The following is a 144,179-nucleotide window of genomic DNA, read 5'->3' as shown; positions in this document are numbered from 1 at the left end:
GTAGTATAAGATTAAATATAAACAATACATTAACATGGAATTTTTTACTGGGAAGAAATGAAAAAAAATATGACCGTATAGTGAAAAAAGGTGAAAACAAATTGAAAGAGAGGAAGAAAGAAAGATAAGATAAAATTAAATACATAAAGAGAATTTAATAAGGATTCAGAAGCTAATAGAAAATCAAAGGTGCCTAATTCATTGTAAAACAGAAGACATTTCATCTTTCTTGGGAAAAAGGTGAAGATAGAAAATGGGAGAATTGAATGTTTAATTTGAGAAGATGGAAATGATAAATTAAGTATGAGAGAAATTATGTGGGAAGTTGAATATATTTTAAAAAGACATATGATAAGGTAAATATGAGGCAAATAGATTTTTGTTGTGTAAGCAAAGGTAAAAAAAGAAGAAAATTACAAGATAATAAAGGAAATTAAGCTGGATGAGTTGAATAATGTAATGAATTAAAAGAGAGTATGCCAGTGCCAAATAGAATAACTTATGAGTTTTATAAAAAAATGAATGTAGAAAAGAAGAATACTGTGTTAAAAGTGTTTAAATTTTGGTTAGATAATGGTATCTGAGATAAAAATGTATGTGAAGGATAATGTAATTAATATATGAAAAATATGAAAATATTGGAGACCTATAACTTTAAAAGCATAGATTATAAATTTTAATGAGAATAAGTCAAGTCAGATTAAATAAGATAATTAACAGAATTGTGGTTGAAGGTATATATGAAACTGAGAAAAGGAAAAAGTAAACCTTTATTAATTTTATTTGAAGTAATAAGAGGTATATTAAGAGATAAAAGTGATACGAAAGTAATTGTATATGATATATAGATAGCTAATGATAGAATTTCCCATAGAAAAGTGTTTAACATATTAAAATAATATGTTTTTTCATAATAATTTAATACATGTAATTAAATATGTTTATAATAATTAATAGAATAAAATCTCGATTAATGGATGGTGTATTTATGAAATACAGGTTAAAAGAGGGTTTAAAAACAAGTATCCATTAAGTAATATTTTGTTTACTTTAATAATGAATTATACAGTAATTAAAGCAGAAAGATCTATTGAAGAAGGCTGCTTGTGTTCTGGGAAAATATAAAAATTCCAATTTATTTAACATATGCTGATGATGTGGTCTTCATAGCAAAGAACAAAGGGTTGATTAAGAAGACAATGTAGACCTGAATACAAATAAGGAAAAGTGTAAAGGTTTGGGGAATACCATTAAAAATGCATGAATTTCTTTTTTTCAAAAGCAGAAATTAAATTGTTAGGTATAACACTTGGTGAAGAAAAAAAGATCTAAAGAACTGTGGATGCAGTGGTTAGATGATATTAAAACAATATAGATGCATGTTTATTTTTTTAAATTTAGCTTTTAAGAAGACCATTTATTCGATTCATGCTTATATTTTAGGGAAATTTGGTTATGTTGGGAGGTATATACAGTTTTCCAATTAACTAAGAGAAAATATTGTTGGAGTTATTTTTTCTTTATATTGGGATCTATGGTGAATCCAGTTAAATGATGAGTTTTGCTTTGTGAAGAAGAAGGGGGGGACGTTGTTTAAAAATTATATAATAAATCTGGCTTCTTTAAATTTGAATTGAATTATGAAGAAATTTAAAGATTAAAATATCGTTGTAAAATGTTATGGAAAAGTTATGAGAGTATTAAAATAAAACAGAGAAAAAGCTTTAGATAGTAAGGTAAATGGATACTTTGATGTAATTAAAAGGTGGAGTATTAAGTGGAATACAACTGAAAAATGAAATTATAGTTTGGAAATGTACTGGAAATATAATATTATTATTACTTGTTTGAAAGATGAAGACAAAAATGAGGAAGTTATTAAAGAAAGAAAATATTAAAAATGTATTTGAGATTCAAGCTTTTTATGGAGACATGATTAAAAAAGTACACTTTAAAGCAAATAAGTGGAGGAAGCAATGGAACCTTTATAGAATGTAAAAATGTTAGAGATCTAAGGATGCTATGATGAGTTTGAATTAAACTTTTTTTGAAAGAACATGGATCTGAAGGGAATGATTAAGTTGTTATTATGAAATGTGAGCAGAGAAAAAGTAGATCCAGTTGATAAAATAGTTATATGTCTCCCATGGAGTACATGGAGAATGAGATGTCAAGTAAATTTCCATAATCAAATTTGGAATATGAATATATTGCTTGAGAATATTAAAATGGTTATGGTTAAATGGTGGGGGATAAAAAGGATATTAGATTGTTAGTATGCTATGACAATGTGAATTTTGAATGATGAAGAATATAGGTTATGTAAATGGTGTTTTTAATAAAGTATCCTACACTTTGTAACTGCCAGATGCTGCCAGATGACTTCTACAGTAGCAAGGAAGATGCCTAAGTGAATCAGCAGCATGAAGGAGGGGAGAAATGTTATAGAGAGTTTGGAGGTAGAAAATAATAATTTGGAGAAAAATATATTCAATCTGGAGTATCAGAATGCAGATAATGATTCCTGTGTGGTGGATGATAACACATGAACAATGTTTAGCTGTCTCAATGGAGAATGAAGTAAATAAATCTTTTGGAGTGATGCACATGACAGAACTGACATCAGGAGGGCTTGCAGATGATGCTCTGTTAAAAATAACTGAGCAGGATGATCCAGGAGACAGTCCTGCTGTTTCATGGGATGAGATGGCAGATAAAGTTTTGGAAGTGCTAAGGATGATAATGTAGAAAAGGAACTAGGTGATAAGGCAGGATAGAATGCAACAGATAGAGCTTATGCAGCAGTGAGAGAAAGTAAAAGAGGAAACCAGCAAAACACTGAGAAGGAGTCCAGTTTTGTGGCTGCAGAGAATGCAGTAATGAAAACATATGCAGCAAAGCAGCCAAAAAAGGAGAGCAGCAACAAACTGTAAGTAAAACTGTTATTTTAAAAAAGAGAACATAAACTGCGAGAATAAGAACAAAAAATGACACTGTAATAGACAAATGTTATGTATGGGAAAATATGGTAACTGTTCTAGGTTTTAAAACTCAAGAAATCTGGTCTTTTATACGTATAGGGACATAAACTTGCAGTAGTGAAAGAAAGTAAAAGAGGAATGCAGTAATAAACTGAAAATGAGACTGGGTTTGTGGCAGCAGAAAACCCAGTAATGAAAAGATATGCAGCAGTGACAGCAGTAAAAAAAGGAGAGCAGCAACAAAGTCTAAGAAAAGGCCAGCTATGAGAAAATATGATACTGTAATACACAGATATGTATTGAACAATATGGTAACTTTTCCAATTTTAAAGATCAAGAAATTCAGACTTTCTATACATGTGGGGACAAAGACATGTTGCAACTTAAACTTTGAAACTGATATACTGATAACATTTCTGGAATTGTGTAATAAAAGAAGGGCAGTTATTCATGGAGCAATTATTTGATTTCTGGTAGTAACTTGAATATTAAAAAATGTTACATTACAATTTTGAAATGGAATTAGACAATGTTAAAATTCATGCAGGATTTGTGTGAAATTGTTGACAGGACTGTGAAAGTTAAACATGAGACAAACTTATGGAATGGAGGGTGGAGGTTGGAAGCTGTTTTGAAATATGAAAAAAAAAAACATAGTAAAAAACTTGCCTAGTGTTTTTTTTATAGCTGGTGATAGGGTGACATTAAAATATGCTGGCCAATCTAAACCATGTTTCTTTTGTGGGGACTTTTCTCATTTAATTCAGGATTATGACAAATCACCATGTAGCCATTGTGGGGAGAAAGGACATACAGCAAAGAAGGTGTGTGGCTGAAAGCAGGTTGTGTAAAAAGGGTACAGTTTTGGTGGATTGTCAAAAACAAATAATAAATAATGAAAAAGAAGGAGAAAGGAAAGAAAATACACACAAAGAAGGACAATTAGAAGCTGTGGAGAAGCTGCACTAAATGAAGAAAAAATGTAGAAAAATAAAAAATATAGGGGAAAACGAATGAGCGGCTATGAGAAGGGATTGACATTAATATTATTTGAAGTTCTATCTGGTGATAAATCTGACTTTGGGGATCAAGAAGTATTTGTACATAAACTGAACAAAAATATCCAAGAGGGGAAAGAGTAAAAATAAGAAAATAAAAATTAAAAAAAAATTCTCCTAAACTTAAAAAGAAGGTGAAAAAAACAACAATTTTAGACTACTTTCAGTAAAAGTGAACAGTATTATTATTAATGCAATAATAAGAATATGGATACAGGAATGGTGTGCTAAATGCAATGTGAATCTTATTCTGTTACAGAATGCAATATTCTTTACAAGCAAAGAATGACTGCAAACAGAAAAGTTGTGGGATGAAAATATATATATAGCACTTTGGAAGGGAAAGTTGTACTGGAAATGTTGTTTGATGACAGTGAAAATACTAGATGTAACACTGGTAAGGATGAGGAAGTTCATTTTTGTGGATGTGAGGTAGATCAAAAATGTTTATTACTATTATAGATTATATGTATATAACTAACAAGGAAAGAGAGAATCTGTTTAATCAAATATTAGACTATATTGAAGTTAACATGACAATTATACATTTGGTGGTGTTCTAATTATAATTCAAGGAAATGATAAAATGTGGTAAATTAGCTGTGTGGAACAAGTGTCAAAGGGCTTATAGAATGACTGCACTTAGATCTAAAAGTGATTATTTTCTATTATTGGAAGGCCTAGAATTAGCAGATGGTGATACTGTTGTGACAGGTTTTACAGACCATTTAGCAATATGGATGGGGGTGATGGAAAAATTAAAGTATGTTAAAATAACAAAGAGAATAAAAAGAATAAATGAGAAATTATAGGATGAAACTGGAGAGTGGGAAACATTGCAGGTTTGGGAGGATTATATTGCATGATGGATTTCTATAAATAAATGGTCTGAGTGGTGGACTGAACTCAAAATGAAGTATAAAACGTATTTTTATGCAGTGGAGGGATGATGTAAGAAAGGAATGGAAAGTGAAGTATGGGAACACCTATAGAAATGCATTAAACATGTGGAGAATAAAACAAAGAGAGTATTATGATATGGAAAAAGAAACATATAAAAGAAATTGAGTATGATTTAAGGCATTCCTGTTTAGTCAGAGATATTATTTACAAGGGAGAATGGAAAAGGTATCTGAATATTTGGGTAAAATAGTAAAGGAGGATATTAGTATAATGAGAGAAATGATAAATGTAAAAGAAGTGGTAAAAAGAACATAAGCGCAATTATAGGTATTGTAGTATAGTTTGTGGGAAACGTATAAGACTGTAAGGATGGGAAATAAGAGAGAATGGAAAGTAAAGAAATGTCCAGACAGTGTACAGGGTATGAAATGTAAAATAAATTAATGGACTGGCAAAGGGGCTATTTTGTAAATGTACTGAATAAATAAAGGATTGCTTAAATGAAGGGTTTGTTAGAGTTATGCAGTTGAATATTAAAATTTATATGGAAGAAAGATGTGAATAATGAAATAAAAAACATAGATCCATTACACTACATAATACAGATTTTAATTTTTATCGGAATTACATGGAGAAAAATGAAAGGAAGGATGAAGGATGTTACTGAAGAGAATATATATGGTATAAAAAGGAAGGAATGTTAATAATTGTTTTTGGCTGTGAGAGAAATTGTGGATTATGTTATAAGTAAAAGGGAAGATGTGAAACTTATGGTAGGTGATAGTAACAAGACAGTTGATACAGTAGGGCATGATGCTTTGTGGGATATTATGGAGAAGTATGGAATAGGTAATAGAATTAGGAGACTGTGTATGTTGGCTTATCTGAATAATAGAGAGAGTGGTTATGCATGGGTGGCTGAGTAAATAAATATGTATGAATTGTGATATAACACAAGGGTGTCTTTATGAGTGGAATAGTATTTGCATTGGTGAAGAATATGCTAGTGAGTGAAGTAGCATCTATAATGAAAGATAATAGATATGTAATGCTAAAGAATGTGGTGATGCCAGTATTTTTAACATTCCCAGACTATATAGTTGTTTCTAAAAACAAAATACAGATGGGGGAAGTGTTGATTTGCCTGAATGGATGTTTAAAGTAATTGGGAATGGCCTTGAATAAGGATAAATAAATGGTATGGGTGATATGTTGAAAATTGGTGGGGGGTATTTTTCAGTGAATAAAGTGACTTTGCTAGGAATGAAATATTTAGGGAAATTATACAGTTTTGATGCAATGGGAAGGTTTGATAAAAGAAATGTATCTTCTGTGGAGGACACATAGATTAGCATTCATGATAAAGTTTTATCTGGTGAATTTGGTGTTAGTTGGAAAATAGCCTATATGTCAAATATTTAAATGATCCCAGTAAAATAAGAAAAGGAAATTGTGTAATTGGTATTTTCTTTCTTATAAACCCATTGAAAGAGGTGTACTATATATAAGTAAAGATGAAGGGGATCGGGATTACTAAATCAACTTGTTTATTTTGTTTCTTTAAACTTGTATAGAGTGTTAAAATGGGTAAAAGAAGAGAATGAGAATTTAATACTGAGAATGTTTAACAAAATACAAAAAATCCTGGGAAATTATGAAAATAAGAAAGAGAGAAATGAACATGAAAATGAACATCAACAGAAATTATCAAGAAAAAGCAATGACTTCAAAAATAAAAGTTTATGATATAGTGAAAGATAGAAGGACATGGTACAGTAATGTGATGAAACAGTATTGTTATGCAAATCCATGGGAAAATTTACCAGAAGTGAATAAAGCCATTAAAGTAACTAGAAAGTAATGTGCCATGATAGTAGAGTGTCAGGATTTTATATAGACTCTGGTAATAAATAAGATACCTAAAGGAGAATATGCCATATAGAAAGAAAGTTGAAAGACTGTGTTTATTTTGTGAGGAGAAAGAGGCAACAGAGCATTTTTTTTTGTGAAATGTAAAAGAGTGGTGACACTCTGGAAAAAGTTGTATGAAGACATTTTTTTGATAATATTAATGACATAAACAATATAAATATGAATATGAATATGGATTTGAATATCAATGAATATTTTAGGAATTAGAAGAATGAATATGTGAGAAGGGTAGATAGGAATTTATTTTATATAATATGTTTAGCAGATATATTGCAAATAATCAAATTATTGTTGTCGAAGGAGTGGGGTAAATTTTTGAAGAACAACAATGAGGATGTTATAAGAAAAATAATAAGTAGTAATAATAATAGGTAGTAAGAAATAGAAATGTGTATATAGATACATATATATATATATATATATATATATATATATATATATATATATATATATATATCTTCTTTCAGCTTTTTCCAGTTGGGAGCTGCCACAGCGGATCACTTGTCCACCCATGACTGGCAGTGGAGTTTTACATTGTCGAGTTGCCAGCCCGGTGCCCAATGCCTGTAAATATGTGCATTTTGTAAATATGTAAATAATATTTTATATTTTTGTATTGTGTCAAATAATGGACCCGTACTCTTTTTGATAAGAGCCATGGGACATTTTACATCCACCTAAACTACTACAAACTCAAGCAGATGGGATCTCAGTTTAACATCTCATCTGAAGAATGACACAGTCATGCAATACCTCCTTTATCCTGCACTGCAGTGTCAGTAATCTATCTACCTGTGTGGGAATAGAATCCATAGCTTTCTGCACCAAAGGTGAGTATGCTACGTGTTGTGCCATTGACACTTTTACTTTGTATATATCTTGCACCATTTTTACTTTGTGTATAGGTTGTGATCTCTTTAAAAAAACAGTATTTCTTCTCAACATCTTGTTTCTTACTAATTTTAGATTTGGCTAGTGTGGGGGCTTATTTGATATAGAAATTAATGGTTTATGCAAACATTTTATTTCTTTATAAAAGTTTAAGTGTTAGGCAGTGTTTCATTTGGGTAGGGATGATGACAGGGCACATAGTGCTTGTGTCCATGCTGTGACAAATTACCTGCCATTTATTTCTGTCAGACTAATTTTACTTCTAAGTGGTTTATGACAGGATTTTAGTGTACTTCTTCCACACTTGCAGGGCATATAGTACTTCTGTTCATGCTGTGACAACTTACCAGCCATTTTTTCTACCAGACTAATTTTACTTTTAAGGAATTTTTGACAGGATTTTAATGTACTGCTTGCGCATTACTATGTTTTGGAGTCCTGATGTGCACAAGTAAGTGTCAATGTGCTTGCACAGACTTTGGACAATTTACCTCATGACTAACTTATTCCAGTGATTCTAGGTGCATCTGCTTCATCCTCCTCGGTCACAGCAAAGATACTTACCCTGCTTCTGTTGACCTGACTTCTGCAGTTCCTAGAGATAAAAAAAAATACCAGAGAGTCCTTGCCATTTCCTTGGTCAGAGTCTGTGTCCCAGCTGATGGTGGGTAAACCTGCAGTGGACATCTGTTGTTCCTCAGACTACTTACTTACCTTCTATCTTCTTCTGGTGTAATCCTTTTAGCTATCATGAACCAGAGGTCAGCCACATCTTTTTTGTTGTTATAGTGTCCAAACTGAGTATGGAAGAACCATCTTTACTGGGATATGGTGCTCAACTAGGAGATGCTACTGGATGTGTCCAGGGGGACATACCTCTTGAAGGGGCACAGATTGCTCTCCTACTTGGCTACAGTAGATACCTGTTAAGAAAAAAATAAATAAATATTATTCATCTAAAGACACAGTATACTTAGCTAAGAAATTGTTACAGTCAATCTTGGTACACAGCCTTCAGTACCTGTTAAACAGGTCATTCAAAAGATCCCAGAAGAAGATAGGTCAGATGAGTTTGACATACAGAGAGACAGAGCTTTGTATCTTACAGATTCTTGAGTGAATGATGTGTTTTTAAAGAAACTAATGGATTTTCCCACTGCATTTTTAACACTTTTACTGAATTATCACTTAAGACAGAGGCACACATTTATATAAAAGAAAACAAACCATATTAACTTCTTCCTAGTTACATACATTATAGATTATGTATGTTTTTTGCATAACTATCATCAATCCAACATTAGATAAATTGTTCACTTTCTGCCTTCCCTAAAACCTCACTCCTCCTTCAGATGATTATTCTGCATGTATTTCTCCTACAACTTCAGTTATTACTATGTATTTTTTCCTACCATTTTCTAAAGATCCCTGTTGTTTTAAATTAGCACTGGCTATAAATTGATGGCATATTTTTAAATGCATTAGTTCTGATGAAGTCCCAAAAAACAGGGCCGAAAGTGTTTAACTGTTAACTTATTTAATAAAATAGTTTTACTGAAGAAAATGCTTTCTTTTTTGGGTCTGCTCTTTTCAGCTGTGGTTGGTTATCCCTGTTACAATATTAAATACTTCAAATACAGTTGATTTAGACTTTGATTTCCATTTTCTAATAACTGCTTTGTTGGTAGCCACCAGAATTAAATGTAACAAGGCCTTACCTGTGTCTAGACAATTCAGATCCCATGTCCCAGCTTAAAAAAATATTCTCTAAGTTATATCCATTTGTTCACCTTATACTACTGATAGAGTACTCTGTAATGATTTTTTGAAGTCAGCCACCTCATTACACTCTCAATACACATGTTCCCAGTTACCTCTTTCTTCTCCATTACTTCTGTGACATTTGCCATCTATCTGGGGAAATAAAATCTTTGGAGTCTGCTTGGGGTAAAAAATTATCCATATAGACACTTCCAAGCAAGACTCCTAAATATTCAAGACTGTGTGGCTTCCTTGGGAGACATACATATGTCCTCCCATTGTTTCTTTGTAAACCACTTATCTAATCTCTCTTCCAATCTTTTCTGACCTCCTCTTATTTATTCCTATAGTTATCATACAATATTTTATATGCCTTACTAATTATTTCTTTTTAATAGCAGCTTCTGTTCTAGATTCAACTAAAAGCTCCACTACTGCTACTGTTTCACTTAGAATACCCCTATCTATCTCTGTCTCTTTGCCTATACACTGACATCTATCCCTGATAAGGAAGGCAATCGCTATCCTGCAGTCCAAATGTTTTCATGGCCTTTTCCTATTCTATTACTTTTCCCCATCTAATTATTTGTTCTCAATATCTTAGTTCCTTTGCCAGCTTCCACCAGTAAATTCCAGCCCCCTCATACCTATTATCTGTACTCCTAAGTGCAGTCATACATATCAGCAGATTCTCCTTCCTCCATTACCATGTTGGCTTAGTTGTTAGCATACTTTCTGTTACTTTATGGATATAATATTCTGCATGACTGCGTATGTATATATATATATATATATATATATATATATATATATATATATATATATATATATATATATAAAATGTCCTTTCAAATCAGACAATCCTTAACCTCCTTGTTCTATTGAAAGGATCAACTTTGCCCACATGACTCTTGCCTTCTTCCCCTCCCAGATAAAATCCTTCAACTCTTTATTAATTATTATCCACAACTTCTATTCTGCTCTGTGCATACAACTAAAATGAATAAAAACATTTTTATTGCTTGTATCATGCTATCCATTTCTGTAGGCAAGAGCATGCGGTTTCTCAGTTTTTGTATTATCTTTTGTTTCGACTCTTCCTACATCCTACATGTCCTCCCCTGCCATAACAGTATCCTTTTTAACCCAACCTCCTAAATACTTCATTTTATCATGTCCCTATTTTTATCTTTACTCCAAGTTTCCAAAATTCCACCAGAATTCCATCTAGTCCTGGTGACTTTCCTGCAGATTTGCTATACATCACCATTTTTAGCTCATCTCCTCCTATCTTAATTTAAATATTCCATAAATATTTCCATTTGTCGTTTTTCTTGAGTTAATGAAAAATGAACACCCAGCAATGAGATGGAAAACCAGAACATTTAATAGAAAATGAAAACCTGACATAATGTAAAATGTAAGTGAAGTTATTTCACAGTACACACCATTTTTATTTTCTATTTTTACGTCTCATTGATGGCTGTTCATTTTTCATTAGTCCTCTGTTGTTTATGTGTTTAGGAGTTCAGTTTTTCTTGAGTTCACCACTTCTCTGCTTTATACAAATTTTCATAAAATTTCCAAAACATCTGTCTTACCTTTACGGATTTCTGGCTATTTATCTTACTATAGGCTCCCTAAGTTTGTCAACAACCCTTTAAATTTCTGTTGCCTAAATCATTGTGCCAACATTTTTGTACACTGGATATATTATCAAGAAAAGGTTGCTTAACAGCAATCTTTCTAAAGTCATGCATATTATCCAGATCATCTCTTATTTTCTCTTTAATACTATGCAATTATTCCTCTTCTTGTTCTCTGAGATTCTCCTTATTCTGCAACACTTTAATCTATATCTGTCCCATTAAATAATTCTTGTTATTTCTTAACTATATGTGTTTTTCATTTATTTCTACCCTGTTTTTAACCTCTATTTTCATTTTAGCCCACTCACTAGCTATAACATATGGAGTACTTTCTATCTTAACACAAAATAAAAACTGGAACAGTCACCAAACAATGGTAAAACATGAAGAAACAATACTTAAAACCACTGTTAAACCAGAAGACAAGCTTAGAGCCAAAATAATTTACTAGAAAGCTTCATTTAAATGATATTCTGAAAGATGTTAATGTTAGTCATGGGTTCAGAAAACATTCTGCTTTCAACCCTATGCTACATCATATTCTTAAAACCTTTGAACAGTTCTGTGAAAGTGATATTAGGTTAATGTTAATCAGTAAAAAAGTGAAACCTTTCTTTAACATGACTAGAGAAGAAAAGAAAGCACAGTATGAACTCAGTAACTTGAAACAGGTGAGATTCATGAAAGCAGACAAGGGGAGTAGCTTGGTAGTCATGAATGTACAAACATATAACACTGCCTTTGAAAAAATGTTAGACAATAGTGAAACAGAGCTAGACTGGGGTCCAGGGAAGTAAATAGTGTGGGAAGAAATAGCCAGGGAATTGTTATGGCTAGGCTTGTATAGGCCCTAGGGCTGATAGCCTAGTACCAACCTATGAACCTATGAACCTATGAAAGATATATGGAAGCTACTGTATAACAAGTGCACAATAGCATTAAGTATATACAGCGTTGTTTGTATGACTGCCTTATGAATGGATTAATAAATTTTGAACTATACAGTTTTATGTTGGCTGAATATCCTAAAATAGGAATTCTGTTTGGGACAACAAAAATTCATAAAGATGGAAAAAAAAACATTTAGACCGATAGTGCCTGCACAACATAGTAGTACAGATGGAATCTCACTGTTTCTAGATTGTATATTAAATACCATAGTTCAGGCTTTACTGTCGTGTTCTTTTAACTTAAGGAAGAAGACGCGGGACAACTGTGTGCTGTTGCTACCAACTCCAAACTTTATTGACAAGCCAACGTACAATACAATCAACATCCTTCCTGTCTCACAGTCCTTACGTCATGCACCTCCCCGCCCCCAAAGAGCATTAGCTAAGGCAAGACAACTCAGTCCATTGAATACACCACATCTCCTTTTCTATAAGGCCCCTTTTCACTTATTACAAAACCCAGATCTATTCAATTTCTTCGTCTTCACTACGAACTTGGTACATTGACACAAAATGCTCACTTAGCCATGTTCGGATTACTATAACACAAATGACATTGCTATTTACAGACTGATCTCTACAGATCCAGTCGGTCCGGCTTGTTAATAATTCTTCCTGATCTGGTCCTCACAACATCACTATGTACCCGGGTTTCCGGGGGAAAGCCATTGCAAGGTGGCAAGGCCTCAACGGTCTTACTTAACACACTTTCCTGACCCACAGGGTTTGATTTACACTCAGGCTCAGGTAAGGGAATCAGATGCACACGGTTTCTCCGCACAGTCCCTTGGGGCACGTCTACCTTAAATGACCTCGGCGAGTAATGTTTTTGATCTACAGTACCTGGGGTCTTCATATCTGTCACCCACACCTGGTCACCGGGCAACACATCACCCAGCGGCCTTGCCCGATGGCGTCTGTTGTAGTTTGCCGCATTATACACCCTCTTCTCCTCCTCTTTCCCCACGAGCCTTCTCCAGTCAGGCAGCACAGGGTCCAACTGCGAAGGATGAATCGGAAGAGAAGTCCGCAACCGACGTCCCATGAGAAGTTCCGCAGGGCTATAACCATTCTGCAGTGGCGTTGTCCTGTACGCCAGAAGAGCCATGTACGGATCGACACTTTTTTTAAGCAGGTTCTTCACAGTCTGAACCGCACGTTCTGCCTCCCCGTTACTCTGCGGGAACCTGGGGCTGCTTGTGACATGCTCGAAGCCATAAGCAGTTGCGAAGTCCGCAAAAGACTGCCCGGAAAACTGAGGTCCATTATCAGACACGAGGACCTCTGGGATACCATGGCGAGCGAAGAAAGACTTTAGGTGGGTGATGACCTCGTTAGATTTGCTATGTTTCAACAATGCGATCTCAATAAACCTGGATAAGTAATCCACAGCAAGAAGGTAAGTATGTCCTTTTAGTTCAAATAAATCCGTGCCCACTCTTTGCCATGGTCTGTCAGGACATTCAGTTGGGATGAGGGGCTCAGGATGATTCCTTCTCTCTGAGATGCACGTCCTGCATCCCAAAACCATGTCATTTATCTGTTGGCTGAGCCCAGGCCACCAGACAGTCTGACAGGCTCTGGCTTTGCACTTCACAATGCCTTGATGTCCCTCATGTAATTTCAACAACACCTCATTACGCATGGCAGAGGGATAACAAGGCGTGAATCTTTAACAGCAACCCATCTTTCACTGTTAGTGTAGAACGATCTGGCCAGTAGCTCTTCAGTAAGGGTTCCTGGTTCGCATACAGCGCCACCCCTGACTGCACAATTCCATAATCCGCACACACACACTGTCTGCTTTCAGCTGCTCCGTAGTGTCTGGAGGAAGGATGGCTTCACCTGCATGTTTTCCACAATACTGTTCACGTAGATATCCGTGTCCTCCATTAACTTTGTTTCCTCCAGTGTTAGCCTGGTTTTAAGTGGAGAATGTGACAAGGCATCTGCCACCCACAGTGATTTCCCTGGAGCGTACTGCACTGTGTATGAGAACTGCATCAGTCTCATCCTGAAGCGTTGGATTCTAGGCGGTAGAAGATCCAGCGCCTGACCTCCAAGCAATGAAACCAGGGGTTTGTGATCAGTTTCTAGACAAAACGATTTACCTAATAGGTAATCTCTGAAGCGTTCACATGCCCAGGTAGACGCTAGAGCCTCTTTCTCAACCTGGGCATATCGTTGCTCTGTAGGTGAGAGTGACCTTGATGCGTATGCCACAGGTCTCCAGCCGTCCTCCCATTGTTGCTGCAGCACGCTCCCTAACCCAAAGGATGATGCATCCGCAGAAACCTTCGTATCCCTATTCGGGTCATATACAGCCAAAACTGGAGGTGAGGTGATCGCATCTTTTAAGTCATTGAATGCCTTTTCCTGGTCCCCAGTACCAGCTGTTCTTTTTGATAATAAGTCTCTCAGAGCTCTATCCCTCTCAGCCAAATGAGGGATGAACTTTCCCACCTGATTCACCATGCCCAGGAAACTCCTGAGTTCTCCTACTGTAGCAGGTGCTTCCATCTCCGTGATGGACGCGGTCCTCCTTGGGTCTGGGCTTATGCCAGAATCTGTGATGACATGGCCCAAGAAGGTCACTTTGCTCCTCGACAGGTCACATTTCCCCACATTCAGCGTAATGCCTGCCTCTTCCAGTCTCTTTAATGCCGCATGAAGCCGGGCATCGTGTTCCTCCTGGCAACGACCCCAGACCAGCACGTCGTCCATGTGGCAAATCACACCCTCTAGTCCTTCAATGACCTCTGCCATCATGCGTTGAAAGTGTTCGGGTGCAGAGTTAATGCCAAAGGGAAGGCGATTGAAGCAAAACGCCCAAAGGGGTTATGAATGTGGTAAGCGCGACTCCTCTGACAAAGGAAGTTGCCAAAATCCCATATTGGCATCCAGTTTACTAAACACCTTCGGCCCGGCAAGCATCCCAAGACTCTGCTCAACCGAGGGCAGCACGAACCTCTCCCTGCATACGTATTCATTTAACTTAGTGTAGTCTACACATAGTCTCAGTCTGTTACTGTCTTTCTTTGGGACAACAACCATGCCTGCACACCAGTCAGTAGGTTCCTCCATTCTGGTAACGACACCCAGCGTCTCCATCCTCATTAACTCCTCCTTCACTTTCCCCATCAATGGAAGGGGTATCCTCCTGGGGGTCTTCAGAGAGTATGGCACCGCATTTGGCTGAAGCTTTATGTGGTATTTCCGCTGCACTTCCCCCAACCCAGAGCACAGTTCAGGGTACGAGGTCTTCAAAGACTCCATGGTGATAGTGTCAACACGCTTCAGGAGACCCAGCCCCAAAATAGCAGGAAGACCTAAAAGCGCATGGAGTCCTTTAACAACATACACCTTCTCGCATGTCTGTCTTTGTCCATAACCAAGCTGAAGCTCCAAGGATCCTGTAACCTCCAGTGGCGTCCCTCCAGGGCCCAACAAGGGTTTCTCCGGCTGCTGGAGCACAGGAGCATTCTTTCCGCTGAACAAGTTGTCCAGGTCTGACTTGGAAATAACAGTAACATCCGCCCCCGTGTCAAGCTTGAAAGTCATAGATGTGCCCTCTATTTGAACCTCCACAATCCAGGAATGGTTCCCGGAGGAGACAGAACCAAGGAAGAAGCCCTGTTCTTCACGCTCTCCAAGCTCCTCGTCCTCCTCGATACACTGCACCACCTTAATCTGCCTGCAGACTCGCTGGTAGTGGCCTTTCTTCCCACACGAGCGACATCTTGCAGCAGTCGCCGGGCATAGGAGTTTATGATGAAATGGGCCCCCACACCTGTAACACTGCGAAATCGGAGCGTCTTTACCCTTTTGCGTCTGTCGCTGAAAAATCGGTGTCAAGGACTTGCCCCAACCTTTCGAGGTCTCTAGCCTGCGTTTGGTGTCAAGTGGTGTCTGCACAGCGTTCACGTTATACTGCAGGGCACTACTGTCGCACCTCAAAGCCATCTGCTGCTTCTTAACCTCCTCCGACTGTCTGGCCATGTTTACAGCTCTCTCCAAGTCCAGCTCTTTTTCCATCTGCATCCGCTCGGACAGTCTGGTGTCAGCCAAGCCCACAACAATTCTATCTCTTATGAGCTCGTCGTGCAGCGTCCCATAATTGCAGTGTTCAGCTAATGCATGCAAAGCAGTAACAAAAGCATCAACAGTCTTATTCAGTTCTTGTTTTCGCATGTTAAATCGTGCACGTTCATAAACAATGTTCTTCTTGACAATAAAAAATCTTTCGAAGCCGTCTTTCACTTTGGCATACTCCTGATGCTCTGCATCGGTTAGCTTGAGGCCTCTCAGGACATCGTCTGCCTCATCACCCATGCAGTATATCAGGGTGTTCACCTGGTTCCCTTCTGGGTTTGAAGATAAATTGCTGGCCTGACGGAACCGTTCAAAACGGCGTATCCATCGTGTCTATTCATGAGGTTTGGAGAAATCAAAGGGCTCCGGCGGCTGAATACTAAACGTAGCATTGGGAGCGCTAGCCGCCATGTTAATTCTAGCTCGCGGCTGCCGACCATTCTCTTCGTCCGACATGTCCGCTCCCCCACGTCACTAGGCCACTCGTACGGTCTTCAGCAAGTGTTCAGCAATCCCAGGCACAGCCACACAGCACTTCTGACACCATGTCGTGTTCTTTTAACTTAAGGAAGAAGACGCGGGACAACTGTGTGCTGTTGCTACCAACTCCAAACTTTATTGACAAGCCAACGTACAATACAATCAACATCCTTCCTGTCTCACAGTCCTTACGTCATGCACCTCCCCACCCCCAAAGAGCATTAGCTAAGGCAAGACAACTCAGTCCATTGAATACACCACATTTACTATCTTACATCACAGATTCTTGGGACTTTTTGAACAGCAGAAAGTCCTTTCAGGGCATGTATTGTTATATTTTAACCTTAGATGTGGTGTCTCTCTTTACTTCAATACCCCAACAAGAAGGTATTGAATATATTAGATTATATCTAAACAAGTATACAGATATAGATACTTCTCTTGTTAAATTATATTGCTCCCTCTTAGAAATAGTACTAGAGAATAACTTCTTTCTGTTTAATCACAGATAGTATAAGGGACTAAGGGGGTAGCTATGGGTCCTTAGTAGCCCCATCCTTTGCTAGCTTAGTAATAGGCTGATGGGAATGATACATTTTGAGTAAACTAGATTTTGATAAAAACATAGTTTTTTATTGGATTTGTCAATGATTTATTTTTTATCATAAGCAAAGATCCACTATAACTCAGTAACATGATTACCGACACTATTAATAGCAGTTCTAATTTCTCAAAATTTGTGTTAGGAGGTGAAGGACAAACAGTTTGTTTTTTAGATGTACATTTAAATTGAGACACCAGTAATAATAAATTTATAAGTAAAATCCATCATAAGAGTACCTTTTCCAACAGTTATCTTCACTACAGAAGTAATCATCCTAACTATATAAAAAACAACATACCCAGAGGTCAGTTTATTACAACCTTTAGGATGACAAGTGAAGACAATGCCTTTTGGAAGAGGTAAACTTAATTACTACCTTCTTTAAAGAAAGAAGCTATTGTGCAGACATGTTAAATAAAAATGCTCAGGAGGTTATTTCCAAGTGATAGGAACAACTTGAACTCATCTTAGTTAAAGGGTTTCAGCTGAAAGACAAGGGAAATTCTACAGCAGAAACAGCTAGGGCTAGATAGAAATGTCTGTAGATAGTACTGACATCAGAAACATTATATCTAATAACTGGAAGATTATAGAAGGGAATAAAGACCTAACTGACATATTATAGAAGGGAAAAAAGACCTAACTGACATCCTAGGTAAACAGCCTTTTTATTTATTAATAAAAAGAACAGTGACATTAAACAAATGTTACAACATGACCACACTAAAGTGGAGGCTTCACATATCAGCAAAAACAAAGGCACTTTTAAGTGCAATAGTTGTTCTGCTTGTAGGTTTATATATGAAGGGCCATATGTGATGTTAGAACATTTACAGTGCACTATAGAAATACCTGGAAGATATACTTGCTAGACTAAAGGAATAGTATACATAGCCTTCTGTTTAAGCTGTCCAAGTTACTGTACAGGAATGAGCATTAAGAAGTTGGGCACTAGGATAAAAGAACATCTTTATGAAATTAAAACAAAGAATGAATATAATTCCCTGTATAAACATAACATTAGGTGCAGTAATTATAAGAAGTTTCTCTTTGCAGTGGTACAAAACATACCTTATGATTTAAGGGAAGGATATTATAAAAACTGGGTGGAGCAAAGAGAAACTGAATGGCAAGTAAGATTAGAGGCAGACAAACCACCAGGTTTGAATGACACCATAAATATTAAATGTTTTCTGAAGGACCGTAGGTTGGCTATAGGAGTTTAGAAGTTAAAGGGTTAAATAAAATGGCAATTAACATTGGATGTATTCTTAATTATATTTTTATTGAGATTGATTAACATGATTTTATTTGAAGTATTTAGGATTATGTATTTTTGTGTAATTTATTTCTTAAGAAGTCTATTGCTATTGACAAAAACATGAAATAAAGTTATATTAATGCTAAAGAGTTGCTTTAAGACTTGTCTTCTGGTTTAACAGTGGTTTGAAGAATTAGTACTTTCTATCTTCCGTAATGAATCCCAAATAATTTCTACTACTCATTCCTTAAATTCCCTTCTTTTTATTAGCTAGTTGGGGAAGCATCAGTTTCTCATCTGTACTTCATTGTTCTGCATTTTTATCTTAGTAATTATTGGCACATGATTCAATATAGTTATTGGATGTGGATCAAAGTTCTCAATGAAATGTTCCTGTGAAATATAATTTCTGTCTAGTAAAGCCCAGTTATTGTACATTGGGGAATAATATGCAAATTCTCTCTGAGCTCCTACTACTTAATTCATGGCTGTCATGCCAAATATTTTCATAAATTTCTTCAGAAATTTACCTTCTTTGGTTATACCTTCCCTTCTTGCCCCCGATACATCCTCATTGTTAAAAATCAAATTCTAGTCCTCACCTATAAATAATATTCCTGCTCTGTTGAAAGCTGATTTTTTTATGCTCCATAATAGCACTAGTATGTGAAATATAAATAGTTGCCTGCATAATCCTCATACCTTGCCACTAACCTCTTATTACCACAAATCTGCTATTATATTTTTTCCCTTTTCTATCACTACTGGAACTCATCTAACAATTAATATAAGTACTCCTCTTCACCTTTGTCCCTGATATTCTGCTAAATACCCATCCTGAAATCCTTTCTTTATTAAATTCATATGCTCAATTCTTTTCAAATGTGTCTCCTGCAGCATTGGTATTTGACTCTGCATTTATTAATATAATTAAATAATCTTTCCTTTTTTTACTATACCTGTAAGACCATTTACATTCCAAGATAATTTGGAAAGAGTCACCATTTTGATAAGATGTCATTATTCTCACCTATCATATATGACAGTTTTTTTAATGTCTATTTCCAACTTTTGTGATACATGCATCTGCTAATGTTTGGCAGTTTGTTCCTTTTTTTATCATCATCATCAACATGTGCCATTTTACAAAACTTTTTGTTTTAATAAAACCCCTAAAAAAAAAAAAAAAAACAAGAGTACCCACTGAACACCCCCATAACCTGTTAATTTAATACAAACACACAGAACTATGTACATCTTCAAATAATGACGTTTAACCTTCCTAATAGGAACAGCTGTCCCAAATAGACAGCTACAAACACAGGCCTTAACTAACCTAAAGCTGAGGTTATCCATGCAAAGAAACATGTTATTGCTTGTGCTCCGACTTACTCTAATTGGTGACTGTACTTTTTATTCTCCTCCCAGATGTTAAAAACAACTTACACGTTTTCAGAAAACATTAACTTTTAGCCTTGAAGAAACAGTGATTTGGCTTTTTTATTGCCCTATAAGCAGTTTGTCTCCACAGAAATGTAAGAGAAAATGTAGTCTTCAGCTGCAGGCCTCTAAAGGCAAGCTGAAACAATTATTGCTAAAGGGAAGCTTTATTATATTCATTGCTCTCTTGTTTACTTATTTGCAGGTAAAACTTGCTCTAGTTAAGCCAAGAGTCTTAATCCAGGCATTCACTTATGCAAAAGTAAGAGAAAAGATATCAGTTCTACATATATTATGATCTGTATACTTTAACACACCATCACCCACTTCAACAACCCAATATTACAGCCTATTAGTTTAAAGGTTTACTATTAAATGTTTGAATGCACTCCGTGTGCTATCGACGCGCCGGCTGCCGCCGAAACAAACACCGAAACCATTTCGATAGCGAACCGAAACCGCAAAACTCCGACGATCGACATTACCGGCCGCGCAACACCTCCACACCCATGCTACCATGGGTCAGATAGGGGCAAGATTTTGCCGTTCACACATCTGGGCTTCGGTGTAGCGACGTTCGCAGTTCCGCGTTCGGGCAATGCGTGTCGCACATAACGGGATCGACACTTTGATAGTAAACCTAGTTTAAACATGCTTTTGTCTAGATTTTTTTTCTCTTTTTGTATTGTAATGCTTACATTTCTTTATTATGAAAAAGAATAAAGAAAGAAAAAGAAAAAGAGAAAGAAGGTATCTGTTTACTTTAGTATTTTATCCCATACCAGAACTAAAATGCTTTACTATAAAACATTCTGTTTATCTCATGAAAAGTGTCATAGAAATACTGTTAAGAATTGAAATGATTTTATTTACAGTTACCTTTCGCCTTCTTCCTCCGCTCCCCTCAGTGTCCTTGCAATCATTAATGACACGAAGTAAGACAAATGTCTTTCAGTTCACCACAGACAAATTCAACAAAATCTACTCTTTCCATTTTTTTCTTATACAGTTGTATTTTACAAATGTGATTGATGTTTTGCAATCTCACATTTATTCACTAATTTCTGTGTTACTGGTCTTCTTCCTGCTCATCTCCATCTCCCAACACCAGATACTTTTCAATTCCAAGGTACTTCTGATACTTCTAGTCAACTTGCACTACAAAGTCTCTCCATATGCTTTATTATCAGAAGAATGAGAAGCAGAGTCCCCTTCTGCTTAACGGCTTTCTTTTAGGTTGTTATGCTCATGAAGATGCAGCAAATGTTTTTTGAGGTAGAAGAAAAAGACAGGATTTTATCTGGAAACCCTACTGAGCTTCTCAGTTCAGTTTTGGACTTCAGACAGAGACTTTCTCAGGATTCTGGGTTTCATTGCCTCTATGACTCTCATGATTCCTCTTGCTAGGTTGTACTAGGTTGTTTTATTTTACATTTTTGTTTACCAGGAAAGTCTGACTTGGAATGAAGCAATTTTTAGTGAAGGCCTGGGGAGAAATGCTCCAGATGCATGTCTTTGTAAAGTTGGAGGAAACTGGAGCACCCAAAGGAACCCCACACAAACACAGGGAGGACATGCAGACTCTGCACAGAAGGCACCCCAGCCGAGAATTGAACCAGAGAACCTCTTGCTGTGAGGCGACAATAGAACCGCTGCACCACTGTGCCATCCAAGAAGCCTCTAAATTTCCTTGGGGATCAGTTCCTATGAGGGTGAAGGTGCAAGGCCTATATTATTCTTCAGACAGACCAAAGTATATTATTTTAAAAAAAATGTGGGATGTGCCTTTTATTCTCTTCATCATTTATTGTCACCTGAACTTCTCATGATGCTTATAAACAATACTACAGTGATGTATTACATTAATAAGGTAGGTGGCAAAGGTTGCATCCTCTATACAGTTTAGTTATAATCACTTAGGAATTAACTCCTTGGCTTCTTTAACCCTCAAAGCATATTACATTGCATCAGCGTAAAACTTAGTGGCAGACAAGCTGTGCAGGACCTGGACAGATCTACACAAATACAATTTGAAAGACAGGACCTTCCAGGTATTTTTTGGAGGGGTCTTCCAGTTATTGGTCCAGTTCTGGGGAAAACATTAAATAAATGTATTGGCTTCCTTTTAAAGCAAACAACTTAATGGATGATTATATTATTCCCTTACAGGGGAAAGCTTCTGTATGCATTTCCAGCCTTTACACTGATATACAGGGTAATTCTGAAGATGCAGAAGGCCTCTCCAAAAATATTTGTGGTCAGCCCTTTTTGGCCAAGGCAATACTGGTTCTTTCTTTTATGGAACTGGCTGAGAGCAATTACCAGAAGCTTCCTCATTGTCTGGATCAAGTCAGACATGTTAGGAGGAGTTAAATACATAAATCCACAAACCACCGGATTTAAAACATAAAAAAACGGTACAGCAAGGATCAAAAGACAATGTTTATTAATAAACATTAAAATGAAGTGCTTTCATCAACATGTATGTAGTATATTCATCGGAATAAAAAAAATGTTTACACAAGCCATTATTTAAATAGCCTTCTATAACAAGTCATATGATTATTCTAACCAATAAAAAACTCAAACGTTGTTCATATAGCATTTAATAGATTTTATTTTTTATTTTTGCTTTAAGGCATTTATTTGGTACATGTCTTATCTGCTTGAATGTTTTTTTTTTCCATTCACTGTTTTATGTCAGAGCATATTTTTGTAATTAGTTTTAATTAGGAATTTTTTGTTGGTTAGAATAATCACAACTTGTTATAGATGGCTATTTAAATAATGCTTTGTGTACAATTTGTTTTCTATTTTGATGACGTCACTAGATACATGACGACAAAAGCACTTCATTTTAATGTTTATTAATAAACATTGTCTTTTGAGCCTCTGTACCATTTTTTTCTGTTTTAATTCTGGTGGTTTGTGGATTTAAGTTTTAATGTTTGGTTCCTGGCTTTGTTCTCCATGTCTTCACAGGAGTTTAATACACCCCGGTTTGAAACATCTTAAATTATCTGCCTGGATTCTGATACCTGTTAGGTACCTCTTTTTATAGGACACACAGCAGGTGCTAATAGAAGCAAGAAATCCTATGATTAGAAGATCTTATCTTAACATGTGGTAAAATGTTCTAGTTGTTGCCTATTTAATAACCATGACCCCATCTGGAATTGTACTACAGGTGCACAAATATGGGTGTGAGTTACTAGCCTCGGTCCTTTGTACTACTTTCTTGATGTATATCTTGTGGCCACTTCAGTATGTCAGTCAATTGATCCTTCTCTTTCTTTAATGGTTTCTAGGTGAAACAGTTTCTGATACGTGTTTCACCTGAGATAACCTTCCAAATAGGTTGCTCCTTCAGAGAGTCTTAAGTTTCTGCTGGAAAAGTTAACCACACCTCTATCCAAACATGCACAGCTGGCAGATTTAAGGTTCATTACATGGAAAATGGATCTTACATTTTCTCTTAACATCTGCAAGATGAGTTTCTGATTTGCAATCTCTCTTTGTAAGTAAATCCTATATGATATGCTTTTGGGATAGGATATTAGTCGAATCATATTCTGCATTCATCCCCAATGTTGTTTCAGAGTTTCACTGAGTCAGGTCAGCGATCTCCTATTGTTTTATCCTAACCATCAGCACCATGATGAAGAACTCCACAAACTCTGACCATGCATAGGCAGCTCAGGTACTATCTTGATGGAACCAAGTTCTTTAGGAAAACCAATCAGCTAGTTATTTCTTATGCTGGGACTAAGAAAGGAAACCCTATGTCAGATGATTTCCAGTCATCTGTCCCCAGCTATTGCCTTTTGTTATACCCATTATGATAAACCAGTTCAAAATGGTATTAAGGCAATTACTCTGAAAGCTTTGTCTTCCTTGATGCATACTGGGAAGAGGTGGACTAGCAGCTTTCTAAGACAAGCACATGGTCCTCTGTATATATCTGTTCAAGACATTATATACTGTATTTTGTTTTGTATAGATCCAAGGCTGGCTTTGCTAGGACCATTCTCCATGGGTTCCAGGAAACATATCCCTTCCCGTCCTGTTCCTCCAAGGATGAATAGGATTTGGTAATCAACCCATATAGCCTAAAGGCTGCTGCAGCAGTGGGAATGTGCAACATGGTACATGTACCTATGCTGAACTTAATCATAACAGCTGATGTCTGAATTGCTCACTGCTACAGTAGTCACAGCTACCTACCATTTTCCTAGTAGTGTATAGAGTTCATAGGTGTAGACTAGGCTAATGATCACTGGGCCATTTATAAGTCTAGCCATGCAACCCAAATGTATTTCATGGGTTATTGTGCCTTAGAGATTATTTTATGGGGTGCATGTTAGTTAGGGCATGATTTAATGGTTATGTCTGTCACAGACAGGTGTCAGTCCAGGGGTGAATTTCTGATTTCCCATCCACTGGTCCAGGTTGCACTTGAATAGGGTTAGGGAAGGGTTCTGCTTCACGTGGATGGGAAGCTTATTCTAGAGAATGGGGATTTTCTTAGATACATATCTGCCCCTCCAACATGTCCTATTTAAGTTACAAACAACATTTAAATCCTTGGATCTAGTAGTTCTGGTGCTGTTCATTTTGATGATATGCAAAAGGTCCATCAGAGCAGGATCCAAGGATGACTTGGATGACAAACATAAACTGCTTCTCAACAGTCTGTTGGAAACAGAATCTAGGGGTAGGGTTTTGACATAATCTGCATAAGACATTGTGTTTTCACCCTTTATTCTTTTTGTGAGGAACCTCTGAGGACTTTCCTATTCTTGTGTGTGCCTGGTCAGGTACATAGAGAAGGGGACATTATACTCAGTGATGGCTCTGGTGATGGCTGAGTACAGTGGTACAAAGACTTCTCTGGACCTAGATGCCATGCCCCTTCTTATAATTTGAATGATGCAGAATGATTTTCTTACTACCTTAAACTCATGTTGGTTGAAAGCCAAGTTTCTAATTATATGAGTCTCCAAATCCCTGACTACTGTGTCTGCTTTTAGGGGTGTTTTTTTTCAATGAGGTAGTTTTCCTGGCTGGCCAGCTTCCAAAAGGGTACTATTATGTATTTCTTGGCACTGAGTTTTAAGCCATGGCTTTGGAGCCAGTCATTTGTCTGTGTTAGACCTTTTTGTAAGATGTTTGTATCTGTGTGGATTTTTATAATTGCACTTAGATTGCAATCATCTGCAAACATGATAAGTAATGGCTCTTGACATTGGCCTTTACTTCCAAAATATAGATGACAAAGAGGAGCAGATTGTATGCAGACCACTGGGGGGAGTCCACTGGTGAATGGCCACTTTATGGATGTGGTCTTTCCAGTCCTAACTTCCTTGGTCCTGTCTGTGAGCTAGCTAGCTATCCAGTGACTTACATATGTGTTTATGCCTAATTCCATGTGTATTTGTATGCAATGCATGAGTGTGGTATTGTATAAAATGCTGTACCTAGGTCAAAGTAGGCATTATGCACTATCTTGCCCTTGTCTATAGCCTCGGTGACCTTCTCAAAGAAGTCCACCAGGTTTGGTAGGTATAACCTGAATTTGAAGAAGGCAAACTGGGTTGGGTCCAGTGTCTGAAGGTTTTCTGTTTTACTGTTAATCATTTCCATGATTATTATTTCCACGGCTTTGTGTATAAAACTAATCAGGCTAATGGTTCTGGAGTTCCTGGAATTCATTGTTGATCCTCGTTTGTGCAGAGGGATGTTCATTGTAGTCTTTTCCTCAGTGCCTGCAAGTCTAGGGTCATGCAAAATTCCCAGTTTAGAGAAGGGTAGTTAAAGGCCCCCATGAATATATTATTAGGTTGAATGGTAAGTGTCTGTGGCAGGCCTAAGTATGAGCTATGGGTTTTGTTGGTCATAGAGGGTGCTCTAGAGTTTGTGGATTATAGAGGGTCAGCTGTCATTCTCCCTGGTTTCCAATTTTTGTTACACTTTCCCTTAACTGGAAGTGATGCCAAAGCCACTAGAGCAAAGAGTTGAAAATCTGGCATGACCCATCCTCTAAGTCTTCTAGACAGTTGTAACCTCTGCAAAATATGGAAACAACAGTTAAATCATGTGAAGTAGTTAAACACAGATAAATAGCATCAGAAACCATGCAACATAGAGTTCCTCCAATTAATGCTAATAATATAGACACATTTCTAAACATAGAGGTTTAGGAGTGGGTCACTGATCACAACTTGCTTATTATGTGCTCAAGACAAGAATGCCAAAAAAATTTGCTTTTGAGGAGAATTTCGACATCCATGCCAAAACACATAATAATTCTTATGATCGGTGACCCTGTCATAATTCTTTGTGGTGCATTGAGCTTTATCTGTTCCTCATTATCATCATCATCATCAACACTCTTTTCCCGTTTTCCCATTTTCTACATGAGGTCAGGGCATTGGGTTAACTATCTCCATCTGTCTCAGTTCAATGCTACAGTCCTGCCTTCTTCGATACTCATGTCTGATTGTTGCAAATCTTCTCTCACACAATCCATCCACCGCTTTGCTGGATGCCCTCATTTCCTCTTGCCTTCTTCCTGTCTGTCCCAAATCTTCTTCACCAGATTGTCTTCTACTTTTCTGCACTTGTACCTGAACCACCATAACCTGCTCTCTTTGATCTTTTCTGCAAATGGAGCTACTTTGGATTCTGCTCTTTTGTCCTCATTTCTTCATCTGTACCATAATGTGCATCCTACGACCAGTCTCAGTCACTTCAGCTCCATAACTTCTAGCTTCCACATCTGGTCTGCCTTTACTGCCCAGGTTTCTGTACCATACAGTAGTATTGGTCACTCCATTGTTTTGCACACCTTACTTTTCAGTTTATTTGGCATTCTTCTGTCATACGCTACACCTGACAGTCTATCCCAGTTGTCTGTAGCCCTTTTGAATCTAGTTTGGACCTCTTCATTTAGACTTCCCTTCTCCTCAGCCACCACTCCCAGATACTTGAAGCTATTAATCTGCTCCATTGTCTTCCCTTCTATCTCAGTTCTCAGCTTATTCTGATTTCCTCAGTTTGCTGCCATTATCATTGTCTTAACTGTAAATAGTTTCATCCCATGTGCCTTTAGTTTTGCATTCCATTCTCCTAGCCTTTGCTGAAGTTCTTCAGAGTCTGTCTGTAATGCCACATTGTCTGCATATAGCAGCTTTGTTCATACTTGAATCAGTGGGTCCTTGTACATAGCCAGCACTAATTTTATCAGTGTTTCCAGGTCCTTGAGCAACTGCGGAACCACCCAAATCAGCTTTCTTGGGACCTTGTCATATCCATTCTCCAAGTCTATGAGGAAGTTTGGCATAGCCAAATGAAAGCACTTATTTCACTTGTTTCTTTGTGATTTTATAAGTTTTACATGCTTACTTCAAGTACAATAAATTGTGGCTTTTATCTTTGCCTGTCCAGATTCCTTTTTTGGTTCATCAAGTCTATGAATACCTAGTTGAATTTTTTCCTCACCTTTAGCTTCTTCTCATCTATCTCTCTCACTGCAAACAATGGATAAGTTGTGTTATATCCTGATTTGAATCTGAACTGCTCATCTCCCATCTTGCTTTCTGCTTCTCTGTGTATTTGGTTATCAATCATCCTTTCTAGAACTTTCACGCAGTGTGATAAGAGTTTGATACCTCTATATTGCCCACAGTTGTAAATATCTACTTTGTTCTTGAAGACTGCCACTAATATGCTTTTTCTCTAGTCATCTGGGATGCTCCTTTCTCTCCATATGGCTATGAAGACCTTCTGGAGCCATTTCTCCCCTATCTCACCCAACATTTTGATCATATCTGCTGTGACCTCATCTGAGCTTGCTGCTTTCTGTGATTTAATTTTCCTTAGTACTGTTCCTACTACTTCTATGGTGGGGTCCTCCTCCTCTTACTGCAGGTTTTGTCTAGGAAAGTACAGCTTCTGTCGGGTTTTCTTCATTCAGAAGCTGCTGAAAGTGGTCTTTTCAGTTACCTTTGATGTCCTGTGTACTGGTGAGCAGATTGTTGCTGTCATCCTTTATGAAGGATGTCTGACTGTCTTCTTTATCTTTCTGTCTTTGCCCTATAACCTGATAGAGTTTCTTTGTACCACCCACTGAGTCTCTTTCCAGAAGTTGGTAGAGTGCCTATGATACCATGTTTATAATTAATTATGTCAACAAAATTCTCTAAATATGTCATATTCAAATACTGAACCATTTTTTAGACATAGGCTATTAAATACAAAGAGCAAGCATAGCCATAAACAGCCAGTATTCTCGACAAACCTTCAAACAATGCTCAACAGTTGGGGCAATAAACATTGGATGATTTTATCATTATTACATATAAAATGGTGGAATTTATATAACTGAAGGAATGTTTTAAAGCTATACATGTCAAATGGAGCATTGTATTCTATGACAGAGTGAACAAGGCAGAATAAAAGGGAATTAGGATGGACTGGGATCGGGATGAGAACCCATGATAGATGAATTGACAGAAGTTTGGTCTGAGCTAGTATGGGGAGCTTGAGGACATAGTAAGTAAAAATTAAAATACTTCACTCAAAAATAATAGTTAGCAATGCACACTATGAACTATATACTACTACAACTATGAATAATAATAATAATAATAATAATAATAATAATAATATTTTTGCATATTGGTAAATTGCCTGCGTCCTCATATACTGGTGTATCTAAATATACTAGCTCCATAAATTCATAACTTTAGGATGTAAAGAGAAACTTCCAACCCCCACTGGCCCATGCTCCCACTCAATTAAATAACCATATTTCTAAGAAACATGAACATTGATGAAACTAGTGAAAAGATTCCTCTATCACAGAAAAATGGATTGACAAAGAGGAGCTAACGTTAGTGACAGATGCTCAACATTAAGCCTACAAAAAATAATAATAAAAATAATAACAATAATAACACCCACATCCTTCTGACATTTTAATTTCTAAACATTTTGAAACCAACAAGAAGGTGTCAGAATCTCTATCTCTTATTTTGTGAAAAGTGTAAAGTGTTTCAGGATGACCTTTTTTCTGAATCAGTCCAGTCACTGTCACTGCCCTTCCTTTTGTAACACAACAGGATGTCTGCCTTATGAATAACAATTCCTCTCTTCTCTGTTTAAAAATGCTCTGCATTCTTTCTTGTGTGGATGTGTTTTTAAGTTCTCTGTATTACTTTGTATTAACTGTGATGCTCTGTGTAAAATAATTCCTGATGACTTCTAATTGATTAATTATATATTGTATTTTGCCAGTGTGCCCAGATCATGACTGAAAAGAGTCCATGGACCAATCCACCTACCTGGTTTCAAAACGATTAAATAGATAAAAGAATAGCATTGGCTGAATTTTATTTAAATAAGCCATTACTTTTTATTGTTATGCCTGACACTAATCCAACAATAATTTAAGATGCATTATTTTACTTGTAATATTGGTGGGCCTTGAAAAATGCACAGCAGTTACAAATGCCTAAGGTCTGGTACAGTTCACTATCCTGCAGCAAGCCAAAACCTAGACTGCATGTGTGTGGACTACAAAGCAATTAGACTAGACAACACTGGACATTTCACTGAGCTGCAAACCATGGTGGTGAGGAATGGACAGCCATATTTGTCAGGGTCTATATTATAAACTCGACCATTTAGCTTGTCGAATGCCAAAATGTAGACAGCTAAATGGTGAAAGCTTAAAATCGTGAATGGCCACTTACACTAATTCTTTCATTGGGAACGAATTCACTTGGCCATTTTTGGGAATTTGCCCTTTCTCCAATGTAGTGCAATCTCGGCATTGGTATATTTAGTTAGGGGGTTGAGGGGGTGAAGCCCCTCACTTTGTTAAGGTTTGGAAGTTTACTTTAATTTCTGACAGCTAAGTGAATTCTTTCCCGATGAAAACATTTGCGTAAGTGGCTGTTGACGATTTTAAGTTTTTTGCCATTTAACTGTCGACATTTCGGCAGGGAAGGTTCACAGAGTATGTGTTGGGACATCACCTGCAATGAGAAATGACTAGAGTCCTCTGTGGAGTATAATTTGATATAAAATGTTGACTGAGTAGTGTTAAACCTGTGGCATGAGGCCCTAATTTATGAAAAGCTGGGAATGTGTGTAACAGAGCTTTGAACACATGAATAACAGCAACTTTACTTCTGTGACTACAGAAAATCTCACAGTAGCTACTAACTGAAAACCATTTGTTTTACTGTAGTTATCTTCAATTTCCCAACAGCATGCATTCAGATATGTTCAGTCATAGTTTAACTTACACATAATTTTGTAGCCAGAAGAGAAGAACCCTGTTTTATAGAGAACTCAGGGACATTTCATGATACAATCTGAGTGTATTATGCATTTCTTAAATTTAGAAAGAAAGATTTCTACTTTAAAGTGATGCTTACTGCTCACATAACTGGCCTTGAACCAGTGATATTTGCAAAATGCATAGTTTACAGATTCTACATTTTTTTAAAGATAACTCATCAGGAACAGTCTGTTTAAACTCTGATTTTTTTTCCTTCCTTACATCTCTTACTGCTGAAGAGAAACTTGATATCATTTAGTTTCTATGGTTTGGTCAGGAAAACAGCTTGTGTTACACAGAAAGCATCTAATAATATATGTTGCCAGTAAGCATGGTCTAATTATATAGAACATTTCACTTTTTTGGCAAAAAATCTAATCATGATCTCAGAGAATAATTCCCAGACCATTAGTTACTGACTTTTATTTCATCCTTTCCTTGCATGGACAAAATGCTCCATGCTGCTTGGGGGGTGGTTATGAAGTTAGCTACAAGAAATGGAAAATATGAAAAGTGCCAAGAACTGGGAGGTCCTGACTTACAATTTAGCAGTCTATGGGAGTGATTTATTTCTCCTACATCTCTCACAAAATGTGAATTTTTAAGTAATGGGTTGAAAATGAATTTAAGGAGAAAAAAAGCTAGTTCTAATGTGTCTCAAACATATTACATGGGTTTTCACATCTTTGCCACTCAAAATCATTTAATACTTAAGTTTAATTCTGGAGTTCCTCCTTTAGGAAAATAAGATATGATTTAGAACACAAGATGGCTAGTGGCAGACACCCTGTAGTTTAGCATGATGAATTCATATCCAGTAAACAATGATTAAGTTAGAAGTCTAAAGTACAGATGTAGAACAGCATTAATTATAGTCACAAATAAAATGTAGAAACAGAGTTAAGTTTCACTGGAACAGATTTAGACATTCAATTCAGTCATTTGAGCAACCTGTGTAAGGACATTATAAGAGAATAATTTCCATCTATGATGTTGGTAAAACCAAAGCAACTGACCTCAGACATTAAGATATTAAAGCAAAGAACCTACATTTTTTTTAACAGCATGATCTTTGTATTGTTTACAGAAATAGTTGTCTGTGACGGATCACAGCCTTACTTGAGGATCTAATGCTATCAAAGATGCCAAAGAAAGTAGGAACACATATGCATGCACTAAGGTTAGTCTTTCTTTATATCATTACATAGTTGTAAGTGTTAAGTCAGATAAGAAGCATAGGATGAAAAAAGCCATGTTTTAGGACAGAGAAGCATAGTTCTTGTGAAACAAGATGACTAGAGACCCCGCTTAATGCAATAACTGCTTTAAAATCGCTGCTCATTTATGTATTTATTTCCTGTTAAGATATGCTGCTTTAATCCCATCTCACAGTAGTATTTTGATCATACACCTTCATTAGACATGCTTAAGTAGGTGAAATTCACATAGGCAAAACCATATGCTCTAATGCATGTTCAGTACTTCTGCAGATCTACTTTTAACATGTCTGCCTTATTATAACTCAGGCAAAATATGTTCACCAGGTATGGTTTTTGTTGTGAGCTCAAACAATGCCATTGTCCAAGCAGTGGGTAAAAGGTTCTCAGTTGTTTATTTCCATTCACTTGATCTGATGATGGGGATTGCATCTGAGGCTTTATCCCTCTTCACTATAATGCAGGATATGATGTCCTACATATTTTATCTGGGAATGAACAGTAAGGCTATTGGCTTACCATAGAATAAAATGCAACCTGTAGCTTACAAAAACAGTATCTTAGCATAAGACAGCTATAAAGAAAATGAAAGGAGGAAAAGCTTGTGTGCGCAGTGGTTTTCCAGTATAATTTAAAATAATAGGACCATATATACTGTCCATCACCATTTAATGATATAAAACCATTGTGCAAACTTACCCTTAATGGGGAAAGTATATATAGCTATTATACCAAAAAGCAAGGGGAATTTAATAGAAGCTAAGAGTTACAGAGTCATCTTGCTCCATAATGTAGCTATTAAGATTCTAGTTAAAATTCTTACCATGAGTCAAGAACTTCTCCATCCCCAAATAATAAAAAACATGTGAAGGAGGCTTTGTTAAGAAAGACAGAGTAAAGATAAATGTTGTATCCATATTTCTTTCATGAAAAAAACATCTTCCCTACTAACTCTGCAGGAGGGATAGTCCTTTTTTAATCTTCAAAAAAAGAGTCAAGTAAATGGTTATCCCGGTCCTCAGTCTTGTAATAAAGAAGCTTAAAATAGATTCCTTTCACTGTATGTGCTTCACAGGTTCATCCCAAATTTATGTATTCATTAATGGAATTCCATCAGATGACTCAAATATTTACACAGGGACCAGACTATAATATCCATTGTTGTCTAGTTTATTTCTTCTTATTTTTTGAGGGATTAGCACTAAAGGTCCATGTATTTGGAGAAAGCAGGAGCAGGCAAGCCTGTCTTCCTCTCTTTACAGGTGATTATATTCTTCATTCTACTGAGGCTGTCACTGAGACTGTCCCAGTTGTATTAATGGTTTGGTAAATTGGCAAAAATATTTGTCCTTTCATATAATATTGGTCAAAATGGCCTTAGTTAGATAAGATCATGGCAAGAGTAAAGGCCTGGTATTGAATAAGGGAGACATCAACCCAAAGTATCTTGTCTTGGGAATTGGATTATCTTTAACAGAATTTATAACATCGAATTGAATTGAACCTAGGAATAGAAATAAACAGTTACAGAAGAATGAAAGATCCACTATATGGCTTTAACAGGTTGTCTGAATAGATAATCCTGGAGTGATGGTTGCTCTTGTTGTATTTTACCTCTTAAGACACATTATGGCATTGTTTATTGTTGAAGATTCAGTTTGAGTTTGAGCAGTTCACTAAATAAGGAAGGTAATAGCATCCCACAGACAAAACTACTAGTTCAAAGGGAATAGGAGGGTAGAAGTCCTATACATTCTCAGTTATGCAGTGATCCTTACCTTGGCTCAATGACTATGTCTTACTAGAGACCAAGTATGAAAAATAGACTTCTAACCATGATGGAATATCTGCTTGAAAGAAATTGGTTAGTAAGCTAATAACATGACGAATCAACATGTAGTAGAGAGTCAATTAGTAGTGAGTCAATTATCTTAACGTCAATTATCCAAAATGTTAGTTATCCAAACACAGCTTTCCAAAGTTTTCAGGTAGGAAAAATCATAAAGTCTGAATATGTAAAAGCTATATGTATTTGTTTGTGTGTGTATTTTGAGCTTTTAACCTGCTAGTGTGTGAAACATATTCTTTATTATCCACTGGAATTGCTGAATGATTAAAAAGTGTATTCCCTGTGTGCATTAAAAAACAAGATTTTAGAAGTGTTTTATCCAATTCAATTATATGTTTGCTTATCTGAACAGTTTGATTATTCAAACTACCCTAGGTCCCAATTAGTTCAGAAAATTGACTCTCTACTGTACTTAGATTAGGGTGATATTGTAGTACCTAAACTTTTTGGCTCACCCAGAAGTAGTTAATATCTGGTCTTAAAATGACATATTTTGATGTAAAAATAGATGGACAGATCTTTGGAGGACTTGGACAGACTCTTAGAATGAACTCAATTAACATCAGTCTCAGTGAATTAAGTTTATGACTAGATACCATCCATGAAGATGTACAAGAAACAGAAATGGTGAAAATGGCAGTCCAGATTATTTTATTATTATTTTACATTTGTTTACTGAAAAAGTCCGACTGGGCATGGATCCCAATTTCAGCAGGGGCCAGTGGAGAAGTGCGCCACAAAAATGAATATAGCAAATATAGTAAATACAATACACGTTAATAAAGTACAGTACAGAGTCAAAAAGTTAATAAGGTACAGTTCCAAGGCAAAGAAAGGAGGAAAAAATAAATATACTATAAGGAGCATAGTGTGTTACAATAAACAATACAGCTGAAAGGACATTTTGTTCAGTCATTTTGTTACATTCATCAGTCACTAGTACAGCAAACACACAATGATCGAGTAAAAGTATAGAAAGGAGTTGTTGCAAGCATTTATAGAAGGTTAAAGTATGATAGATCGAATTTAGAAATATATGCTAGAGTATAGATTTATAGCTTGTGTCACAATGGTACAAATAAGTGGGTAACTTTGGAGGGAATTAATTGACCCAACTACAAGACCAGGAAATGCGCAAAATTAATGGATGGTACCTTACCCATGTAACATTCATTATATGTGCAGGGCCCAAAAAATGGAAGATAATTGTTGGAAGCATGAGAGTCGTAATGAGAAGGGTTCATATGTTCTGTGAATTCTGGAGAATACAAAAGTATTGGGATGAAAGTAGAACAGATTGGTACAGAATATTTAATAATACTGTTACCCATCCCAAGAATCTTGTATTTGGGCAATATATGATCCATCAATATGGATTCGTACCTAGCTGCAAATTAAGACGGTACTGCAAATAGATGATCCATCAATCTGGAGTAACACCAAGCTGTCAATGAAGATGGTACTGCAACTCTCCCCATAACCCACTTCATTAAAGAACAGAAAAAACTAACTAGAATTTTCCTTTCCCATCACTCCACCCATGCATATGCCAAACATTGTAAACAGTTTTGATATTTTATATTTTAGGAGGCAAAGGATGAGTTTTATCTAAATACTGGGCACAGGTGTTATCTTCCTGTAAACATCCTGTAGTAAATAATCTTAATTAAACATTTATCTTTAATATGTTATCATCATAAGTAAAGATTTATTTAACAAAATATAAATCGAATGCAGATGTAATAGTATTATTATGTCCTGACTGTTTTGTTTTACTTTAATGTACTATCAAAAATATTTTTAAAAAACTATAGAAAAAAATATTATGTTTTTTATTGGGGAGATAAAGGCCATGATTCCAAGTCCATTAGAAAGACCACAATATAGTCAGACAGAGAGAAGTCAAGAATGAACAAGCTGACCCCAGAAGGAACTTACAGAATGGTCTGTGAATCATAGATACAGTGCTGAGGTGCAGTCTTGCATGGCTATTCCTCAATTAAAGAATGTGGGAGAGGAAGTGACTGAAACTTGCATTACAGTAGTTGTCCAAGCAGATGCCAGTAAAATTGATGCATCCTAGTTCTTATTTACAAGAACTGGGTATAGAGGTCACACTAATGGTCAAAGTGATGAAATGTCAGAGAATGATGATGGAAGAAGAGATAGCAGCCATTAAGAACATTCACAAATGAAATGGTTGGATTTGGTTAGTCTTGGCTTAGGTGTGCAGAGCATGTCATCTGGACATCTAATAGATCCTAATGGGTTTGAAGACCCACTATGCACAACAGAGAATAATAACCTCAGAATTTAATAAAATCTGTGTAGGCACCGTGTAGAGCCTACACAAAATGTATCCATGTACACATCCATGGTTCCCCCTCAGCAGCATGCCATGCATATTAATGATGGCGCGCTGCCGAGGGAGAGCATAGGAACAGGGATACTGAATCAGTATAGGGAGAAGTATAGAGGCTAATGATGGTTGATGTTATGTACAGGGTGAGGCTCCCTGTAATGCTCCCTGCTACTGTTGAAATGCTGTGAATTGTGTCGTGTAATATGTTATTTTTATGAATTATTTTTTTAGTCCTTTCTGTATGTTTGCACGGCACAGTGTGGAGCACAGCAATGCCAAGCTATGCTCACATATAGACAGCTGACACCTGCCAGACATGTAAAAATAGAAAATGGATGTCATTAATTGTCATAATTACATATTTTACTCATGTTTTTTTTTTTGTTAATTGCTGTTTGCATGGCGTGGAGCACTACAGAAGCAAGCTGCACTCATACATACATAGCCGATAGTTGCCAGACATCTAAAAATAGAAACTGAATGTAATTATTTATTTATTTCTTAGTCTGTTTAAGCATGTTTGTGTGGTATGCCATGGTGCTTAGCAATGCTAATAGGTAGCCTAGTAGTATATGTGAAGCTATACTAGCTTTCATAATATCCAAGTAGCTAAATGGGTAGAGATGCAGCCTAGTGCTTATTAGGTCCTGGGTTGATGTCTGTAGCAGTCATAAGCTGTGTATAATTTAATTTATTATATATGTTTAATTTTAAAAACAAATTTGTGAAATGTGGCACTGCTGTGCTGTGCTGAGCACTGTTTAAACATGCTAATGGCTACTAATGTTTGCTTGGTGCCAAGCATTGCTAAAAACTCAGTTATGCAAGTTTTCAGACTGCTCAGCTCTGTTTGGCTGCTTTCTGCTCTGCTAAGCAATGCAGTGCTTTTTTGAATGTAGCTCAATGATGTGTAAGGGTGGGAACACATCCTATATTAGGCACAATACGTGGTAATTCTGCACTATTCATTGGAGTCTCATCATCTGTTGATATGGCAGGCAGTGCTGGTGAAGGTGCACACTTTCAGCTGCAGGATGGGGTGTTCAGGAGTCCAGGTTCTTTGTTGGGCTCCTGGTAAAAAAGTATGAACCCAGGCTGATGCAGGGCAGTTTCCAGGGCTTGGAATATAAGGCAGAGGCCTATGATCAATTGGCCAGAGAACTCATCAGTGCAACTGGTATCCGCTGCACAGGTGAGCAGTGTCGCCACCATTTTGATGAACTGAAGAAGAGAAAGAGGGGAACCTTGGACTTCTGAGTCCAAGAGACATGAGCTGGGAATGCCCTACAAATATGTAAGTATGTTTGCCACAGTTTTATCAAACTGCAAGCTGAATGTCTGCAAAACTGGTATGCATAATGGTGTGCTTTTCTTTCAACAGCTGCAGCTGAGAGGGCTTGCAATGTTGAGTCCCATGCCAGGTGCCTAGCCAGGTTGTGCCCTGAGTGTGGTAAATACAGATTAAGCTAACTGTAGTGCAATAAACAAGAAAAATTAAAGCATGTACTGCAATAAGGTATACACAATAAAATCTGTAGTGCAATAAATGGGCATGTCGAACTGTAGTGCAATAAATGGGCAATTAGAGCTGTAGTGCAAGAAATGAACAATAACTGTATTGCAATAAAGAATAAACAATAGCAATAACAGTAAGCAAAATGGTGTACAGCAGGATTGTGTCATCATAACCATTGCAGTAGAGCTGTATACATTGCTGGTCTATGGTAAAGTTGCTGCAGTCAAGTGTAACACTGTCACCAGGTCAATATCAGTCACATAATGTTCTCTGTTCCTCCTTCTTCAGGTACTAAAGGTATATGGGTGAGGTAGCTCACTCTATGGGCAGATATTGTGTGTGGACTTCATAGACATTTAGCAGCAATACCAATAAAGTGTTAAGCAGCATTGTTGATTCTTACAGAAATCAGCTTTAACAAATGCAGTATGTCTGTATTACATGCATGCGTGTTCTACTGCAATTGCAGTCAAGTATAACACTGTAATAGTTCTTGAATGCAAACCAAATTCAGTCACATAATGCTCTCATTTTCTCCCACTCCCGCTCCTGGGATAAAAGGTATATGGCTGAGATAGCCCCACTTATCAGCAATAACAATAAAGTGTTAAGCAGCATTGTTGATTCCTAGATAAATCTGTCAAAATATTTCCAGTATGGCTATATTCCTTGCATGTCTGTATTAAGCTGCTTCAGTCAATGTTGCATTTTTGCAGATGTCCCATGCAGTCACAGCTACTGGGTTCTATTCCCATGCCTGCCAACTAAGGCATGACGTTTGTCTAGTTTATGTACTGTACACAAACATGCCTCTCAAGTATCACACTTTCTCATAATGTAATTAAAACTGACTAATCTGTCTGTTACGGGATTACCAGAAAAATTATTACCTGGAATATAATGTATTACCATATCCACTTACAGAGCACATTGGCAGTTATATAAGTCCACATTATGTGAAAGTGTTCTGTGTAGTTGTTGTGTACCTGCATTTGTTATTGCTTGGTCCATACTGACCCATACTAACAACTTGGAGGTATGTACGTGCTACATCAATTATAGGAGAATTGTAGTCACTGTACTCAAAACTGACACTACATGCCTGTAGAGTATTTATTATCAGAATTTTCAGGGATATAGTCTGGATTGTCAATAACTGAATGTTTCCTTTTCACTCTCCTCATCCCTTATCTTTATTTATTTATTATTGTTATTTATTATTATGATTTAATATTAACATATTTTGTTAAACTAACTATATTTTTGCAAAATGTGCTGTATTATTGTTATGTGTTATTATGGTTGAATATTAACATATTTTGTTAAACTAACTGTTTTGTTGACCTTATAGTTTACTTCTTACTGGCATGCTGTTAACATACTGACTGTTATGTTACTTAATGTTGTGTTACACATAATATACATTAATATGTATTTGGATTGATAAATATGATGTTCCATTCTGTTAATACTAACAATGGTTTGGTTATTACTAACCTTAACTTATTGCTATACATAATTTACCATAGTACGTCAAGATAGGCTGGTTCCGGCTGATCCACTTCCCTTGCCTCATCTGGCCATAACACTGGGTCCCAGCATGTCTGGGACCCAGACCTGTTGTGCCTCGTCTGCTGCCCCTGCGCTACCTGTGGTGTCAGGTAGTACCATCACATGTGTGGTGGAGGAGGTGCTGTCACCCAGACTGAGCTGCAGGTTTTGGTGTGCAGGATAGTCTACTGTGGGTTTGACTGCAGCCTGCGCTAGATTGAGAACATGCTGGCCAACCTGGTGAGGCAGCCATTCTCCATTGCCAGCTTCCAGCACTGCCACCCCTAGGGCAGTGATGTAGCAGTACAGATGGTGGGGATGTGAGTCATGTGAGGGACAGTCCCTCTTTGGGCAATTGTGTCCTGACCAAAAATATTAAAAATAGCAAATGTCCTGAGATTGTAGGACATAATTATGTCCCGTATTTCATGTAATAGTTCCATAAAATAGTTATTTCTGTATGTAAAATACCTAAATGTTACATGAAACAGAATAAGCAACTAAACTGCTACAAGAATAAGCTTTCATTTAGGAAAAAAGTAAAGCTCTATCCTTTGTACTGACCGTGGGTATGTGTCGGCCTGTAAAATCTGTTGTGTGTCCCGAAAATGTCCCACTTTGGCCATTTGAAAAGGTGGCAACCCTACATACTGATGGATGTAGAAAATGTTTGTCACAGCCTGTATGTGTACACATATATGTTGCAAGTACACCTGCGGTAGCAGTGACTCAGTAGCTCAGTCTGTTAAATACCTTGCAAACACTACATTTTGCCACACACAGTACTGGGTTCAAATCCAGTGGTGTGTAGCAATGGATTTATAGTATTGTTATATTTATCCCCCATGTCACCTAAGGACACAACAATCGTGTGACTTAGTACTCTGTTAGTGATACTGTTGCCTAACATACTTAACTTAAACACATGCCTTAATTGGATGGAAAGGGTAGCCTTACTCTGGCTCTACTTCTACAGTGCAATTGACACAGTTCCCACAGTTACTCCTACAGCTTGTTGTCCTCCAAGGAGTTCACATTCTCTATCTATGCCTATTACCTGCAACAGCAGCAGCTGCAGCCTGTAGCACACCCATCTCTATGTACAAATTGCTGTTACAGACCTACCCTCTGAGATGACATAGTCTCCTCACCCCAGTAATGTCCAGCACAACATATCAGAAAGTCCCCTAATCTATATGAGGGCCTTATATATTGTACTGTGGTTGCATGTGATTGGCTGATGATAGTGCAAATCAGCTGTGTTGGCTGCAATTAGCATTTCAGAACCACAGATTACTTAAGAGGCAATCACTTGCCTTAAAAAGGCAAGCAGGTAGCTATGGGAAACCAGTTTGTATAAGGATTTCCTCACACTGAACACGTGTATGCAAAATATTAACTATCAGCACATATCAGCTGAGGAGTGCTGAACTCCATCAAGTATGTAACCATTATTTTTTCATCGGGATGCAGATATGTGAATATACCTAAGGGGAAGAGGGATCACAGAATAAGCCATAGAACTGTAATAATGCAATGTCAATGATCTCCAGATTTGTTACACACATGTGTGATGTGCAAGACCTCAAAGGTGGAATGTATAATTTCAGTGTGGCACACTGGGCTGGTGGGACTCCCCATTTATAGTGGTTGTAATTGCACACTGCTATTTGTTTGGCACAATTGTTTGCACATATTATTATGGGAGTTGGTCCTTGGGGACACGCTACAATAGACTCCAGTGTGGGACATATGATCATTCAGCAGTATCTGTAATGGCACACATGGGAATACCTGCCTATTGATAGTATTCTAGTTGTATCCACATGCTTAGTATTTTGCACACTGTGGAATATGATGTATGATCAAGCAATAGATATTGCCAGCCATTCTGTCCTTGCTGTATCTCTACATAGTGTACTTGCTTGTATGTGAACCTGACATGTGTTCCTATATTGTTGTCTTTCAGGAAACATGTGTGCACGATATCGTGGAGCTTTCACAGATGCAGAGAATGAATTGATATTGGAAGGGCTATGTTAGCACCATGAAGTCCTACTGTCCAGGGGAAGGCGCAACAGGGAACAGCGTGAGGCAATGTCCACTGACCTTATCCATGATGTCAATGCCACAGGTCATCAGAACAGGACATATGTGCAGGTGCGATACTATGCAATGGACATGATCAATGCTGCATGCAGAAGAGTGGCAGATGTAGTCAGAAATTGTGGCACTACTGGTGGAAGGTCTGCAGCTGAACAACCAGTCTCAGCCACAGAGGAATTCCTGGCAAATCTAGGCACACATGACAGCTCCCACGCATCCATCACACCCTACATTCTGGATGTGGGTGCTACAGTTTCCACAGCAGAGAAGCATGCGGGTAAGCTCAGGTTGATCAGCAGTGCAATACTGTAGCATTCAGTGTGTGAGGGCATACATAGTCTTATGTGGGTGTTAAGTCTGTCTGTTTTGGGGGGAAGGAGAAGGGTTTAACTGCAGTTTGACTGTCATACACAGATTTTGACCACTATAACAATTAACACAGTAACTGCTGTAAATGTGAGCTATATGGATGCATTACCATGTGGTGGTGGAACATCTGGTGGTACTCATATTACCTCTCCCTCAACTTTTCACAGGTCTGTCAGGTATCGCACAAGCCTGTGGTCCTGCTCCTGGTAAGCATGACACTGTTTTGCTATGATGTATGTTTACAGCATTGTAATCACTAGACTATGATCCCAGGCCTGCTGCCTGAATTGCTGTACTGTTGGCATGATTGCCAAATGCACAGATATTGTCTGACTGTACATATGTTAGACTCATACCTATGCCTTGTAGGTGTGACTGCAATGATAGATATGACAGTATTCTCATGGCACTACAGAGTGTCATATGTGTCAACAGTGCAGAGTCTACACTAATGTCAACAGTGTACCTCACTATTGCTGATGAGATTGCTGTGTAATGAGCGTTTATTTACAAGTAACTAGAGCTGTTAGTGGGAAGAGTACTTTCCTCAACTCCTACTATATGAGATTGGGTTATTAACAGGTCTGTCATAATGACAACAGTGTATAGAGACTTACATATATAACAATATAGTACTGCAGAGCATAACATTGCAGGTATTAATGTACTGCTTTTTCTTTCTTATCACAGGTGACTGGGGGAATGATCTCTGTCTCCTACACAACCTGTCAGTGTCTCCTTAGACTCAGATGGTGATGGTGGCCACAGTGTGGCACAGGTAGGGGTTTCAGGGGATGAATCTGTCTAAAAGGTTGACATCCCTCTTCTGCCCCCATTGTCACCACACACACAGTCAGTATGCCCACACATACATAGTCCCTGGAGGCCACAGATATTGGACAGTCAGAGGCTGGGGACATTGAACAGGAAAGTTCCTAGGTTCATAGTTCATAGTTTAGTACTAAGCTAACTGCCCTTGCGAGCCATTTTAAGCCTAGCCAATTGTCCCTTGTGAGACTCAAACCCTGCACCTTGTGTTTGTAAGGCAAACACCTTAGCCATTAAGCCACCCTCCCAACCTATGTGTGGCAACTATGGCTCTAGTGAGTGTAGAACAGGGGTGCTTGTAGGAGGCCTGCTGGCCATCAACCACCTGGTGCAGGTGTCACATCATGGGTTACCCGGTGCATGTTTTGGGCCATCATGGAGTCACAGGCACATTCTGAATGGAACATAAGATGTATGCCTAGGGTTATGGATGCAGTACAGTCTGACATCCATGACTGCTTCCACCACATTGGGGACACCATGGATTGGCTGACTGATGCAGTAAACAGAAGGTAGGCTGAGACAGTGTCTGTCTTGGACTGCACATTGTCTGTGCTGGAACATGCGGTTGGAGTTGAGTGTCAGCCTCTTGGATGTAGGTCATCGACCCCATCTGCTGAGAGTACACATGGCCATGTACAATCACGCTCCCATAGTGGCAGTACATCCAGCACTACAGAGGGGAGTGTGCTGTCCACACCATGACATGGCAGACCATGTGTCCATGGTTCTGGGTGTTCCCATGGGGGGACACAGTCCCAGCAGACAGCAGTCACCATCAGGTACTAGCACTGCTTCTGACCTTGGGCATGGAGATGTCAGTGCAACTCCTGGCAGAACCAGTTCCTGTGTTCGGGGCTGGAGATGGTGAACTGTCAGCTCTACCATGTAAGGTCCAACGCTATCCAACATACACACATGTAGGGCTAGCACTGAGCTTGACTGTGTACACGCACATACTCACACACCACTGTCAAATGCAGGTCACCTACAGGGGCACACGGCACTTTTCCATGGTCCATCTTACCTGCTTCTCTTCCTGACACACACACATACTGTCAACTATTTGCCTCAGCCTAGGCCTCCTGCACCCCCACACAACACCCTGTGCAAGTGATATCTGTGCCACATCTCTGTTATCCTCTCCACTGATGCAGGGAAATGTAACTATGTGTCTCATGCACATGGTGACCATATTAGTTAACATGTACTTGTGTAATGCAGTGTTGTTTTGCCATGCCACTTGTTATTTTGTTATTATGTTGTATGATGTTATAATGCCTGTATAGCTACAAGATGGCAGGTGTGTCATGGATCTACCTATGTTTCTATTTCATGGGTATGTTGGGATAATCTATGGATACACAGTAGCAATAAAGCAACAGAGGATGGCATGTCAGCACAGCAGAAATATGTCTTCATCAAGGTACAGCACTATAAGTGCATGGCTCCATAGGTTTATATGTGTATAACAGGCTAACAAGGACAATGGCGGCATTCAGTGTACTCATGCATCCCTAATCTGTGAATAGGTCTGCTACCCTTGATACGTGTCAACAGGGTTTTGGGAACTCACACATCTATAAGCTGTTGTGATGGAGATGACACATCTACAGATATTTGGAATTGGGAGACTTCAACTACCCAAACATAGATTGGGTACATTATTCTAGCCCTAACACCCTAGCCCAAAGGTTCCTGGAATTCATAAATTCAAATGCATTGGAACAACTAGTCACCTCTCCCACTAGCGGAGATAATATACTAGACCTGATCATCACAAACTTGGGGAGAAAATGCTCCACACCGGAGGTATACCCCTCACTAGTGAGATCTGACCACCAACTAATCACCCTGGATATACATATCCCACCTCCACCCCCAGCACAAAAGACCACAGTGAAAAACTTCTCAAAAGCAGACTTCACTCTTCTTAAGACTGAGATGGTATCCTTTAAGCCCACTGGGCCAGTGGATACCACATCCCACAATGCCGAAACCTTCACAAATGCTTTCTATTGACATCTCCAAGAATGCATGGATCATGCAATCCCAAATAAATCCAAGTCTCTCTCTTCCAAAGGCAAGCATCCTGTCTGGTGGACCTCAGCCATTAACAAATTGTATAACAAAAGAAGGAAGCTACTGCACGTCAGAGCAAAATCCCATAAAGGGAAGACATCTCTGATCAACATTAGCAGAAAACTATGTTCTCTCATAAAAACATCCAAGGCCAACTTTGAGAGAAAAATCGCTAAGGACACTAAAGATAACCACAAAGCCTTCTTCGGCTATGTTAGAAACCTGGGTGGAAACCCTCAGATATGCTCAGAGTTAGTTCACAACAACAAAAAATACACTGAACCCACAGATATTGCCAACATTCTGGCTGACAGGTTCAGTGCAAATTTCTCCCCTCCCTCACCCCCAAAAGAAGAAATACTTATCCCAACAGAATGTAATCTCCCTGTCATCTCAGATGTCCAAGTGAGAACTGCCCTCAACAAAGCTAAAAACACAGCATCAATGGGACCTGATGGTATCCCGGGTTGCGTGCTACATGAACTCCAAGAGGAGCTAAACCCGCACATAAAAATGCTATTTAACCTTAGCCTTACTACAGGATATGCACCTGAACACTGGCGTACAGCAACAGTGGTCCCACTCCACAAAGGGGGTACCTCTACAGACCCTGGGAACTACCGCCCCATAAGCTTAACCAGCCTGGTCTGCAAAGCTATGGAAAGAATCATTATGGAACTCATAAACAGAGACATAGGGGACCTACAGACACTTGACCCCACCCAGTTCAGCTTTGCAAAGGGCAGATCCTGCCTTTTGAACCTGGTTGACTTTTTTGAAACAGTCACTAGAGCCATTGATGAGGGCAAAGCAGTCCATACAGCCTACCTGGACTTGGCTAAGGCCTTCAACACAATACCCCACTCAGGCATCATAGATAAGCTCAACAGCTTAAATGTAAACCCTTATGTCACTAGATGGGTTGCAAACTGGCTAAAGGACAGAACCCATAAAGTTAAAATTGCTGGAGCAATGTCAGTCTCAAAGCCAGTCACAAGTGGTGTCCCACAGGGATCTGTCCTGGGACCCCTCTTGTTCAGCATTTATTTCTCAGATGTTAAAGCAAACATGGGAGGGTTGTGGCTGACAAAGTTTGCAGATGGCTGCAAACTAGGTGCCATAGTCGATACACCAGTGGACACATACATCCTACAAAAAGGCTTCACAGAAATGGACAACTGGTGCCAGAGTCACGGCCTTAAACTAAATGCCAAAAAATGTATAGTCATCCCCTTTGGGAAAAACAAAGTACCCACAAATTATCACATAGACAGCAACCCACTGAGTATGGAGAAAGTAATCAGAGACCTAGGGACCCAAGTCGACAGCGACCTCTCATTTGACACCCATGTTGCCAAAGTGGTTAGAAAAACATTCTACCTTGCACACCTCATCATGAAGGGATTCACATCCAGATCCAAGGATATCATTGTACCCCTATACTCCTCCCTCATCAGACCCATGATTGAGTACAGTGCCCCATTTGGTATGTACCTCACCCGGCATTTGCAACAGCTGGAGAGACCATAAAAGTACCTCACCAAGAGGATCAAGGGTCTCCAACATATGTCTTATTCTGCCAGACTAAAGAAACTTCAGCTCTATTCAGTAGCATACCACCTGCTCAGAGATAAAGACTTAAACCTCGGCACAAGTATGAATAGGACATGCTGGAGGGATAGATTCATAACCCAGAGGCTTCCCATGCTTTGGAACAAGATCCCAGTTCATATTAGGCATAGCCCCTCACTGACTCTCTTCAAGAGAAATCTTGATGAGTGGATGGGAGATCGTAAGTTTACCCCAGGGGTCACATCTGTGTCACTGCTAGACAGGGGCACAGTAAACTAATTCTATTATATAAGGGGACCTTCATTGTGTCACCACTAGACAGAGGCACAGTATTCTAAATTTATTCTGTACATTTTTGTACCATTTCATGGGGTGGCAAAAGCCACATCACTATGGCTAGGCTTACAAATGCCCCAGGGCAGATAGCCTAGTACTAAACTATGAAACTATGAAATTATGAAACCCAGCTGTAAACTTGTATCCAAAAAGCCAAACTCGAACAATATCGATTAGCGCATTCATTCACTTTTTAATACTGTGAACTTCTTCAGAAACAACACTTACATACCTACCCCTTCCTTTTATAATTAATTGATTACCATATACAGGAAATGACAAAACATACCAATTACTAACGATGATGTTAAAAATACTAAAAAATATTTGTTATATTTTAAAACAGCATGTACATGTTTTTAAATAATGCAACAATGTGTTGGAATGTAAGGAAGCTTTTTGGCAATTGTTGCTGGGTGCGGATAAAGCACCAGGCTTAAATGAAGTCATAAATTTAAAATGTTTTTTAATATATAGATAAAACACCAATATGTTAAATTGAAGGATTTTAGTGATGTGCATACATATTTAAAAACATGTACATGCTGTTTTAAAATATAACATATATTTTTTAGTATTTTTAACATCATCGTTACTAATTGGTATGTTTTGTCATTTCCTGTATATGGTAATCAATTAATTATAAAAGGACGGGGTAGGTATGTAAGTGTTGTTTCTGAAGAAGTTCACAGTATTAAAAAGTGAATGAAAGCACTAATCCACATTGTCCAAGTTTGGCTTTTTGGATACAAGTTTACAGCTGGGTGTTCCATGTTTTTTCCGGTTCACATCTACAAATATCCTGTTTCTAGTACAGACAGTTTCCCGTCACATGTTATGGTTGTCATGTTTTGCATCCCATTGTGTAACCTGCACATGATGTGTGTCACAACAGATGTGTGCTTCACGTGCATGGGGGCCTGTTTCATGTAGGGTGTACTGTCTGTGTTACATACCTGTCTCTCCAGCATGTACTATGTATACCACAGTGATGCTGTAGGCAGGTAGAACAGGTGAGACATGTGTTAGTCCTGTCATGGATACACGGGAGGTACACAGTGGGATCCAACACCTCCCGGTATGGAGCCATACACTTCCCCTCCAAAGCATGTAGGAGACAGACTACACATGTACAGCCATGACACGGACTCCATGGGACATGTTTTCTACACTGTGTATTGCTATACCATGGAACATGTGTGTTTGCTACTGTTGTATGATATGCCTGTGTAGTGACATAGCAAGGGTGTAATTGCACACGATGATAGGTGTGATGATTGCCACCATCAGTATAGCAGTGACAGTGACAGTTGTCCGGGATTTCCATCCCAAGCCTGTTGGTATAGGTTGTACAACAGTGAATGCATCCCCACATCTTACCAATCAGTTAAAGTCAAAGGCTACATTACTCTCTATGTCCATTACACCATGTGTAATGGCTCAACTGTGTGTGGTGTGCAGACACTACAGTATCTTGCAGGGGTGGATGATTTCCCACAGGATAGTATTGTACAGTTATTGGAATTTAGTCTTTGTCAGTGGCTCAGAGTACAACTGACTGTGTCTTAGGCCATCATGGATAACTGTTGGTTCTGTGTGGAATTCTGTGACAGCTCCTAATATGCAATCATCTGCTAATGTACTCAGTTAGAGGTCACTGAGAGTGGCTGTGACTGCAGAGAAGGAATTATAGATGAGGTACGCCAATAATGGAGGATGGCAAACTCCACTGTTGACTGGCATCATTGTAGCATAGGTTTCCCAATGCTATCTTCCCAAAGTATGACTGTCAGACACTTGCTTATCCACATTTGGCATAACACTCTGTAGATGACATACACAGTTTCCACCAAGGCCTGCTGGCTTAATATTATCATACACCTTGTCAGGCCATGTTTGGTGGAGTAAGGCATATGTCTGACATCCATTGCATAGTCCAACAGTCAATGGGCTCTGCCGATTACAGTCAGTAGGCATGATCTTGCCTTGAGAAAAATAATGTTTGGTCCAGTGTCAGTAGGTGTATGACAGTGCTAGTGCTCATATCCATGCTAACTCCTATCATGGCATTTTAGGTAATATGAGTAATATGTATGGTAACACCACTTGGCATTACATGCTAGTTGTCCTCTGTGGAAGTAAGTATTGCAGCCATTGCCAGCATGTTACAAGAAGAGAGTCATGCAAGGTGTCTGTACAGAGCACAGACAAACATGTTAGGGAAGTGTAATGTGTACACACTGTTGCTTAGTCATGCTGTGGCTCACTTGCCCAGGGATGGTCCATGTCCTTACCTTCAATGCCCTGCAGCAGTGCTGTGACATCTCCACATGGGGAACCAATATATTGCATCATGCATTTACCAATATGGGTGACCAGTGCAGCACCCCCATGTGAGGTCCTTCCTGGTGAGAACTGGCCACAGATCAGTCTCCTTAGAACTACTAGCATGTACCCCCCTCACAGACGATACAGACATATTTGTCAAAAAAGCCACTTCTTATCTCCTGTGCAATGGCTGACATAGCATGACTGCACCTTCCCCTTCAGATGGGACAGGCAAGTATGCAGGGCTCTACACCCATGCCATATGTCAGCAGCATTAGAACTGCATGAACTCAGCTGTATGTGACAGGAGGGACACAGGCTCATCCTGGCTCAGCAAAGCTGACTGATGGCCAACTGCCATTAGCAGGCTGTTCAATAACAGGTGGACTGTGCTGTCTAATAGTTGGGGTGAGGGTGTCCCCCCAACAAGAAGGCACTACCTCCTCTTCTAAAAGAAGCATATAGTGTTGTTGTGATGTTGTGTAGGTACAGTAAGTGACAAAAGTAGCCACCCACACAAAGTAGAACCACAATGCACAGTGTAGTTACATGTGTGACCTCAAAGGACAGTCTAAGATTGCCGGTGACTTCATACATCATGCTGCCACATATGATGGGTCTGTACTCATACCTAACCTGTACTCCCACACTGTCTGCATCAACTACACTTCCTTGTCCTCACCACATGTGACACATGACATTCTTACAACCTATCCCATAACTTCCATATTTACAGAGCAGTTCATAACCAGCCTTTCAATGAAAGATACGCAGCATCTATTGCACATGTTAACACGCCAGGCTGCATCCCACATGTGATCTGACAAGGATTGCTAACACCATTAGGATACGCTTGCAATCATACTGAAATCACTGGCTGCACTCCAGCTGCGTAGGCAATGGCAACTGTGATATTGTTGCACAGAGGTGGTGCATCCACTGACCAACATAACTATACACCTCATTGTCTAATTATCCATATCTGTATGCCCATAAGAGCAATCATCATGGAGCTGATCAGCAGACATATATGTGGCCTACACACAGTTGATTGTACACAGTTTGGATGTATGACAGGGGAGAATGACTGTTACACATGGTGGATATTTCCGAGGCAGTCACCATGGACCTGGGTGAGGATACATCAGTGTGTACAACCCCCTAGTGTGAGCCAAGCCATATGACTATATTCCCTGCTCAGGCAACATTTGCAAAGCCCCCACTTAGGCATACACGATACTGTCATTGTTGGGGTCACTAAGTGACACACAACATAGAGACTTCTGCCTGCAATAGCTGATCCATAAGTGGCAGTGCTCAACAGGGGGCAGTTCTGGGTCATCCACTGCTTGGAATCCATTTAACCAAAATACATGGGACTACTAATTGACTGTGGCTAACAATATTGGCTGATGCTTGCAAATTGTGAGCACTCATACAATCTCTGTAGTATGTCACTATTCTGCAAGAGGGTGTTGTGAACACATGCCTATTGACATACTAATGGGCATAAACTCCATGCAAATATATATGTAGTATCATTTCTATCAGTTAGACCTATGTCCCTGGTAAGTAAAACATCAGTTGCAATATGTGATGTACATACTCATTGATGAAAGAACTAGGCACACAGACCTGGCCACACAAGTTTACACCTATGTGCCTCAGATCACCATGTCTCTGCACTGGTATGGCAGGAATCATATTGCATACCTGAGGCCACGGTCAACTGTAAGTGACATACTCATAACCTCCAAGTACTCTTTCCTCAGAATGCCAATATATGAGTGCAATGGCCATTTGTTGATGTACCTTTCCAGGCAGTATGAGCAATTGAACACAGCAGTATGGTTCCTCACAAGGACACTTCACATCTTCAGTATGTGTTCAATGGGGACCATCTCCAATGAGTGTCATTGTCACCTGTGGGATATAGACTTCTCAGAGGAGATCTGTGCCTTGCATACAGGACAGTGTGTGACCCTGCTTGACTGCATATGCAGCCTATCTGTAGGAGGCATAGTAGCTGGATAACTCATTGCAAGGACATTAACCTCGTATGTGATGTTAGTACTACATGCTTGTGAGAGAGATTTGTCTAGCAGACTTAAACACACCCTTGAAATGGAACCCTGCCTAATGGCACACAGAGCACCTCAGTGCACCTCAGCACATGCCAACTGTAAGATTGTCTAGGCGACCATCATCTCAACACAAGACGTCTGCCTGTGTCCCCCATGGACTGGAGCAATATGTGCCGATCCTGTCACTATGGGTATAAAGATATCTATGATTGTGAGGGCTGTATGGCCATTATGCTAGTGAAGTTCAAATGTCCTATGATTCTATTACATGTTGTAAAATGCTCTAACAAGCTCACACACACATACACACACACACACACACAAACACGGCTACAATGAGGCTAACACAACTTCCAATCACTGCATACAGACATGCCAATGCACACACATAGTGCAAATTGGCTGTATGCAAATGAGATCACTTACTTATGTACTGGTACACACGACAGCTCACAATACATGATATACACAACACACCTCATGTCTGCTAGTACTATCAGTTTAGGACATATGTTCAATGACATCAGCAAGCCTTGTTATGGTCAGTCCTTTGGGGGGCACATCACACGCTACAAATAAAATACTTCAAAACCCTAACTTTTTCTGGGTTACCAAGGTGATTATATTTATGCCATATGGACATACACACACACCAAGTTGCATGGGGTGAGATTAGACCCCTTACCTATCTAGTCTTACACAATATAGTTCAATGTACTTACCACATGCACCAACTTAAATCTGGTACAATACTGTCAGCTGGTAGTGTTAAGGTGGAAGACATCATCAGGCCTTGTAGAAGAGGGCAGTTTGCAATCTAGCAGCAAGTTATAGGAGGGCCAATGACATCATCAGGACTTGGAGAAGAGGGCAGTTTAGAAGCCAGCAGCAAGTTACAGGGCCAAAAAGTGCATAACCATTGGAGGTGGATAGCCCATAAGGGCATGTCAGTTAGCTCACAGTGTGCATTACACGTGTCACAGCATGTTTGATGTAAGACTGTCAGCTGGTATTCTTAAGGTGGATGACATCATCAGATCTTGTAGAAGAGAGGAGTTTGTAAGCCAGCAGCAAGATACAGGGCCAAAAAGTGCATATGCATTAGAGACAGATAACCCATGAGGGCATGTCAGTTGTTTTGCAGGAGACTACACATACACACACACACACACACACACACACACACACACACACACACACACACACACACACACACACACACACACACACACACACACACACCAAGTAGCATAGGGTGAGATTAGAACCCCTACCTATCTAGATCTTACACACTATAGATCACAGTACTTAGCGCACATGCTACAGGTTAAGTTTGTTGTATATATATGAATGCAGGCACAGTACTTGAGCATTACACAAACTAGGCTTGTGTTGAACAGCATCTGTGGCCTGCAGAGTGATATTGCTTCATACTGTTACCTTCATCTGGTATTCTACCAATGAGATAACTGTTATTATCCTAGCTATGTGTGTACAGTTACCAGTATGGCCATATGTGGCTGTTTGCATGTAGATAGGCAAACCTGTGGGCAGGAACAATGTGCCCTGTCCATGCGTGCATTGTCAACATTATGCATTACACCACCTGCTCACCTGTGTCTATGTGGTTGCATCCAGCAGGCACAGGTGTCTGAGGGGTAAATGGATTATGTACTGTTGCGCCCTTAGTGGATCCTTTGAGCAACAGTATGGATGCATGATAGTGCAGATTTACTCACCATTATTAGGGTATATAGGACAATATAGACATCCACCAACATATTTATGTATATAACAGTAATGTATATATAAATGTAGCTGCATCTGTGTATGATATATATATATATATATATATATATATATATATATATATATATATATATATATATATATATATATATATATATATATATATATATATGTGTGTTATGTAGATATATGGGGAGAGTCTACCAATCATTTTAATATATATATATATATATATATATATATATAGCTATATAGCTATATATATATATATATATATATATATATATATATATATATATATATATATATATATATATATATATATATATATATACACACACATATGTATATATATATATATATATATATATATATATATATATATATATATATATATATATATGCAATGTATGTGGGAGAGAGATAGTGACAGACAGATATCTATACCTATATGTCTGTGTGTATAGACATATCTATACATAAGAGGTCATTTTAATGAAGGGGAAGCAGAACTGCGCTCATTTTCACTAAGTGTCTGGGCATGACAGTGGGACTGTCAGTACTTATAAAGTGACTCCAAGCCATACCTGTACTCCATTCTGAGATTTTGTGTGTCACAGGCACTGATGTGTCCCTGTTTCTGTAGTGCTGCACTGCACTCAAAATGTCCACAGCATTCCTGAGCTGTCTGCTGTACTTAATATGTGACTGAGGTTTCTAATGTTACCACACACAGACTGATAGTCTGTAAAAACACCAACATAATAATACCTCATATGAAAAAGATGTGGATACTTCCAGATTTGAAGCATCAACACCATCACCCATACTAACTTTGTAGTCCACTGAGCCACACAGGCTGCCAGACAGAGAAGAGTCATTCATCACAAAATCAACAGCATAAATAAGTAAAAACTTAATGCCAATCATTAGTAGACCAGAGTTCCGTTGTGGCAACCCCTAACCGGGAAAAGCCAAAAGACAGTTTTTATTTCTGTTTTACGTGTGACATACAATGTGTGATCAAGTTCTATGTTACAGTCTTGAAATTGGTCTGCTGATATCCCATTGCTGACTTACTATTAAAGCACTTATATGGGAACACTGCTGTGTTGGGGGTGTTGGGGGTGGGGGGGACTGCACATGATCTGCTGAGATAGACAGTAGTCCAAATATCATGTGACCTCCACTGTTTAACATCTCCCTGACTGATGTAGTGAATAGGAATATTCCAACTATGAGGCCCAGTAATTATTAGGGAACACATACTATTGGACTGGGTATCTGCAGTCTCATATGGATGTTACTTCTTTCCACATAGCCCACTATATTTCCTTGCATACATGCAGCAGATCCATACATACAATACCATATTATAGTAATCCTTACAAGTAGTGTGTAAGTTAGGTACTTACCTTGTGAATGCAGCAGTTAACAGAACTGTAGTTCAGGGCTGATTCTGTGTGATGCAAGCAGTACACTTCCAACACATGGATAGGTACAGGTTGTTTGAGTTGACTGGCAACAACAATTTTAATATATGTATGTGAGTAGGAGTAAGGTGTCAGTCCCTAGGGCCCTAGGTTGTCGGTGAAAGTGCTATCTGTTGTCTCTTAGCCAAAGCCAGGGAGTACTGGGTACACCTATGTCTGCCTATAGGGACATCATCAGAGGGTTCTTCCTCCAAGTCCTCCTGTGACTGTGGCTGTGGTGACATAGGCAGTGGTGGGTGGCTGTGTATCCCTTCCTTTAGCTGATCCTGCTGCAGCTGTTTCTTCAGGATCATATTGTGTAGCATGGCACATACTGGGGACATACGTGCACATGTGGGAGTAAAGTAGTGCTGGGGTCCACCAAATAAATTGAGGCACTGAAACCATGACTTCAGAAGCACAAACATGTGCTCTATGATGTTCCTAGTTTGTGTGTGTTCGTCATTATGGCATTTTTCCGTGGGTGTGTGTGTGCATTTCTGATGGGTGTCATCATCCATGGTTCCAGTGCATAGCCAGCATCCCCCAGTAAATGGCTGTGTAGGATGTCCCCCCAGCAAACATCTGGTACAGCTGTGATGCGTGTCAGATATGGGACCTATGATAACTGCCAGGGCTGCTACCACACACATTCATGATAATCCCCTGGGCACTGACACAACCTGGCAGTTGATGGATTGGTAACCCTTGTGGTTGATGTAGATTCTACCTTCCTCACCAGGTGGTGACTTGATGTGCACATGAGTTCAATCTATGGTACCCAGTACCTCAGGGTAGTGTGCTACATGGTAGAAGTGCTGTATATTGCTGGCCCTCGCTCAGGGGTGAGGAGAAAAGATATGTGTTCACTGGGATGTGGTAGCATGGCATCCAGGAACTGGTGGAGCACCTGGATGCTGATGAATGTGAGACCCTCATCATGTCCCCAGTTCATCTTAGACAGTCCCTGTAGCTAGCCTAAGGGCTACACATACATTCGTTTCGACTGGGATGGGTTCCCCTTTGTTGGCTCTGGGTCTGAATTGAAGGTGGCAGTGCTCAGTGAATTCTTGTAGTATGTCCCTGTCCAACCTGTAGCTCTCTACAATCTCCAGCTCATGTAGCTCATGGAAGGTTACCCTGAGCCTGAACACTCTTCTTCTTCTCTTTCTAGGCATATTGTCAACAGCAGCACTGACTTCAGCATTTAGCACATACAGCATACAGATGTAGCAGATCTGCAGCAGCCCCTAGCATTCTCTCAGTTAAAATTCCCAAGTCTGTACTCCAATGGTGTAGAGTATGAAGAAAAATTCAGATTGTGGGTGCATGCATACTTTATAGTGTTCTGCTTTAGGCACTGACTCTTTGATTGGCTGTCTATGATGCATTCCGCTCCATCATTTAATGGCCCTAGTTTAAGTTAAACAGAGATCAAACTAATTAATATGCCATTGGCTTTTAGATACACTCAGCACTGCGGTGCGCTGTGCAAACACGCTCCCTGTAGGTAAACAAAGCTTAGCACTTAATACTCACCCCCCCACCCAGATTTTCACACTCTGGACAACGGGCGCACTGTGAAATCATGCAAAAACATGCTCTCCTTAGCGAAATAAAGCTTAGAAGTTAGTGCACACACACACCCCTGAAGGGGCATGCTCAGTACCAAGACGTGCTGCTGATATAAGCTTAGAAGTCATTAGACACATCCTCCCCTGATGTTAGCTACCTCCTGTGTAAACACCAACATGGTTCTCTGCCTACAAGAAGGGGATATGCGGACACAATTAACCCTTTATGCTATTCAGTAACTCCACCTCATTTGCATAGGGATCTATGCTCACAACCTGAAAACTACACACTTCCTAGCCCTACCACATTAGCAACATAACCAATGCACCATTGCGGATACTCTGTGCAAGGTCCTGTAATACATTTGTGTAACATAATGATCATTTTCTTTTTTCCAAGTTTTTTTTTTGATATATAAGCATGTTTGTGCAAATATGCCCAGATTATTAAAAAAATTAATTTAACTTATTTTTTATAATTTTTCAGACATACAGAAGGACAGTTTCACTCATATCTGTATGTGGTATGTCATTTCTGTCCATATATCTACATTTTTATAGCCCCTTTTATCTGGCTACACTCCTGTACATGGAACTTTTCTGTGTACACTACAGACACTGACACATGGTCTGAAGAGCTGACTATCTGCTTCTAATCTATCTCAACTGCAAAAAATACCCAGCAAAGTTAGAGTCTTAAACTTTCTGTAGTGGTGACCCGTGACATATATGCAGATGACCCCTAAGAACATACTAATGTGTCAGCTACATGACTTTTGAATGCTCATGACATTTTACTTTTACTTTTAGAAGTCTTTACTGGTACATTCAAACCAGTAAAGCCAAACCCATCTAGGTGAAGACATACCATGTTTTATCCTTTTTCTGAGCTCATCAGTACAGCATACTTGAATTGTTGGGCCATACTTTCAACACACAAAGATTAAAAAAAGCCTGAAATTTATAGCATTAAGTTGACTGCAAAATAACCCAAATAACATACAAACCAAAGGGTAAAAAGAACATGTAGGCACACCACTTAATAAAAATTATAGGAAAGATACAGCAAAGGTAGAGTCTTCACTGCGTAATACCTTAAACCTCCTGGAGTGAAAGCGCATGGGATATAAGCAAATTACCCATTTAGTACATACAAGTATTTCAGATACATGGCTTCTAAATGGCCATGAGTTTTTACTTTTACCTTTTTAAGACTTTACTGGTAGAATCATGCCAGTAAATAAAATCACTAGCTGTATTCATGCCATGTTTATCTCCTGGCCCCCAGCTCCACCTTTCATAAGTTTGCTAACCTTAACCCTAACTGTGCTCTTAACCCAAACTCTACACACTACATTATATATTTCAGTTATTTTATTTTCTCAGTGAAGTAAATCTAAGAGTGTTGATCATTCTTCAATTCATGATATGCTAATTCTCTGAGAGAGAGAGAGAGAGAGAGAGACACGTGTGTGTGTGTGTGTGTGTGTGTGTGTGTGTGTGTGTGTGTGTGTGTGTGTGTGTGTGTGTGTGTGTGTGTGTGTGTGTGTGTGTGTGTGTGTGTGTGTGTGTGTGTGTGTGTGTGTGTATAAATCATGGCCTCAAGCTCAATGCCAAAAAGTGCATTGTCATCCCCGTTGGTAAAAATTCTGTACCCATGAGCTACCACATAGGTGGTAGTCTACTTAACACCAAGTGTGATAAGAGACCTTGGGACACAGGTGGACAGTAGTTTCTCCGTTAATAATCACTTTGCCATGAAATCCTTCTATGTGGTATACCTCATCACAAAAGGTTTCTCATCCAGGAAGAATGAGATCATTGTTCCCCTCTACTCATCACTCATTAGATCCATTATAGAGTAAAATGCTCCTTTTGGTATGTACCTCACAAGACATCTACAATAACTGGAAAGGCTGTAGAAATACCTCACAAAGAGGATTACTGGCCTCAAACAGGTGCCCTACGCAGACCGTCTCAAAAAACTCCAGCTTTACTCCATCGCATATCACCTACTCAGAGGCAATCTCTGCCTAACATACAAAGCTATGTCAAACCCAGAATTGTTGGACATGTTCCACTTAAAGAAATCCCAATTCTTCTGGACTACATGCTCTAGGAACCTAAACCTTGTCACCACAATAAGCAGAACATGCTGGAGGGATAGATTCCTGTCCCAGAGACTTCCCATACTCTAGAACAAACTACCTATCTATATGAAACAAAGCTCCTCATTAGCACTCTTCAAGAAAATACTTGATGATTGGATGGAGAAATAGGAAATTCACCCCGGGGATCACCTCTGTGGCTCTGCTCAACAGGGACACAAGAAAATCATTTTCTTGGGTGGCAAAAGCCAGGGTACCTTTTTGGCTAGGCTTATATAGGCCCTAGGGCCAATAACCTAGTACCTACCTATGAACCTATGAACCTATATACAGAGAGAGAGAGAGACAGAGGAAGATAGATGTATAGTCATCAAGTATGTTATTACATCATGCACTCATGAAATAAATGTATAACAATATTTGTTTTCTGTTGTGTTAAACTTTACATTACCTAATATACAACTGTGTGTAATTGATTTTGGGTACTACTGTACACTACTGCAGAGTATTCTGATAACCTTTTCCTTAGACCCTATAATCTCCTACATCCTGTATTAAAGGTAACTGCTTCAAATGCATTAGGTTCCACTCTCCTATTTTAGTCACTGACAGACTTTATAAAAATAATTCATAAGAACAGTAATAGTTTGATACTAACTGTGCGTAATACATATGTAGTGCATGGAGTGCTGTGATTACACTCTGATATCCAGAAAAATACAAATCAGTTAAGCTCTCCTACAACACAATACCTGATCTGAACAAAAATGAATCACCCCCTGCTTAACTTGTTAAGATCAGGTATCATGCTAGGCAGAGCTAATATTTACCAGGAAATGACAGCAATTTGTTTCTGCCTCCTACCGGTGTTGATAATGTGTCCCTGACTACAGTAGCCTGTATTTTATGAATGATATGAAATCTAAAACTTAAATGTATGTCATTATTAAGTGCAAGGAGTGCAGTTATTATGCTCTGATATCTGGACTTCGGTCCTCAGTGATTTTTCAGAAAACCACAGATTTTATGAGAAACAGACCAGAAATATGAGGCAAAATATGAACATTTTGCAAAAATCTGGACAGTTAAGAGGCATTATAAGGACAATGTAAACAGGAGAGACATTTCCTACACTTTCTGACAGTGCTCACTAAGTGCATTATGGCTTTGAAAGCTGGTGAAATACTTAACGATTCTTTTTTTCTGTGGGCGATGCAGCAAAGCTACTTGGCTTGGGATCCAGAGTCAACTACTCAGGAGGAGGACCGACTAGAAATGGTGTGGGAATTGTGGTGAGGCAGAGGCTTCAGAAAGCAGTGAGAGATTTCATCAGAATTAGTGGCACATGATGATGATGATGATTACCCATAAAAAGTAATTTCAATGTGCTCCTACCCTCAAAAAGGAATTAGCAGCTGTGTCTTGAAATATAATGAAAAAGTATCATTTTAATGCCTCACCATATGCAAAGAAAGAAAAGTTTACTTTTATGCAGGGAGTTTAGGATTGAAATCACACCAACGTTATATATGCATGTTTTTGATAGCTTTTGTTTATTTTATTTTGAAATGAACTGAAAGCTACACATTCATTTTCATCTAACTGTTTTGTAAAAGTTGCACTGCGTAATTTACATAGTCCAATCTGGCCTGAGTTCCACCTTAATTTCAAATGACACTGTCTCTAATCTCACTGTTTTCTTTTCCACAGCCTAATAGCTTTTAGGGAAAATGGGTAACACAATCTCAAATATGGGCATACTTCTCAGGCATGCCAAAAATGTGTATTTTGTGTTAACATAGAAAAATGACTGAAAGTATAACTGTTTCCCAGAAAAGAGTATTTATTTCTTTTTGTTTACTTTTCATGACATCACATCAGTAATATGATTCATATATCTACTGAATATTTCAACTTGAAAAAATACAAAATATGCAGTATTATTTTTGAAAGAAAGGGCAAAACCAGAGCATTCATATGGTGGTACATATCAATAATCATTCCTCTGTAACTATAAGAAGTATTATAGCAAATTACACATAATAATGTAAACCATAAGAGGTATTATAGCAAATTCCCAAGAATAATGTATAATGACCTGCAAAACACACCTGACTGGTGTTTTCATCTGTGTTGTAATATGGATTGTTGTATAAAAGTGCCTAAATTGGGAGGAGGGGGTCACAAGTCAAGTGGCAAAAAATGAGAAGAAATAAAAAGGATTTGTACTTTTTTGTAGTGGCAACTCAAAAAAGAGGTATTTAGGCCATTATTGTACACACTGTTCTGAGCAAAATTTCCCTTTATTGCCCAAAATTAAAAATGACTATAATACTAAATTGTCAGATGTCAGCAGGAGTTGGTGACAGAGGGATTTAAACTTAAATTTGTGAGTTTGTCTATAACACCTGAATGAGGTATTTTGTCAAATGCCTTTGCCAGGTCAAGGTAATCAGTATGTTCCATTTTGAACTTGTCAATGGTTCTAGTGACCTTCTAGAAGACGTCCACCAAGTTTAGTAGGCAAGACCTGCCCTTGACAAAACTGAACTGGAATGGGTCCAGTGTTTGAGATTTCCTATGTCTTTGTTTATCAGGTCCACAATAATTCTTTCCATGGCCTTGCATACAAAACTAGTCAAACGTATGCATATGTAGGTCCCTGGGTCTGTTGATGGTCTGCCTTTGTATAGAGAGATGACTGTTACAGCCCTTCATTCACAAGGGATGAAGCTTGTCTTGAGGCTGTGGTTGAATCGAGATTCTAGTGGGCTTGACAGGTTTCAACCTATTTAGGATGCATCCTGGGATATTATCAGGACCCATCGATGCAGTGTTTTTAACTATGGGGAGTAAAGTGAAAACCTGTTCTTTAGTGATAGTTGGAGAAGAAATGCTTGAGGGTATTTCCTGTGGGAACAATGAGATAACTTAATCTAACTTATAACACTTAGCATCCTGTGTTATAAAACAGAAGATACAAAAACATTTATATATCACCTTTAATATTTGCATGTGCTATATTACAACTATCTGGTAAAGTTTAGGGGATCTTTACTTCTGAGATATGAACAATTCAGTTTAGAAGTAGTTTTACTGTAAGTCATTATTGTGTGCAGTATACTGAGAAGAAGTTCAGCAGAGAATCCAAAATAAAAACTGAGTATAATGCAAATATCAGACTGTGACAGTAAAGGCAAATAAACTATAGCCACTAGGACTTGTGTCTAAAAAGCTGCAACTCTGCCCCCTTTAATATTTCAGTGTAAACATTTCAGGATGCAACATCAGCATTCATAGCTATTACACACACTTAAAACTACAATCCTCACCACAGACCTTCCAGTGCAGTACTCCTCTGAATTTAATTATACAGCCTTAGTTGCCTAAAAGTCTGGCACTGTAGCCATGGCATGCTTTAACTGAAAACATATGTCTTGTTTTCTGATGAAATAAATAGGATTGTTACTTCTGGCAAAACAATAGCCTAGTACACATATATTGTGGATGTTAATTTCTACCTATTACTTTAAAGTTCAAATAACCACCTGGTGGAATCCTAGCTTGCTCTCATACTGTGACAACAAAAAGCTGTCTATACCATTGGATTTAGTAGCTGTATATTGTCACTGTCACTTTATTAAACACCCATTTTTACATAGGTTCAGGGGTTACAGCAATATTAATCAATATGACCAAATCACTTAGCTCCATTGTTTACACGCTGAGTGGCTAGCTCTGACACAGTTACTAGCTGTATATAGCATGCTATATGTCAGTTTCCCAAAGGTTGTTTAAAAAAAAAAGAAAGAAATCAGGGATGTCTAATAAGTTACTTGGGCATACAATATGCACGCACATATTTTCCAACTTCAATGCCCCCCTCCTGAGAGGGCGTACTACCTTTGATTGTGAAGGAAACCCATACTTAGTTTACTGCTCTTTGACATATACCATCCCCAACAATCTTTTCCAATTATCATTCTGAACGGATAACAAAACACTCATTTGCTTTCATACATCTTATGTGGTGTTCTCAAAAAATGCTATGAATTTTTTTTTAAATCTAGTGTTGCATTGTGTCGAAAATAAAAAGCACAATGGCCACAGTGGCATATTTCAACTTTCTGCTGTTAAACATATACAATGACGCCCAACAAGCCATATTATTTTTATTCATGTAATGACACTGTTTTATTGAGCAACTTGCCTCCTTACTCTCTACCCTAACATATATCCACCTTCTGCATACACCACTGATGTTTAATTCTGAGGAAAGTGAAAGAAGCACTAAGCATAGAACTGTATTTCAACATCTTGCTCTTGTACACAAACACATGCAGAAACACAAGCACACACACACACACACACACACACACACACACACACACACACACACACACACACACACACACACACACACACACACACACACACACACACACACATTCCCACCAAACTAGCTATATATCAATGATAGTTTTGCATGAACCATGTAATTGCGCTATGCATTCATACACAGCCTGTCCTACTCCACAAGTAGAAAGCCACTTCTGGCAATCACCTCTCATGAATGATTGACAAAGTGTTGAAATAATAGCCAGAGATATGTATTTCCACTTGTTCTTGTGCGGTACACCCCCATAACAACTGCCATAAAAATAAATAAAAAAAACTTATGGTGCTACATGCAGTGTGTAATGTTACCCCTGGCTGCAGATCTATCTGTTTCCTGACAAGAAAAGTAAAAAAGATAACCTCAACTTGAATTTTCCACACTAACCTATAACACTAATTACAATGAAGCCACTGCAATGATGCCTTTACTGTGACCATCCTAACCATCATTATCTTTCATTCACTAAAGTACTCCCAACCAGGGTACTACCTATGATGATAACCTGCAATAATCAAAAGTGGTAAAAATATCTACAATAAAGCTGCTGGGTCAGGGTTGAAGTTGCTGTTAGCAGCCACCTCCCTATGTTGATCATGGTAAATAAAAGAAAAAATAATCTTCTAGAGAAATGTATTCATCTTCAACTCCTTCCCTATCTCTTAGATAATAACTTACTAACTCCCACACAACACAGATTCAGACTCAGCCACAGCACCATGACTGCCCTCCTTTCCTTCCTGGAAACTATAAATAAAGCCAGAGATTCTGGATCTACTGTATCTACCCTCTTTCTTGACCTCTCTAAGGCCTTTGATACTATCTCTCACAACCTTCTCCTAACTAAACTATCTAACCTAAACCTATCCCCTTCCTCTCTCAATTGGTTCACCAGCTATCTCTCCAACAGGCAACAAGCTGTCAAGTGGAAAAAAGCCATCTCCTCTTTCCTTAACACACCAACTGGTGTCCCCCAAGGTTCCATTTTGGGTCCTCCTCCTTTTCAATATAATCATAAATGATTTCTTCCACTCAATTCCTCATGCTAAACTTATTCAAAATGCAGATGATTTTACAATTATCTGTGCAGCCACATCCATCCCCGCTCTCTTAAAACTGACTCAAGACGCCTTCTCTACCACAGAACAGTGGATGATGGACAATCATCTAGCACTCAATGCATCAAAAACCAAACTTATGGTATTTACCCCCTCAAAAACCAACACCATTGATAGAAAACTATTCTCCATCACTAGCCAGAATAAAACACCTCTTGAACTGGTATCTGAAACCAAACTACTAGGAGTCCAGATTGATGACCAGGTTAAATTTAATAGCCACCTACAACTAAACATAAAAAAAACCACCAAAAACTTGGCATGCTCTACCGACACAATCAATTCCTCACTACATCTACTAAGCTCATTCTCGCTACTACATTTCTCATCCCTTCCCTCCTTTATGGTTCCCCTCTCCTAACAAACCTACAATCCTCTCAAAACAAAACTGTCCTTTTGTTATAATAAAATTGCCAAATTTGCCACTAGCCACAAATCATCTACCCATCACTGTGCATCTCTCCGCAAACTTAACTGGCTAGAGCTTCCCAACTATCTCTCCTATGCTCAGCTCACTTTTGCTCATAAACTAATTTTTCATCCCTCCCTCTGTCCCTCTCTCAGCTCTACCTTTAAAATGCACCTGTCACAAAGACTCCTAAGATCTAATAACCAAAACCTAATAGAACTGTACAAACCCCTTCACTCTCCAGGACAAAACCTCCTGTCCTTTGCCCTGGCATGCCTATGGAATTCCCTTCCTCCCTCCATCCATATCTCCACCAACCTCCCTGCTTTTAAAAAATCACTGCACTCACATCTAACATCCTCATGGGAATGCTCCTGCTCCCACCCCTCCTAGCATATTCTTCACTTCCTATAGGCAACTTTACCATATATTACCAGACACCAAATAATAAGCCAACTGTAATGACATCTTATAATTCTCTTATCCTACTATTCCACTCAAGAAACTATATATTTACTGCAGCAATGCTTTGATTTTCTACAAAATTTAACCTAAACATTTTATTATACCTGCTTAAATCTTAGTTTTCTACAAAATGAAACCTAAAAATTGCATTGTAAATGCTTAATCTTTGTTTTGTCTTGAACCCACAAATGACTGCAATTGTAAACTGCTGTAATCTTCTTGTTACCACTGTTTTAAAGCTTTGTCTTTAACCTACAAATGATTGAAATTGTAAACTGCTGTAATCTTTTTTGTAACCTTTGTCTTGGAGCTTTTCTCCCCAGGACTCCTTTGAAAACGGGTTCTTATTGGCCCAATGGACTATCCTGGTAAACCAACTGCAAATAAATAAATAAAAAAAATAATCTTTATTATGCTATGGGCAGTGTCTGCTATTGCAATTGCATGCAGTTCCTTCTGGTTTCCTGTCAGAAAATAAAGTGAAAGATGTGCCTGGAGCATAAAAAAACAACTGTGAAGATCCTCATGATTTCGGTTCCTGGTAGTCTCTATTCATATAAATATAAATTGCAGGTCAGGGTGTGCAATTGTTTGATTTATTCATTTTGCAAATAGTCATACAGTTTTATATTTCTGTAAATGTCTTCAAAATAAGTACCTAGAAAGGAATTATTTGCCATCATATGGAAGCTCAATTCTGGTTGAACAAAAGTGCTGGTCACAGGTAACAAGGTTACTAAGATATTCAAAGCTGTTTGTGGAAATCTGGAGAAAAATATAAGCCAGAAATGTTAGCATCCTATAGTACCATATTGAAGTACATTTTAAAGAAGTGTTTTTACTAAATAACATTATTGCTAGTATTTTTAATAGCATTAAGTAATTATTCATAAAGTATTTATATTGCTTGGCTTAAGCTATTTATCTTGATTTACAAGAAAACAATTAGAAATCTACAAGCGTCTGCTGGATTCTGGAGATGTGATATTCCACACCTCCTGCCAGTATAATCGTTGTTGAAAGACTCCTCTGATTATAACATTGTAAAAGTTTTTGTTATAAGCAGCCATTACCTTGTTATATGGTGCCAACCACTTTAATTACAGGTTTTGCAACCTTGCAACCACAGATTTTTGAATGAATTTCTGAGTGACATTTGTATTCTTAAGGAGAATGGGAATATTAATGCTTTGGGAACATCTTTATTTTTTTAATATCAACCCTTTCTTTCTTTCTTTCTTTCTTTCTTTCTTTCTTTCTTTCTTTCTTTCTTTTTGTTCTCCAACTATGGTTGTACACTTGCACACTGGCACAACAGACAGTGTTGTCACCTGACAGACAGTAAGAGGTTCCCTGGTTTGATTCTCAGCTGGGGTGCCTTCTGTTTGGAGTCTGCATGTCCTACCTATGATTGTGTGGGTTTCCTCTGGTTCTTCCCACATTCCAAAGACATGCAGTAGGTGTATTGGGCACTCTAAATTGGCCACAGGAGTGAGTGTGTATAAGAGTATGTGGTGTGGAAGAACTATTGTGGCAGGGCTAGTCACCCAGTGGTGTAAATCTTGGCTCTAGATGATTGTCATTGTTCAAGTGATGCTCCAACCTCATGTGTGGAAAAAAATTGGAAGAAAAGGGGTTGTGGTTGCTCACTTAAGTTCCAACATTTTCTTGGTTGCTTGTTCATTGCTTAAAAATTGAACACCGGTAACAGGTACAACAGGAAAACATGAATCATTGTTGGAGATGTGGACTTCAACAAGAGTTTTGACTTTGTCCCACTCAGAAGGCTGATAGAAAAACTCATGTGATTGAGTCTAGAACCAAAACTAAGGAAATGGACGACTGCATGGCTGAATGGTAGGATACAGATATTGGGCTACAAGGAACAATATCTGCAGTTAAGAAACTGACTAGTGGAGTACCACAGTGCTCTCTTCTGGGTCCAGCACTCCTCAGTCTCTTTATCTTAGGTATATCTAAGGTAACTGGTAAAAGAATAAGCCTTTTTGCTGATAATACAATGATTGGTGTAACTGCATAATATGGTGATGTGTCTAAGGAAAGATTTTGAAAAGTTGAGGAAGATGGCAAAAAAGTGACAGTCAAAGTTTGCTGGAGACAAATTTACTACTGTGGAACAGAGTGACCCTGATGTAAAGCATCAGCTGAAGAGAATAGAAGTGATGGCAGTGAAACAGAATCCTGATCCGCAGGTGCTGCTGTCATTTGGAATGGACCATGACAGGGCAGAGTCAGCAGCAAACAACTTACTCGTGTGTACACATAGAAGTAAAACTGTAATGTTTTTGCTCTGCAGGTCCTGATCATACCACACTTTGAGTAATGTGTGTAGTTCTTTAGAACATATAAGGAAACAAACATCACTGACTAGAAGGAGCTCCAAGGAAATCCATCAACAATGTGATTTTGATAAAGGAAAGTTATGACCAGAGATTAAAGAAGCTAACTTTTGCATTACGACTTGTCAAGAGAGATAAAAATATAAAACTGGCACTAAAGATCATATCAGAGAGATATGAAGGGACCATGCTGAACAGAGAACAGAGTGAGTACGGACGGGGCACAAACAGAATCAGATCATAACTTTTCAGAGCAAGTTGTGAACCCATGAAATAGATTACCAGAGTTAGTGATTGAGAGGGAATCCACAGATATTCAACAGGACACAGGACATGTAGGGGAAAGTTAGGGATGGAAGTAATATAGAATACTAAATTAGAAAGGCTTACTGTCTGCTTGAGCTGTCAAACTAATGCAATGCAATCTGATATGCATTAATCTACTGCTGGCATTCAGGCAGGGCGTGGAATGTAATTTGAACTCAATGTATTCCAGATGATTGTTGAGAACAAACAGTGCAATTTCTTCAGGCATTTGGACTTTTATAACACTAGCTAATGAGAATGTATTGCCATTATATGGAATTGCTGTAGTGACCTCATTATCTGCTAGAATACATTGGATATAGTCTGCCTTGAGTTCATTCTCTGTAGACTGACATTTATTGGGAAAGGACCCCCCTGTCGATGACCATATAATCTCATTATTAAGATCTGTGCAGAAGGTTTACCTAGATCTGTCACTGACTGCATATGCTTTTGCACTGCTTTTGTCTTGTCAGCAGGGTTAAAGCACATATTTTTATGTTCTTTAAGCATACCTCATAATGTGGAACACCTTTTAGCAATACTGATATTTTATTAAATGGTTCTTTAGACTGAAATCTACATCTAATTTTCCTTTGCCCATATGTTGTGAGTAAATGACACGTAGGCTACTAAATCTCCTTTAGCATCACACTCAAGGGAGAAAAAATGCTCAGGACATTACATAGCTTCTTCAGGATCTGGATAGCTTTCGATGACATGGTTTACATTTTTGTAATGAATATTAGACATCTGTCATTCATCCCAGTTTTTAAAATATCTTGTTTTGATAAACTCTCCACATGAACCTTGTTCTTTTATGGGGTCAGATTTCAGAATTTCCTAACACTGACATTGTAATATCAGAATTATAGTATTGTATTTTTTAATTGCAGTCCTTTCTCCATAAGTGGCTGAGTTGGTGGTTACTTAATTTGCTGTTGACCTGCATCCCCGTTAGCCTTAATGCCATCCAATACATATACATCTCTATACATCATGTATTGGCTTAACTCCCTGGCTATGCCAATCAGCACTCTGCTATTAACTGATGACAAGGTACATAGAGGGGAGGAGCACAAATCTGTCATAACCATGTACAGAAATATTAACTTGTAGGTTATGGTAGCCATAACCCCAGCACTGGAGTACTTTCTATAACAAACTATCACTTTGGGATTTGTAATGGACCGGAGAGTAACCCTACCACCTTCAAGGTGGTATCATCTCCTGTACCTGCCAACATGCCCAGCCCAAGCAGTTCTATTGTGTTTTAGTCTTCACTGAAACACTGACAGTGACCCATGGGCCACAACATCCAGCATAATACTCAGGCCTTCTCCCTATTCCTTAAGAGAGACAAACAGACTAAAGCCCCACACTAGATACAGTTAATTTCAAAGTTACTAATTCAACTAGAGTCAGCTGCATCATAGTCAGGTCTTTATTCTCTACAGTAAGAGAGTTGACAAATTATTTTTTTTATAACAGGTAAACCTCTCTGATAAGAAATGTTGAGACTTTTACGAACAGAATGGGCATATTATCCTTTGATTACAGCACCCATGAAAATACTTAGTATCACACCTAAATGCTTTAAGCAGGCCATTAACAGTCAAAATATCATCTCCTGTCAACACTGCATGTATGTATATAGATTTATATGTATGTATATAGATTTATATATATATATATATATATATATATATATATATATATATATATATATATATATATATATATATATATATATATATATATATATATATATATACATATATACGTATAGGTTTACCTTGAAAATGTTGAAAGGCATCCCTTCCAAACTGGGATGGTCAAATAGGCGTGTCCAGGTCTCCATAATATCGAATTGAGTATGGACAAATCCACTTTATAGAATGCCAGTGTGCATTCGCACATCTGAGGTTGACATTTTGATTGGAGAACTTCAGTGGGGATCGGAAAATATACCCTTTTCCTCACTGTAGTTCGATCTCAGAGTTTGTATACATACTATACAGGGGGTGGAGGCTGCAGCTCCCCTACAGAACATTACTTGAACTGGATGTTGATGTCAACCTGGTAGTGTCAAAAATGTAGAAGTGTGATGTGTTGACATTACCAGTGTAGACATTTGAGGTGCAAGATATTTTACAGTTTGACATTTAAGGTCAGTGTTTTGACCATTCAATGGGATGCCTTTCAACATTTTCAAGGTAAATCATGTATATAAATAAATACTGCAGAAAAAAAGGAAAATAACATTTCCTTTTTTCTGCTAGCAGGGGGGCTATGCCCCCTGCACCCCCCATGGGGGCTCCGTCCCCCCCACCCCCCGTAACTTTAATATACCAACTCCGAGATCGCACTACAGTGCAGGAATGGAAATATTTCCATTCCGCACTATGGAAACATACCGTTTCCCTATTGCCAGTAATTCGTGTGTCGGCCTTGTGGATGTCGGTGTTGTGAGCTGTCAGTCTTCTGTAGGGTATATATATATATATATATATATATATATATATATATATATATATATATATATATATATATATACATACTTACACACAAACACACACACTGGATAGCACACTTCTATTTTATAAACAACAGTTTTGCCTACTTAATACCAAAAGTGTGCTATCCTTTATAACATCAAGGAAATCTGGGAGGAGTTTTAGTCACATAGTCTTTTATTGTTTTACTCATCCGAACACAGATGCTAGCGAGTCTATTAATGCCTCATGCTTTAAGCTATTTTCCACACCTACTCATAGAATAATTTGCCTACATATATTTAGTTTTCTTTACTCCATGCAGCAATGAAATGTCACTGTGACGTGTTATACTACTGGCAAGGTTTAGAAACTTTTAGTGAAGGATCACATTTGGGACTTGTACTGTCTTTAGCAGGCATACTTTAAATTTAATAAACACCTTTAAATAATTTCCCTTGTTAGCCTTAGAGAAGTAGACAAATGAGTATTCTATTTATCTATTGGGAACACTGATCTCATCATTGGTATAACCTGTAGGTGGCAGAAGCTCAGGGGAAGGAAAAGTAGGAGGCATACTGTGTAGGTGGTTCCAGTCTCTTTGGATCTGTACTTGTAGATCATCTGGTCCTTTACTTGGGAAACCTCATCCTTGAACCTCTTCATTTTTTGTTCTTTTCTCTGATCTCTTCCCTGCAATGAACATTATGCCTACCACATGTTGCTTTTTTATTACGGTTTTGGTACCATCTCTAACAATTTGTGCCAGAAACGTTCTTTTCGTTCCCTTTATATCCTTTGCCATTTTGTCTTTCAGCATCATAGGTTTTATGTGGATGTGTCTGTTCAAAATAAAACTAAGGTGGTTAAAGAGATTGTAGAGGAATAGGGTGTTAAGATAACCACAGAGGAAGATGGAGTATACAAGTTGCTTGCTGGAACACAATGTGACTGGCACTGGTTTGTGGCCGCACCTCTAGTATCAGCCTGTGGATATTTTCTGTTCCTACTTGGTTGGTCATTAGTTCTGAAAGGAGGAGGTTCATTTCCTCTCCCTGCCAAGTGTGTCAACATTTCTGACCTTTAGTATGTTCACTTAAATACTAAGTATATTCCTGCTCCCCCTTTTTCAGATAAGAAAAATTCATACCCTGTTTTGTAGGTTCCCCAAAATGTATTGCCCTTTCTGCAAACTGCTTCATAATTCAGGTTAAAGAGATGGCTGTGTGTTAATATGGGAATGTCGGCTTTGAAAATGTACATCCTCAAAGCCAGCCATCACTTTCTGTGTCTGAAATCTAAGAAAAAAATCCTTTAACTGATAAAAACTGCCATGGGTTCTTATGTTCACCACATTACCTTACACAGTCTGCCTACGTCATTCTGCCACTACAGTATTTTCTAGGTTATTGTTTCAAAAATATAAACATTCTGTTGGTTTGTTCTGACCCTTTTCAGTCTGTCCTATCATCACCTATGGAAAACCTAATTAAGAAATGTTTTTTGCTATAATTTAAACTATCACCTATAGATCACCATATTCATAAATTGTTTTTTATAAAAATAGTAAAACTCTTCCTTTTCATTAGTTATGGATAAGGCAGAAGAGGGATCTTTTAAGTTGTATATATGTTGTGCAATATCACCCTGCTTTACTTTCAGACTTAATTTGATACCAAGCAGTTGCAAAAACTTGCATAACAGTTTTAGATGTTCAGTATCCTTGTTCCTTCCTTGTCATGCTTCTGATGACTGTTGTCTTGAGTTATGCCTGTCAGAATCACATTTGCTTAAGTTGAGAGCCTTAACCTTGCCTAGAATTCAAAGACAGACTTTGTATTATGGAAGGGCCTTTTGCACAGTTCTTGAAAATGAGTAGGATGTTGCCAATTGAACAACAGTTATCACAGTGTAGTGCATGCAAATGAGTGCATAAACATATGCAAATCATAATATGCAGTCAAAAGAGTGTATAATGGTATTATATGACACAAAAAATGTGATTGACAGATATCACTGCAAAGTTGCACAGTCTGTTTGTACATACTGATATGAAGGTAAAACACATGGAAAATATCAGAACCACAGATATAGTTGGAGTTGCAGCAGTATGTGTTCTGCAGCATTACTTTACTCTAGCCACCAGTGATGCTGACATAATTGCATGTCTTCCTATATCTAGAACTCAGAAGCATTATCGTAAATACCTGACATACCATGATGTCTCTGATGACCAGACTGTATGTCACGTTCATAACTACCATAGTGTCATCTTGAGACTGGCTGATGTATTTCACCCACAGTCTGAATTTTGGAGAATGTGTATCTTGCTTCTTAGCTACAGGAATCATTGTAGTGACCATCTAGGGACATATTGGTTATTGCCCAGGCTTCTGCCTCATTGGCACTCAATAAGTTCTGAGACATTATGCTGCTATATATTATTGAGCATGTATGGTTGCCCAGGACTGACTAGGAGAGAACCAACACTACATGTGATTTTTGCAACATCATCCACTTCCCTAAGGCGCTAGGTGCCATAGTCTACACTTATGTGGCCATATAGGCTTCCTTAGCCCTAAGTCCCAAAGATAAACCATGCATCAGACATTAGTGCAATATCACATCAGGGTGAGGGTGGTGTGCACCACAGTTGTCAGCATTTGTACAAGGTACCAGTGAACACAGTAACACAAGATTGTCAACACAAAATGATCAGGATAGAGAGGAGCTTGTAGGAACAGGACATCACATGCAGATGGAACAAGATACACAGTAACACAAGACTGGCAGCAAAACAAAATGGTGGGGGATGCATGTCATTACAGCAGAATACAGTGGATTGAATCAGTAGTAGGACAGATGGCATCAGAAATCATTTCCTCCTGTGACATGAGTGAGGAGGCACTACTTGACCATTTTCTGGTACTAGTTTGCCACCAAGAGATGGCAGGACTCAAGGACTTCTGTGGTATGGATGATGCTAGACTTCATTTTCTTGGCTTGGTGCACCTTGCTGGTAGAAGTGTGTAATGTTCTTGACCACATTTAGCAGGAAAAATATGCATTCTACTTTGTGATCTGGATAATGCTTGCTAGTGCAGGGTTCTAACTCTGTAGGTAGGTAGGTAGTCAGTGCTGCCCATGGTGAGTGTAGGGTGGGGTAGATTTGACAGATCCAGACATGGCTGTTGAGCATGCCCTCTACAATGACCCATGTTTGCGTTCACCATTTATTTGTATCCTGTCCTAGTCACAGCTTGGGGAGATTTGATGGCACAAGCAATTCTACAAGGTTGTTTTTTATTGTGACATGTGTGTTAGTGTGCCTTCATCGGACCAGTTAGTTGGTGATGTCTGGTTTCCATGTCCTCACATAAATGGGCAGCATCATGTCAAATGCCATGTAAGATACTTACCACCTCCATGAAGGACTGTGTGTCAGCAGACTGCAATGAATCACATTTGTCTACATTTGTTCATTAATTATCAATGCTGCACACATGTCAGGGTGGTAAATGTGGTATTCAAGGGGATTGGGTACCCATGTGTTGCTGACTTACAGGGAATATGCCTCCTAAGGAAGCAGAATACTCCTCCAAAGCTGGCATTTTGGGCATGGCTAGAGCATTGTGAATCTCTCAGCTGCAGGAAATTCTCCCATGCAGGAAATAATATTTGTTCAGGCATTACAGCTACAAGGTGTTCAGTATCATCACCCACATATACATCCACTGTTTTGGGATGCTGCCCTCTCATGTGTAAAATAAACAATAGTGCCAACATGTCCTCTGAATGGACATATCTCCAGGTATGTCTGTCTCATCTACAGATTCTGCAGATGTGTGCACATTAGTACATTTTCCAGCCTCAGCCATTTATACATGTTGCCCTTCACCATATCTAGCCATGAATGCATAAACAGAAAACATCACAATGAACACCTTAAATATGACACAACATAGCCAATGTGACATGAAAAACAGTAATCTAAATGCATTCACTTCCTCATTATGCAATCTTTTGGTGGTTGTGGCAAAATATTAACCCCGATATCTCTATGAAAGGAAAGGTGCATTGTGCCTAATTTGTTACAATATACCCACTAGTGTAATAACCATGGCTCCAACATCAGATATGAGTAGAACAAGTCAGCCCAGCACCAGTATTTTTACCCCAACTCAGATAAATCCTGTTGCAAATCCTTCTCTCATTTGTACCAGGAAAACCTCCATGGCTGCAAGTGTAAATAGTATTATTAAAACTGCCTTAGAATATAAATATCTAGGCCTCATTCTCAATTCATCCGTAACATTTGCAACACATACTGATAATATTACAAGAAAAGTCATGCCATGAATCAAATTATGTTACAAGATTTCAAACCTCCTTTCCCCAAGCAGCTAAATCACCCATAGCTGAAAATGTGATGCTTCCTAAAACTGAGTACAAATTAGAACTACCTGTCCTCCAGTCATCATACAAACTCAAATAGCTGAAAACTGGATTTTCAGGTATGCACAACTGGCAGAATCTCACACCCTTCACTGTAACCACATGAAGGGACTAAAATGGCTCCCTGTAACAGAGAAATCTATCTTCCTTTCTATCTGACTTGCACCTATTTAACATTATTATGAATGGCTACTACCCCATTAATAGAAAATTGTCACTAAAAGAGTATGTTTACTCTTTGAGAAGTTCCCAAGAGGATATTCTCACCCTTTTCCACCCACACTTCAAAACTAAAATAGGTGAAAATCGCCGGTGCAACAATCTTGCCTCATTATTATGCCTTCCAGTATATAGTCCTTCTGCCATTAGTATATCACAAACAGCAGCAAGATGTGCAACTGTTTCCAATTCTGTTTTGGAAAGCCTACATTTGTCTGTTTCTCCTACATGTTCAATGGACTTTGCAAACTGATGTGTATGTAGTCCTCTGTCTTGGGCCACCAATATTAACCTTTCATCTTTTGGTTTGAATTCACCTCTCCTTAACCATTCCTGCAGTCGATCCTGATCAAGATGAGGTTGTTCCAAGAGTTTTCTGTACTTGCAACTACATTTATGCATTTTCCACATTTCCTGCCTTCTCATCTGATCCTTCAGTTTATATTCTTTCTTTTGTTTTTTTGGCACATTCAGTTGCTGCCTGATTTTTATCTACTTCTGTTTTGATTTCCATTCCTGCTTGACGCCAATATGCTTCTGTCAAACTAAGCAGGGAATTCATCTTAGACTTATTCTACTCATATTTAAAACTTTAACTACATTTGCATCTTATGAGGTCATCAGATATGTATGCAGTCCTACAATTGCAAATCTATACATGTAATTAATTTTGAGGAAGCCCATACCTCCTTCAGTACAGGGAATATATTTTTATTTATTTTTATTTATTTTATTTTGACATTTGATAATTGGGTATGTCTGACTAAGCAAGAGCCCATTTTCAGAAGAAGCTAGGGGAGAAGTGCTCCATATAGAACAATGACATAGTAGAATTAACACAAAGTACAAAAAAATTCAGATCCATGACAGATACGGAATATAGCCATATATCATTGCTAGCATATAGTCTTGGTATACATTGATTTTTATAAATCATTTGATAAGCATGAAGAATCCTTCTTGTTTCCTGTCCAACTAATCCAACACCATATGGGTTCAGTCAATCACTCCAAAACTGTAACTGTACTTTAGGACAGGAAGAGCAAATTGGTTTATACTTTGGATTTTATTCCTGAATGGCAGCACTGTTTTCTGTATTAATTTTAGCCTTCTAAAATATTCTTTACTAAGTTTTACTCACATTTGTTCAAGTTTTATTATTGATCCTTCATCAATTCCAAAGCATTTATACACTCCCTCTCTTATATTACATTCCTATCCCAAACAAATGTTTTAATGATGCTGTACCTTTCCTGCTTTAAAGGTTGCTTTTGCACTTTTGTCAAGACCAAATGACATTCTTATATCATCTGAAAAAGTTTTGACCACTTGCAGTTGTGCTTTCAATTCCTCATCTGATAAACTATACAGTTTTAAATCATCCACAAAAAGAAGATGAGAAGTCTTTACACTTTGTTGTTTTAGATTATAGATATGAACTAATCTGTTGTCACCTTGGAATCACCCTTTGAATTTTTATCCCTGGAATAATAATTTGTCCTTTAGCGTGGCTTAACTGCAAAGTGGTTTGCCACTGTTTCATGGTTGCTGTAATATAATCGATCAGTGCAGGATGTATCTTACACATTTTAAGTACTCTTTTATCCAGGAATGTGGGATACTGCCAAATGCTTTTTTGTAGTCTATCCATGCCATACTTAGATTCTTCCCCTATTTACAGTTCTCTATTATGACTTTATTTAACAGCAAATGATCTTTTGTTCCATATGACATTTTCGTTACCCTTCTGTGCTATTGCCATGTTTGAGTTCTCTTCTAAATGACTATAAACTCTGTTGGCACCAGTTTCAGTGTATAGTTTATAAGTTGTTGGAAGGCAAGTTATTGGCCTATAGTTTTTAGGATAGCTTGCAGGTTCATTCTTAAGCAGGAATACTGTTTTTCCTGTTATTAACCAGGTTGGTGTCTATTCAGGATGCACATATAAATAGTTTTACTCATGGTTAAATCTTCATGTAAAGATGTTTTATGGAAGGTTATTATGTCTCATGTTTATTCTTCACAAAATGCATATTAACTTGTAGTTTCTTCACAAATGAGTCCAAATGTTTATAATATCTTTATTTCAAAAGAAAAATGAAAAACAGATGCATGATTATGTAAGATATAGTTTCACATAAGTAGTACCTTGTGTCTTACAATTGCATTTTCTCTGTATTAACAGGTAGTTGAAGGTAAAGTAAGTGCTGAAGGGGTTACAGGACTGAGCAGCCAAGTGCTCTGGATTATGCAGAATGCCCCGCATTTGACCATAAATGAACCTACTGTTTGCTGTTTCACACTGAACAGCTTTGGCTCCACTAAACGGTTATTGATAGGTTTGTATACTGCAATTACTGCCAATTGGCATTACAGTAAAAGCAATCAAATAGCTGTTCTTCTGTTCTGCATTGAACAATGTTGGCTGTGCTACACAGTTTTTGATTGGCTTGTATACAACAGCCAATTGCCATCATGGTATATGAACTAATCAAGTAACTGTTCCTGAGGAAGGGAGAAAATGGGAGCTCCCAAAAAAGTGGCCATTCGTGTACCGGGAAAGGCTGTGGAAAACTGCATTTAAAGAGAGGGAGAAAAATAAAATAAAAGGAAAACAGTACCAAAGTAAATAACTGCAATACCAGCAGTTAAAAGGAATCATTTTAATTGCTGGTATTGCAGTCATTTACTTTGATGCTGTTTTGCTTTTATTTTATTTTTTTTCCTTTCTTTATACACATACCTCTCAACCTCCTAGCGGAAGAAATCCCTCTGTGATTTGCCAGACAACTACATATTTTATGAGGAACAGAACAAAGTATGAGACAAAAATGTGGGCATTCTACAAAATTCTGGACAATTGAGAGGTATGACAAGGATGACTATGTGTGTGTGTGTGTGTGTGTGTGTGTGTGTGTGTGTGTGTGTGTGTGTGTGTGTGTGTGTGTGTGTGTGTGTGTGTGTATGTGTGTGTGTGTGTGTGTGTGTGTGTGTGTGTGTGTGTGTGTGTGTGTGTGTGTGTCAGTGTGTGCTTGCACTTGTGTGTTTGAGTTTTTCTACATAAGTGAGCCACTGTCTTTTTGCTACATGTGTGTATGTGTGTGTGTGTGTGTGTGTGTGTGTGTGTGTGTGTGTGTGTGTGTGTGTGTGTGTGTGTATATATATATATATATATATATATATATATATATATATATATATAAGTGTCTATGTCTGCAAGAGAGTGTGTGGATTATTAAATACTTACATATGGTATATTTTGGTTGAAAGGCCATGGCCATAGTCAAGGTATACGTTTTGGGGTCTATATTGCAACGTCAAAATAAAACAAGTTCAAACATTGTAATATTGAAACCTAAAGTCCGAAAGTGGAAAATACTGAAGCCACGGCACATCGAATTTTTTCACAGGGAAAAATATTGGTGGGCCATTTCCAGGGCTTTGCTATTTCCTCCACTGTGGTGTGATCTCAGACTTGATATATTTAAGTAGAGGGGGTGGGGGCACAGCCCCCCATGTTGGATGGTATGGATGATGAAGCCTCCCACTTCAGTTTAAGTTTAAGGTTTTTTTTTTTTTGTCACGGAACAGAGTTTTTTTTTCCCCTGGGGAAAAAAAATCATTGTTCTGTGCTTTTGGTTTTATTGGGTTTCGGACAGTAGGGTTCAATATTACAACGATCAAACTTTTTCTAAGTTCGATGTTGTGATATAGACCCTGCGTTTTGCACAGGGTAAAAATAGGGTGTTCCACATTTTGACTGTTTGTCACACATTGCTATCATCTGTGTAGCACATTGGCCTCTTAGCAGGTTGAGACCTATGTTAAGGGATGTTATTATGCTATGCTTGTGTTTGAAAAATCAGTCAAATATGCCAGTAATCCATAGTAACCAGATTAATTAACATTGTTTGGCCTTCTTAGGTTGGGGGAATGAGTCTTTAGATGTCTGTGAGATACTGTGTACTTGTACTGAATGTTACAAAGTTGCAGGCCAGTAAATCTTAAGACAAAACAGAAAAAAAGAAATGCAAGCTATTCAAGTAATTGACTTTAATACCAGCAGCATTGACATTCACAGGATATGACATCAGATTTTCATTAAGTGCTTTTATACAGGTAAGAACCCAATTAAACATTAAATAAATTTAATTAAACAAGCTTATATAATTATATAAAATTACTCATAAAACCTTTTAATGAAATAGTACAATACACTATACTTTAAAAACACATATTAATTTAAAAATACATATTAACTTCTTTTTTCTAAATATTTTTATGCTTTACAAACAAAGAATATCATAATAATATATAGAAATTGCATTAATACATCAGATCTATTGAACAATAATAAAAGAATAAAAAAAATATCAACTCTTTGCAAGGGGTCTCCATATATAAAGAAGATAACAAATTCAAATGTTTGAAGAATTTATATTTCATGACTGGTTTAATTTCCATTTATTTAACAAATTCTTGAGTTCCAGCCATGAATTTAAAGAGGAAGTCATTCTAGTGGTACTTTCTTTAATTGATAATATCTCCACTTGACAAGTGTTGGTTACAATGTTAATTAATATTTTTTATTGACGGAGTAGAAATACTTTTCCAATTCTTTGTGATCACTTTCCTTGCAATCGTTAGAAGAGTCCAAATAAGAGAGTAGTCTGTTTTATTAACACATGTAGGAATTGGGGTATTTAACAAAATTAATAAATTATTTAACCTGAAATTATCATTAAATAGTGCTTGGAAAAGAGTTGACATCATTCCAAAATGGTTTAACTATTATACATTCACAAATCATGTGTTGCCATTCAGTTTTAATATTCAACCCACATCTCCAACAACCAACTTTCTTTTTAGACATTAATTTAATTTTATGAGGTGTAATAAAAGTTTTATGAATAAATTTCCAAGAAAATAATTTCCATATTAATGACACTGCGGTTGGTACAGAAGATGAAAGTATCCTTTTTCTCACTTTCATTGAGATATCTATTATTAATAGTTATAAGGTAATCCCAATAGTTATCTTTACATTGATTTAATTTAGTTTTTGTCACCATATAAATTTTGGATAAAAATTCTTTCTCTGGGAAGTTTTGATATATCAATACTATCAAAAGTTCTATGAATTTTGGAATCTCCTTTTTTATAGAGGTATTCATCAAATGTATTCTGTTTTCTATAGCATATCTACAGTTTTGTATATCTAACTACATTTCATTGTTTAAATTACATTTATTTAAAATAAAGTCCAGGAAGTATATATTTTTTCTTTCTGCATTAGTTGAAACCAAAACATTAACTGTTTTTCTTTAAATTTATTCATTGTGAAAGTGTTAGACATGTTAATATTATTTTGTTTATATGATATAGGGAATGTTGTGAATAGCCAAGCTTTATATTCTGGTAATTTGTATATAACATTTCAGAAATTAGACATTACAATGATGATGTAGGTTGGATTTTTGATAGATTTTGTTGTTCCATAATAGAATCCCTCAAACACCAAAGAAAACTATTATTAGTTATTTTATTATAGGACTTATATACTTGACTACTTGTTATAAGAATACTTTTTTGTATGTCTTTCCATTTAGCAGAATAGTTTTATTTGTCCAAGAAATAATTGTTTTTGTAATTTTAGAAGTAGAATATCATTCTATATCAGGTAGATTTATTCCTCCACAATTCCAACTTCTTAAATTATGTTTTAGTGCTAATCTAGTCTGTTGGGATGCCAACAAAATATAAGTATTAAGGTATTTAAGGTTCTGATATATTGTTTAAGAACAGGAAGGGCTAAAGATTGTATTATATATAGTATTTTTGCTAATATTATCATTGTTATAATTAAAAGTCACTTTTCAATTGTAAATATGAATTTATTTCATTTGTTAATAAGAGCTTTCATTTTGTCTAAAGTATTATAATTTATGTTACTTATATATTCAAAAATGCAGAAAGGTAGCAGTCTGGTGATACAAATCCACAAGATCTTCACATCTTGTGGATTTGTATCACCAGACTGCTACCTTTCTGCATTTTTGTTTTTATTTTAGTTTGTTTTTCGCTTCTCCAGTATTTGTCTGTTTTGCTTATATATTCAATATCTGTAGTTAAAATTATTCCTAAACATTTTATTTTATCATAATCTATATTAAGAGTAGTCTATTGTTATGTTAGAAGTAATAGAGTTTATACATACGATTTTTGTTTCATCTTCATTAAATATGAGATCTGATTTAGACTGAAATATTTTGATAGCCTTAAAAAGGGAAGTAAGAGACCTTTTGTTGTCTGTCAATGTCAATAGTATATTATCTGCAAATACAAGTATTTTTTTAATTTAAATTTTGACCAAATTGTACACCTTTAATTTCTGATTTTGATCTTATGTTTGCAAAAGGTTCTATAATCAAAATGAATAGCAATGGTGACAGTGGACAACTTTGCTTTGTACCTTTGCTGATGGAAATTGATAGTGAGACAGAACCTATTTTTACATATGCAAATGAATTATAATATAATTTTTTGTATGTTGCTGGAAGTCTACTAGAAAATTACATTCTTGCAATATGAATGAAAGATAGTCCCAATTAACCCTATCAAATGCATTATTAGTATCTAGACTTACTAAAGTCATAAAGTTCTTTAAAATGCACTTACAGTCAATTATAGTTTAAATTATTTTGATACTATCATAAGTATTCCTATTTTTTATAAATCCAGTTTGGTCATTGTTAATTAAATATGGAAGAAATTGTGGAATTCTTCCTTCTATAATAGACATAAATAATTTGTAATCAACATTTAAAATGAAATAGGTCTATAAGATGTACAATCAGCTGGGTCCTTGCCCGTTTTCAAAACTGGGAAAATAAGTATAAATTTCCATGAAGCTGGGGCTATTGTTAAATCCTTATCTAACTGAATAGTATGAAGTAAAATATTTAGTGCATTTTTAGGCATTAATTTAAAAAAGTTCTGGTAGTATGCCGTTTTTGTCTGGAACTTTGTCAGATTTTAATTTGTTTGTTTGATTTGTAAGTTCAAGTATTGATATGGGTTTATCAATTATTTTCAAATGTTGTACTGTTAATTTAATTTTAATGTATTTTTTAATTAAAAACTTTTATTGTTTTTGGCAGATCCAATGATGGTTTAGATTGATTCATTTTAATAAAACATGTTCTAAATTCTCTAAGAATGTCTTCAATTGCAATATCTTCTTTCTTTTTATTCTCAGTATATAACTTTTAATGTGATTTGATTTAATTATTATTTTAGCCCAAGAAGCAAGTTTATGTAAATATTTTGGATTTATTGAGTAATTTGTTAGTTTAATCTTTTCCAAATTTATTTTAATTTTGTGATTTGGAATTTATAAACATTTATTTTGAAATTAATTTATTTCTTTTAATGAAATATTATTGTTAATTTGATCTCCTAGTCTTAGTTTATCAATTTTTGCTTGTAAGTCATTTAACTCCTTATCCCATTGTTTCTTTTTTTACTGAATACCAATTTATAATTTTTCCATATAGGTAAGATTTAAGAGCCTCCCATATATACACTTCTGATACATATTTTGTATTATTAAATTCTATAGGAGTTTGTACTTCTTTGTTGAAAAAATCTTTATAATCTTTCAGGTTAGTAATGTGTGCTGGAATTCTTGTAATATGAGTGTTATTGCTATGACTTACAAAAGTTACAAGTGTTACAAAACTGTGATTGGAAATTGGGCACAAAGTTATTTTAATTTGTCCAAATATGAAATTAGATAATTTGAAATAAAAACTCTATCAATTCGTGATTGTGTGCAATGCCTATTTGAAAAATGAGTGAAAAAAGAAAGCCATTAACTGAAAATTCATTAATATCTTTAATATTAATTAAATTGACAAAAGCCATTAATGCTTTGGCAGTAGCATATATTTTACACTTCTCTTTAGTATTTGTATCTTTTTCATGTAAAATGCTATCAAAAATCTCCAGCAATTATAAGGCTTCCCTTAGAATACAGAGGATTTGATCCAATTGAATTGTTGCTGCTTTGACACTAAAAAACAGGTATCCAGTATAAATTAACTAAGCAAATTATTTTCTTGTTAATTAATATAGTAACTAAACAAAGCATTATTTTATCATCATTGTATGTGCTTAAAATATGTGGAATAGGTAAAGAAATTTTCCACAAAATGGCTACTCCTCTTCTTTTTTGATTGGAATGGGAACTAGCTATAACTGCGTTTCTTGTACAAATATAATTTGAGGTGAGAATAAATTTAAATATTTAAAAAAACTACTCCTTTTGCAACCATTATTCAAACCATTAATATTGATTGATAAACACTTTAGATTCATCTATTATATCCTAAATAATATATTTTTGTATGGGTCTTTGTAACACCTAATGTAACAATATTTGTAAGCCACTTGAAAAAAAAATGTAATTTGTAATATGCTTAGTGGATTTTAAAGTAATAGTTTTATGTAATACATAATTGATTGTCAACACAAAAAATTTAAGTATGTTAAAACTATATGAATGTGTCTTTCGGCTTTTCCCGGTTCCTATCCCACATTGAGTATATAACTCCAGACTTAGATAGCAAATCTATCCAAGTCATTCTACCCAACAGGAGAAGCAGAATTAGTTCATCTCCACCTTTCCATCGCTATGTCTCTATACTAAATGAAATAGATAAAGCTATCTACATAATATTTTGCATGTGTTGGATTTACTGTCATTTAATCTAAACCTGTGTGAATTAGGCATATTATTACTTATGTTATTAAAACGTTCTACATCAATTTGATTTATAAGACTATTTATTCATATCACACACAATTTCCTAAAAATGCATTTAATAAGAATTAACAAAATATAATGAGTGTGTAAAAATATTAGATTAAAAACTTGAAATAATCTTCACAAGATAGAAACTAATTTAGTAAACAAAAATGTCTAAAATCTATGTAAATAAATCTGATTTAAACTTCTCAATAAATATGTTTACTTTAATTCCATATGCAAACACAATAAGATGGTTCCAAAAAGTATATATATATACAACAATCTAATTAATCAGTTCTACTAATACTGAAAGGATTATCCATCATACAAATCAGATCAGAATTTATCCTCTCTGAGATCTCATCTGTAACAAAGTATATTATAATATTGAATTATTGCCACTTTGCAGATGTTTAGAGATATATCAGATCTCAAAGGTGATGAAGAGAAGCAATATAATAATCTCTTAAGGGTCAATCCAATAATTAATGTAGTACAGTCCTTGATAGATGCTGTCGAATGCCATTTTAAATAGGTTTACAGAAACCAAATAAAGAAACAATGCAAATATTGACCATTATGAACGTGTCTGAATGAGCAAGTGGGTATTTCCTTATGTTAATTCAACAAATATACTTATGGAACATAAAATATTGCAATATATTTGAATGTTTTAGAAAGAGTAAAACTATATACTCAACGTTCCCATAAGCGATCACATTTTGCTTACTTGTATTTCATGATGAAATAAAAATCAAAGTAAATCATGAGTTTATTTAAGCTGTTGAGACACTTATTGCAAAATATTATGTGAAACAGCATTTAAATAGTATTAAAAAGTATATATCATCACTGAACTGTATTTTTGACTGTCATTTTTAGTTAACACAGAACCTAAACTTTAATGAATTTTCCAAATTGGAATTGTGATAAATGACAGAAAGAGTATGCTTTTCCTTGTATATGAATTAATGAGTTCCAGAAATAATTATCATAAAGACATGTAAATATATATGCATTAGTATTAGTCTCTGCCATGGGATTTAAAAGGCTTCAGTATGATTTTTTTGCAAATCATTCTCCTTAATCCCCCCACACCTGAAAACCCAAGTAAAGCTCAAGAAGATGGGTGATATAGGACTAAAAACATAAACAGACCCCAAGTGTTGTTTTAGTAAACCTACACAATAACCATAGGAAAAACAAGAAAGTCGCACCACCAAAGGCAGACCAATCAATGTAAAAAGCAGCCAAAGAAACAAGTCTGCCACCAATGCTGATGTAGATTAAAATGAAGCAAATTTTTATTAACATAATGAAAACTTTGGCTTGCTATGAAATTGGATAAGCGCTTTTGGTATAAACCTTTTTCAAATCCTTAATAGCCAGGCATAAAACACCTATTTAAGAACATCAGAGAGCCAATTGCATCTGAACAAATAACTTCCAATGAAATAATTCAAATCATACACACCCACTACGGGAGTTGTTCATCTCATCTCCTTCCTTTTAAGCCAATAGGATGTTCAAATAATGCATTCTTCAACATCACGATATCTAAAATAAAGTGGAAATGAATGTTCTATACAGCCACCTACATGCAAATAAAGAACATTCTTTTAAGTTTATGACTCTGTCTTGATTTCATGAAACACCACAAGGTGGTGACTTGTTTAATCAAACTGAAACTGAAGAAGCCAAATGGATCATGAACGTGCGAGCTGATCTATCACCAGGACTAAATGGTGTAGTTCCGTTAAAGCCTATACTAAAAGGAAAAGGCTTAAAATGAAGGAGATGAGATGAACAACTCTCCTAGTGGGTGCGTATGATTTGAAGTATTTGATTGGAAGTTATTTGTTCAGTTGCAATTGGCTCCCTGATATTCTTAAATGGGTATTTTATGCCTGGCTATTAAGAATTTGAAAAAGGTTTATACCGAAAGTACTTATCCAGGTTCATACAAAGCCAGAGTTTTAATTATTTTAATAAAGTTTTGCTTCATTTTAATCTACATCATCTTTGGTGGCAGACTTGTTTCTTTGCCTACAAAATAGCCATAGAAATAGAGTCTGCATCAATACACTCTTCCTGAAGATTTAGATTTGAGAGATCCAAATGTATATCTACATTTGATGTCAACAGTCCTCAGCTCATCTCAGCAAACAGCTGATGAAGTCATCAACATGAAAATGCACACCACCTGTGCAGCAGAAAGTGTAACTTCCATGTGTTACACTAAAAATATCAGTTCCTTAACAACAGAACTTTTCGCCAAATTTCTGGTAGTCCAACTTTACTTCAGCATCCGCTACTGGATCAAGGAAGTGATGTCTAATAAATAACTGTATATTTCTAAACAAAAATACCAATATCATGTTTTAGTATCTGCACAAGGCAATGTATAGAAGTCTGCAACCTCCCCAGCCTCTCCCAGACCCACTGAACAATAACTTACATCTATCCATCAAAATGTATAAAGTTGTGAACCAAGCTGACCTTCATTAAAATCACCATAAAGTTCAAAACTGTAACATATTTAATCGAATCAGCAACTTCCATATAAAGAGATCCAGACTGATAAAGTAATGAAACACCTTTTCTGCAGATTGTTTATATGTGCTATCTATAAATGTCTACTAGATTTTGGTGTTCAAGATTCACAATTAAATATCAGTAAAGAATGACTGAATGTTGTCACTATTATATAAATAGATATATATGTAATATTAATTAGATTAAATTTAACAGTAATTTTGACCATGCTTCTTTCTGGGCTTTGCATTAATGAAGTACCCCACACCTAGTCCTACACAGAAGTAGGCATGTCCATAATGATATATAGGAGAAATAAGTGAGGCGATGCCCTATGATTGACAGTTATACAGATGTCCATATCAGTTGTATCTGTTGGATATTGATGCAATGTATTCTGTGGTGTACTTCATCAAGGCAAAGCCTTTGCTTCTTTCATATAGTATTTGCATTTTGCCTATAGTCTGTGCCACTGAGTCAATTTACAGTGAGATCTGGGGATGCAGTTCACAGAGGTATTACATGATTGACTGAAGAAGGTTCATATAAATGAATAAGTGAAAGGCTTTGTTAGCTCCACTTAAATTAGTGCATAAAGTATTAGTAGTAGTCATTTTCTTAACAAATGTGATGTTTCCAAATATAACAGACTGACATGTTATTCCATTGTTAAATTATCTTTACACTAAGTTTACTAGAGGAACACAGAAATCAAACAAATACTGTGATTCTGTTGTCACGATCTCTGCTGTTAACAGATAAGAGGTTAAACATAATGACATCATCATGGGTTGATGGGGGAGGGGAGTTCACTGCCCATCTGATAAGCACATATATAAACTCGGTGCATTTTCATTTAAAATATGGCAGTCGCCAAAGTATTCATTCCCAACAGTACTGCTCTATAAACACATTGGTTTTACTTGAGTTTATGTCCAAGACATACAGTGCAACCAGGGAATAAGAAAGCAAGGAAAGCACAACCCTGATGTCTTTATTCATTTTGTTAATAGTGGGTGTATTGTGTAATATTACTAAATGAGCACATAACATGTTGGGTTGTTTGGAAATATCCAAGGTCTCATTACAGTGGGGAAAAAGGAGCATCAAAAACACACAGCACTTTCTACCTGCACTTTTGTAACACAACTCCAACTTGTTTTCCTCCAAACAGTATGTACTCCACAACTACAAAGCTAAAAAAATGTTTAACCTTAACTTGTGACAAATATTCCCTGTAGTTGTACTTGGCAACTGAATAATCATAGTCAAAGGCAATAAATAAAATATATCCTTCATTAATGTTTTGTGTCTTATACTACTGCCCACCACTATCCTCTTAATTTTGTATAGTCTCCACACTACAAGGAACTACCTCTTTGTCTGCCACAATCACACGTCAACAAACTCATTCACAATCAAAATGAAGAAAAGAAAACATTTCACTTTAATTACCAATAACCAAAGTGGAGAGAGGTCTGTTAATATTGAGTGAAAAACTGCAATGCAGTTAATATACAGGAACAAGTCCCATGTGCAAGTTTAACTATCCCAGTGTTTCAAATGAAGACTGAGATGTACCTTTCCCGCTACATTGTGTCAAACATAGATGGAAAGGTAGGATTTCCACTTAACTGCGTCATACAAGTTTATGATTAAATACCTGAAAAGAAGCCAGTGCTACAATAGCAGGCAAGAAATGGCAAAAATATTGTCAAAAACCTGCAACACAACAGCCACCATGTTAATATGAATCACAAAACATAAACATAAAAAGAGATATACAACATTATGAGCTAATGTCAAAACTCAGTCTACAAGAACCTGTAAACATTAATTGTACTTGCAAACTGTACATTTTGCAAGTGTGCACACTGGACATTCATATATAATTTCACGTGTATTTGTATTAGGCATTTTTCAACATACGTTCCTTGCACCGCACAACAGAAAGATCAATATTCATGCCAGTATATGCATGAATATTTAGTAGATTAGCCACGTCATCAGGAAGTCTCAAAGAAAGGCATTGTTTGGGTGGGACTTGCTACTGCTCATCCTGCGAGGTAGCTCACCAATACAAAACCTCTTTCTATACAGCCCAGCAGGGAACTAATGTGGTACAAAAGTATATGATAGCACAAGAAGCTTCCCAGACATGATGGGAAGATGAAACAGTGAAGAATGAGAGCATGTTGTCCCCATTTAAACAATAAATACAATGTAGTACCCAATTCAAGCTTGACAACAATTTTCACCATAGCTCTTATTAAACAGCCTGGGAAGTGAACCACAGTGGCACAGTAGCATATGATATTGCAAGAAGCTTCCTAGACATGGTGCCAAAATAAAACAGTGAAGAAGTGTGAGACACAACAAAAGTCTTCAAACCTATGTATCTATTTCTCACACTACAGCTAATCAACTTTGAAAGCAGACAAAGATCAAGGAAGTAGCTCAACCATCAAGTCCACAACTCATCCCACAAGACAACTTCTCTCACTCCAAACCTCTCTTAGTCTCTTGGAAGCCCAACTCTCAGCCTGCACACTCCAAATACCATAAGTCAAAACATCCCCATCTCCCTCATGCAACAACAGGTTGGTCTGACACCTCACATAAGCAGTCCCATCTCCTCTCAATAATGACCTGCCCTGTCTTCAAAAAGAAGGAAAAGAATAAAAAGAGAACAAACAATACATAATGTGAACTCAATGCTCAATTATTTAAACTGGCAATAACTTCCCAAACCATGAACAGCCATGAACAGGTCCATCCTTCTCACATTCCCAAGAAAGAAATCCTTCTATGTAACCCATCTGATCATGAAAGGGTTCGCATCAAGATCTAGGGATGTAATGGTGCCCCTCTACTCTTTTCTCATCAGACCCATTATTGAGTACAATGCACCAATTGGAATGTACCTGGCTAGACATCTCCAGCAGCTGGAGAGACCACAGAGGTACCTAACCAAGAGGATTGCTGGCCTCAAACAGTTGCCCTATGCAGCACAATTGAAAAAGCTAAGACTGTTCTCTGTTGCATACCGCTTTCTCAGAGGCAATCTCTGTCTAACGTACAGAGCCATGTCCAACCCAGAATTGTTGAACATGCTTCATCTTAGCAAAACCAAATCTACTCTAGCTACATGCTCTAGGGATATAAACCTCAACACAACAATGAACAGAACATGCTGGAGGGATAGATTCCCTTCACAGAGACTTCCCTTACTATGGAACAGGGTCCCGATCTGCATAAGACAGAGCCCCTCACTATCACTCTTCAAGAGGAACCTTGATGAGTGGATGGGTAACAGAACGTTCACACCGGGGATCACACCAACAGCACTACTAGATAGGGGCCAAGGGTACTAGCTGCTAGTACAAGGGTCTAGGGAACTACTAAAGGGGCGGTGAATACCGCACAACATGGCTGGGCTAATATATGCCTTCGGGCAGATAGCCCAGTACCAACCTATGAACCTATGAACATATCACTATAACATCAGTATAACAGTAAAATCTAATAAAGTATATTGCCTTTAAACATAGCCTGTTACCAAAATATCAAAGAGCCTCATGTAAATGTCAAGTAAAAAACAAAAGAACACTAAGAATGTATTTTGTAATTCAACCCTCCCCAATATTTTCAGCTTCAGTGCAAAACATCACAAATAATCATACTTTTAATATGAAATCTATATACAGCACATATATTCTTCCAAGTAATTAAAAAGAATAATGTCTGTGTCTATTAAAGCAGAGCATCTTTTAACACTTTGTGTCTTAGTATTTATTCAGTCATGACACATATGGTCATGTGAACTTGGGAATTCCCTATAGAATATTGAAGGTTTAAAACTTCGAATGCCATATGGTTGAGATCATATCACTGAAGTTTTAAAGCTTTGATCGTTGAGGGAAATGTACTCACAAGTGAGGAGAGTGTGTTGAGCAGATGGAAAGAGTACTTTGAGGGTCTGATGAATGAAGAGAATGAGAGGGAGAGAAGGTTGGATGATGTGTGGATAGTGAATCATGAAGTGCAGTGGATTAGCAAGGAGGAAGTAAGGATTGCTATGAAGAGGATGAAGAACAGAAAGGCTGTTGGTCCAGATGACATACATTGGAAACATGGAGGTGTTAGTTTAAATGACAGTGGAGTTTTTAACTAGATTGTTTAATGAAATCTTGGAAAGCGAGAGGATGCCTGAGGAATGGAGAAAAAGTGTTTTGGTACCAATTTTTAAAAATAAGAGTGATGTGTAGAACTGTAGTAACTACAGAGGGATTAAATTGATCAGTCACAGCATGAAGTTATGAGAAATAGTAGTGGAAGCTAGGTTAAGAAGGGAGGTTATGATTAGTGATCATCAGTATGGTTTCATGCCAGGAAAGAGCACTACAGATGCGATGTTTGCTCTGAGAGTGTTGATGGAGCAGTACAGAGAACGTCAGAAGGAGTTGCACTGTGTCTTTGTGGACTTAGAGAAAGCATATGAGAGGGTGCCTAGAGAGGAGTTGTGGTATTGTATGAGGAAGTCAGGAGTGTCAGAGAAGTATGTAAGAGTGGTACAGGATATGTACGAGGGTAGTGTGACAGTGGTGAGGTCTGCGGTGGGAGTGATGGATGCATTTAAGGTGGAGGTGGGATTACATCAAGGATCAGCTCTGACCCCTTTCTTATTTGCAATGGTGATGGACAGGTTGACAGACGAGATCAGGCAGGAGTCCCCGTGGACTATGATGTTTACAGATGACATTGTGATTTGTAGTGAGAGTAGGGAACAGGTGGAGGAGACCCTGGAGAGATGGAGATATGCTCTAGAGAGAAGAGGAATGAAGGTCAGCAGGACTAAGACAGACTGTATGTGTGTGAATGAGGGGGAGGATAGAGGAATGGTGAGGATGCAGGGAATAGAGGTGGCAAAGGTGGATGAGTTTAAGTACTTGGGATCAACAGTTCAGAGTAATGGTGAGTGTGGAAGAGAGGTGAAGAAGAGAGTACAGGCAAGATGGAGTGGGTGGAGAAGAGTATCAGAAGTGATTTGTGACAGACAAGTACCAGTAAGAGTGAAAGGGAAGGTCTACAAGAGAGTAGTGAGACCAGCTATGTTATATGGGTTGGAGACAGTGACATTGACAAAAAGGCAGGATTCAGAGCTTGAAGTGGCAGAGTTGAAGATGTTACGATTTGCACTGGGTGTGACGAGGATGGACAGGATTAGGAATAAGTATATTAGAGGGTCAGCCCAGGTTGGAAGGTTTGGAGAGAAAGCCAGAGAGGCAAGATAATGTTGGTTTGGACATGTGCTGAGGAGGGATGCAGAGTATATTGGGAAAAAGATGCTAAGGATGAAGCTGCCAGGAAACAGGAAAAGAGGAAGGCCTAAGATAAGGTTTATGGATGTGCGAGAAAGGACATGCAGGTGGTTGGTGTGACAGAGCAAGGTGCAGAGGACAGGAAGAAATGGAAACAGTTGATCTGCTGTGGCGACCCCTAACTGGAGCAGCTGAAAGAAGAAGAAGAAGATTGTTCTAAACGGAGATCGCCATACACTGCAGAATGGGAAATTTTCCCTTTTCCTCACTGTAGTGTGATCTTGAAGTTGGTATAGTTAAATAGTAGGGGGTGGGGGGGTGCAAGGAGGCTTGCCCCCTGCAAAAACATTGAGGAACATGGTTTTGTTTTGTTTTTGTATTTATTTCAGACTTTTGAAGTTTTTAAACTTCCATCATATGGTCTTGTCCATATGAAATTCAAAGTTTTATACCTTCTTTATTCTGAAGTGAATCTGAACTTGGACGGACAATAAAAATCATTAAATGATATGCCCCTTATTTCTGTAATTATGTTACTTAACTAATTAGTATGTTATTCATACTAAATCTCCTAAAACAAAATATTTACCAAATCAGAATCAACTCTCGATATATTATTAAAGTTAATACATTGACTTTAACATATTTATAGATTAGTATATAATATAAGAACATTTGTATATATAACTATGTAAAATCAAATGCTTAATTCTAATAATAATTATAAAGTTACCTTAAGATTATAGATTTCCAGGTTATCTTTTAAAGTAAGAAAGTTTGGTTTGACTTTTTAAAAGAAAATTGCTATTTATATATAAGAAATATGAATCCTGTAAAGCCAAAAAGACATTTTTCCTTTAGTTTCTTTTTCTTTTTAATGAATTTCCATTCTGTTTCTCTCAGCCAGTCTTTTCAGAGAACTGTTGCTACTAAAATCCATTTTGTACTTTTTTTTTTCCTACTTTTAGAAAAGAAAGTACAGTCTATTTCCTCAAACATTCTTGTTTCATCAGAAAAAATATTTTTAGTCTAGCCGGGAAAAGCAAGTGAACTTTAATCTGATTTTTCTTCAGTTCCTTGATGATAGGCAATAACTAATTTCTTTTTGAGAGTACTGTAGGTGAGTAATCATTATCAAACCTCATTATTTTTTTATCTAGTTTGATGGGAGATTTTGACCATGCTGTTTTGAGAATCAATTCTTTATCAAGTGATGAAAAAAATCTTACAATAACAGATCTCTGCATAGAGATTTTGTCAAAAGGAGTCACTTTGATAGATCTATGTGCTCTCTCAGTTCCATATGACATTGCTTTATTCAAATCAAGTATGTTAGGAAGCCAGGAGGTTAAAAAGTTTATCATGCTGTTACCTTCAATTTTCTCTGGGAGACCAAAAATCTGGGTATTATTTCTATGAGATCTGATCTTCAGATTATCCAATTTATCCAACAGAAGAGTATTCATTTTTAACAAATATCAGTGTTATTTTCATCTTCTGACAGTCTGTTCCATATCATTCAAGGCTTCTTCCATTCCAGACATTTTAAGTTTCTGCTGATTAAGGGACTTATGAAACAGTTCCATCTGTTTTGTGCATCTGTCAGTGAAGTTTTCTAACTTGATGCCCATTTTATCCATTTTTAAAGGCAACTCCTGTACGTTGGCTAAGACCATTTAAAACTCCTTCTTGGATGCAGTGCCATGAGAGTTAGTTTTGTTGTGACCCATTTTGTTTGTATGGGAATAGATCTTGTTGATATTTGTTTGGCAAGAAAGTACACGGATATTTAAATAATTTGTATATGTTATCAACAGGACTAACTTAAATTATTAACTTTTTATAAAAAACCCCCAAAAAATAATATTTTAGAAATAAAATTTCCTGTCAGAAATAAGTCAAGAGCAGCAGAGCTGAAGAAACATGTTTTCTATCTCCTCAGCATCCTGGCCACACCCGCACATATTAACTTCTTGACTGACACCTTGAAGGGATAAAGTTTTATAATTTAATATCAGTTTCATTTCCAGTGGACACCAGGTCAGCATGGGACTGTCCAATTTAATGTATTTGAAAAATTTGTTTAATTAAACTGATTAATGTTTAATTGGGTTCTTATCTGTATAAAAGCAGTTAATGAAAGTCTGATGTCATATCTGTGAAGGTGAATGCCAAGGTACCAGATTGGTATTAAAGTCAATTGCTCGAACAGCTTGGATTTCTTTATTTCTTTTTTGTTTTGTGGTTTGCTAGTAGTTGTGTTTTTACAATAAATCTTAATCAGAAATGGTCTATGTTTTAAAATGACATATTTGTCAAGTGTTTGCATGAAGCTCTAAGCAAAGATTATGAGGACATAAAATATTTAAAAATGTTATTATTTGTTAAAAGTTATGTAATAGAGTTCTACATGCATGAAATTGATAAGAAAAGTTAAACAAATTGAAGGTTTGCTTTATTCTTAGAGACTAATCTGAAAATTAAAGAAGACAATCCCCCAGTGCTGTTTATAGAATAAATAAGTTCTTTGCACATGCTGAAGTATTATTCTTGACTGAGACTAAAAGGTAAAACTCTTTATTATTTATTTGTGAACTTTAACAGTTGATGCTATGACTCAGATTCTGAATTTTGATATTGCTGCAGGGCAGTGTGAAATAAATTACAAGGGCCCAGCACAGAAAGTTATTCTGTGTGTTGCATGCTGCTTTATATGACATAGAGTCAATTGCTTGAACAACCTAACTATTCAGGCTGTGAGAACATGTCAGACTAAATGGGGAAAATTAATTTGTGGAAAATGTTTTTTCTCTCTTAGATAATTATAGTTTAAAAAGTGGAATGAGTGAATAACTGTTTTGGTGAATGACTGAGTTTGCTTGTTAGGTATATGTAAAGTAATAGTGGGAGGACCCCACAGGAAATAAGTAAAAGTTTATTAATGTGTATGTGCATACAACAAATAAATTAACACAAGGCGGTGCCTTGTGTCGAGGGTGGCATCCTCAAGGCTAAAAGGTAAGAAGCATGAGAGATGTTTTATGTTGTTTAATGTATGAGTAAAAAGAAAGAGCAAGAGAAAAAAGAGATTAAAGTTAAAGTTAAATCAAGTTCATGAGCCTATATCATGCTGGGATATTGGTTTGTGGATAAATCAAGTTCATGAGCCTATAGCATGCTGGGTGATAGGTGTGTGTGTGTGTGTGTGTGTGTGTGTGTGTGTGTGTGTGTGTGTGTGTGTGTGTGTGTGTGTGTGTGTGTATGTGTGGACAATTCAAGTTTATGAGCTCATAGCATGTTGAAATGTAGGTGTGACTGTATGAAAGTACCCTTAGAGGGTCCAAAAGAGTGGTCAGTTCTGGATGCAGTACCTACCTTCCCCATTATCCTGATCACAGTGCTGGAGCTTTAAATTTTGAGCTCATGATGGGATGAAATCAAGGGGGTGCTGCGGGAGAATGCTTATCGAAACCTTTCCTCTGTCATTGCACAACAAGAAAACCCCTACCCTTTCCTCCCTGAATGGTGTGTAAATTGATGGAGTCATTTTTCTTTTCTGAATTACCAGAATCCAGGATCTACAAGTTAAGTCTTAATAGGGGAAAATGGAAGCAAAGTTAAGCAGGCAAGATCAAATCCCTGTAAAGAAACACTTGCATATTTTATGTATCACAGTTATGGAAAGAAAAGCTTTAATTATTTGAATGTGTGCTTTCAGTTTACAGAAAATTGCTCTGGTAAACTATTTCCATTAAATAAAACTTATGATAAGAATAAATTAGAAAACTTGAAGGATATTTTGGAAGAAAAGAAAAACAGGGCAAGTGAGGAACAATGGGTATTTTATTCTTGGAATACTGAAGGTCTTAAAGGAGAAAAGTGATCAGCATTAAGGGGATTACAAGATACTAATAAGAAGTTGCTACAAAATGTAAAAGAGGTTAAGAAGGCAGTACAGACCAGTGAAAAGGGGTCCCTTTATCCTGTCTTGGCAGGTTTGAAAGAAACTGAGGATGGCCAAAAAGCAGAGACTTCAGAAGAGGATGATAATCCTCCAGTAGCTACTGCAACCCCACCCACATATGTACCAGTATGGGTGGCTCCTGTAGAAGATTCTGCTGTTTCTCAAACACCTACATTTTGAAAAACTGTCCAGTACACACCAGGTCAGCATGGGACTGTTACATATCAACCTAGTTCCCCTGTTCAACCCTCATCTTCAGGACAAGTATCTGTATTCAGAGAGGTTTCTTCTTCTTCTTCTGGTTCTTCTTCTTCTTCTTCTTCTTCTTCTTCTTCTTCTTCTTCTTCTCTTTCTCATTTCCAACAAGCCTCTATCTTTCCAGCAGGAACACTAGTATTTGATACACCCATAACCCACCACACATGCTCACAGGACAGGGTAGGACTAGAGGTTGTTGCCTCTGGAGAGGATCTTTTGGCACCTCTTAAAAATATTGAGGACTAATAATAGAGAGCTTGTTCATTGCCCTTGGACTCCTGCTGATTTGCATACTATGTCCAAAAGTTTTCCAAATATTAGGAAAGATCAGTTATGGTTTAATTAGGAATTAGGAAAACAAAACCGGAACAACCCACCAGGCTAAGATCAAAAGCAGCACAGAGATGAATGAAAATGTAAAGCAGCAACTTTGCAAATCAGTTCTATGCGGTGCAGGTATCTGACCTGTTCCCAAAGTAACACAAGTTTGAAAAAATCTTAAATAATAAGGCAGTCAATCTGCAAAGCAGTTGTACAACAGTTGTAAATGGTGTAGGCACAAATACCATAAAAAGGTGTAGTCCCAACTTGTAAATGCAAGTTCTTTCCTCAGTGAACGAAAATAGATGCAAGGAATTCACCACAAAGCCAACAAATACAAGACATAGGCTTTAAGCCTGGACACTTCGAGGCTTAATCAAGGTTAAAACAGTAGTATGGCCAGTCAGAATATAAACATTAAATGATCTTAAGCTATTAAAAAGTTGATTAATTCAAATGAAACAATCATTTCTTAAAGTGCAATGGTGCAAATTTTGTTGCTAGTATTTTACTCATTTAAGCATAATATGCTAGTAAAGTTATACATGGAAATATAAAATGCATAACTACATAAAATTTCAGTCATTACAACATGAATATATAAAAATAATATAATTATCTTTCTTTAGTTCATTATGAATCAAAATACATAATTAACTAACCGTTCTTCATGAAATAATTTTGTTTTAAAAAAATTTTCATACTGATTTATACAAAGTAAAAATCAAATAATATAATAATTAAATATGGTAATTGTAATAATAACTATTTCTAAATCTAATTCATATCTATAAGAAATCTGTTTTAAACAAATAAGAAAAAATAATAAAAAATAATAAAAAGTACATATGACTAAAAACACTTAATTGTGAAAAAAATTTTTTATATCTGTAATTCATTAAAAAATTAATTAGGAATTAAAAATTATAATAGAATGTTATAACCCTACTTTGAACAGATTTAAACCAGCTGCTCCAGGTAGTTGCTTCAGATGAAATAAGAAAACATTTATGTGAAAAGGATTAAATAACAGATTTTATTCTCACAGGGAATGTACTAATAAACAAAAGAACAGCATTGTTAAATAAAATTACAAAAGTATGTCAAGTTAGGACAGATTGGTCTACGATACAGGCATGCAAACAAAATAAAGGAGAAGCTCCTGCAGATTACTTGAGTCATCTTAAAGCAGTGTTTGCTATACATTCAGGAATAACAGTTCCAGAAGAACAAGCTAAACCAGCCATTTTAGCTGCTTTTGTGCAGGGTCTGCAAGTCCCTGTAGAAAACCAATTAAAGCAAGTACTTATAGACTGGCAGGAAAAGGACTTGGAGTCTTTACTAAATACTGCAAATCACTGTACTGTGTATCAGGGAAAAGCGGACAAAAGATACCGAGGATAAGCTGTTAACTTTGCAAATAAGACATTTAAAAGCCTCAAGGACATGAAGCAGAGGTAGGGCAAGGGGGAGAGGAATTTCTTGAAGATTTAGTAAGAGTACTGGTCAAGGAGAACAAGGTACAGCTGGTTGGCAACAATGAGCTGGCAGTGCCCCTTCTGCCTCACCTGATGGATCTTGCTTCAAATGTGGAAAAGCAGGACATTGGAGAGGAGAATGCCCACACAAGTGAGAGTCCAAGATACCTGGCCTGAATGGCAGCCAAATTATAACAATGCTGCATTTCCTCCACCACCTTCTCAAATTGGAAGGAGTCAGAAATCACTGTAATGACTGTCAGAATAATAAAACAGATAGATCAAAAGGGACTTTATGTTAAGATTGAAATAAATTCAAAGAAAATTACTTTCCTGAACACAGGAGCCACTAGGTCTGTATTAAAAGTTACCTCAGCTAGTCAGATACCAGTATCAAAACATAAAGTAAATGCAGTTGGAGTAACAAATGCTACTGTTATGTATCCTGTTTCAAAACCTATACCCATTTCTTTAGGGCCAACTGAAAAAAGATATTCTTTCCTTTTGAGCACTACTGCACCAGTAAATTTGCTAGGGAGAGACCTGTTATGCAAATTGAGTAGTACTATTTACTGTACACCAGAAGGGATGTATTTGGATGTTCCAACGGAATCAGAGGGGGAAGTATTAGCAGTCTTAGCAGAAGCTGAAGAACAGCCATTTGAAGGCATACAGACAGCTGAAAAACTGCTGCAGCGGGTACCTGCTAACTTATGGGCTAAACACGCTAATGAAGTAGGTATATTAAAATCTGCAGAACCTGTAAAAATAAAATTTAATTCATCTAAACTTCTCTCTTGAGTTCTACAATATCCACTGAAACCAGAAGCAGAGCAGGAAAACAAACGTAATTCAGTCCTCGATACAACAAGGAATAATGGTGCCAGCTAAATGCCCTTGGAATACTCCTATTCTCCATGTAAAAAAGCAAGGAAAAGATACGTAATAGGTTTGTGCATGATTTGAGGGCTGTAAACAATGCAGTATTACCAACTTTTCTTGTGATTCCAAATCCAGCAACAATACTAAGCTGTATACCACCTACAGCAAAATATTTTTCTATGATAGTTCTGTGTTCAGCATTCTTTTCTATGCCTATCCAACCTGAAAGTCAGTTTCTGTTTGCCTTTACTTATAAGGGGCTGCAGTATACATGGGCACAGTTACCACAAGGATGCACTGAATCTCCTTCATTATTTTCTCAAATTCTAAAAAGGATTTAAAAGATGTGACATTTCCAGGTGGATCTTTGCTAATGCAATATGTAGATGATTTACTAATAGTATCTGATTCTTTTCAGCAGTGCCAGCAGGATACAATACATCTTTTAACTATCCTTACAGAAAAAGGACATAAGGTGTCCAAAGAAAAGTTACTGCTGCGGTCATCTCAGGTACGTTATCTTGGTAATCTGATATCTCAGGGCAGCAGGCAGATGTTATCAACTCATACTGATGCAATAGCTAAAGCTCCACACAGCCCCCTATTCAGTGTCAGCTTAGATTTTTTTTATGACCCTGCAAAAAATTGCTAAACCTTTGACAAATATTTTAAGACAGGATATGCCAGAGCCCCTTTCTTGTAGTAAAGAGGAAAATTCATTTCAGAATTTAAAACAAGCTTTAGCTACTGCCCCAGCTTTAGGGCTACCAAATTCTGTAAAGACTTTAATTTTATTTTGTCATGAAAGAAATGGATTTAATCAGGGACTGTTTGCGCAGAAACACGGGTTTATAGTACAGTACTTGATTCTGTTGCAAAGGGATTTCCACAGTGTTTAAGAGTGGTGGCTACTGCTGCTATTCTAGTAAATCTTGCACAGTCACTGGTGCTCAACCATGATCTTACAGCAGACATCCCTCATTCTGTATCATCTCTTACTTAAAATGAAAACTCAATCCTTCTCAACTATACATCTAACTAAATAGGAACTTACTCTTCTCTCTGATCCATCTATTTCACTCTTACACTGTCCTTTTCTAAATCCTGCATCTTTGTTACCTACTGCTGAGGATGGTGAAGAACATGATTGTGTGTGTATGATTAATTATCTGCTTTCTCCTAGGAATGACTTAAAAGACACTCCAATACCCAATGCTGAACTGCACCTATTTGAGGATGATTCCTGTGGAAGAAATCAAAATGGAAATCTGGTTTGCAGGAATATTTGTCTGCACCAATAATGATGTTTTGCTTTAACAAAGAATAGAGGACATACATTCTGCCCAGGTAGTTGAGATAGTGTCTCTACAAAGGGTTTTTGAGTTAGCCAAAGACAAAGTTGCCATGTCTATACTAACAGTCACTATGCTTTAGATGTAGTACATGATTTTGGACAACTTTGGAAACAGAGAGGATTTTTAAATTCAGCAGGAACTCAGATTAGAAATTCTTTCTTTGTGAATGCTCTCTTAAGTTCTTTGTTGTTACCTAAAAAATTAGCAGTAGTTAAATGTAGTGCCCATCAAAAAGGCACAGATACTGTTTCAAAGGAAAATAATTTGGCAGATCAAGCAGCTAAGCAAGTTGTAAAAAGACTGTGTGTAAAATGTCATGTAATGTTATTGCAAGAATCTAACAGTAATGATGTGTTTGATTTTAAGAGCATCAGCTTTCCAAGCTGAAGCATCACAGGGAAAAGTTAAGATGTGGCTTAAAGACGGATGTAGTAAATCCAACAATGGGTTATGGTGACATCCGGGTGGCCGACTGGTGGTGCCTGCCTCCTTGTTATCTTAACTGGTAAGGCCATATCATTTATCAGACCATGCAGGTAAGACAGCATTATTTAATCAAATTACCTGAAGTTGATATGCCCCTCATGTCTCCTCTTTAATACTTCAGTATGTTAATAATTGTACAGTATGTTTAACATACAATGTTAGCAAAAATTCAAATGTTAAAGCTGCATCCTTACAACCACCTTAGGGACCTTTTGTTAATGTGCAACTGAACATTGCCCAGATTCCAAGGATCCATAATTTACAATTTATGTTGGTGATGGTATGCATGTTTTCTGCATGGGTGGAAGCTTGCCCAAGTCATAAGGCAGATTTTGTGACAGATGTTAAAAAAATACTTTTTGAATTTATTCATAGATTTGTTGTACCATGTACTAGCAATAGTGGTCAGGGAACACATTTTAATAATTCTCTAACCAGTGAGCTATGCAAGATTTTTAATATTAATTTGAGTCTTCACTGTCCCAACCATCCACAGTCATCTGGATTAGTAGAGAGGGTCAATAGGACCCTTAAAAATAAGATTTCAAAGATTTGTGCTGAAACAAACCTTAATTGGCCAGAGGCACTTCCCTTAGCATTAATGGGTACGAGGAGTATATGGAATGCTACAAGGACATTGAGTCCCTATTAGATATTAATAGAGAGACTCATGACCCTACTGCTATTCCCCCAGTGTCAAATGAAGAATTAACTCTTAACAAATGATGTTATATTGTCTTATTGCACAAAATGTATTCATTTCTTGTAGCAGTACCACAGAACTATACGAGAAGCTCTTCCTCAACTTCCTAACCAGTCCTGTCACCAACTGTGGCTCTGTAATCGGGTTTATGTGCCAGAGAAGAACTGTTTGAGTCCAAAGTGGAAAGGCCCTTTTCAGGTCCTGATTACCACCTTCTCTGCAATCTGCAGGATCACCTTGGATTCGTTCATCGCATTATAAAAAGAGTTGTCATGTGGAAACCCCAGACAAATCATCTTTGTCAGTAAAAGGAGATCGAAATGTAAAGGATGGATCATCTGCCCCAGTGAAGTATTAAAAGAAAATAAAACATGTCAGACAACAGTCCATGATGAATTCAGTGAAAAAAGGTACTGTTATTTTGTTTTTGTTGCTGTTTTCTTTTATAACCTGGTAAAGAGAAAATAGTTTCCCATTGGTTCTTAGACAGTATGCTGTGGACTTAAATGCAACAAACTGCTGGGTGTGTTCACATATACTACAATATTCTAAGGCAGAGATCCCCATGAATCCAATCCCTGTATCTTAAGTGACATTTGAAAAGGAACTTAGTGACATCAATCGGACTTGCCTCAATGTGATTGACTTTTCAAAAGTTGTGTCTTTTCAGATTGCAACCACAAATCGTGGAGACACACGTTGTGCCAGAAATGGGACTGTACCTGTGGGAACCATCAGATACAATGACACTAGACATAAAAGTGTGTTGAACTCTTTCTACTTAAAAAGCTATGACTGGAAGCATGTCATGGGCATTATAGAGGACCGTTACTATACTTGCGGTGATTGTGCCTACCCACGGTTGCCTACAAACTGGTCTGGATGTTGTTTTGTAGGTTATGTCATTCATGCTATTCCACATTTTGAAAAACCTCCAGCAAGCAGACTGAAAATAAATGAGCAATTCACTGGGCAGAGCAATTATTTTCAGTCTTTACTCCTGGGTATGGAGTGCAAAGGACAATGCTTGAAATCACCTTGCTTGCTCAAATTCTTCAGAATGTATCAAACCACACTTTGCATCACATCAGGATGACAAATCAAGAAATGACTGAAATTTAAACTGTGGAATTACAAAATGGGCTGGTACTCAACATGACACTAGCTGCTGGGGGGGTCAGGTCCCCTAATATGAAGTCATCATCGTTCCTATGTTAGTGACTATCATGATAAACAAGAAAAGTTAGCCAGTTTCATGAGCCAAGGATTTAGAGAGGACAGCTAAATAGTGGACACTTTTGTGGATGGTTAGGCTGTGCATTTGGCAGCCTGGGAATTAATATATTACAAGGTACCATTACAATAATTGATATTATTCTCTTAGCTGTTTTATTAATTTCTGTTCTAAAGGCTGTAATTACAAAATGCTTAATCTCACCTGCATGCACAATGCCACTTATAAAATCGTGTAATGGTGAACAAATTATTAAAGATAATGAATATTATGATGCCAAAACATATTTTTTCAAATTAAAAAGAATCAAAATATAATTATGGATGACACTCATAGTGTCAGAGTGAAGACTGCTATGGAAGGTTATTATATATCATGGTTATTCTTTACAAAATGCATATTAACCTGTAGTTTCTTCACAAATGAGTCAAATAAAATGTTTATAATATGTTTATGTCAAAAAAAAATGAAAAACAGATGCATAATTATACAAGACATACCTCAGGATTCACAAATCCTCCGTGTAAGACTAAAGTAGTCTTACACGGAAACGTCAGTGTAAGAGTAAGATGGCAGCGCACCATGCATATTAATGAGGGTGCGCTGCCTCAACTCTAAGGCTAGCAGGAACATGCACAAGTGTAGGGAGCATGTCGGACTGCTGAGCATTCCAAAAATCCATGCCCCTGCAAGTCTCACAATATGGAAATGTCAACTAACATGAGCGAGTCCGCTCAAATGTGTACATACCCAACACTACACTCCCCCACATTCTAAACCCCTGTACAATTATAAAATGTAAAACTTTTTTTTTTTTTTTATTATACCCGATATAGCTGCCTGTATTTGCGCATGTGTGTGCGGGTTTGCCCATTGCTTAGCTACAGTTAGCAGTTTAGACATTGAAGAGGATAATAAGAAACTTATATGCAAAGTAAGCAAAATAGCAATAGCGTAGTAGTAGAACCTTCGCACTAAGAGGAGGCATTCCCGGTTCGAGTCCCACCACTCCCCTTTTTATTTTCTGTTGAAAATCTGTATATGAAAAGAATTCCTGACATTTACCAATGAAATTTTAGTAAAAAGCATTGAAATGGTCTATGTTGTAGTGAACGAATTTTATATATATATATAAGAAAGTGAAATGGTTATGCATACTGATGAATGCATAAGTAATGTATCTTAAGCAATGTGAAGCACTGTTAAGCAAAGTTTACCAGTATTAAGCACACTTGCTCATAGCTTAGCACTGCTTTAACTAGCTCAATAGCATTGCACAGAGCTGTGCATTGCGTCAACTAGCGCAAACAGAACATGTTTGCGCATAGCTGCTCACCGTGCTAACCAGTGCAACATCAGGCAACGGTGGGCAACGTAGAGCAATGTAGAGCAACGTAGAGCAACATCGAGCAATGTAGAGCAACGTCGGGGAAAGTTGAGCAAAGTTGGTAAAACATAAAATGCATAAGTAATGTATCTTAAGTAATGTGAAGCACTGCTAACCAAAGTTTACCAGTATTAAGCTCACTTCAGTATAATTGCTCATAGCTTAGCACTGCTTTAACTAGCACAATAGTATTGCGTGGAGCTGCTCATCGCACCAACTAGCGCAAACAGAACATGTTTGCGCGTAGCTGCACACCACTCTAACCAGCGCAAAGTCGGGCAACAGTGGGCAACGTAGAGCAACGTCAGGCAAAGCTGAGCAAAGTCGGTAAAACACAGCCACACCTCCTAACCGGTCTGGCCAGTAGTAAAATAAAAAGCAATGACAGGCCTCGAACCCGGGATACTGTGCACCATAATCACAGTACTGAACCTCTAAGCCATGACAGCTTTTCATAAGCATGCACTTTCAACACACACATACATATCAATGGAAGTTTACCCATTGCTAAGCAGGTGTGCCTTCAGCTGAGTTTTTTCAAAACTGGCCAATCACAAATAAGTGCGGGAAATGATGCATATTTAAGCTCCATAGGTGGGAATACTTGCCATAACTGGTTGTAGCTCCCATCTGCAGGCAGCAATGGCCGGTGCTGGAGAGGACTCTCGTTTTCAAGCGCAACATTCGGGCATTGAGGAGTCAAAAACTCCCAAACGCTAAAGGTGGTCTGTCACAAAATCAGTCAATATTGTCATCCTGATCTGAGGAAGACAACAGAAGCACTTATCAGATATCTTCAAGGGACAGTTTTGAGCTTTTTTATTTTTTATTTTATTTTCAAGTCGAGTTTTATTCGTATTAAAGGACTACATTTTAATTGTAACACTTGTGGATTTCGTTGCTTGGCCATCCTTGGGTGGATTTTCTGTCTTTTTTTTGCCAAAAGTAATGGTTTGGCTCCTTGTCCACAATCATGAGGATAGACTCCTGTGGGGACAGTACCAGGGCACCCAATACAAAGCAGAAGCCTGGGACGGTCTAGCTCATGAACTCACCAGTGCCACAGGCGTCCCTCGGACTGGTGAGAAGGTCAGACACCACCACGCAGACCTGAAAAGACACAAGGCGGATCAACTGGACCAGTGGATCCAGGAGGCCCGTGGGATGGCAAATGCCCCACTACTGAGTAAGTAGCCATGGAATTAAGTATGTAAGAATTGCTATTCAAGTGTATACTATGGATAGCTATGTCTCAATATCACTTCAATTACTTCACAGCTGCAGGTGTCCATGCTGTGAATCAGCAAGCCTATGCAGATAGGCTGCTAAGGCTGCACCACCAGGCAGTTTAGTAAGTATTCTGCATGTACTGTTATGTAAAATAAATGAGAGAGCCTGAAAAAAGTGTTTAAACACAATAAATAAAGGTATAATAATTCTCTAATAATTATTCTGCATGTACTGTCATATAAAATAAATGAGAGAGCCCCTAGAAAAGTGTTTTAAGTCTTTAATAAAGGTATAATTCCTGGAGTGTGTCTGTGTCATTTTCTTTGATATGTTGTTGTACCCTTGCATTATAGAAATAGTACTGTTGTATTAAGCGCTGTTAACACACAGTTGGGTAGGCCCATATAAAGTGGATGAAAGGTGTGCCAGTAGCTTTTAAGCATATTCACAGTCCTCAACTGTTGGTTCATGCCAAACATGTACAGGTTAATCTGGCACATGAGTATCTTGGTATTGTGTTCCCCAGAAATGTCATTGTGCTGGCAGAAATGTAGGGAGCTGTTAACATATAACTGATAATTTCACCTAAACATATCTAGATAAGTATATGAAAGCAGAGCTGTCAGTGTACCATCTCAGCAGTAGTGTGTCTGAGCAACTCACAAAATATGTAGCAGTAACATCTGCATCCCAGACAGTTTGTATGTCAGATACAGCCCATGTATATAAAAATCTAGCAAAACCCATTTCACGGTCTAAGGACAATTATGTAGTGTAATAATACATGTAGGGGACACATAACTGCAGTCAATAGGAATGTAGTGTAAACTAGAAGGATATATAAGTTGTTAATGGAGCTATCATTTTCCACCCTACTGTATGTGAATAAAAAATGCAATTCCACACCTCAATGGGTATGTCTAATCTCAAAACATTTGTTGGGACATATGTCCCATTGGTTTATAAATATCTGCATTTATTTTGATGCATGTGCCCTGTTCAAATACCACAATATTGGTGGCCTGTTGCCATCAATTAAACCTGCATGCTGTTGTAATGTCCACTGTTGTCCCATATATGCATGTGTCATGCTTGCTGTTCAACTGTTGGAACTCTGGTGTGTTGGGTTAATGGAAATACTTCTGCATGCTGTTATAATTAATTGGGAATGCTGTTGACTGTTACTAACCCATATTTTCATTAAATCCTCCTAAACATAGAACGTATGGGAAGGCCGGTCCCAGCAGACTCACCTGTCCCACCTCAGCTGGCGATGGCACCTGGCACCAGCAGGTCCGGTGTCCAGCCTGGGACCTCCTCCTCCATTGGCCCTGTGCCACCTTCGGGTGGAAGTACTGCAGGGGATGGGGCTCATCCCCCCATGCAAGCGTGGGTGGAGGAGGGCCACCTATCACCCTCTGAACAGTTTGGGCTGTGGTGCGTAGGGAGATCGAGCGTTCTGTCACTGATCCTCTACGTCAGCTTGAGGCACGACTGGTGTGACTCGCAGGTGAGCCTGCCCCTCCTACGCAGCCCCCAGCACAGCCACCCTCTGGGCTGTGAAGGTGCAGTGGTGACTGCCCATGGGTGGGGATCTCAGTTCCACTGTTGCCATCTGTGGGCTCATGGGCTTGTGATTTCAAACATCCTTCCCCGTCAATGGTGTTCACCCACCACGTGTCATATTCCATCCCTGTATGCATCTTGTTTGTCTTGTCTGTTAACCTCCCCAACCTACCTCCCCAAATATACCTACTTCCCCTACCCCACATTCCACTCTCACCTGAAAAAAAAGAAAAAAAGGGCAATCTGCTCCCAAAAAAAAAAATTAAGCCCCATACATAGCTGCCCATTTTGCACACATGTCCGCTGGACACATAAACTGATATTTAATTGGCAGTACAACATACTTAGTTGTCCTCACCCCTCTCACAGGGGTTGAAGGTTTCATATTTCCCTCCAAATTTACTGCATATGCACAGCTGTTGCTGTTAAAGAAATGGGCAGCTATGGGCCTTCCCTACACCCGTCCTGCACATTCCGAGCTGTTTTCCCTACTGTCTTCCCCTCTCTGTGCCCCATTTTCACCACTTTCCTATCTCCCCATTTTCTTTTCTTTCAAAGAAATGAGCACGGGGTTAGCGGGAGTAAGCACTTTTAAGCAGTAGTTAGTGGGTTTGCGCGAGTATGCGCTTGTGTGCGCTTAGCTAAGCATCTCGCAAACCCGCACAAACCCGCTTACAACTGCTTATAAGTGCCTTAGTCACTCTGTATGTCAGGGCCCTTGTTCCCCTGAGCAGCAAAATAAAACACCTCTGTCAGCCTCAAACCCCGGACCTTGTACACACTAGACTGCATGAAGTACCACTAAGCCATGGTAAACATACAACAAATTGGTGTTGAAATAAATATATCATGCATCAGAATGAGTGAATGTAAAGGACAAATAGGAATGCCATAACACAAATCCTGTTCTGTGGATCTTTACCAGCAGTTCTTGTGGAACTGCATTACATGACTGTGAAAAGAGAACCAGCCATTCTAGCAGGAAATAATGTTACAGCAGCACTTAACAACCCCCACACAGTATCATAGCAGGACAAACACTAGCATATCTGATTAGGGCAGAGGCCATACTTCCCAACTGTGACTAATTTTCAGGCATGTCCCTGATTTTGAGACAGGTTTTAGCTGTGTCCCTTTGAAACCCTCTGAAAGGTACTGACGTTAGGCAGAAAGGTGGGGAATTACACTTAATGAATAATGACAATAAGTAAGAGTTAGACACTGCTTGTACTTCAGGAAATGTGTATTAATCCATATGCTCTGGTTCTCTCAAAGTCTCAAATTAATTTTCCCTGTGTCTGTTCAAATATGTACCTGAGTGTTTGAGAGGCCTGGCAGAGGCAGAAACACACAGACATATCAGCTATTCTGCTGTTACACACTGTGCAAATAGCTTTGGAAGGAGTTCCACAAGCATACCCTTATGTAGGAGTACAACACTGAAATACCAAGGGATGTAGCCATGTACTGTTAGCAACCAACTGTGACAATGCCATTGTTCCAGTGCTGAAAAGACCGGTGTGGTGCACAGACAAAGAATAACAGGCTAACCTCTGGCTACCATCTGGATAGGTCCACAGTTGGGAGCTACACAGACAGACGACTTGGCTTGGTAAACTAACAGGTACACAGCAACCCTTTAAGTCCAGCTAGATAAAGTTCACACATTAATACATAATGCTGTCTGTCCTTCTGCACCCCTACCTAAATGTACAATATACCTGTGTGTTCAGGGTCCACCAAGGATGTAGGCAGGCATACTCAGTACTGAAATTTGTCCAGTTTCCTTGAGCAGCCTGTGCTAATGTCAACACTAAAAAAGCACAAACTGTTCAAAAGTGAGTAAATTAATATTCACAGTATAGCAGTTCACAAACAGTTCATGTGCCAAATGAATACATCTCAGTAACTACTTTTGTATGGCAGTTAATTGTATAAGTAGAAAAGAAACTACATACTCCCATGTATCTTGTGTTAGCATTTGTAGGGGTGAGTACAATTCTACACTGACAACTGTGTAGTGGAAGTGGCAACATTCAGGTCTGAGTACAACATTTAAATCACTGGCTACACCCCTAGCTTCAGATATAAGAACTATACCAACCTTCTGACTTACACAACGGTGTCCACAGCAAACAAGCATGGGCCCCACTTTGGAAAGCTGAAAGGGCTATGCCTACCTGACATAGCAATTTATAGCATTGGGTTGCTATGACAGTGAGCACTGCAATTACCACACAGCAGACTGCATGCAATTACCAAATGGTGGCCACCAATTGGTGCAGAGGCCATCACATGCACATGTGCAGATACCTATAAAAGCAGGCTGTACTTGCTGGCCACACATGCAATCATCCCATTGTAGATGCTGAGAGAGAGAGAGAGAGAGAGAGAGAGACAGAGAGAGAGACACACACAACCCCACCCCCACCAGGGGAAAATAAAGCCAAAGACACACCAAACTGAAAACTATAAACACATACAAAGGAAAGGTATGTGACAGATTTGTATTTACTGGCATGTAGTAAATGTATTTGAAGACTACTCTACATACTTTGAAACATCAATATGTGGTAGCAGTATGTATCTATGCACAGATGCCCTGCATAACTACTGCCATGGACAAATCAGTGTATAGCTGTGTGCAGTGGGACATAACTGTGATATATGTAGCTCAGCATTAAATGTCAAACATCTGAAGCATGTTATCTGTGGTCTGTGCAGTAGTGTGGACAATGGCTGTTTGGGGGAGTAACGCATACAGCTATATAACCATGGATGTGACAGAGTAACACATGCATGATAGTCATATCAACGTGTAGCTTAGCATTGGCAACTGCTGTACGAGGCTAGTATGCTAATCTAGCATTTGCAGCTATGTATATGCCCTCTAATATTACTGTGTGCTCACACGTGACACCTGTTCATGTTGCAGCAAGGCCCAACAGGTCAGCCGTGAGGTCCAAGGACTTACAATAGTGTGGACCTTGTGTGTGTATGGCACACACATACAGAGAGATGTATCTGTGTCACATATATTAGCATCTGTACATGTGCATAGAGCAAGGGACATACTGCAACTGTTTCTGAAGGGAGGTCATATATATGTTGGTGAAGGTTGTTATGTGCATATATGTATGTAGGTAGTAGTGTGTGGCAAACAAGACAGCATACAGTGCTGGTATATAACATGTGGTGGTTAAACACTGTGGGTGTGATTTGTTAGGTTTGCAGTGTTGCAGCCAGTGAGGCCTGCTAAAGCCACATGGGCTGAGAACACCTTCAATGCATTTGGCACAAGATTGTGCAATATCATTACATAACTGTATACCTCACATACTTTGCATAATTGATATTCCCACTATGAAAGGTGTACTGTATATGTGCCAATATGTATAGCTATATAGTTTCATAGATTAGTACTAAGCTAACTGCCCTTGCGAGCCATTTTAAGCTTAGCCAATTATCCCTTGTGAGACTCAAACACTGCACCCTGTGTTTGTAAGGCAAACACATTAACCATTAAGCCACCCTCCCAATATGTACACCAATGGATGTTTATATGCATGTGTATATATATATATATATATATATATATATATATATATATATATATATATGTATATATATATATATATATATATATATATATGTATATATATATATATATATATATATATATATATATATATATATATATATAGATAGATAGAGAGAGAGAGACAGAGTCATATTTGCTGCGACCGATGCCTGGTAACAAAGCCATGGCCTCAAGCTCAATGTCAGAAATTCATTGGCATCCCTTTTGCTAAAAACTCTGTACCCATGAACTACCATATAGGTGGTAGTCGACTTAACACCGACCATGGGACACAGGTGGACAGTAGTCTCCCCCTTGATAATCACAGTGCCACACTAGTCATGTAATCTGTCTACATGGCACACCTCATCACAAAAGTTGTGTCATCCAGGGAAAAAGAGGTCTGTTCTCCCCTCTACTCATCACTCACAAAACCCATTATAGAGTACAATGCCCCTTCTGGCATGTACCTCACAAGACATCTACAGCAACTGGAAAGGCCACAGACATACCTCACAAAGAGTAATACTGTCCTCAAACAGTTGCCCTATGCAGACCATCTCCCAAAACCACAGCTAGACTGTGTCGCATACCAGCAACCCAGAGGTGACCTCTGCCTAACATACAAAGCTATGTCAAACCCAGAGCTGTTGGACATGCTCCACATAAACAGATCACAATCCCTAAGAGCTACATGCTCTAGGGACCTAAACCTTGTCATCTCAATAAACAGAACATGCTGGAGGGATAGATTCTTATCTCAGAGACATCCCATACTCTGGAACAAACTACCTATCAATAGCAAACAAAGCTCCTCAGTAGCACTCATCATGAATAGTCTTGATGATTGGATGGGAGATAGGAAATACACCCCGGGAATCACCTCTGTAGCTCTGCTTGACAGGGACACATGAAATTAAATTACTTGGGTGTCAAAGGCCAGGGTACTGTCTGGCTAGGCTTCTATAGGCCGTAGGGCCAATAGCCTATTACCTACCTATGAACCAATACACACCCACACGTACTTGTTGCAATAATTGCTATGTGAGGTTGACTGAGTGAAATTAAATTACTTGGGTGTCAAAGGCCAGGGTACTGTCTGGCTAGGCTTCTGGCTTCCCTATAAAAATCCCTAAATATGTGAGGGCAGAGGTGCGGCAACTGGCCTTGTTCAGAGAAATCTTCTTGACCAATGGATGAGATCGCAGATATACCCCAGGATTACCCCCTCAGTGTCACTCACTCACAGCACAGCAAAAAAATAGGTATAGTTCCCATACTAAAAGGGGTGGGGCGTACCCCAAAAAACTAAACTATGGGCTAGGTAATGCCCCTCGGGGCAATAGCCTAGTATGAACCTATGAACCTATGAACCTATGATGGTGAATGTGTTGGTGAATATGTCACAGTTGTGTATATGTGGGATAGCTTAGTGGGAAACTATTTCTGTCATGGTATTATGTGTCCTAGCTCTGATCCCAGCAAAAGATGCGTATGCTATTGCTAGCCAGAAAAAGCAGTATGGCATACGGTCTGACATAGTCCCTTTGTGTTAACTGGGGTGTGCCATTGGAGGATAAAGCAGTACATGTATGCTCATTGATTGGTACTGCTGGTGAATCAAACCCCTGTATGAACTGTAGTATTACCTGAAGCTGTAGGCCTAAACAACACAGTATGGTGTATGTCCACATTGCTTGGAAACACTGTTTTGTGTGTTCCCTGTAGTCCTCACAGATTACATACCTCAGGTATAAGGGTTTGTAAGTACTGACACATAGTACTGTATGGTACACATGTAAAGCTCATCTGGGTTGCCATACATCTGTGTCTTGTATGTATGTCTGATGTGTGTGTGGGTATGCCTGTAACATGCCCTCGGTCATATGTGTGTTACAGGATATAAGTCCGTAACTAGCAACATGTATAGTCTAGTACAGCAGTATGCCACCTATATTCACGAATGTGTACATATTGTAGGCAGGGGTTTTCCATCAACAACTAGTGTGGTATACTGGTAATACTGTAACTGGACTTTACAATCATTGCAATGGATTAGATATTTCATTATGCATTAGTTTGATATATACCTCCTGTGGCTAGGTGGTGCATTGTGTCGCATACAGTATGCCATGTACTGTTGCATAGTCTTACATTAGTGGTTTCTCTTTGTTGCTGTGCAGAAAATGTTTTAATATATAGAGCGTGTCAGGCACTGTCAGGCAGTTGTGGGTTGAGCACTGATATGTGGTATTGAAAGTGTGTATCCCCTGACAGACAATAGTTTGCTATTTATGGCAGTTCAGTGATATCTGCACTGTAGAATGTTAAGTGTGCCACATGACTTGCTCACACATATTGTTTCATTGTCTTCCAGGGTCATGGCCTACCATCGCAATCTGCCTATAATCATGCAAAGGATGAGATATTAACCACCTGTCTCATCCAGCACTACACCCTGCTATTTTCAAGAACCAGCCAGAACCAGCATGAACGGACTGTGCTGTGGCAAGATGTTGTCCATAGGATAAATGACATAGGCATGCATAACCGGACATATGAGCAGGTATGACATCACTGCAGTGATTTACTTAGACATGTCCGGCAGCGTGCGTCTGATGTCCGTAGGCAACAGCTTGTCACAGGTGGTGGGGTTGCCACCCATCCCCCCCTCACTAGAGTGGATGAGTTGGTCCTGAGCCTGGGGGCTCCCGGCCAACAACAACAACAGCACACATGTATCATCATGGAGGCCAGAGCCCCCCAGCCAGTTCACTTGGAGCTTGCAGGTAAGATGGCATATCTGTAGACTACTGTTACCTCTATTGTTAGATCATGCATATGTGAGATGTGTACTGTGTAGTTAGAAGATGTGGAGCCTGGTGTTGTTCAATACTGATAATTTGGAACATGATGTGTAGGCCTGTGACTGTCAACCATTGTTCTACTGTAAGATTGCAAACCCACAGTAGCAATGCCACAGTTGTTGCCACTGACAAACTGTTTCATATCCTTGTAGGTCCCTCTGGTTTGACAGCAAGGCAGCAGACCCGTGCTGGTGAGTGTGTTCTGCATTTAATATTGCTAATAAAATGTGCATGTCATAGGTGAGGTGTAGGCCATGTACACATGTAACACACCTACGCATAATGCATGCTGTGCATGTTTGCTGTGAGACTATGCACATCTCAGTAATGTGAGTAGCTGTCTCAAACACATGCAATACACAGAGCATCCCAAACAATTGTGGCTACACTATAGTGGACATTGGATAGGCAGTCGATACACATGCACACGACATACACAACTCCGTCATACACAGTACATGTTAATATGCTACACATGGCATATTCAGACACACGCTGTAAGGTCACACTCCAGTATCCCAAATGTCATCCACACAACACACATAATATACTTGAGGGGTAGAGGCCTATCATGGGGCAGTGCGACACTCTTCAACACACAACACATTCATGTTAGGCAATGCTCCCTATTGGGCACCATACAAACCCATGTAACAACTGGCTGTGAAATGGTGAATGTAGCCATGGTACTGCGGTTCAGGTACAGCATGATAGATGCCGGTCTGGCACACATAAGTAGCCTTGAGTGACCACATGATGCTGCATGATGATGGCTCATGGTACAACACGCCATCCAGTTACAGTAACCACAGTACTACACATAGCATTCATTGCTATACACCTCAATGTTGTGTGTGTGTGCAAACATATGCACCTATACACAATATGCATAGCAATCATCATTTGCACAAAGTGACATATATATGTCTTGTAATGCTATTGAGTGTATAGGTCACATGACACGCATTGGGTATGTGTGATGTTTAATGTTGCAGTTGTGTTGTAGCATGCCATGTCATGGCTGGCACTGGCATGTCGACAATATGTTCTACACTCACCATAACTACTGTACAATGGCTATGTTGAGCAATGGTATTCCATCAGGTATACATGCACCACTCATCCTGTGTGTGTACATAGCATGCATGAGCTAAACCTGTGCCCACAGTTATCTGCTAAAGACACAGACGCTCTAATCAGTAACAGATATCTATGTGACACACAGATAAACATCCAGCCATGGTATGTATACCTGTGAGTGATGGTGCACAGCACATTGAAAAGCTTGTAATACTTGCACAGCAATGTTGTGTCCATGTACACATTGCATTCCAGGGTGAGGCCAATCACAGAACAACAACACACATGCATCAAAGCCATGTATACTGTTATTAGCAAGGACTGTCTACACTCGCAATGCATGCTGTTGAGCAACACATGTCCTGCATGCTGACATGTGTGATATGACTGTTTGTCTTGTGATACTGTACCCCACCATCAACCACTATTGGGTATGTTCTGGATTGCTGGTGGTGTGTGTGTGTGTGTGTGTGTGTGTGTGTGTGTGTGTGTGTGTGTGTGTGTGTGTGTGTGTGTGTGTTCATGTGTGCATGTGTGCATGTGTTCATGTGTTCATGTGTGCATGTGTTCATGTGTGCATGTGTGCATGTGTGCACATGTGCACATGTGCACGTGTGCATTTGTTCATGTGTTCTGACATCATGTACAGGTCGTAAAGTGTGTTTCCTGTTTTCCTCTCACAGGTGCAGAGGTTGGGCTGGTTCACTGCAGCAGGGAACCTGATGTCACTGACACAAATAGTGATAATGAGGATAGGTGTGTTGAGGCACAGGCATGTTTGCCAGGGTCTGTCGTTGGGCCATGAATCGACAGTACACAGCTGTCCACCCCATCCATGCACACAGTCATACTGCCAATACTTCCCTCATCTCCAATGCCCTTAGCTGAGGGACAGTCTACAGTTGGCAATGGCCAGGACAGTGTGGTACCTATGGCACATGCATCCGGATACAGCGGCCATACCCAGAGGTCTGGAATGGTACCACATAGGCAGATGTCCAGGGGTTCTCTTCAGAGCACTGCTGGTCATCATGCCCCTGGCAGACATGCCACAGGTCTTACAACCCCACGCATGTTCCAGGCTGTCATGGAGGCACAGGCACATATGGAGCAGTGCACCAGACAGGGACTAAGGGCACAGAGGGCACATAACACCACTTTAAATGACAGTATCCATAACCTAGCAGGTGCCATCTGTAATTACACTGAGGTCATGGATAGACGTTGGGGTGAGACATTAGATGTCCTCCGCAATGTCATGTCTATGTGTCAGGACAGTGCGGGATGGGTGAGACATGGACGTGGACGTATGCCAACAATGTCAGCAGCTGGCAGTCACCGCGGGCATCCCTCAAGTCACAGCCACTCCCGTAGTGCCAGTACCAGCCCCAGCAATATTGGGGGTGGGCTGTCCATAGACCGTCCTAGAAGACCATGTGCATGTGGCTCTGGACAATCCCAGCAGGGACCTGGGTCCAGTGTACATATGTCTACCTCTGAGGATAGTACTCAGTCTGGCTCAGTACCTGATACTGTCAGTAGCACCCCTGCCAGGCACAGGTAAGGTATCCATGGCCGGAGATGGTGATCTGTAAAGCCTGGCAGGTACAGTCTGTGGCTGTCCCACAAATCCCCGTATATGGCAGCCACATGGTGGAAATGTGTGCATGCAGAGACACACACACACACATAAACCAGACACCTAGGGCTAACACATACCCGCACACATTACATCAACATTGGCCCATACCAGTACTCTTGGCCCACACACACACACACACACACACACACACACACACACACACACACACACACACACACACATGCATATCGATTGTATGGCTCAATGTAGGCCTCTGGCAAACCAACAACACACCCTGTGCATATGATGAAACCTGTGCCACCTTCTGTCATCTGTAACATTGATGCAGGAACAGGCTAACATGGTGCTGATGCACAGGGTGACTTTATGGCAGTATTGCAATGTTAGCATGTTGTCAGCAGTAAAGTGTAATGTTATCCTTGAAGGTGTAGCTGAGCAAGCATGATGCATTAAAGCTATCATTGTCAATGTAGTATTGTTTACACCAGTGTTAATCCCAATAGTGTATTGTCTGCCCATGTGCCACTTGGCTGATGTGTGTAGCATTGGCAGCATGTGTTAGAGAGTGTGGGATGTGTGCAGCACAGGTTTGCAGGTGTACATTTATGAACATGGTGGAGGTGCACTGTCTGCATGTACGTGCATGGTGGACACATGGGCAGGGTGTCATGCCCTGTATTACACAGTGTCAACACTCCATAGTTTCTATTGGTGGACAGTATGCATTGTACTACACACATTTTGGAACTTGGGTACACATGTGTGTATGACATGGTTTGACACTGTGCTGTGGGTGATACTGTTACTATCTGTCATTGGTTTGCATTCTGGTAGTATACATAACCTCTACAGCCTGACCATAAACAATCGTTAGATGATGTCTGGACAACTGACATACAGATGTACGACACACAGTAACATTTGTACCCTTCAGGAACTATACTATGCCAGTAACCAGTGGTGTTCACCTGCACCCATTCCTGGGACCACTCCTGATTGCCATATAGCTCACTTAGGTACAAGCAAACACAGTAGGGATATGTCCGTCCACGTCTGGGAATGCATACTGTGGCCTATAATGCATTTTCTAGGTGACACACACATCCTGCACAAGGGTATCATACAGACAGATACCTGTTGTCAAACCCATGCTGTAAAGCTAAAAGCCAACTAAAGCATGGTCATCCACCTTTACAAAACATAGTATCCCCACAGTACCACATAGGTAGTAGCCCCCAAAATGTTGACAGGTACCGATGTATACATACAGCCAAGTGTTACATCATCTCTCCTTTGGTAATCACATTTCCAAAGGTATTTTGATATCCCTCTGTGAATCACCTAAGCAATAAGGGGTCTGCATGCATATCCACAAAGGTTGTTGTACACCTATAATGAATAGCCATCATTGACAGACTTTGCTGCATTTTAACTGGTCTGAAATATACCTCAGGCATAAACCGTCACTCACACTATTCAATAGAAGCCATAATTAGTGTGCGTGACACGGATGACCTAGGCCAGGGATCACTGCAGTGGCTGGGATTGTCATAAGCATACAGATGTGACATAAGGTCTGGAAAGCGGCAGCACACTCTGGCAAATGTAACAGATGTGCTCATGGAGAAAGCAGGGTTCCCACCTCTGAAATAATTGAGGTCACATGTACGTATATATGTACTTGCCACACAACTACCTGACATGCAATGCCCATACTGTTGTCATTGTGATATGTCATACAGTAGTAAAAGCAAAACCCACAACACAATGACCACCTGTGTTACACACATAGAGCATACACACACTCACCAAGTGCAGGATTCAAACCCCTACCTAACTACTTTATGATACTAGAGCAGTACACATTCACACGATGCACTATACACGTTACTAGGAGTTTTCCTTTCCACAGGTATATTTGTAGGATGGTGACATCAGACTTGACAAAGATAAGTATACCACTTTTAAGGTGTTGTAGTTGTCTCCAAAAAGGTTGCTCCTCTACAACGAGATACACACACACTGTCATACAGTTGTCAAGTGCAGGATTCAAACCCCTACCTAACTATCTTATGATACTAGAGCAGTAAGCATTTACACGATGAACTATACACATTACTGGGAGTTCTTCTTTCCACAGGTATATTTGTAGGATGGTGACATCATCAGACTTGACAAAGATAAGTATACCACTTTTAAGGTGTTGTAGTTGTCTCCAAAAAGGGTGCTCCTCTACAAGGAGATACACACACACAGTCATACAGTTGTCAAGTGCAGGATTCAAACCCCTATCTAACTATCTCATGATACTAGAGCAGCAAGCATTTATACAACGCGTTATACACATTACTGGGAGTTCTCTTTTCCACAGGTATATTTGTAGGATGGTGACATCATCAGACTTGACAAACATAAGTATACCATTAAGGTGTTGTAGTTGTCTCCAAAAAGGTTGCTCCTCTACAAGGAGATACACACACAGTTGTCAAGTGCAGGATTCAAACCCCTACCTAACTACCTTATGATACTAGAGCAGCATGCATTCACACAACGCGTTATACACATTACTGGGAGTTCTCCTTTCCACAGGTATATTTGTAGGATGGTGACATCATCAGACTTGACAAAGATAAGTATACCACTTTTAAGGTGTTGTAGTTGTCTCCAAAAAGGTTGCTCCTCTACAAGGAGATACACGCACACAAACACAATCATACAGTTGTCAAGTTCAGGATTCAAGACCCTACCCAACTACTTAATGATACTAGAGCAGTACGCATTTACATGACGCACTGTACACATCACTGGGAGGTTTTTTTTCCACAGGTATATTTGTAGGATGGTGACATCATCAGACTAGACAAAGTGGGTTACATTAGGTGACATTAGTTGGGCTACATAGAAGGTATTTGTAGAGACTTTGGCAATGTGATCATCACAGGAGAGTTTACTATCTACCTGGGTCCCCAGGGCCATAATTACATTCTCCATACATACTGGATTACCACCTATGTGATAATTTGTGTGCACTTTGTTTTAGCCAAAGGGGATGAATATGCATTCTTTGGCATTCTGCTTGAGGGCATTGTTTTGACACCAGGTATCTGTGTCTGTAAAACCCTTCTGTAAGATGTCTGTGTCAGCCGTGGAGTCAGTTATGGACCACAGTTATCAGTCATCTGCAAACTTGTTCAGCCATACTCCTCCCATGCTTGCCTGTACCTCTGAGCAGTATCTACGGAACAGGTGGGGTCCCAGGACCAATGCCTGTGGGATGCCATTTGTGACTGATTTAGAGTCGGACATGGCACATGCAACTCTGAACATGTGTGTTTGATCTGTGAGCCAGTTGGCCACCCATCCTGTGACATAGCTGTTAACGTTCAAGCTGGTAAGCATGTCCAGGATGCCAGAGTGGGGAATAGTGTCAAAAGGCCTTAGTGAGGTCCAGGTGGGCTGTGTGGACTACTTTCACCTCCATCTATGTCCTTGGTAACTGTTTCAAATGAGTCAACTAGGTTAGGAGACAGGATCTAACTTTAACAAAGCCAAGTTGGGTAGAGTCCAGTGTCTGGAGGTCCCAATTGTCTCTGTTTATTGGTTCCATGATAATTTGATCCATAGCTTTGCAGACCAGGCTGAGTAGGCCTATAGGGCAATGTTTTCCTGGTTCTGCTGTGGCACCCCCTTTGTGGAGCTGGATGACTGTTGCTGTATGCCATTCCTTGGGTACATAGCCTGTGTTAAGGTTGAGTCTGGACAGTGAATGTAGGTGAGGGTGTAGTTCCTTTTGGGGCTGGTGTAAGTCACAGCCTGGGACACCATCCAGTCCCATTGATGCTGTGTTGTTAGGTTTGGAGAGGGCTGTTTTTACCTGCATGTCCATGAAGTCTGGTGCTCTGCATTCTTCTGGGATGGACACAGGCCCTTTTGGGGGTGATGTGGGTGGGAGTTTGCACTGAACTTGTCCCCCAGGATGTGGGCAATGTAAGTTGGTTCAGTGTATCTTTTTTCCATTTTGCAGTAGCTGACAGCATTTTTGAGAGTTGCCACCTAAATATTTGGTATAGCTCATGAAGGCTTTGTGGCTGTTATTCTTACATTCCTTGGCAATTTGTCTTTAGAAACTGGCCTTGGATTATTTTATGAGCGATCATTGTTTCTTCCTAATAATGATCAGTGATGCCTTTCCTTATGTGAAGTTTGCTCTATCATGTGTTCATTCCCTCCTTCTGTTGTATAGCTTATTTATGTGCGACAACCACCAGATTGGTTTCTATTTTTGGAGGAGTGCATCATGGTTTTATTTGGCATGTCTCGATCCATGCATCCCTGTAGATGCTCATAGAATGCACTTGTAAATGATTCTGCAGATTGTATAGCATTATCCTATAGCAAGGGTGCTTTTGAACTTTCCACTTTGGTCTTGAGACATGTGCTGTTTGCTTTAGAAACTTTCTTCACAGTGGTTTCCTTGACTGTGGGGGGGGGTGTGTGATGTGGATGTCCAGTGTGATTACTTTATGATCTAATATTACCAGCGAGAGGTTTATCTCTGTTGTGGAACACTGGTACCCCATGTTGGTGATGATCAGGTCCAGTATGTTGTCACCTCTAGTGGGCATGGTAACTGGCTGTTTCAGAATGTTTGAGTTTTTAAACTCTGGGAAGTATTGGGCAAAGGATGTTGTACACAAGTAATTCTCCCAGTCAGTGTTTTGGTAGTTGTAATCTCCTCATATAACGGTGTTTGGTAGGACCTTTATATTTCCCACTGTTCTCAGGAATACTGAGTGAGGTTCCTGAGACAAGGTAGGTGATCTGTAGCAGGCTACAATGTTAGTTGCACTTGCATGGTCTCCAAGGCCTCATGCTGTGCCACTAACCTGAAGGTGTAGGTATCCATAAGGTAAATGGATACACCACTTCCTTTTGTATTTCACTCTGGGTTTTGGGGCCAAAGATCAGAGGGATTGTGAGTGTTTTATGTGGAGCATGTCCAACAGCTCTGTGTTTGACATAGCTTTGTATGTTAGGCAGAGATCACCTCTGAGTAGGCGATATGCGAGAGAGTACAGCTGTAGCATTTTGAGACGGTCTGTGTATGGCATGTATTTCAGGCCGCTAATGCTATTTGTGAGGTATTTTTGCAGGCTTTCCAGTTGTTGTAGATGTCTTGTGAGGTACATAGCAAAAGGGGCATTGTACTCTATTGTGGATCTAGTGAGTGATGAGTAGAGAGGAACAATGTCCTCTTCTATTCTGCATGAGACACCTTTTGTGATGAGGTGTGCCACGTAGAATGATTTCCGGACTACTGCAGGGATGTGATTATCACAGGTGGTTCCACTGTCCACCTGTGACCCAAGGTCTCTAATTGCACTTTCAGTGTTAAGTATACTACCGCCTATGTTGTAGTCCATGGCTACAGAGTTTTTAACCAAAGGGGATGACAATGCACTTTTTGGCATTGGGCTTGAGGCCATGGCTTTGACACCAGGCATCTGTCTCAGTGAGGCCCTTTTGTAGGATGTGCACATCTTCAGTAGTTTCAATTATGGTTCCTAGTTTGCAGTCATCTGGAAACTTCATTAGCCACAGACCTTCCATGTTAAAGTTTACCTCAGGGAAGTAGATACCAGACAGGACAGGACCCAGGACTGAACCCTGTGGTACTGCACTTGTCACTGGTCTAATGTTGTACTTGGAGTCTGCTACTTTCACAGTGTGTGTTCTGTCAGTTAGCCAGTTGGCATCCCATCTTGTGACATAGCGATTTATACCTAGTTTAGTGGGTTTATCTATAATTCCAGAGTGGGGGATGGTGTTGAAAGCCGTGCCAAGATCTACATAGGCTGTGTGAACCACCTTACCCTTGTCTACGGTTCTGGTGACTGCTTCAATGATGTCTATCAGGTTTAGGAGACATGATCTGCCTTTACAAACCCAACATGGTTGTGGTCCAGAGTTTGGAGATTACCAATGTCTTTTTTTATAAGTTATATGATGTTACATTCCATGGCCTTGCAGAGCAGGCTCATCAGGCTGATGGGCTGCTAGTTCCTGGGGTCCATGGTGGCTCCCCCCTTGTGTAGTGGGATAACCATCGCTGTGCGCCATTCAGCAGGCACAAAGCCTGAGGTGAGGCTATGACTGAACATGGTATGTAGTTGTGGTGCCTGTTCGTTCTGTAGTTTGTGTAGAACACAGCCTGGGATGTTATCTGGTCCCATGGATGCTGTGTTCATGGCTTTGAAGAGTGTTTTTTTACATGTGCAGCCATGATGACAGCAACTTTGCAGTCTTCCATTATAGAGATGTGCTCTTTCATGGGTGAGAGGGGGGTCAAGTTAACACTGATCCTATCTGCCAGGATGTTGGCAATATCAGTTGGGTCTGTAAATTTAATGCCATTATGCTGTAACTCAGAGCAGATCTGAGTGTTGCCATTGAGATTCTTGACATAGCTATAGATTGCTTTGTGGTTGTCTTTAGAATCAGTGTCGATTTTGTTTTCATAACTAGCTTTGGAGGATTTTATCATGGATCACAGCTTCTTAATGATGTGGACCATGGAGCTCCTCACCTCATGAGATTTTACCCTCTTTTGCAACAGTATTTTCCTTCTGTTGTGCAGTTTATTTATGGCAGGGGAACACCAGATTGGCTTCCTTTTCTTGGAGGTTAGAGTCTTGGTTCTGGTTGGGATAGCACAATGCATGCAGTCATGTAAGTGCTTATGAAGTGCAATTGTGAAAGATTCAGTAGTCGTAACTGTATTGTCCATCTGCATGGGTGTCCTGCAGTTCAGCACTTCTGTCTTAAGAAGCATGAAGTTGGCTTTGGAGACATTTTTAACATGGTTTTCTTAATGGGGGTATGGGTTCAGAATGTGGATATGTAGGGTGATTAGCTTATGGTCAGATGGGACCAATGAGGTGCTGACGTCAGGTGTGGAACACCGGTCACGCAAGACAAACCAAACCCCGTAACCAACACAAATAACCACTAAGTGAGCTAAATGCTACTCATTGCCAGAAGTCTCAGCCTCCAGATGCACACACTCGAGGCACTTTTCATTATGGAGAATATTGATATCTGTGCAGTATCAGGAACCTAGTTCAAGGATCCAGACAGCACACCAGCACTACCAGGATGATACTCATTCCATACCTTCCAGCATCAGAACCTGAATCATAGCACATAGGGCAAGGATGTATCCATATTCATCAAGGATACCTACACCTCTCTCTACATGCTCTCTACAGGATATGTACCCATAGAATGTTGCACAGCAATGTTCTTCACACTCCACAGGGGTGGGGCCACGAAAACCCCTTGGCATTCATGCTGTATGAGCCTGACAAGTGTGTTCTTCAAGGCAATGGAGCCAATCATAATGGAAGTCAACAATACAGAGATTGGGAACCTTCACACAGTTGAGCACACACAGTTTGGCTTCATCAAATGCAGACCACGCCTCCTGAACTGGGAGGATTTCTTTGACAGTTACCCAGGCTACAGATGATTGAAATGAGCTACACACAGCCTACCTATACCTCGCTAAGGCCTTTGACACCATTCCCCAGTCAGGTATCATAGATGAACTCACCAACCTGGCCATGAATCCATACATCACAAGATGGATTGCAAACTGGCTCACAGATAGATCCCACACATTGCGAGTTGCTGGCTACATGTCAGACTCTACACCGGTAACGACTGGTGTCCCCCGGGGTTCAGTCCTGGGGTCCCTCCTGTTTTGTATAGACTTCTCAAATGTACATGCCAACACACGAGAGTTGTGGTTTACTAAGTTTCCTGGGAACTGCAATGTGTTTGCCATAATAGATTCCCCGGAAAACAGACATATTCTCCAGAAGGGACTCTATGAGACAGATGTGTGGTGTCAGAATCATGGCCTCAAGCTCACTGTGGAGGAATGCATAGTGATCCTCTTTGTTGAAAACAAAATACCCACAAACTACCACATGGGTGTTACCCCCTTAAAAATGACAAGGTGATAAGGGATCTGGGGACACAAGTAGTCATCTTTTCTTTGACAACCATGTTGCCAAAGTGATTGGGAGATCCTATGTGGCCCACCTAATCAACAAAGGGTTTGCATCAGGATCCAAAGAGGTAGTGCTGGCACTCTACTCTTACATCATCAGACCCATCATTGAGTACAGTGCACCATTTTGGATGTACTCGACTTAGCATATCCAGCAGCTGTAGAGACCACATAGGTACCTCACCAAGAGGATTACTGGCCTCAAACAGTTGTGTTATGCAACACAACTGGTAAATCTAAATCTGTTCTTCGTTGTGTACCACCTACTCAGAGGCACACTCTGCCTAAAATACAGAGCCATGTCCAACACATAACTGTTGAACATGCTCCATCTACACATAACAACATTGAGTCGCCCTACACATTCCAGTGATATGAACCTCATTGGAACGATGAATACAACATGCTGGTGAGATAGAATACCATCTCAGACACTTGCCTTACTGTGGAACAGTCCCAATGTACATCAGACAGAATCCCTCGCTGACACTCTTCAATTGGAACCTTGATTAGTGGATGGGAAACAGACAGTTCATGCCAAGCATCACATCAGCAGCCCCACTAGAAAGGGGCTTAGGGTACTAATTATTAGAACTAGGCCTTGGGAGACTACCCATTGGTGTGGTGAAAGCTGCACAACTTGCGTAGACTGATATATGCCTTCGTGGAGATAGTCTAGTACATACCTATGGACCTATGTGACAGATACATGTCTACAGATAGTAGATGTGTACTTCATTGTACAGTCATGTTGTACAGCAGGCACATGGACCACATACACTGTAATGCTTACAGATACTGGTGCCTGTTATGTACAGTGGGAGAGATGTGCACCTCATGTCTTTCATGCCATTGGGATGTGTGCTGCGTGGGACAGTCCTGGAAGGCTCCCTGTCATGGTCACCCTCTTACACACATCTCTGCCCATCCATCTTTGGCTTATTATACTGTGTTCCCCCTACATATCTATATAGGTACATAGGTAGGTGATAGGTTATCTGCCTGAAGGCATATATTAGTATGACCAGAGTGTGCAGCTATCACCACCCATGGAGTTAGTTCCCTAGGCCTCTGTGTAGTAGAGCTGATGAAGTGATCCATGGTGTGACAGTTCAGTTTCACATACACTCATCAAGGCTCCTCTGGAAGAGTGTCAGTAAGGGTCTTGGCTTAATGTCGGTTGGGAGCCTGTTCCAAAGCAAGGGAAGTCTGTGAGTTAGTCATGTATCCCTCCAACATGTTCTATTTAATGTTGTGATGATGATATCCCTAGAGCATGTGGTACAGTGAGCTTGTGTTTACTTCAGATAGCGCATGTACATCAGTTCTGCATTGAACATGGACCTGTCTGTTGGGCAGAGATCTCCTGAGTAGACAGTATGCAATAGTGTACAGATTGAGTTAAATTCAGTCTGGTTGCATGGGGTAACTGTCTGAGGCCAGTAATCCTCTTGTTGAGGTACTTCAGTGGTCTTTCCAGCTGCTGAAGGTGCCTAGTCAGATTTATCGCAAGTGTGTTGTGGTAGTCTCTGATGGGTCTGATGACTGATGAGTAGAGGGAACCTCCTTTGACCTACATGCAAAGTCCTCGGCAGTTTGTGGGAACACATAGCATGATTTTCTAACCACTTTGTGAATATGTTTCTGGAAGTAGAGATGACTATCCACATCCATAGATCCCTTATTATCACCTCCATATTTAGGGTGTTGGCACCTATGTGGTATTTGTATGACTGTGGCTTGAGGGCATAATTTTTACACCACATATGTCTGACTGAGACCCTTTTTAAGGATGTCTCTGTTGTCCGACACATCGATTATGACAACTTTTTTTCAGTCATCCACAAACTTTGCTAAACATAACCCTCGTGTGTTTGACTGTATTTCTGAAAAGTATACACCAGACAGGAGGGGTCCCAGGACTGAGCCATGGGGGACAGCAGTTGTTACCAGCTTGAACAGGAGACCACAGTTCTTACCTTGTGGGATCTATCGGTGCCCCAGTTGGCAATCCATCAGATGACATACATATTTATGCACTGGTTGTTGATTTTGTGGATATGACATGTGTCTGGGATGTTGAAAGACGCCTTTCTAAGGTCTATGTGGGACATGTGTAGCTCATTTCATTGATGTATGTCCTGGTTGATTGCCTTGAAAACAGTCTAGCAGGTTTGGGAACCATGATCTGCCCCTGACCAAACCGAAATTGGTAGGGTTGGGTGTTTGTAGGCTCACAATAGCTCTGTTTATGAGTTCCATCATGATGGACTCCATGGCCTTGCAGATCAGGCTTAATAGGCTTATAAGACAATAGTTCATATGGTCTGTTGTGCACCAACACTTGTGGAGTGTGCCAAATGTTGCTGTAACGCATTCAACAGTTTCATATCCTGTACAGAGGGTGAGTCTCAACAGACTGGAGTTCACATATGACACAGTTAGGAAAGCCATGTCATGCCATAGACGCTGTGTTTTTAGGTTTGGAAAGTGCTGTTTAACCATTGTATATGTGATTTCTGAATTTTCACAGTCTCCAGGTATGATAATGGGCCCTTTTGTCAGTGAGAAGGGGGTAAATATGTATGAACCTGTCTGACAAGATGTTTGCGGTGTCAGTCATGTACATGTATTCATTTACAGTTTGCACTGACTCAGAACATATATGTGTTTACATTGATATATATGACATTGCGAAGATAGCGTCAGGGTTCTCTATGGACTCTTTGACAATATGTTTGCCAGAACATGGATTGGATGATGTTAGGAGTGCTTATTCTTTATTGATGATACTGATAAGAGATTTATTGGTCTTCTTTGAATTTTCACTTTCTCTGAACAAGTTCAATACTTGTAGTACATAGTTTGATTATGACAGGAGTCCAATATATTTTATGGGTCTGTTTTCATATAACTGTGTGCGCAAGGCAGGATTGGTGAATAATGACAAGTTTCTGGGGTAAGAACTGCAACTGCCAGATATGTGTGGCTCACTGCTGTACTCAGACATGGCCTAAGTGTGTGAGCATGCCCAGTATGGCCTTTCAGTATGTTGTTGACTGACATTTGCTTCGTTTATTTAAGTGTGTAAGCATGCCCAGTATGACCTTTCAGTTTGTTGCTGCCTGAGATTTGCTAAATTTGTTGTGTGTGAGCATGCTCAGTATGGACATATATACTATATGTGTGTGAAAAATCAAGTTGTTTTTTACTTCAGGGCTCACCTTTGTGCTGTACATCGACAGGAAGCACGCTGTGCCTGCAGGGCTTCCAGGAGTCACTTTGCATAGACTTATCAACATTTATACATACAGGGGGGACAGCTATTATTTGTACATTTCTACCCAGGGGGCACACCTGATTGTTACTGTGGGTGTACATTGGATGAGGGGTTTACCTGACACTTATACACATTTGCTAGGCCTGAACTGCTATGTCAGGTATTCCATTTCAGTCTGTACTGTTGCCTATTGTACTGGCTTGAGGCATACTACTGCACTACAGAACTTAGCTTCCAATTTCACGTGTATTAGTTTGTGACGTCATAGCCTAGCCAACCCACATCACACTGCCTGGTCTGCTGTTATCTGTCTGCATAGGCCTGGGGGGAAGTTCAGAGGGCATGATACAGCATTTGTTTGTGTTTGTGTTAGTCTACAATTGCCCTGCTGTGTCTGTGCCAGTGAAATGCTGTCATGGCTTAGTGGTTCAGTACTGTGACTATAGTGCACAGTATCCTGGGTTTGAGCCCTATCACTGCTTTTTATTTTCCTGCTGGGCAGACCTGACTGGTTAAGGAACAGTAAAGCAGGTGTGAGTGTGTTTACCCGACTTTACTCGACTTTACCTGACTTTGCCCAACGTTGCCCAATGTTGCGCTAGTTTGTGCGGTGCACAGCTCCACGCACTTGTGCTTAAATATGCTAAATAGTGGTAAAATGTGCTTAACACTGCTTTATATTGCTTAATATAGGGCAATGATGCCTCAGGTGGTGCTGCAGGGCTGACTATATCGGATGCACATAATACACTCCCTATACATGTTTGAAAACAGGTAGTGTCAAGTTAGGCATCCCTTTTATTGTATGTGCGAGTCAGAGAGAGGTGTCATTTCCAGGGTTCCCACTGAGTCAGTGTATGTGCTATGCGTTACCTCTTTGCCAAGGTCAGGGCATACTGGGCACGCCTCCTTCTGCCTACTGGGGCAGGCTCAGGTTGTTCCTCCTCCGAGTCATGCTGTGCCTGTGCAGGCCTTGGCAATGGTGGGGGGCTGTTTGGCCCTGCCCCATGCTGTTCCTGCTGCAGCTGTTTTTGCAGGATCATATTGTGTAGCATGGCACATACCATGACAATATGGGTACATGTAGTTGGTGAGTACTGCAAGGCTCCACCAGATGAGTCCAGGCACCGGAACCATGACTTGAGCATCCCAAACACACGCTCAATGTTTCTTGTTTGTGCGTGTGCCTCATTATGGAGTTCTTGTTCGGGTGTGTGTGCATTTCTGATGGTTGTCATCAGCCACAGCTCCACTGCATATCCAGCATCCCCCACTAGGTGACCGTCAGGGATGTCCCCATTGGCAAATCTCTGGTACAGCTGCGTCAGATGCCAGATGTGGGAATCGTGATAGCTTCCAGGACAGCCAGCACACACACATTCATTATTATGCCCTGGGCATCGCACATGACCTTGCAGTTGATGGAGGGGAAGCCCTTGCGGTTGATGTAGACACTACCCCGCTCAGCAGGTCGTGCTTTGATGTGTATGTGCGTGCAGTCTATTGCACCCACCACCTCAGGGTATTCCGCTATTTGGTGGAAAAGATGCATATTGCTGGCCAATGCCTCACTGGAATTGGGGAAATATACATGCTCACCGACATGTGCTGACATGGCATCCAGGAACTGGTGCAGTACCCTGGATGCTGATGCCTGTGAAACCCCCATCATATCACCAGTTGGTCTCTGGAATGAACCTGTAGCTAGTATTCATAGGCCAACACATATCTTGGTATCCACTGGGATGGGTTCCCCCCTGTTTGTTCTGTGTGTGAGGCATGGCCGGCACAGCTCAACAATTTGCTGCAGGAGGTCTCTGTCCATTCTATAGCGCTCCACTATCTCCAGCTCATGTAGCCCCTGGTAGGTTACCCTGGGTCTGTACACTCTTCTCCGTCTCCTCACTGTGGGTTGCTCATCAGCATTCACAACATCACCACCCTCAGCACCTTGCACATGTTGGTTTATAATAGCAATGGCAGCCCCTAACATTTTGTCAGCCTTAAGCTTTTTGAGTTTTCACCCTTTCTATACTGCAGTGTTGCAGAGTTCTTGTGAAAACACAGGTTAGACTGCTGTTTGCAGAGTTTAAATTGCTGGGCTGGGCTGGGCTAGTCGACTGCCTGTGTAATTGGCTGATAGTGATATATTTCACCTGGCAGCTCTGCTAGTTCTCCTTGGTTAACTTCCTACTACTTCTTTTCCTTCCTTTTCCCTTTCTGTTTCCACAAGGGGCAGTGGCGTGCAAACAAGCACACACATGCGCACACATGCGCACACGCGTGCACACAAGCGCACACAAGCGCACATGCGTGCAAACAAGTGCACACGGTGTAAGCACGTTTGCAAGAAATTTCAGATATATCCATGGCGTATGCCTTTGGTTTCTTGTTTTCAGCTAGTACCACTGTGAACACGCCTCTTGCAATCCTGGGCAACTCAGAGAAACACAAGCCACTGTGCTCCAATCACCTTACAGTCTTTCAGACATACACCCTCATGATGTCATCTATCTTCTATTCGACTACTACCCTACTCCTACACTTACACTCCAGGGACATGGCTCACATGCCAGGGAAATTGGGATTCACTATCCTTATTCTCATTTGCATAGGATTGCCTACTAATGCTTGGTTACATCTCTCACACTGAGCTCCCCCCCCTTAGCAACCACTACTCAGTGGCCATGTTGTTTGCAGCCTGCCATTCACATGTATGGCAGAACAAGCTTTTCAGTGTAAATGCACATTTGTGGCTATTTTTCCCTTTTTTTCATTTTATTTAAAGCGCAGCATGCTTGCGCGATGCTGCGCTCCGCTTAAACATCGTCGATCGGGAAAAAAAATAACTTTGGATTTTACGGATTTACAAAATTTGCAAATGCCAATGGCCTTAAATTTGGCCATTGGCATGCTTACTCAACTAGATGCATCCTTTATTTGGAGCTGTCATAGCTCCGTTTAGCGATTTGCAGAACGGTACTCCATTACCAACGGAGTACATTTCTGCAGATAACACTACTCTTACACGGACAGGTTAGTAGTTCCTGGATCACAAATTTACCTCATTTGCATCGCTTTCAGCAGCAAATGAGGTAATTTGCATACCATAACACTGTCCGTGCAAGAGTAGCTTTTGAAGCTCTCATGAATGCCCCTGCTGGCTATTGCTGAATCGCTCACAGACATATTGCCTGTCTGCCATCTTACACTGTTCTTACACTCCATGCAAGCCTTCGTAAATCTGGCCCATAGTTTCACATAAGTAATAGCTTTATATTTCAAGTGTCTTACAATTGCATTCTCTCTGTACTGACAGATAGTTGAAGGCAAAGTAAGTGCTGAAGGAGTTAAGGGATGTTGTACTATGTTTGTGTTTGAAAAATCAGTGAATTGTGTCAGGTATATGTGGGAACAAGATTAATTAACATTGCTCTGGCCTTCTCAGGCTAGGGGATGAGTCTTTACAAGGATATCTGTGAGACAGTGTGTACTGGTACTGAATTTTACAAGTTGCAGGCCAATAAATCTTAAGCACAGGTGGTCTATGTTTTAAAAAGGCATATTTGTCAAATGTTCATGTGAAGCTCTAAGAGAGGATCACAAGGACATAAAATATTTACAAATTTTATTATTTGTTAAAAGCTATGTAATGTTAGAGTTCTGCATGCATGAAATTGATAAGAAAATGCATAACACTGAAGGTTTTCTTTAGTCCTGAAGACTGATGTGAAAATTTAAGTAGGCAGTCTCCCAGTGCTGTTTATGGAATAAACAAGCACTTTGCACATCCTGAACCATTATTCTTGACTGAGACTAAAAGGTAAACCTCTTTATTATTTATCTGATATTAATACTTTTAGTCGGAAGTTAGGCACTGCATCTGGGCCTGGGGTGTTCCAGTTAGGAGCTTTTCTTAACTTTGTTTCAGTCTCTCTGGCTGTTACTTCATCTCATTCCATATCCTGTACATTTCAACTTCATATTTTTTTCTTTTACTTTCCTCTATCCATTTAGCATCTTTGTTATATTCCACAAGATCTTGATATATATTTCCACAAAATTTATCTATTTCTTCTTTTTTGGTGGTGTTTCAATTATTTTTGCTTTGTTTCCCAGTTCTCTATTAAATAATGTTGGGTCATCAATAAATTGCTTATATTGCACATTTCCTTTATATTTATCTGCATATTGTCTAAGTTTTTTGCCTGTGCTGATATTTTTAGTTTATTTGTGATAATGAACAATAGATCCTAATCTGTTCTGATACTGTACATTGCTTTTATCATGGGTATCTTTGAGTGTTTTTGTTGATCTGTTCCATCTTCTATACTCTTCTAACAGTGACACTTCTTGTCTTAATTGTTTTATAGTTTTCTCTATTCAATACTTCCATGATGGCAATTGATTTCTCCCCTTCCTTTCTCTTACTGCCCTGTGTTTTTGTGGTAAGACTTATCTGTTATTAATTTAGCTGCAGAGTAATATATTATGTTTACTTTTGTTATATTGCATGAATCTCTATGAACAGTCCTAATTACTGTGTTCATTTATTTTATCAGCCTTTATTGACTTTCTGTAGCCTGTTTCTTTCATTTATTTGATATGTATGTCCAGCTCTATTAAATCAAGCAACTATCCTCTTAGATCATTTTCCTCTGAACTGAGGGCACATTCTTTGTTCTCCATTTCCTGCTGGAATTCTATAGAAAGTTCCAGAGCATCTTCCTATGCCACATTCTCTTCAGTTTTATCCTGTGTCATCTATTGCTCTTTCATATGGTAGGTTACTGACCTATCACTCCACAACAATGACTGCATCAGAGTTGCCATCATTTTCTGTTCATTCCCTTGCTGGGCAACTCCAATTGAACTTTTGTACAGTTTTCCTGTGGATGGCTCCAAAGTATATCCATCTGGCAACTGAGCAGATGTTTCTCACTCCACTGGTTTCTCCTTAATTCGGGAATCCATTGCTATATCCTGATGTGATGTTATCTGAGTTACATTGTGTACACTAAATCCTTTACTTTGAAGGTAATCCATAACCAAAGTTTCTATTTCTTTAACAACTCCATTACCAATCCTCTTTTCTACTTTTCCTCTTTGTTTTCTAATTTTTCATATTATAAAATTCTCCATATCAGGATGACTTTATTCATATTTCTCTTCAAATATCTTTGATGCTGGTCTTTTTGTATTGATTAGTTTTGCTTTCTCCTTTGCATAAATATTACACCATATTAAATCTCTTTTTCTTTCCCATATCCATATTTCCTCTTCAAATGCTCCTGCCTCTCCTGTTTCACCTTACTTGGGGGACTCATTCCATCATGCTGTGTTAGACTTTCTACATTAAATCCTTCTCTTCAGGCTGTGACGCCTGTGCACTGGCCCAGCAATCAAGGAGCCTCAATCCTCACCACTAACACCAGTGAGGGGAAAGGATAATAAATATACACACAGTAAAGTACAATTTCCCTTAAGAGCACACAGAGATCACAGTTAGTCTGGGGCTGGTTTCTCCCTTTCTCCCCAGGTCCCCAATAAGGCTCCCCACTGGCACAGCTATAGGGTCCAGATCTCAGCCTAGTGGGGAAGCTAGAACCTCCAGCATCCTCTCTGTCCAACCAGTGATTCTTGCCCCTGTTCTAGTAGCTGACACACACACATGCACACACTTTGAGATAAGAGTTTATACAACCACACAGACACTCCTGCAGAAGGCTGACACAGGTTTTCCAGCTGTGCCCCTTTTACCGAGACTATACTGTAGAAATCATTGCCACCACCCAGCTAATATTTATCAGCTACTCAAAGGCCCTTAAAAGGGTGTCCAATTATTACTGTGCAATATTATTATCTAAATGGTAAGTGTGACTGAACAACAAAGCTTATTTGGAGTGACTTGGTACAGTATCACTATATAGATGCAATGTACTCCAGAGCTTAAATTATCTCTACACAAAACAGCCACAGTTGGAAGGTTTAAAAATATTTAATAATAAATAAATAACACAAGACAATACTTTTTACTACACAGTGCTAGTCAAGAGTTCAGAGATCACAGAAAAATGCTTAAAATAATACAGTAGAATAGTTCTGACCTCACAGAAAAACAAACTAGTCTACTCTTCCTATTTCCTAGCTATATTTAAAAAAACACTAAAGTCTAAGATCCTACTTACACATAGAAACAGGCAGTGCTGGTGATGTTGGATGTTCTCAAGACAAAATGCTCTAATGCCCTCATTCTTTCTCTCAAATTGATAACACAGTACCACTGACTCATTTCAGATTACATCATTTCTTTCTGGTTCCCAGGCTAACAGAACTCAGGGGTTAATGCCCCTTTTGATCTTGCAGCTGATCAGGAAGCAAGGGCAATAAAAGAAATTATACATGCAAATAATTCTAGCCATTAACTCTGGCCTCAAAACAATAGGCAACATGCCTTTCTCTAGACATCTCGGCTCCAAATTTTGACATCAAAGACAGTCATAAAATGCTTGACTTAGCTTTCTTACAGCAGAGTGCACTGTTGTTATATTTTTGCTGTTCCACATCTAACAGCATTTTTTTCCCATTTAAGAGAACAAGCCTCTGACAGAATTATCTGCAAAATTCTATCTAGCTAGGATGGTAGCCTTCACCTATCTTCACACAGGTATTCTATAACTTCAACTTCTATGTTTTTAAATTCTACTGTACTACTCTTCTGTTCTACGTTCCCTCTTTGTGATCTTATTTTCTTTATTGTGAAATGTTCCATATCTGGATGCCTTTGCCTGTATTTCTATTCGAATATCTTTGGGGCTGTTTTTTTTGTATTGATTAATTTGGTTTTCTCTTTCGCATAAATATTTCACCATATCAGATCTCTCTTTCTTTCCCATGTCCATATTTCTTTTTTATAACTTTCAAAATCTCTAGATTTTGTTCTTTATATCTTTGCACTTCCTCAGATGCTTCGTTTTCTAAATGCCCCAAGGTTTCTTGTCTATATAATGTGTTTCATAAATCTGTTGTATTAATGAAAATACATTTTTATTTAAAGCTTCTGACAGTTTTTCTTGTGCAACTATTTTTCTTTCCTCTAATGTATCTCTTAACCTTTTGTATATCTTCTGTCTGGAAATTCTGGGCTTCTTGCATAATTATAACAATACATAATTTCTTTCTTATCCTCAATAGTCCATGCTTTTGTCTTTATGGCTCTTTTTTGGCCTATTAATTTTTGTGACTTTGTTGACTACTACTTCATTCTGCAACAGGTAGGCCATCCTACCCCTGGGCCTGGCCTGGCCCCATTATAGTAATGTTTCTGTATTTTGAGGATTCTACACTGTCATTTTTTTCAGTCCTAGCACCAATGCACCTATCAGGATTGGGCACTTTTTATCCTCGTCTTGTCAACCCAGCTATCTTTTTTTATTTTTCAGCCTACTATTGACCATGGTATATGTTATATGAGATACAGTCTATATATCAGTGTTGTCTTGGTGAAATTTTTTGAAAAACAGGGTCCATCTCATGAAGGTAATCATGAAGGTACTCACCAAGACTTGAGGTTGAATTCAATTCCAGCAACACTACTCTCCTTTGTTTGCTGATTTATCATCTCTCTATTCAGAGAGATGTTTCACAGCATTATTTAACTCATGGAATACAAGTAACCAAAGTGGTAACTTTAGTATGTGCATCACACATTTAAATATCTTTTGCAAACTTCATAGGCAGCTGCAGCCTTCTATTATGAATGATTATGAATTTCTTAATTCCACTGTTGCTAAATGGACTCCACAATAAGCAGCATATGTATGACACTCTAAAAATGTTCTTCACCCAAGGCAGGTGCAACAGGTATATGTCTGCACACACACACACACACACACACACACACACACACACACACACACACACACACACACACACACACACACACACACACACACACACACACACTGCATAACTGGGCAGCAAATGCTTATGTGGCATGAGAATCCTTTTGTGACATTTTTTAAGCTTAAGGCATTTTAGTATACCACTGGCAATCGACATCCTACAAAACAGAAGCTCCCACATGGTTTATGAAAGATATTTCTTTATCTTTTTGAAACTCATTGTAAACATGAGTTTCTGGATCCACATGATGGGAACTATAAAAAGGTGGATGCCTGGTATGACCCAGACTTCATGCTTATCAAGGATTCAGGCATCCAGCAAACTGCAGAACTGTGCAGATACCACCTCAATGACCTGAGAAGTCCCATTCCTGAAATACTGCAGGGATGGCAAGATGAAGTGTGAATTTATTGGCCAGAGATGCATTCCAAAAGTGCAATTTTTTTTCATCAAGTTAAATAATATATAACTCTGAAGGCCATACTAATAAAATGTGCATTTTTATCTTTTAGCCCAGCAGGAGATATATCTCAGAAGGGTGTGGGTCAGAGGTGGTGGTAATGGCTGGCTGTAAGATGGGATGTATAGCGTTGTTATCTGCTTTAAAGTTGAATGTTTCAGTACCATATCACATTTATGGCATGTTTCCATTGTGCCTTTACTTTGCAGGTTCCCCCAGTGAGGAAGATGAAGATGAGGAGCCTCTGATATCTTTATTACTGTCTTCCTCTGTTGTGGCTCATGGTGACCCCAACAATGGAGATATGGGTGGCACTTCACCGACGTGTGAACACCTCGTTCAGTTTTGCACTCATCCCACTGTGTGTTGATCAGCCACATCTGCAGAACACGGTTGAAGAACTGGTGGCAAAGATACTAGAGTGTCATGCTGACCAGCATCTTGTCCCAAACATGCCCTCTTCTGTCGAAAATTTGATTCACCAGTGTGGCAGATCCCAACCACTTGCCCACTAGGAAGTCCATCAATACCTGATATTGCCTGTATGAGACAATGAGCTAGCAATGGTTCTGTGTTGGTTGTCTTCTGTTCTTCTTGACACTCCCTGTGACTAGCACCTTGCCCTATCTCCTAAATGAAATGTTCCCTTTCCAGCAATGCACTGACCCATACCTTGTGCTTGGTCAAGCTTTCCATTTACGAAGTTTTCACCCTCTGTACATGTGCAGCCAAGCCTAATAACTTCATTCTTGGGTGTATAAAACCACTCCAGTTTGTCTGTAGTATTTCACGTTAGTTAGTTTAACCCTGAAAAGTATGTCATACCCTCTTTTAATACCTAATTTTCTCTAGCTTAAGGTACTCTTCATTCCTTCTCTAAACGTATATAAAGGGTCTTTATTTCCCCCAGAATTTACTTTACCTCCCCACTCTCAATTGTCACTGTCCTATTTGTTCCCCTTGTGTGTTTCCTTCTGCTTGCTATACCCTTTAATGCTGACCTATATTTCTCTATGCTTCTTACCTTTGGAATAATTATAATTACCATTCGACCACTTAGAAAATATTCATATACTATATCTCAAAAGTGGTCTGTAGCTCTTAGTGACACAAAGTATTATAGACAGTATTACAAAACATCACCTTTGTTGTAGATGCCCTTGTCTGGTAGTATTATTTATTTTACTTAATATTTGTTTACCAGGAAAGTCTGACTGGAACAGAGCCCAATTTCAGTGGAGGCAAGGGGAGAAACTCTCCAGATGCATGATGTCTTTGGAATGTGGGAGGAAACAAGAGCACCTGGAGAAAACCCACACAAATGCAGGGAGGACCTGCACAGAACACACCCCAGCCAAGAATTGAAACAGAGAACCTCTTGCTCCGCAGTGACAGCACTAACCACTGCACCACCCAATTATGTCATTTCAGAACCTGAAGTGGGGGCTGGGGCTACCACTCCAAAGGTTTACTTGACACTAACATGGTCAGGGCTGAAAGCACTAATGTAAGATTTAGAGGCATGCTAAGGTCTTTCTCATTGTAGCTCCATCTCTGAATCATATTTTCTCACCATCGTACTAACTGACCAACCCACATTGTGCAATTTAGTGCAAACAGTGAGCATTTTTCAGAATCCTAGGAGGAGTTCCATCACAGAATGTGCCCTCACTGATTTCTACATTTGTACAGATAGTCATTGCTTAACAAAAATTTCCAGGAAGAAAAAACAAAACAACAAGACATACAATATGCATCATTTATTTAAATAGATCAGAAAGTATATCTAATGTTAACTTTTGGACTGTTTTAAATAACTTACCTCAGACAGTAGTCTGAGATTTTGGACTGTTTCTAAACAACTTTTCTTGGATGTAACTCCAAACCCTATGGTAAAACGTAGTTAAGAAATTGACAGTTAATATTATTAGTGATTATACCGTTAGTTAAAAAGGAGAGTACAAAGAATACCTGTGAAAGAGATGAAAAAGTAAACACGGTTCAGGTGCTTAAATGTTTAAATTCATCTTGACTCACAGTCTTGAGTCGTTCATTGTAAATTCAGTATTACATTGAAAATAAGATAATTCTGCATACTTAAATAAGTAAAACTGCCATCATAAAGATGGTCTCATTTGCACTTACTTGCATGATCTCACTTATTGTTATAATTCATCTCCAACCTCAAAAAAGTTCTGTTCCTCTTTGCATCAAAGTCTTGAATAGAAATCCAGAGATTATTTCCTTTCCTTGTTCATTGCGTATGTAATGGCAGAAACAACTTTTGTAGGCTATTGCCAGCTCCTTTGGAAGAACAACTTTGATATGATAGGTTTCTTCTGATTTTAGATCCCATTATTTAAAATATAAAACTGCCAATCTCAGGGAAATAATCTTCCACGGATTTACTAAATGCATTATGTTAAGGGCTGCGTAGAAATAAGCCTGTTAACATGATTCAGCATTTTGTGATTGATAAACATGGTAGCTGTGATCAGGAAAGACCTGATTATCGCCTAATTTGTGCATGTATGAATCACAATCACAGTTAACTACTGTGAAGTGCAGATCACCACTTCCCGTTGTAGTTAACTGTGATGACTATATCGTGTAGGCAAAGGAAATGCTCCCGGCTTCAGTCACTCTTCTACACATACATATTCACATTCAAATACACACACACACACACACACACACACACACACACACACACACACACACACACACACACACACACACACACACACACACACACACACACACACACACACACACACAGTCCACATACCTGTCCCTGAGTTGTCTGTACATCCTTCATAGCTCCTTTCTGGCCCTAGGCTGTCATGGAAGGTTGCAGTCCCATGTTGTACATCATATCCCTGGTGTCTAGTGATGTTCCCCCACCCCTGATCCCCACTGTGTTTACGTGCTAAGACACAAGAGTAGTATCTCTGGTGTCTAGTGGTTCCCCCACCCCCCGATGCCGTTAGTAGTTTAAGTGCCAGTAAGGCACAAGTGTAGTATGCCTGGTGTCTAATGTTCCACCACCCCCAATTGTTGCACTGGTTTAAGTGTCATTAAGGCACAAATCCTATGCTGTAATCCCTGGTGGCTAATGGTCCCCCTACTCAGTGTTGTAGGCTATATTTGATAGTCTAAGGTGTATATGGAAGTATGACAACCCACTCACGCACACACACACACATAAACATCATCAAACATACACACACACACACACACACACACACACACACACACACACACACACACACACGCACACGCACACACGCACACACACACACACACACACACACACACACACACACACACACACACACACACACGCACACACGCACACACACACATACATAAAACCTCCTACTCACCGAACCACACTCACACACATGTTCATTTATCCATTCACACACACACACACACACACACACACACACACACACACACACACACACACACACACACACACACACACACACACACACATACACACATGCCCACATACACCTCTCACTCTCTCACTACCCTCCTTAGGCCATCATCCTGACATTCTCACACACACACACACACACACACACACACACACACACACACACACACACACACACACACACACACACACTCACAAATATACTCAAGCTCACATGTGCAGACCCTTGCATACACTCACTCACACACCCTCTGACCCTACCTTACCACTAAAATCCCCATTACTTACCTTTTCCATGATAGATGAACATGGTCTTTTAGCCAAGTTCAGTACAGCAACATAGTGGGAGTGGCCATGCTAATCTACACAGCAGGAACAGTCTATGAATCACTCAGCGAGTAGACTTATTCTTAGAGCTGGTTCTGGAGGACAGCGCACATGGCTAATTAGCATATACCCCTCCCAAGTTTACCTAATTTGCATGTAGCATGGCTTTATAGACAACTGATGCATTGCTGCACATCTTCATGCTAATGCACCATGTTAGGGCTGTCTCTTTATTCCAAAATGTTACTGCAAGGTGTACATGAGGTGAACACCTCACAGTAACCTTTATGAATTCACACCATCCTTATCTTGGCTTGTATGTTTCTCTTGCTTTGTAGTAACCAACAAATTTAGAACATTAGCAATGGTAAACGTCTTTCATTTAAGAGGGCTGTCTATATCTACAGTCTAAATTTCCATTATATCAGGTTGTATTCAAAATGCTTCTGTTCTTCCTTTTTTACATCATTTTACTTTTTGAGTCCTACACACCAGGAAACTAATTAATGCACTTGTTTCCTGAAGTCTATGATCCCAGGAAAATGTGTTGTCTTCTGAGTGGTTTTGTCCAGCATTCTAAAATTGTGTATATATCTTGTATATACAATGGCTACCTATTGAAATGTCAGCACTTGAAATGTTGAGTGTCAAAATGTCAAAAAAAACAAAAAAAAAAGACAGAAAACACAGAAGAGTCAATCTTGAAGATCGCTCTTCTCCTTAAAGTTTCTTTTTGCAGAAGTTCTAGTTCCCCACAGCCCCAGAATTATACATATCAACTCAGAGATTGCCAAAAAAGGAGAAAAGGAAATATTCTGAGAAATGTCATCTCTGACTTACTGTAGGTACATCCGATCTTTTAGCTATTCGACCATTCAGTCATCATATTTCAGTTACGATATAGCACATATGTTATATGAGTTAAACATGGGGGTTGCAAAAAATTGTAAACTATGAAAGTTTTGACATAGATAGTACACTTAATTAAGCTATAACAATACAATGTCTGCCTAGTGAGGCAGAATTTATATTGCAAATTTATTAAAAGAAAATTATATTTTTGCCAAAAGTTAATTATAGGTAATCAAAGGATTATATCTCTGTAAGTAGGCAAAATAGTTAGTATTGAGTACTATACTGCTGCTTTTGGTATTGTATAAATATGAAAATTATATATATATATATAATATTTTCACTATATTTCAAAGCATCATTAGTCAATTAATTCATGGAGGTTTGTTGGCTACTGTATGTATGTGATAAAGTCAAGTGCCATAATTTTCTATATAACTTAGCAGCATTTTATTGCAAGTCACACTGCTTTTACAACATTTATGCAAAATTTAGAAGTGCTTTACAAAACAAACACTTTTATTTCTGGATGTTTTTTTATGAACTGTCATGTTTTAAAGACATTTTTTATCAATACCCACCACTTGCATACAAGCCATTTTGGCATTAATGCAAACATTCAAATATCTCATCTTTGTCATAGATTTTTGTATGCACTTTTCAACCTCAAGCCCTATATATCCTGTTGTGCATTCCTACAAGATCATGTCAGCTTAAAGATGCTACCTTGTTTTTTAACAAAAGACACAATGTTCATGAGATATTAGTCTTGTATTCAAATATTGCCAATGGTAATATAGTTTTCCTCAGACAAATTATATCTCTGGATGTGTTTATCTTAGCCAATTTCTGCTATTATTTTGTTTACATAAGCCCCTTCTAACATGATTGTATAGCACTTCATGTTGGCATTATTAATGAAAATTTGGAAAATATTTCATAATTTTCATAACATTCCAGAAACAACTTTCAATTACTCAAGCCTTGGACAGTACAGCATGATGGTTTTATTATGTTTGCGTATGAAATGAAGACAGCTTCCACATGTCTTGTTACTCCCTTATGCTGGGGGTACAATTTGAGATATGTCCATCAAAATCAAAATACTGCTACTAATAATAATAATGACAATACCCATTTATTAACCAGGTGAGCCCACTGCACATACTGTCCCTTTTCAGGGGCATCCAGGGGGCAATAGCTGGTTAAGTTAAATTGTTCGAAGTCGCACAACAGGCAAATGAGGCTGAGGGAATCAAATCCTGTACCACAGGAACTACAGTTGACAGCCTTAAACCCTCTGTAATAACTGCCAAGACACAAATGTTATTATTCATGATGCAGGCAAAAACAAATCTGTAGAGCTCAGCATATGTGTGTGTGTTACCCACCACTTTGTTCTTGCATTTTTACTATCATCCTATGTGTGCACAAGTTTATACATATTATGTAGCTGTCTTTGTTGACTGAAAAAGTTCAACTGGGCCAAGCCCATTTTCATTGGAGGCCCCCGGGAGAAAAGCTCCATCACAGCAAATTTATATTAAGTCGTGAATTTCAGACAATTCTCATTGAAAAACAGTTACATTTCTCAAAAACAAACAACAAAAAAAAAACAATTACAAGACGGTTATATTCAGTAAACTATTTACATCAACACTTGTAAGTTTATAGAGTTCTAGTAGGTCTAACATCTTGCAGAAAGTAAATGGATTTATACTGTAGAAGGGAAAACACTGTTGTAAAGACATTTAATGTTCTTACATTTCAGTACAGAAAGGTTTGTAAAGAGTTCAAGACATATAATGGAGTTATGAAATTATTTAGGAGAGATGTTAGTATTGAACAGGAGGATAGTAATAATAGCTTCTGAGCGAGAGAGCAGGGTATAGGATTAATTCTGTCTAGGCTGCCTGTTCCAGATTGGTATATCTGGAAGGTTTGTAACTTAGGTATGCAGGGAATGCACAAGAGAGGTAGAAAGTTGGATGCTGCAATTAGAAAAATAAAAAGATGAAAAGTAGTAGTTAAGAGGGGTATAAAGAGGGGTGTATTGATTCAAGTGCAGGCGGGCAAAACGTTAGCTATAAGTAATAAAATAATTATGTTTTCACTAGATATCTCAACCTGGTGATGAACATGAGCATGACCTGAACTGGATAAGGCATGGTTTGAGCTGGATTTTATGGTGTGGTAGTTTGTCAGTCATTTTATTTGTGAAGAGATTGTGTTTCAGAGTTTGGAGATGCAACAGGAGTATAGAGAGTCCCCTGATGAATTATTTGCTTTACTAGTGCTGAGTAGAAATCTATCACCAGAACACATGTCCCTTGTGGGGATGTTGGGCAATAGTATATTTTTAATGCAGGGCATTTTCAGGATAATATATCAGTCTGGATGTCATAACTAGCTGAGAGTATGTTAGGCAGTTAAGCTCTAGCCAGTTTAGCTACTTTAAGGCTTGGCAGTGGTGAGCTTGGTATGCAGTGTTGGTAGAAAATATAGCTACTTTGTTGTAACAGGAAGCTAGTTTGGATTTTAGTGTACAGCTCAGGTTCGTAAGGATAGGTGAGGCATATAGAAATGTTGGAAGAAAATAGGATGAGGTTAGGGTTTTTCTTCCTGACTTTAAGGTACTATTTAGCCCTGTAAACGGAACCAAGTTTCTGATGTATCTTTTTAATTGTTTGAAGTATATGTTAATCAAGTTCAAGATTGTCATATATTATAGTGCCCAGTAATGTAGTATGTGGTGCTATCTCAATGTTACTATTATTTGTGGATGTAACCAAGAAAGATTGCTTTTTACTGAAATAATCCACCAGATTTGCTGTTCCTCTGTGCAGGACTAGCTTAGCCCTGCATGGAGGTAGCCATTTACGAGCAGAATGGCAGCGCACCATGCATAGTAATGAGCCTGAGCTCCTAGTCTTACACAGAGCGTGTAAGAGTGCAGGGGGCGTGTCTGAGAGCAGAGATCTGAGAATGTGAATGCCCCCGCAATGAAGAACAGCAGAAAGAGGTCAGAAATGAGTGAGACTGCTCATAGGTGTCCGCATATCCCCACCAACAGTCCCCCTTGTGTGCAAAAACAACAGTATACATAAATTAAATGAACAAACCCTTTATTTTTTTGTTATAAAAATCCCATTAAAGCTAACTGTAGACGCGCAGGTTTGCCCATCTCTTAGCTACGGTTAATTCAGCTTAAATGGCTGAAGAGGATAACAAGGGAGATATATGCAAATGAAGCAACATAGCTATATTGTAGTGGGCAGAGCATTCGCCTTACAAGCAAGCATTCCCAGTTTGAGTCCCACTGCAGCACATTCCATTTTCCATGGCAAACCACGTTATGATCAATATTTATGTTGCAAAACCCACTAAATAACATAATTTTATGAACTGGAGTACTGCAGTAAATGCACATGTGAGGTGTCAGTGTCATAATAAATAAAGCACTAGTAAGCAGGTTTAAGCACCAATAAGCAGTAGCAAGCATATTTAAGCACTAGTAAGTGATAAGCAATGCCTACACTCGTTAAGCAATTATGAAGCTAACTCTCTGTAAGCAGCTGTAATGGCAGGTTAGCAGTGCTTACCATCATGCAAACCCACGCAAGCACACTTCCGAGTGCTCGAAAGTGCCTTAATCACTCTGTATCCAATGGCCGGTCTTCTGGCCATCAACAAAAGAAACAGCCATGCAGGTCTCAAACCCAGGACCATATACACCATAGTCACAATAGTTAACCACCAAGCCATCACAGAAGCACAGAAGAATGAGGTATCAGCAAAGAAGTCTTCACCATAGTAAAAACAAACTGAACCTGTGAAAGGACTCAGTATACAGACATATGTGCCTTAACCCAATACATAACATAAATATGTGAACTGGAGTACAGCAGTAAGGCCAGAAGTCAGGTGTAATTGTAATAGAGTGTTGAAGCCCCCAATAAAACACAAGGACCCCATACAGTGTACTTACATATGAATCATGGATACCAGCCATACATATAAGGTGCAATGAATAATAACTCAATGCCAAAAAGGAATTATAATGCAAAGTCTAATGTAAGCAACATTAAGTACTGCACAGGCCAGCTTAGGAGGTGTAAGCAATGTGTAGGCCAGCTAACTCAATGTGCCCAGTGTTATATCCCTTTAAATAATGCCAGCCCTAGGTAAGCAGGTTTGCTCATAGCTTAACCTTTTCAAAACCGACCAATAACAGAAAAGTGTGGGAAATCAGCCCTATTTAAACCCAAGAGGTTGAAATACATCTTATTACTGGTTGTAGCTTCCCCTTGCGGGCATTATGACAGTAAGGGGAGAAGGCGTGCTTCCGGGCACAACGCTGGTGGATCCAGGAGTCCAAGGTCATGGGAGGACTCTTTGTCAAAAACCATGATCAGAGACTGCTGCAGAGACAGTACCAGGGCACCTAATATAAGGTGGAGGCCTGGGACTGCCTCGCCCGTGACTTCACCAGTGCCACTGGCATACCCAGAACTGATGAGCAGGTCAGGCATCAGTATGCTGACCTAAAGCAGTGGAAGGGGGACCTCTTGGAAGAGTGGCTCCAAAAAGCTAGAGTGGCAGGGGATGTTCCAGTCATGTGTATCACCCCATTATCTGTGTAATAATTGCCAGCTCAGTTATATCATGGATAGGTATAGCTAAATATTCCTCTTATGTCCCCCACAGCTGCAATAGAACCAGGAGGCCCATGTCAGTTGCCTGGCGAGGTTGCCACACGAGGCAGGTCAGTAATACTCATAAAATTACTGTCATAGGAAATAAAACTAAAAGTAGTAGTAAGTTAATTGCCTGTATAAAACCTGTATAGTTCATGGCAAGTACTGCGTACACTAGAAATTATGGCAGGAAGAGTCTCATAGCATTTGTATGTCAATAAAACTGTAATAGCCTGACAATAAATGTCTAACTGCTGGAAAGCATGTGTACACTCTGGTATCATATGGTAATGTAGATTAGCAATCATGTAATAGTACTGTAGTATTAAGACCTATTACCCACACTGTGCACCATAAATTGAATGTGTAGGAATGCCTGTATATGACAGGTGTAATCCCCAGAGGCCATTCATTACAACTGAGAGACACATAGACAGGAAACAGGGGAAATGCAGACAACAAAACTAGAATAGCACATGCAACTGAGATGTGAATTGTTTTTTTAGCACACGCAGTCATGGCTCGAATCCTGCCAGTGGTAGCACTCTGCATACAGAATCATACTCCACAACTGTACAGAAATGTCCATTAAAGTGGACCATAGCTGTTGCTTATCAACCTGTCTCCCTGGAAAATCAGTGGGATGATCCCAGATGTATAGGCAGCAAACAGGAAATACAACTGATTGACACACATCTGTGAGAACAAAGCTGGCACACTAGCAACTCCACAATACCTTATGAGACTAAGAAGCCACGTATGTCCGATTTACACCACAACTTGTCAAGCTGTGGTCAGAGT

This window comes from Protopterus annectens, chromosome 6.part0 (assembly GCF_019279795.1).
Source record: "Protopterus annectens isolate FY-2018-M chromosome 6.part0, PAN1.0, whole genome shotgun sequence".
NCBI classification, from domain to species: domain Eukaryota; kingdom Metazoa; phylum Chordata; order Ceratodontiformes; family Protopteridae; genus Protopterus; species Protopterus annectens.
This window is presented reverse-complemented; position numbering follows the sequence as displayed.